Genomic DNA, 144,179 nt, shown 5'->3' with positions numbered 1-144,179 from the left:
TATGTCAGGGGTGTTGAGCAAGCTTCCACCAAAATCTGTTCTTTTTTTTTAAAATGTACCTGAGATGTGATTTCTTTTCAGTGATTATTTCCCTCCAATGGAAGGTGAATATAAATTATGTGTGGTCACTTCTTCTCAAGGCTTATGAAGTGGCTCTCGCTCCCCTCTCCTCACTTCAACTACTCCCTGTGTACAAGACAAGGATTTAAAATAAGGTGAACTGCAAATGAGATGATACTCTAATTATGAGTCCCCATGAAAACAACAGCTACCCAATGACCAGGAACATTTTGGACCAACCTGTGAAAATGAAATAAACTTATTATGCTTGAGTCATTATATACTGAGTGACTTGTTTTTACTGCAGTTTAACCTATGTTAACTATTATACATAGAGAAATACAGTAATGTAAGGGAAGAAGGAGTGCATAGACAATTAATTGGCATCTGAAAAAAATTAACGTGGTTAGGTAAGCCTTTCTCTTAAGATGACATTGATGAGTAAAATGCAATGCCTGTACTAAGGCCTTTGCCTTCTATTTATTATTAGATACCACTTGCTCCCCGTCTCCACCAAAAACTACTCAGGCACTTCTCTAACTGTCCTGTATCAGCACTTTGTATGCCCTAAGTCACCTTTTTTGTTGGCATACACTCATGCTATTATTTTACTCAACTTAAAATTCCATTTTTGTTGCCTGATGAAATGGTGGCACAGTGGATAAGAGTGTCAGGTTGAGATGTTGAGGACCCAGGTTTGAAATGCAGAGGTCTCCAGCTTGAATGTGAGCTCATCTGGGTTGAGAGTGGTTTCATCAGCTTGAGCATGGGATTATAGACATGACCCCATGGTAGCGGGCTGGAGCCCAGGGGTCACTGGTTTGAAGCCCAAACTCACTGGCTTGAGCAAGGGGTCACTGGCTTAGCTGGACTCCCCCCTCCACTGTCAAGGCACATGTAAAAAAGCAATTAATGAACAATTAAAGTGCCACAGTGATGAGTTGATGCTTCTCGTCTCTCCCTTCCTGTCTGTCTGTCTGTCTCTCTCTCTCGCTAATATTTTTTTAATTTTCATCTTTGCCCTCACCTTTTCCTCCAGATATCTTGTTCTTGAAAGTCTTCTCCTGCCTATCGGTTCTTACTTCATTCAGTCTCATACATGGATATGAGGTTCATCAACTCTAAGTTGATGAACCTCAAATGATATTTTCAATCCATCTCTTTGCTCTATAATTCTGACTGGCATATCCATTTCCTAGTATGTCTAAAAGAAAGTCTGAGTATCATAGGTCTCCTCTTCTTAGTGTTCTCTTTTTCTTAATTATATGAACTCACATTTCTTTTTTTTTTTATAAGAGAGACAGAGAGAGAGAGACAATAGGACAATAGGAACAGCAGACATAAAGAAGACAGAGATGGGAAGCATCAATTCTTCACTGTAGCACCTTGGATGTTCATTGATTGCTTTCTTACATGTGCCTTGATGGAGGGGGACTACAATAGAGTGAGGGACCCCTTGCTCAAGCCAAGAGCTCTGGGCTCAAGCCAGCAACTTTGGGGTCATGTCTATGATTTCATGCTCAAGCCAGCAACCCCATGCTCAAGCTAGATGTTCCCGCACTCACGCTGGATGAGCCCACACTCAAGCCAGTAACCTCAGGGTTTTAAACCTGGGTCCACTGCATCCCATGCCAATGCTCTATCCATTGCACCACTGTCTGGTCAGTCTGGTCCCACATTTCTGAAGGTGTTCAGGTCCCAAACCTTAGGTCCACACAAACTTCTTCATTTTATCATCCCAAGTTTCTCATTCCTATTTGTCAATACATCCTGGCAGCTTTAAATGTATAGAATTCAAGCACTTATCACCTTCTCAGCTCACTGTCATCTCTCACCCAAATGCTTTAATACCTTCATAACCCGAGTTCCTTGCTTCTCCCACTGCCCCTTGAAGTCTTCTCAGAAAAACAGCTCAAAGAATTCAACTAAAATTCCATTTATCTGCTCAAATGATTTTAATTTTTTCTCAGCTAATTCACAGTAAAATAAAAAATCTTGTAATTATAAAGTTTGCATGATTGAGGACCTCTTTACTGCTCCAATGTCCTATCTTCTCTACTATTCTTATCAGTTGCCATGCACACTGGCTCTTTGATGAGCCTCTGATGTGAGAATCTCCAGAATTTATTTACAGACTCTACACATGTCAACTTGGGGAGTGCCCATGCTTTCTTTAGGTTTTATTTAAAATTCATCTCACTAAGGACGCTAGTCTTAGTCACTCTCTCTAGGACCCTAACAGTCCATGCTTCCCCCTTCCCTGGTTTATTTATTGTTAGTAATTATCACTGTTTAATATATGAAATCTTTGTATATGCACATGCACACCTTTATTTTGTCTCTGCTTCTCTATGAAATGTTTGAGGGCTGAGCTTTTGTCTGACTTCTCACTACTGCATCTCCAGTGCCTAGGACAAACTGTAGTACATAGAAGATGCACAATAAATATTTATGGGATGATTTTTTTTTCTTTTTGTGACAGAGACAGAGAGAGAGGGTCAAATAGGGACAGAAAGACAGGAAGGGAGAGAGATGTATTGCGGCACCTTAGTTGTTCATTGATTGCTTTCTCATATGTGTCTTGATCTGTGGCTATAGCAGAGCGAGTGACCCCTTGCTCAAACTAGTGATCTTCAGCTTCAAGCCAGAGACCTTTGGGCTCAAGCCAGTGACCATGGGGTCATGTCTATGATACCAGGCTCAAGCCAGCAACCCAGCACTCAAGCCTGTGACCTCAGGTTCTGAACCTGGGTCCTCCACATCCCAGTCAGACCTTATATCCACTGTGCCACGACCTGGTCAGACAGAGGATGATTGATTGAAATAATTAGAAAATACTATAAATTTATAGATAGTATAAATGCTCTATTTATATAATCAATAATAATATGCTCAGCTGTAATTCTAAATTACACCACACTAACTTTTTTTTTAAGTGAGAGGAGGGAAGATAAAGAGACAAACTCCCACATGTGCCCCAACTGGGATCCACTTGGCAACCCTTGTCTACAGCTAATGTTCTGCCTATCTGGGGCTGCTGGCAACTGCGCAAGTTTTAGCACCTAAGGCAGAGGCTCAATGAAGTTTTCTTCAGTGCCCAGGGCCAATGCGGTAGAATCAATTGAGTCATGGCTATGGGAGGAGAAGAGAGAGAAAGAGAGAGAAGGCAGGGGAGGCAGGAGAGGCAGAGGTTCACCTCTCTTGTGTGCCCTGACTGGAAATCAAACTAGGTACATCATCCACACACCAGGTATATGCTCTACCACTGAGCAAACTGGCTAACTGGCCAGGGTCAAAATAATTTTTTAAAATATAAAAATATAACTTCAGATCACCATATTGAATTTAGTATACCAATATATATATATATATATTTTTTTTTTAAGTGAGAGAAGGGGAGATAGTGAGACAGATTCCCACATGCACCCTGACTGAAATCCACCTGGTAACCTCTGTCTTGGGCTGGTGCTCAAGTCAATCAAACTACTTTTAGCACCGGAGGCTGACACTCCAACCAACTGAGCAATCTTCAGTGCCGAGGACCAACACTTCAACCAATCCAGGTACTGGCTGCAGGAGGGGAAGAGGGAAAGAAGGGGAAAAGGGAGGAAAAAGAAGCAGACAGTCACTTCTTTTGTATGCCCTGAGTGGGAATTGAACCCATGGCATTTATATGATTCTCTATCCACTGAGCCACCGGCCAAGGCCTATAATAAATATTTTAAATTAACTCTTTCATTTTCTGTAAACCAATTTGCAACCTAAAGGCAACAATAAAAGAGCTAAATACAAAATTATAAACTTAAGAAAGTTCTAAAAGATGAGAGATTAAAAAAGAGTATCCCTTTTCTCAAGTTTTATTTCAAAAACAGATTTTAATCAAAATTGGTCTTTTTATGTCCTTATATAATTTTATACCTATTCCTATCTAGCCTTATACCATACAAGATTACTAGTCAATAAAAAATGGAACAATTCACTTTTCTATTCATCAACTGTGATTTCTAATAATGGTGCTCTGGTCTTTCTTCATTTCAATGCTTCTCTATGGCAGAATCACAAAGTAATTTACTGGAATTTTCAGGTTACCTTCCGAGGGTTCTTTTTTTGAAGTACGCACTAAACATTCTTTACACATTTGAAGATGAAGGCAGTTCCGTCTTTCTGTTCCATGTATCACTTTATTTAAATGTCTTAAAGTGATGTCAAAACTAAAATGCTCCAAATTAAATTACTTCGTGCAAAATTTATTTTTACTTACTCAAATATGTTTATATAAAAGTTACAATTTAGGGAATAACTTCAAAAATCTTTATAAGATATTTCACAGAGGTAAGTATATATGTATATAAATAAGCCTGGCATTCAAATAGCTTTTATTCTCTTTTTAATTCTTTTTGATCTAGAAATCCATACAAAGATGAGAAAACCAACTTTAATGGACTTCACTGTCAAATCACAATGAGTTGTGTCTGAAATTTTGTTGTGTCTGAGACAATTTAAATCCCTGTTGGAACCTGTACAATTCTCTGTTGTTGTTGTTGTTGTTGTTGTTTTTCAAAAAGGAAACATGGCAAAAGGTTAAAACATCTTCACTCAATCAAACTATAGTAGTGAATAGAGAATAAGAAACCTGCACCCTTGAGGGGCTGCATTTTATTGCTCTGTGAGCCCGACACCCATTCTATATAGCCTGAGGGAGGGTGTCTCTGAACCCAGTGGCTCCGAGTTGACTTCAGTAGCCACCCAAGCATTTAGTCTAAAAAGGAGGCCAGGTGGCCCCTAAGGAATTATAGAGTCAAACCATGTAAAAGTTGAAATGAGAAAAACCTGGGGTATAAATAAAAAAAGCATGTGTTCTCAAGGGCAGCACTCCGAGCAGTGCCACCTCAGCGGAAATCTGTTAACTAGGCCAGGCACAGAACAGTCTTCCCAGTTAAATGATTCCTGCAGATCTCCTTCCTATCTCTTTCCTAACCTTCAATTCTGCTGTATATTTAAACGTGCAGAGAAAAAAAAATTAAGTATAAATTTTGGAAACAGACACAAATTCAGCAAATTTTATATTACATATTTATAGAGCCTTTGGCTGCAATTCCATCCACTGGTAAATATTTAATCCTCCTGCTGATATTAACAGACAATTGATGCTTTTATTTTCAGTTTGATAATTCATCTTATTTCCAGTATAATTTAGACTACACAATAATATAATTCTATTGATAGTTTTGCAATCATATTTTAACTTCATATTTTGATTTTGCAAGAAATGCTGAATAAATATCCTATTTTAATTTTAATTAGCTTAGATTTATGGATATGCTATTAATATCAGTTGATGGAAAATGGCTCACCAAGCTTGACCTATCCTTAGGACCTGTGCTAATTAATAAAAACTAGAACACAGCTCCTCCTACTAATGACAGTAGGTATATTTTTCAGATGGAAAAATTAAAAGTTGCATCTTAATTATAATGTTTTTTAGTCTGATTTCTCCTTCAACTAGCATAGCGAGGCTCTGGAGATAGACTGAATAAATTCATAGCCTAATGATAATAATTCACATTTATTAAACAATTAATGCCAGGCACTACATAAAACACTTTATAAATAAATCATGCAATTCAGTTATCAGCAATGCTGAGGTAGATGCTATTACTATTTTTATCTTATAGACAAACAGATTTAATCTTAGAAAGAGTAACAAACTTATTCAAAGCAATGAATTTGGTAAGTGGCAGAGCTAAAATTCAGATCTAGGCATTTTGCTATGGCATCTATGCTCTGATTCAGAACATGTCATTTAGTTAACCATTTAGTAACATAAATGTTAGTTTCTATCTACTTATATAAATTTTAAAGTGATTTTTAAGGCAATCTGCTTTCTTTGTTGTTTCTTCAAGGTATCTTTTCACTGAAATAAAATGTTAAGAAGAGCATTTCAGTTCTATTTCTTGTCTACCTGGACATATTTCTCTCCTTCATTTTGGAAGTCACATTATGTTAAATATGGTGCAACTTTTCCAGGCCTGCTTATTATTATTTTGCTATAGATGTATATGACCATTCATAGTACTTCATGAAATGTATGTATCCTTCACTTTGCTTTCTTCACTTACATTCTTAATTTTTAGCCAAGTTGTTTTATATTTAATTGTAAAAACATATCAAAATTTATCCATTCCACTATTATAAAATTAGACTGTTTTTGTATTTTACTATAACAACTGATTCTCTAATGAGTCTGCTTGTCAATTTAAGAACAGACACAAGAAGTATAAGTTTTAGAGATCTGCTGTAGAGATTTTTAATTTTTTATTTTATATTTAATAGTACTGCATTGTGTACTTAAAATTTTAAGAACATAGATTTTATGTTCAGTGTTTTTACTATAAAAACAGAGGAGGACATTTTTGGAGTGAATAGATATGTTTATTACTTTGACTTTAGAGATGGTTTTCCGATTCATTAAATTGTATAAATTATTCAATAAATATGTGCAGTTTTTGGTATATATATTATGCTTAAATACAACTTTTTAAAAGAAAATACACACAAGTTTTAGGCACAGGGTATAGGTAGTCACTAAATAGATCCTTCCTATAGGATAATTTCTCTATAGCAGGCAGGTGACAGTTAATTTGGAATGCCAAAGAGTATGTGTATTTTCCAGTTTACCAGGTATCATCTAATTGTTCTCCCAAGTGTTAACTAAAGAATATCATAGAATTGCCTTTTTTTATACCACTACCATTATTTTATATGCTAGTCAGTTTGCTTGCTTTAAAATAATCTGTCATTATAAAGGTTATAAGCTGTTATATAGAATTTTAATTTTTATCTTTCTAATTATTATGAACATTCAGACTTTCCTCTTTTAGTTATTCAAGAGTCCTTATTCATGAATTTATTTATTTATTTATTTATTTATTTATTTATTTATTTGTCTTGAGATCTGAAGGAAGCAAAGAAAAAAGTGTTGGATCACTAGGTTGCTATATGAGAAGTGAGTGCAGGGATGTGGTTGGAATCAGAGAAATTAATGTGGCATCATCAGCATATAAATGGTGTTTAGTGTAATATAAATGATATCATTCAAAGAACGGGGAGCAGAAGAAGAGATCCCAAGGATTGAGTATTGGTATTTGTATATTTAAAAACCTCAGAAAAGGAGTAATAACCACAAGAGAAACAAAAAAACAGTCTAGACATAAAAATATAAAAATAAATAAAAAGAGGTGAGCACTGACTTTAAGAAGAAAAAAAGTGACTCAAAGATTATGGAGCAATCTTTTTGGTGACACACTGTTAAGAGGATAAAGATGTGGAGCAATAATGAACCCCTGGAGTTGTGGACTTTTGAATATTGTTGAGTTAAAATAGGAGTGACAAAATTAATTAAGAACAATTTTTTTTTTCTATCAGACGTTTTATGCACACCTTCTGATTGACTTTGCCTTATCTGTTTCTTTGGATTTTGATATCTTGGTCTGAGATAATTTATAGCTGCCACCATCACTATGGTCATGTCCTGGCCAGTGGTGGGATTCAAATAACTTAACAACTGGTGTTTGCCCAAATGACCATTTTAAGTATAAAAAAATATATATGGAAAGGTAGTTTATTATTTCATGAATTTAATACTTAAATAAGAACAATAAAAGAGGAACACAAAACTAGATTATAAGAAAGAGTTTTAAAATATTCATAAAAATATTAAGTAATACCGGACAAAAAATAATACAAGTTGTCACACACTTGTTGTTTGGCACATTTTTTTTAATTAAGTGAGAAGCAAGGGAGGCCGAGAGATAGACTCCCGTATGTGCCCCAACTGGGCTCTACCCAGCAAGGCCCCTACCAAGCATACTCTACCTACCTGGGGCCGCTGTGCCTTTGCTTGACAACTGAGCTATTTTAGTATCTAAGGTGAGGCCATGGTGTCATCTTCAGCACCTGGGGTCAACTTGCTTGAACCATTTGAGCCATGGCTGTGGGAGGAGAAGACAGAGAGAGAGAGGGAGAGAGAGAGAGGAGAAGAGGGAAGGGGAGAAGCAGATGGTCACTTCTTCCATGTGCTCTGACTGGGAATTGAACTGGGACTTCTACACACTGGGCGAATGCTCTACTGCTGAGCTAACAGTCCAGGAAGGCACTTTTTCTCTTATATTATATGTTTGTTTAGTGAAGTAACAAATGCTGAGGGAATTAAAATATAGTATTTCATCAAAGGTATAATGAGCTTTATAGAATGGAGAAACAAATATCGCAATCATAGTTCCATTAATTTTTTTCATTTATAGACGAAATGAACATTACTACAGGTGCTTATAATGCGCTGTTATACAGATGAATGTTAAAAAAGAGTAAGAAATGTAAATTTGTGATTTCCACATTGGGAGGCTGCTTAGGTGCCCACCTCAAAGAGAATCCTGATTACAAGTGCCATTTTAACAACTGGTTTGCTGAACTCAACAAAAAACTAGGTGATGGTTCTGCCAAACCAGTGCGAACCAGCTGAACCCCCCCAGTAGTCCTGGCTCATTTACCAGGGATCAAAGCCTAAAGGTCTTCTACCAATTTAAACACCCTATGTAAGAAAGATTGTTTTGACCCATGATACAGAAGCAGCCACGTTGATGCTGCAACCCTGACCATGAAGAGATAGATACACAGTGATTCTGACTCTGGTCATTACTTCAAAATTCAGATATTGAATTCAGTTCCACAGTGAAAGGACTGAGGATATTTGATTTCCCAGTGATTTTCCAAAAGTTCAAGTGACATAAAACAAAAGTACAGTAGAATTAACACTCTTGACAACAATTTTGGTCAAGGAGAAAAAGAAGTTGTAAGGGAAACCATAAGTAAATTCCTCTCCCATCCTTCTTTTAATGATGGTTCACAGACATAGTATTTCTTTTTTGTCCTGCAGGAGATATTTTATTTAACCTGACTATCAATGATGTCTTTTTATGAAGCTGTTTGATAATACATAATTTTACATATTTTTTTCCTTTTTGGTCTCATTTGTTTTTTCCTCCCCTCTCTGGCCTGAGATGACACGTCCAATGAAAGCACTGGCCCTTAAGCTTGTCTTCACGTGTCATTTTCTAGCAGGTTACGGCATCTTTCTAAGAGAGCAAAGAAATGAAACATGAGCTTGACAGAGATATGGGATCAGGATTTTTTGTTTTTGTTTTTTTAAATTTGTGTGTTATGATGGTGAAGGATATCATTTGTTTGAACTCATACAATGATCCAATAGATACATGAGAAAGTTTGTTTAAAGGAGCAACTTTTTAAAGTATGTATTTTAAAGTGTGGGGCCACTGGAAAAATAAGAGAGCTTGGCCTGAGGTAGGAGCAGTGACCCATGGGAAGTCAAAATATGTTAGTATACAACCGGAAGATGGTGGTGTTGGAAGAGGGGTATGGAAGTTCTTTTCTGATTTGTCTATAATCATATTTGATAGTTCTAACCTTCCCAAAAGAGAATTTGCTTACATAAGATTCCTATTACTTATATATAGTCTGAAAGTAGTTCCCTTTCCAAGACAAAAGTTCAAGAACAGAGGTTCTAAACATTCTCCAGGTATGACTTAATAATTGAAATGCCACTTATGGATCTGCCTTATTTCCAACCCTTTTTGTGGGTTATGTAGATGTTTCCCTTATCAACCTGTCATTGTTAACTAGGTAAAATGAGAAACTATTGCAAAAGATTGGCCCATGTTCTGATATATTTTTGTAATAGGTTAAAATTACTGAATTATTTTCATTTTAAATGTCTTTCTTTTTTTTCCCCCTGTATACTATATCTAAGCTAATAGGACACCTTTAATCTTTTATGACTATTTAGGGTTAATAATTAGATTTCTTTCCTGAGGCAGAAACATCAGTATTATAATATAGAATGAGTATTTTTTTATTATATATCATTCATTGAAGTATTAAAATGATTATTTTAGAATTATCTTTTCTGGCATATGTGTTCTTTCAAATGAACATATCAGTGCCAATGAGTAGTCTGAGGGAAGGATGCAGAAGTCCAAAAGAAACAATAATATTGTTCAGTTGCTTCTGGGTATATTGGAGTCCTCATTTCTCTATGCCAACAGCACTGACATAGCCTTGCTTAATGAATGACTGCAGATACAGAGACACTGTATTCTTGCAACATCAGCCCTCTGCTGACACACCTTATCATCGCAATTTGTCTCACCTTTCTTTTTGTGTACTATCCTTCTGAAGTTTTATCTAGTCAACTGCCATAAGCTGCTGTTCTCAAACACATTTTTCAAATCTAATGAGAAAGGTGATTTTGGAAAAGAAAGTTAATGGTCTCTGGTGCTATCAGCTTCTCTCCCTCACACCTGCATAGCTGTAGCATCAATTGTCCCGAAACAGATGTAGCTGATCTTATGTTTACTTGCGAAACTTTGAGAGTCCGTTCGAAGTGGTGTGACACAGCTCCAGAGAGGAGCAGGAGATAAAATAATCATTTGGAACTTTGGAGAGATGAAGAACTAAATTCACAACTGAAAGTATACAGTAATCTATACTTAGCTACTAAATGTGGAAAGTAGTGTTATTTAATGTCCAATTTGTGAAAGGAAGAAAATGTGAGAAGATTTGGGCGGAAATTTTACATCCCCTTGCTGTGGCTGCACAGCATGCCCAGGCAGACGAATAGACAAGCGCCTATGTTCCGGCTGACCTCTCTCTGTCTCGTCCCCTCCTAGGAGGCAGGAGAGAGGGTTTGAAAACAGACAAGAGCGCAGCGTAGGTGATGGATGTTCCTTCTTCTTACAGCGCCTCTGGTGAGAGGTGTTGAGGCAAAGTGCTATTTTTAAGCAGACACAGAAAATCATCTGTACATCTCCATAAAAATCATTAGTAAAATGATTTTCCCAAACAGACTTTTGGACACTTTATTTCTTTTCAGAATAAATCCTTTTATCAGGTGCTTCTCAACTCTGATGTGTTTGTGATTTGTGTCTTCTTTCTCAAGCAGAATAAAATGGAGCTAACTGTTCAGAATTTTTGTTTGTTTGTTTGAATCCCCCCCCCCCCCCACTGCTGTGTTTAAACCTCTTGGCAATGTTCAGTTCCTAGACCTGAACGTATACACTGTTGCTTCTCACCATTCTTTGCAGCCCAGACTTCCTACTTCCCATGCTACTGAAGACAAGTTGGAAGTGAGGTCAGCACCAAAGCCCCTTGAGAAGGCAGGGCAGTCACTGCAGGGAGGCAATCCCACCTGCTTATCGCAGCGGAGACTCCATCCTGCCTGTCTTCCCCTCCCAGCGCCTGAAAGGGATAGGAATGGCCCGCGGTCCCTGTTCACATAACTCTTAGCACTGAGAATTCCTCAGTGAGATATAATATTGGAGCCTTCATCTTAGATGTTTTATTTTCATGCCTCTATTCTCCTGTGTCGCTTATCTTTAATATTCTGACAAAACTCAAAGAAAAATTAATGGTTTTATTTGGCTTTCCAAGTGTTCCCAAGGGTCGTGTAAACAGTGAATGAATCCTCTCACAAGGCAGTAAAGTAAATATTGGAGTGCAGTTTATATTTGGGGAACACATTATTTTCCAGAGAGTCCGGGATCCCTGTTATTCAGGATCTGAGCGTGTGTCCACCAGGTTTAAACTTTTTATTATTTTCCTGGAGATACATGGATCACTGTGATGAGAAGTATGGAGCATAATTTTTTTATTTAGATTATTTTAATGATTAAATTTTTAAGTGCATCCTTGCATGAATCCAGCAGTAAAATTTAAGGAAGTTTTTAAATATTTGACAAATAGTAATAGACCTTATGTGAAAACTTGGCCAATTACCATAAAAATGAGCTAGTTCTGAAAGAATGTGCAAGACATATTTTTCTCTAAGACTGGGGGGTAATCACTGACTACCATCCATTTTGCCAGCATCAGGCAGCAAAATTTTCTTATTATAAGACATAAGGCTTAAGCTTTTAAGTCAGAAGACTATCTAAAGATGACAAATTTGCATTAAATAAACTTACACAAAATGTTTAAGAATGAAGGAAGCACTGTACTATAAAGGTAGGCATAATCAAAACTGTACTTTGAAGTTTGAAATGACTATAATTTCAAACTTGTAATAAAATATAATACAGAGTAATTAACTTCAAAGTAGTGTTCTTAGTTTCCCTTTTATTCCTCTAAAGATAAAACATTCACAAACAACAAAGGGCACTGGGGTTCTTTTGGGGTTTTATCTGTTATCCTTTAACCGGCTTTCTCAAAGTGTCACCTGTCACCCATGCTCTTTCCATGTAAGCTCCTTAGCTCTCTAAATTTGGTGAATTTTGTGTTGTACTATCTATAGTCCTTAAGGTAGTGCATTTTATTAGCGTCTGGATAGCTCCATATATACTGGTCAGAGAGGAATTAATCAGAAATTACTTACTTTATTAGAAACTTTCTTCTGCTTTCTAAGTGCCTATTGCATATTCCACTTGAGTATCAGACAAATGCCTCAATCTCACTGTGTCATAAATAAAGATCAATAGACTTTGGGGGTGGGGGCGGAGGAGAAAAGTGTCCAATTCCTGACTCAATATGTTTGTCAATAATTTCCCTGACCCAGAGCTGTTCTGTAGCCCAGGAAGCACTGTAGTTTGGTACTAGCCTTTGGGACTCTTTAAGTTTTGTTGTGATATTAATGTAGAGATTTTGTGAAAGACTGCAAGCTGACAAAGATCCTTGCAGTTCAAGGGTTAAGCCAAAGGCAAAGCTCTTCCCCACACCTCCATGTTGGCTTTGAAACTGAATGTTTCCACTCATTCTATCCCCCAATCTCACTTGCTTGATTAAGTTGCTAGAGATAATTTACCTGTCCTTCCTCTCACCCTTTGTTTGTTCTGCTGTTGGTTGATTTCAGTTATGCGTGGTGGGGAGATTCCTGTTTATGCTTTAAGACAGAGGTAGTCAACCTTTTTATACCTACTGCCCACTTTTGTATCTCTGTTAGTAGTAAAATTTTCTAACCGCACACCAGTTCCACAGTAATGGTGATTTATAAAGTAGGGAAGTAACTTAACTTATAAAGTAGGGAAGTAACTTTATCAAATTTATAAAACAGAGTTAAGCAAGTTAAAGCATATAATAATAATTACTTACCAAGTACTGTATGTTGGATTTTCACTAAGTTTGGCAGAATAAATCTTTATAAAACAAGTTACTATAGTTAAATCTATCTTTTTATTTATACTTTGGTTGCTCCGCTACCACCCACCATGAAAGCTGGAACGCCCACTAGTGGGCAGTAGGGACCAGGTTGACTACCACTGCCTTAAGAGAATTCCTGCTTGTACCTTGGGAGGATTCCTGTTTATGCTCCAGAGATGTGACTTTGTATCAGAGACTTACTTATTTTGCATATGGCTCTGCACTATATAATAAAGCAAACCAGGGGTATTTACTTTGCTCTGGCTTGCCATCAGCTTGCAGAGACCTCCTGATCCCATACTTCTATTATCTGAGTCTATTTCTTCATTCTGCACCGTTCTCACTCAGGACCTGGACAGTTATGAGTCATGCTGGTCCACAGCAAGATTTAGTAAGGTGTTATCCTGAACATCCAATGGAGTTAGGTGAGTTGTTGAAGGCCTGTCCACCCCTGCACATGTTACCAGAATGTCTTAAAGAGTTAGGAACAGAGGTTTAGCCTTAAATGGCCCTGAGTTTAAGTTTAGCTCCAGATCTTCTCATGGGTCAATTTCCCTAGAAACAGGCCATGTATTGACAACTTATGGAGAAATGATTCTCTCAGGAATCTCTTTTAGGAAACCCTTCACAGGAGTAAGGAGAAAGGAAGAGGGAAATAAGATGGATAAAGGCCATCATGGCCCTGAGCTCAGATGAGCGCCCAGCCTCAAGTTACTCCCACAAACACCTTTAATGTATAACAAAGTACCTTAAAATTTGGCCCACTTGAAAGTGAGGCATAATTACCATCTGACTGGACTCTGTTATGATTACTGAAGAATTTTCAGAATATCAACCTTGCAAACCTGAGGTAGTCAGCTTCTTTCATGTAACCTAACTGAGGGTTCGTAGGTCCTTCTATTTTGGACTCGTAAAGATTTAGCACTCTGAACCTAAAAGCTCGATCTTTATATTGTTTTAGGTGTGCTTTCTGCTTTATTGACTACAGATATTAGAAGATAGTTTCATGCTAGAATTGTGTATGTGTGTGTGTGTGTGTGTGTGTGTGTGTGTGACAGAGACAGAGAGAGACAGAGAGAGGAACAGATAGATAAGAAGGGAGAGAGATGAGAAGCATCAATTCTTTGTTGTGCCATCTTAGTTGTTCATTTATTGCTTTCTCATATGTGCCTTGACCGAGAGGCTACAGCAGAGCGAGTAACCCCTTGCTCAAGCTGGCAACCTCAGGGTTTCAAACCTGGGTCCTCCATATCCCAGTCTGACACTCTATCCACTGCACCACCATCTGGTCAGGCTATTGGCCACATCTTTTAAAGAAGCAACATTTATTCAAGCCAAATCTGCTTAAGCACATTTCCCTCTACATGCCTTATACTCCCATCTTCACAATTTTGGACCTTGTATTATATCAGCATAGAAGGTCTTTCAGCTCTTCATGCAGCTAAATCACATCAAGCTCTTTATTCAAGGGTCATATAAAATTATGCTTTCTCTGTGACAAGGTCCCATAGATCTGAATCATGTGATAGTCTTTCCTTCCTTCTACCTTGAAGTTTTATCTGGTTACTTTGTAGTATTAAATTGTATTCTGTCTATTTCTCCTTTATTCACTGATTTCAACTTTATTTTTTAGAGCAGGGACCATGGATTTTTTTTTGTTTTGTTTTGTTTTGTTCTTTTTACTTTTATAGTTACTCATTTACTGGTTCTGTGTCTGCTGGTAGGAATTCAGTAAATATCATTGTGTGGATAAAATAATAATAGTAATAATGAATGATTCTCCAAATAGAATATACAAAATAGGAGAAGGACATTAAATTCTTGAGATTAAAGCTGATAATAAATTTCTTGACTGAAAGGTAACACAGTTTTTAGATAAAAATTGTAATCCTGCCAAATAGGCCAGGATTCACTTTGTTTAGCCTGCATTGCAGTTTTTAAAATTTGGGCTGTATCACCAAATTTTTGAACTTACACAGTAAGATATGTCAAGATACTGGGTGGTTCAGCTCACCAAGCAGGTTCAGGCTATGAGGAAGATACTGTTATATGCTTAAAAGAAACAGCTTTACAGTCTTTGGGAAAGATTCTCCCACTCTTACGGTTTTGACACTTTCCTGCTTATTTATAGAATTCAGCCTAGATAAGATGGACTACTCAATATCATTCCACACTCTACCTACCAAATCTAACATCATTTTTGCTTATTTCTGGACAAACTTAAATGGTTGTTTTGTGTTCATTAGTGAAGATATAGGTTTTAATAGCAGTATAAATGTGGGAGCCCAGGCAGGTTTGTTGGTGCTGTTTATTGCCACACAGGTAAACCATTTATTTGTTTTAAAGATGTCTGGTTTCTTGACATGCATATTTGTCAACAAACTCATTTAAAATTTTGTTTAATGTAATTTTATTATTTCAGGTAATTCATATTTTATACATGCTATTCTAAGTTTCTTCTTTTTTTGATTATTTTACTGATTGCATGGTCTAATTTAAACATTTTTGTGAATTCAGATCTCATTTCAGATTTACTAATTTTTTTTTCTTCATTGACTCATGTATTAAGTTATTGCCACAATAATGATGTGTAACACCATCACAAATCTGAATGCCATTAGGTAATAAACATTTATCTTATATCTTGGATCTGCAAGTAAGCTCTCCCTTAGCTGATCTAGGCTGTGATCTGCTTATTGACAACACTGCAGGTGTTACAGGGTAAAGGTCACCAGGACTTGCCTATAAGTTTCACCTGGCCACAAATATCTTTCCAATTATCTATCTATCTTTCTATCTATCTACCTATCTATCCATCTACCTATCATCTATCATTACATTCCCAAGCTCTCTCTTCATCTTATGGCCTTCCAATGGACATAACATGCAGCATTGCCACTTTGATAAGCTTATTTTTGTAAATTAAAATATATAAGCCTTTAATACCTACCAGATATTAAAGTAAGAAAAGAACCACAATAACATTATGTTTGCTTCCAGTGTCAAGAGCAGGAGACATGTCAACTTAAATTTGAACTAGTAGTCTACAACCATCTGTTTCCAGAAGAAGTTTTGACTTCACTGGTTCACTTTGAATAACATTGTCATTAATCTTTGTTTTAAGACAGCACTTTGAATCAAGTTTCAGAGTTTTGTAAGCAGAATACTTTACACAGATAAACTTGAAATATTTAATATTTACTTATTTATTTTAATGATTAAATTTATTAAAGAAATAAACAAATTGTTTTTTTCAGAAGCAGAACTATATGTCCTTGAAAGTGTCTCAGATTTCCATATAGCTCAATGATGTATTTCCAGGTAGATGTACTGCCCTAATGTTACTGAAGTCCAGATTTCTTCTAGTCACTTTACTCAATACAGTCCTGGCTGTCATGAAACCTGTGAATAACTTATGTTTCTAAATCCCAATTTTAGATACAATTTCAACTCTATGGTCAGTTAGCAAGATGCCAACTGAATTGACTTCCTAGATATTGATCAAACATAAAGGTTTTTCAGTGTATTTCTCTGTGTTTGGCTACATAATATTATATTTGTGTAAATGTCAGTTTAAAACAAATATTTTAATGGAGGTTTCAATCACTGGACCATATAGTACTACTTCAAGCAAATATAACTATTGATCTATGGATAATTAGCTACATTTCCAACTATTTATAGGGACTACATAATATAATTCCTGTTTCTCAGGAGAACAAATGAGACAGAAGGAGGTATGTGTGTTCTTCGTAAAACCATTAAACTGGAGTGAGAAGCAAAGCTGTACAATCTCAGTCATTCTTCAACTACTTACTATGTATAATTTCTCTTGAGAAAGATCTCTTATAACTAAATTTTTCACAATCTCTTTCAAACCATATCTCCTATTGCCTCTTGGCATTAAATTTCTACTATGATTACCTGGGATATTTCTCCCTGCTTTCTAGATACTCCATTTTCTATGACTAGCCAAGTATTATCCATGTTCAAATTCATGTGAAATATAGCCTAATTCTTGAGGTTTCTTTTGTTCACATTAGTTCTTTATGATCGCTGCTCCTTTGACCTTCCTGGCAATGCATATCTGTCTGGTCTTTCCTATTACAATGTGTCCATAAAGTCATGGTGCACTTTTGACAAGTCCCAGGAAAGCAACAGAAGATGATAGAAATATAAAATCTGCACCAAATAAAAGGAATACCCTCCCAGTTTCTGTAGGTCAGGGGTCCCCAAACTACGGCCTGCGGGCCGCATGCAACCCCCTGAGGCCATTTATCTGGCCCCCACCACACTTCCAGAAGGGGCACCTTTTTCATTGGTGGTCCTGGAGTACTGTATGTGGCGGCGCTGCAAGGCACAGCATCGCTCACATTTAGTACTACTTCCGGTGACGCGGGACGCATGCGTCACGGCTCCGGAAGCGCATCATATCACTTGTTATGGCTAGCAGTGACAAATATGGAACCAGACATTGACCATCTCATTAGCCAAAAGCAGGCCCATAGTTCCCATTGAAATACTGGCCAGTTTGTTGATTAAAATTTACTTGTTCTTTATTTTAAACATTGTATTTGTTCCTGTTTTGTTTTTCTACTTTAAAATAAGATATGTGCAGTGTGCACAGGGATTTGTTCATAGTTTTGTTTTGTTTTTTATAGTCTGGCCCTCCAACAGTCTGAGGGACAGTGAACTTTCCCTCTGTGTAAAATGTTTGGGGACCCCTGCTGTAGGATGATGTGGCAGCATGTGCACATGCACAGATGATGATGTAACATTGTGTATACAGTGCAGCAACCCACGGTCATGCCATTCGAGATGTGGACGGTACAGAGTAAAGTTCAGTGTGTTCTGTGGCTCGCTAAATTCAAATCCTTGACCAAAGTACAACGTGAATATCCGCACGTTTATAACGAAGCGCCACCACATAGGAATAACATTACTTGGTAGGATAAGCAGTTGAAGGAAACCGGCAGTTTGGTGGAGAAACTCCATTCTGGTAGGCCATCAGTCAGTGATGAGTCTGTAGAAGCTATACGGGATAGCTACCCAAGGAGCCCTAAAAAATCTGTGCGTGAGCCCACATCGAACTGCACTGCATAGGTATAAAACTGGGAGAGTTTTCCTTTTATTTGGTGCAGATTTCACATTTCTGTCATCTTTTGTTGCTTTCCTGTGACCGGTCAAAAGTGCACCATGACTTTACAGACACACTGCACTTTCTGTATCATGGTGGTTAATTTGTTTTGTTTTGTTTTTATTTCTAAAGCAAAAGCTTCATTTAATGCTATATGTGTGTATGTATCCATCATAGCATGTAACACATTTGTTGAGTTTGACTATTTTACTGAACTATTCTACAAAGAATATCTTTAATCAGACTCTAACAATGATAATGACACCATTTCTGGAAAACATATCCCTGGCATAATAAAGAAATAATATGCAAATATTTTCTTGAAATAGCTTGCTAAATATAGATGAGTAGCCAGACTTCTATATAAATAACAAATCTTTTAACCCTCAAATCACAAGGACAATTGACAAATCCTTAGTGAATATTACAAGTCTTTACTGGATGGTTTCCATTTTATTGTCCCTTGATACTTCTATCAGAGGACTAATGCTGAAATAAGCCGGACAACTATCTTCTTCCAATCTCAGTTAAGGAAATTTATCTTCATCTACGTGAAAATGCCAAGATGTTGCCCAGTAAACAAACAAATAAATAAACAAACAAGTGTCATCAAGTCTGTTTAATTCCAGTTTCTGAATAATTTTGAATTCATTTCCTCCTCCTCTGCTGTTACCGTTACACTGACTCCAACCCTGATCAATTCTGAAACTATTTTAACTTCAACCCAAAATCTCTGCCTTCTATGTTTGTTAGTTCTAGAACATTTCCCACTGATCATCATAATTTTTCTATAAATTATATATTCACGTGTATCACCAGTTTTAATTTTAAAATTAATGTGATCTCATTCAGGGTAGACTTTTTTTCCTTTTGAACCTTTGGCAAAGCACTTTGGTATTTGTATTACTTTTCTAGGCCTTATATAAATAAAATAACATGGCCTGTGAGCCTTAAATGACACTTTCATTTACAATTTTGGAGACCAGAAGTCTGAGATTAAATTGCTAGCAGGGCTGCTTCCTTCTGACACCTCTTGTTGGCTTGTGAATGGTGGCTTTCTAACCATGTTTTCACATGAGCTTTCTTATTTCCTAGGATGACTCCATATTTAATGTTGAGGGACTTCACATTTACTTGCTGTAGAACATTCTTCCAATAACCCTTCATTTAACTATATCTTATATTTAAGACCTCTTCTTCAACAGAATTTTTCCTCATGATCTTAATATAATTTTTTTATTATATTATCTTATAACAACCTGAACTTGACTATTACAACACTTAAGGAATTTAGTAACTACACCAGTAGTTGTGTCATTATATGTGCAAAAGTTTATTTGCTCCATTAAATTAGTGGACCTGGAGGAGAGCCCTGAGACACTTTTTTTTAATCAACTCTATATTGTAGTACCAAGTATGCACAAAAGATTCATTGGTATTGTGGAAATAGTAAAAGCGGGGTATTCCTCCCCATTACTGCTTGGTACATCAACAAATAATCTCCAAGTCTTAGACTAAGTAACTCCTGCATAATGAATTTTATGATTTTTCAAGAGAAATTAGATGCTTCTCTTTCAATTTTTTGAAAATTGCACCTAGACCCTCCAGTCATGTAGGAAAGAAAATACTCATATAGAAATTGAAGAACAACATTTAGAAAAACCAGACATTTATTATATTTTGTAAGACTAAATGTTCATTTCTTAGATCTGATATTCAGTTGGTTTTATTGTCCTTAATTTCAATATCTCTCTCAAATAGGGGTGAGGAGGACACAATTTCTCTGGGTTATTCTTCCTGGATTTGTGTCAGATCCTCTAGAAAAACAGAAGTAATAAAGAATGAATTAAAGCAAATGGACTGTTTTTATATAATTTATATAATGGCGCAATGAGTATTTTACATATTAGCTGCAGCCAAGCTGGTGACTAGAGAAACAACTTGTTCATATCTATGATCCCATGCTCAAGCCAGCTACCCCGTGCTCAAACTGGTGAATCTGTGCTCAAGCCGGTAACCTTGGGGTTTTGAACCTGGGTCCTGGACATCTCAGTCTGACACTCTATCTATTGCTCTACCCCTGGTCAGGCCTTAAGCTCTTTTAAATATTGTGGAAACCCTGGCTTCACTCTTACAAAAATTTTTGAAAATATTGAGAAATATTACATAATTTTGGTCACTATTGGGTTTGATCTGGTGCAGAATTATTGATTCTCTTTAAAAATCCCATCTGCCTTTTCTCATTGTGTCAACCTATACAGAATGGTCCAATATTGTTGCTCTCTGAAGGTTTATGTACGTAAGTTAGAGGAAATTTGGAGAAAGGTGTAATTGCAATGTAACATCATGTTAAATTTTAGAATTTACACTCTTTGTTCTGAAGAGCCCCTTGATTATTTCTATATGCCATTGAGTTGGCTCTGACTCTTCGTGAATTTATTAATGAGTGTTATTAACCATGTTCTGTCCTCAGCAGTCCTGCTCACCTCTTGTAGACTCAAGCCTACAGTTCTTTTATAGAGCCAAACCATCTCATATTTGGTCCTCCTCGTTTCTTTCTGTCTTCTATTTTCCCAGTAGTATTGTTTTTTTTTCCAAAGAACTTCTCATGATGTGTCTAAAGTAGAACAATTTCCATTTTGTCATTTTGACCTTCAGGGTGTTTCAAGCTTAATTTGCTATAATATCTGCTTGTTCATCTTTCTGGTAGATTAGTGTGTTTGGAAAGCTTTCCTCTAACACCATATTTCAAATGAATGACTTTTGTTTCTTTTTTTGATTAATTTTAATGGGGTGACATTAGTAAATCAGGGTACATATGTTCAGAGAAAATATCTCTAGGTTATTTTGACATTTGATTATGCTGTATTCCCATCGCCCAAAGTCCAATTGTCTTCTGTCACCTTCTAAACTGATTTTCTTCGTGCCCCTCCCCTTCCCCAACCCCCTTCCTCTTCTCCCCCCCACGCTGTAACCCCCACACTCTTGTCCATGTCTCTGAATCTCATTTTTATGTCCCACCTAGGTATAGAATCATATAGTTCTTAGTTTTTTCTGATTTACTTATTTCTCTCAGTATAATTTATCAAGGTCTATCCATGTTGTTGTAAATGATCCGATGTCATCATTTCTTATGGCTGAGTAGTATTCCATAGTATGTATGTACCAAAGCTTTTTAATCCACTTGTCCACTGACAGACACTTGGGCTGTTTCCAGATCTTTGCTATTGTGAACAATGCTGCCATAAACATGGGGCTGCATTTCTTCTTTTCAAACAGTGCTATGGTATTCTTGGGGTATATTCCTAACAGTGGTATAGCTGGGTCAAAAGGCAGTTCGATTTTTAATTTTGGGGGGAATCTCCATACTATTTTCCACAGTGGCTGCACCAGTCTGCATTCCCACCAGCAGTGCAGGAGGGTTCCCTTTTTTCCACATCCTCGCCAGCACTTATTCTGTGTTGTTTTGTTGATGAGCGCCATTCTGACTGGTGTGAGATGATATCCCATTGTGGTTTTAAATTGCATTTCTCTAATGATAATGATGTTGAGCATTTTTTCATATGCCTATTGGCCATCTGTATGTCCTCTTTGGAGAAGTGTCTATTCATTTCTTTTGCCCATTTCTTGATTGGATTGTTTGTCTTCCTGGTATTCAGTTTTACAAGTTCTTTATAAATATCGGTTATTAACTGCTTATCAGATGCATTGTCAAATATATTCTCCCATTGTGTAGTTTGTCTTTTTATTCTGTTCTTATTGTCGTTAGCTGTGCAGAAGCTTTTTAGTTTGATATAGTCCCATTTGTTTATCCTGTCTTTTATTTCACTTGCCTATGGAGACAAATCAGCAAATATATTACTGCGAGAGATGCCAGAAAGCTTACTGCCTATGTTTTCTTCTAAGATGCTTATGGTTTTATGACTTACATTTAAGTCTTTTATTCATTTTGAGTTTATTTTTGTGAATGGTGTAAGTTGATGATCTAGTTTCATTTTTTTTGCAGGTAGCTGTCCAATTTTCCCAACACCATGTGTTGAAAAAGCTGTCTTTACTCCAATGTATGCTCTTATCTCCTTTGTCAAATATCATTTGTCCATAAAAGTGTGGTTTTATTTCTGGGTTCTCAGTTCTGTTTCATTGATCTATATGCCTGTTCTTATGCCAGTACCAGGCTGTTTTGAGTACAATGGCCTTGTAGTATAACTTGATATCTGGAAGTGTAATACCTCCCACTTTATTCTTCCTTTTCAAGATTGCTGAGGCTATTTGTGTTCTCTTTTGGTTCCATATAAATTTATGGAATATGTGTTCTATACCTTTGAACTAAGTCATTGGTATTTTCATTGGTATTGCATTGAATTTATAAATTGCTTTGGGTAATATAGACATTTTAATGATGTTTATTCTTCCTAACCATGAGCACTGTACATGCTTCCACTTGTTTGTATCTTCCCTAATTTTTTTTATCAATGTTTTATAATTTTCTGAGTACAAGTCTTTAATCTCCCTGGTTAAATTTATTCCTAGGTACTTTATTTTTTTGGTTGCAATGGTAAAGGAGATTGATTCCTTAATTTCTCTTTCTGACAGTTCATTGTTAGTATATAAAAATGCCTCTGATTTCTGAGTATTAATTTTATATCCTGCCACCTTGCTGAATTCATTTATCAGGTCTAGTAGTTTTTTGACTGTGACTTTAGGAATTTCTATATACAATATCATATCATCTGCAAATAATGATAGTTTTACTTCTTTACCAATTTGGATACCTTTTATTTCTTTTTCTTGTCTGATTGCTGTGGCTAGCACTTCCAGAACTATATTGAATAAGAGTGGTAAAAGGGGGCACCCCTGCCTTGTTCCTGATTTTAAGGGGATTGCTTTTAATTTTTGCCCATTGAGTATGATGTTGGCTGTGGGTTTGTCATAGATGGCCTTTATCATGTTTAGGTATGTTCCCTGTATTCCCACCTTGCTGAGAGTTTTGATCATGAATGGGTGCTGGACTTTATCAAATGCTTTTTCTGCATCTATTGAAATTATCATGTGGTTTTTCTCCTTTCTTTTGTTTATGTGATGAATCACATTGATTGATTTGCGAATATTGTACCAGCCTTGCCTCCCAAGAATAAATCCTACTTGATCATGGTGTATGATTTTTTCCATATATTGCTGGATCCGGTTTGCTAATATTTTATTGAGGATTTTTGCATCTAAGTTCATCAGGGATATTGGCCTATAATTTTTTTGTGTGTGTTGTCTTTGCCTGGTTTTGGAATCAGAATTATGCTCACCTCATAAAAGGAGTTTGGAAGTCTTCCTTCCTCTTGAATTTTTTGAAATAGCTTGAGAAGGATAGGAGTTAGTTCTTCTTTGAATATTTGGTAGAATTCACTTGTGAAGCCATCAGGCCCAGGACTTTTCTTTTTTGGGAGTTTTTTGATAGCTGTTTCAATATCATTTGTTGTAATTGGTCTGTTTAGGTTTTCTGATTCTTCCAGATTGATTTTTGGAAGATTATATGATTCAAGGAATTTGTCCATTTCATCTAGGTTGTCTATTTTTTTGGCGTACAGTTCTTCATAGTATTTTCTTACAATATTTTGTATTTCTGTTGTGTCAGTTGTTATTTCTCCACTCTTGTTTCTAATTTTATTTATTTGAGTCCTCTCTCTCTTTTTCTTGGTGAGTCTGGTTAAAGGTTCATTAATCTTGTTTAATTTCAAAGAACTAGCTCCTGGTTTCATTGATTCTCTGTATTGTTTCTTTAGCCTCTATGTCATTTATTTCTGCTCTGATCTTTATTATTTCCTTCCTTCTACTAGCTCTGGGCTTTACTTCCTGTTCTTTTTCTAGTTCTTTTAGATGTAGGGTCAAGTTGTTTATTTGAGCTTTTTCTAGCTTCTTGAGGTATGCCTGTAATGCTATGAACTTTCCTCTCAGAAGTGCTTTTGCTGTGTCCCATAAATTTTGAGTTGATGTATGCTCATTATCATTTGATTCTAGGAATTTTTAAATTTCTTCTTTGATATCATTGTTTACCCATTCGTTATTTAATAACATGCTATTTAGTTTCCAAGTGTTTGAGTATTTTGTAGTTTTTCTGTTGTGGTTGATTTCTAGTTTCATGCCATTGTGATCAGAGAAAGTGCTCGATATGATTTCAATCTTCTTAAATTTGTTGAGACTGCTTTTGTGCCCTAACATGTGGTCTATTCTAGAGAATGTACCATGAGCACTTGAAAAGAATGTATATTCTGCTGTTTTAGGGTGAAAAGTTCTTCAGATATCTGTTAAATCGAGTTGACCTAGTATGTCCTTTAAGTCTGCTGTTTCTTTGTTAATTTTCTTTCTTGAGGATCTATCTAGTGATGTTAGTGGGGCATTGAAATCCACTACTCTTATAGTATTGCTGTTGATCTCGCCCTTTAAATCCATCAAAGTCTGCTTTATATATTTAGGTGCTCCTATATTAGGTGTGTAGATATTTATAACGGTTATATCTTCCTGTTGGATTGCTCCCTTTATCATTATGTAGTGACCTTCTTTATCTCTAAGTATAGTCTTTGTTTTAAAGTCCATTTTGTCTGATATAAGTATTGCTACCCCAGCTTTTTTTTCATTTCCATTTGCGTGAAATATTTTTTTCCATCCTTTTATCTTCAGTCTATATGGATATTTTGTTTTAAGGTGTTGTCTCTTGTAGACAGCATATGTATGGGTCCCGTTTTCTTATCCACACAGCTACCCTATGTCTTTTGATCGGATCATTTAATCCCTTTACTTTTAAGGTTACTATTGATATGTAATTGTTTATTGCCATTTTCTTCTTTAAAAGTGTATTCCTCTTTTTTTTTTTTTTTTTGTATTTTTCTGAAGCTAGAAACGGGGAGAGACAGTCAGACAGACTCCCGCATGCGCCCGACCGGGATCCACCCAGCACGCCCAGCAGGGGGTGACGCTCTGCCCCTCCGGGGTGTCACTCTGTTGCGACCAGAGCCACTCTAGCGCCTGGGGCAGAGGCCAAGGAACCATCCCCAGCTCTCAGGCCATCTTTGCTCCAATGGAGCCTCGGCTGCGGGAGGGGAAGAGAGAGATAGAGAGGAAGGAGAGGGGGAGGGGTGGAGAAGCAGATGGGTGCTCCTCCTGTGTGCCCTGGCCGGGAATCGAACCCGGGACTTCCGCATGCCAGGCCGATGCTCTACCACTGAGCCAGCCGGCCAGGGCCTGTATTCCTCTTTTGCAATATTCTTTTTCTCCTTTGATCTGTTTACAACAGGTCCCTTAGCATTTCTTGCAGCATTGGTTTGGTTGTAGTGAATTTTTTTTTTTTTTTTGTCTGGAAAGATTTTTATTTCTCCTTTAATTTTAAATGGTAGCCTTGCTGGATAGAATAGTCTTGGTTGTAGGCTCTTGTTCTGCATTACTTTGAATATTTCTTGCCATTCTCTTCTGGCCTCAAGTGTTTCTGTTGAGAAGTCGGAAGTCATCCTTATGGGGGCTCCTTTGTAGGTGATAGTCTTTTTTTCTCTAGCAGCTTTTAATATTTTTCTCTTTATCACTTAGCTTTAGTATTTTAATTATGATGTGTCTTGGTGTTGATTTCTTTGGGTTTCTCTTTAATGGAGTTCTCTGTGCTTCTTGAACATGTGAAATGTTTTCCTGCTTTAATTGAGGGAACTTTTCAGCTATGAAATGCTTGAACAAAGTCTCTATCCCTTGTTCTTTCTCTTCTTCTTCAGGAACCCCTATGATGTGGATGTTATTTCTCTTCATGTTGTCACAGAGCTCTCTTAGAATTTCCTCCAACCTTTTGAGTCACTTTTCTTTTTTCTGCTCTGCTTCCGTGCCTTTACTTATCATGTCCTCTAACTCACTCATTCGATTCTCAGCTTCATCCATCCTGATTTTAATTCCTTCCATTGTGGTCTTTATTTCTGATATTGTATTTTTCATTTCTGACTGATTCTTTTTTATTATTTCAATATCCTTTTTTATATTTGCTATCTCTTTATTTAGGTGTTTGTAATGACCATCTATTGTTGTTCTAATATCTTTGAGCCTCCTAATAGTCGTTATTTTAAACTCTGCATCTGGTAATTTGGTTATATCTGATTCATTCAGGTTCTTTTCTAGGGATTTCTCTTGATTCATTTGTGTTGCATTTGTTTGCCTTTTCATTTTCTCTGTGTAAAGGAAGGTTTTGGCCACTGGAGTCCACTGGGTGTGGCCTCTGTTCTTAGGTATGGTCTGTCTGCAGGCCCGCCACCCCCTCTGCTGTTTCTGCCTAGGGCATTTTGGTATGGGCATTGCCGGTTCCTGCCCACTGTGGCTGTTGCTATGGTTTCTGCCTCTCCTTCATGGTAGTGGCTGTGATCATGTGCTCGGGTATACAAGCCTTGGTGGCCTTGGCCTTTGCCCCGCCCTTGTGGGTGGCATTATGCTCAGCCCTGAGGGCAGTGGCGAGCACCTTTGCTCAGCTGCGAGTCTCCGCCTGTTTCTGGGCTTTCGCCCTGCCCTTGCAGGAGGAGCCTGCTCGTGGGATGGCTACAAGCCTTGGCTCCACAGGCCAGGCAGGACACATGCCCACGCTCAGTAATGGGACTCTGCCTGTTCTTGGTTTTTGGCTCCACCTCCAGTCAGACACAAAAGCCTGGCAATCAAGTCAAGCCACAAACCTCGGTTCCACAGGTGGGGCAAGGCTGTGCTCCTGCCCCCTTGCTCAAGGGCTGGTCTCCACTCCTTCTGGGGTTCCCGCCCTTCTCCCTCAGGCTGGATTACAGGTGTCCAGCTGCTAGGCTTGACTGCTTTTGCATGCCTCCTCCTCTCCAGCCGGGCAAAACTGAGCTCCCACCTGGGCCCACTGGTGGTCAGCCGGCTTCCGCCCTTGCCGACAGAACCGCAGTTCCACATCCCACCGCTGCCCACCCTCCCGTGAGCCCTCAGCCATGTGGGGTGAGGGTGCTGCAGCTCAGCCCCTAACACTCACTACTGTAGCCCCGAAAGCACCCTCCATCTAAGCGACTCTGCTCTGAGTGCCGCAGGAAAGCTTTTTTGGCTGGTGTCCTGCTTCCCTTTGCTGGTATTGCTATTTCTAGGGGAAATATTCACTTCTGATTTGGGGAGTGACTCGTCCCAGGGGTTAGGGTGACTGTCTCCCAAAATATTTCTTCCTGTGCCTCCTAGATTACACTCTCTTCCTGCTACTCCAGTCCTCTCCTCTCTCCCCATTCCTCAGAGCCCTGGGTGAGTGTTTGTGAGAGAGGTGTTCTGAGCGGTCCCTTTAAGAAGAATCCTGGGTCTCAGAAATCAGTCTCTTTCTCACAAACAGTATCCTGACTTGTATCTAGCTAAATACTGTCCATACGCCTCTTCTAGGCTGTGGGGCTGCAGGCTGGGGCTCTGTTCCTGGGGCTCAGGACCCTCCCTCTCTACTAAACTCAGTTCCCACCACATGAGTCTCTCCTGGCTGCCATTCGCTCCGGGGAGCTGGGCAGCCCTCTCCACGTTTCTGCTTTTCCTACCAGTCTTGGTGTGGCTTCTTCAGTGTTCCTTGGTTGAAGAGTCCTCTTAGTTTAGTCCAAAGTTGGTTTTTCCAGATGATAGTTCTTAAAATTAGTTTGTAATTCACTTTGGTTCTGGGAGGTGGATGTTGGTACGTCCGCCTACTCCAGCACCATCTTGTCTTCTCCCAAATCTATGTACTCTTGTTGATTAGTGTCACCCTTCTGCACTGGCTAGGTCGGCCGGGTTCCTCCTCTCCTCGTCCACCCTGGCAGCGGTGGCAGCTGAGCCCGGGAGTGTGCATGAGGGGCCGCGATTCATTTTCACCCTCCAGCCGTGGTGCACCCGGGCCGGCCCGGGAGTTCCCTCTGAGAATTTTGTTTCCTATCAGCCTTCTTCCCTGTCTAGCTAAAGTATTTGTGCAAAGCAATTGAGAATAAGAGAATGTTAATGAAATTTTTCCTAATTCTTCAATTGCTGCCCTTTCAAGTCTGTGCCTGTTTTTGATTTCTTAGATGCAGTGGCCATTTAATTTGATGAGTAAACCAAGATAAGCAAAATCTTTAGCAATTTCTGACTTCATTATCTATCTTCATCGCCTATGATAAGGTTGTGTATTTCTTTTATAGTTATGATTTTTACATTTTTGATGTTCATATGCAGCCCTGCTTTGGCATTTTTGTTTTCCACTTTTATCAGAAGTTGTTTCAAATCATTGTTACTTACTCCCAGTAAGATGATGTGTGTCATTTGCATAATTTGTTAATGATATTTCTTCCACCAAGTGTTACTCTTTCTGACTCTAGCTGAGTTTTTCATGTATTGTGTTCTGTGGACAGATTAAATTAACAGGGAGATAAAATACACCCTTGTCTTACCCTTTGCTTATAAGAAACTATTCTGTCTGTCAAGAGTCTGTCCTGATAGACTTTTGCCTTTCCTTTGTCTTTAAAATTACAGGAAGCCTGACAATGGCTTCTTGTTCACAATAAGATTAAAACCAGGACCAGAGATTCCAGGACCATACTATTTTCTTCAAGCAACCAGTTGTTTTTCTTGATCCACACAGTTAAAAGTTTTACTATGGTATCTAAAGCATAGACTAGCTTTCTTCTGACATCTTTTGGATCACTCTTATATCCAATTAATGCTCAAAATAATATTTCAAGTGTCTTTCTTTTCTGAACCAGCTTCAACATGGACACTTCTTGATCCATATGAGGTAGAGCTTTTGTTGAATCACCTTGAGCATCATTTTATGTGTGTGGGAAATAAAAGAATGGCTCTTCAGTTACTGCACTTCCTGGCATCTTCTTTCTTAAAAACTGGGATGTATATTGAACATTTCTAGACTTAGGCTATTGATTTCTTTCCATATGTGTTGACATATTCTTGTTCAAATTTTGACAGATTCAGTTTCCATGGCTTGACATTCTGTTAGTATCCCATCTACCCCCAGTGACTTATTTCTTCCCAATAGTTTCATGTCAGCTTTCATATCACTTTCTAGAATTAAAAGTTCTTCCACACAGGAATCTTGTTCAGAGGTGTCTTTCATCCTTTGTCTCTTTTGTATAGATTTTCAGTATACTCTTTTCACCTCCCCTTTACTTTCTCTTGGTCAGATCGTTCAACATTCCTAGCCCAGGTTTGAATTTCCCTTTTATTTCTTGAATTTTCTGGGAAGGATCTATTGTTTTTTTCAGTTTTGTTATTCTATTTTATCTCTTTACACAGGCAATTATAACCGTTCTTTTTATCTCCATGTGATAGGTGTTGAAAATTGTCATTTAGGATTCAAATTCTGCTTTGGATAACTTTTACTTTTGTTTTTCACTTGTCTTTAACAAATTTTAGTGTTTCTTTTGTCAACAACTTGATTTTATTCTTTCATTTTTACTTCTTGTAATGTCTTTTTGCATTCATTTTTTATTATTTTTTAGTTTCAATCCACAGTTGTTCTGGTATTCAGTCAATTGAGTTTAACAATATAAATCTGATTTATATGTGGACCTTAAATCTACTGAGTATGTTATTTATGTTATTTGTATTTCTTCATTATGATTCCTTTGATGCTTTTCTCCAGCTTTACTCTTATGTTTGATAAAATAGTTCATGGTCAGTACCACAATCTGCTCCTGGTCTTATTTAAGCAGAGAGAAGACAGCTTCTCCATGTCCTAGTTCCAGTTACATAGTCTACTTGATTATTATGTTGGCTCTCTGGTGATGTCCAAGTATACAGTTGTCTGTGGTTGTTTGAGACATGTGCTGATAATAGACAAATTGTTACTTTTGCAGCAATCCACAAGCCAATGTGCTGCTTCACTTCTGATACTTCAAATTTTCTAAGGACATTTAATTCTGCTTTATTTCCTACTTTTGCTTTCTAATCACCTATAAGCATGTCTTGTGTGGTTCTTTGGTCAATTTCTTCTTGGATGCTTGCATAAAAGTTTTCAATTAATCTTTTTCAGACCCTGTATTTGGAAACAGAATTGAATAATTGTTGTTTTAGTAGGTTTTCCTAGCAGTCTGATTAAAGTCATTTAGTCCAATCTAGTATTATACCCCTACATTGCCTGTTCTGCATATTGCCTCAGTTTTAAAGCCACTGTTTTTTTCTGAGTTTGTCATTTTCAGAGTAGAACATGTTGTAGTTGCTTGACTGGAAATGTCCCAGTTTAGTACATTTTATTATACTAACACCAAACATTATAATGTTTAGACATTTCATTTCTTGCTCTATAGTTTCCAATTTACCTTGATTGATGTTTTTTTATCTTCCATGTCTGATTATATGTGTTGTGCAGCATTATCCTTTCTTTTCACCTCTGTGCACATCAGGCAATAAACATTCTTCCAGTTTTGGTCTAACTGTCTCATTGGCAAGCATGTTATATGTCCGTGTTCTTTGTTCTTCCCTAGTAATTGTTTGGATGCTGTCTGACCTGGGAGTCTCATCTTTTAATGCTATCTCATTTTCCATTTTGAATTGTTTCATCAGAGAGGTTTCAAAAACAAAAAAAACAAAAAAAGGAAATTAAAAAAAAAAAAACAAGAAAAGAAAATGCAGCAGTGTATATCCTTCTATTTTTCTTATCCCTAATAAAAATCTGAATTCTCTTTGCTACACCAAAATTTTATTAATGCTAATTATTAAAGAATACTCACTCATTTGATACAACAATGGATGTGGCCACTAATTCTATTTTAAAACTCTCGATGTTTTAAAGCAATGTTATTAGTCATGGTCTCAGTATTAGCCAGGATTTTTAGTTGTGAGCAATAAAATGTAGTTCAGGCTTATTTAAGAAAATAATAATTGGACAGCCTTATATCACAAGAGTAGCTGGAGTAGCAAGTTCACAAACAAGTAGGAGCAGATAGATGAATTCCAAATAGAAACACAACCAAAGTCAAACTCAAACATTAATTCAATTAGAAAACTGCTGTTTCTCCATTCAAATCTGTGTCAGAGTTTAACCACAATTGCCACTGCCATCTATACCTCCCACTGAATCTCAAACATTACTTCCACTAATTGTGTCCCCACTTCTGTTTTCATGTCTCTGGCAGCTTGTTTTTTTTTTTGTTGTTGTTGTTGTTGTTTTTGTTTGTTTTTTTGCCACTCTAGATCAAAATCCTAAGTAGAGGTGCCTTCTCGGCTGAGCCCAGGTCACCTCCTAGCACCTTTTCTAGTAGGGATTGGGCTCGGCAACCCCCAAGTGTTCAAAGTGAGGAAGTTCCCAATGTAATAAAAGGACCCAAAGTCCAGGAAGAGAGTGATGATGATGATGATATACTTCTGCATTTTTTAAAAACATTTTTAATAAGTGGACAGGGCCTTATGGAAGTTTCTTGTACAATATTTATTGAGCATGTAAGACCTTTGTAAGAAAAAGGAGATGCAATAATTTGAGCCTTCTTTAGCTTTAAAAAAATATCCTCTATTTTCCCTAACATTGTCATTAGACATTTTGGGGTAAAATTAATACTTATATGAAAACAATTTTTTAAATATGATATTCATGTATCATTGTTTGTTTAGCTTTCTTTTGATGGAGACAGAGAGAATCAGAGAGAGGGACAACTAGGGACAGACAGACAGGAAGGAAGAGAGATGAGAAGCATCAGTTCGTCATTGTGGCACCTTAGTTATTCAATGATTGCTTTCTTATATGTGCCTTGACTGGGGAGCTACAGCAGAACGTGTGACCCCTTGCTCAAGCCAGCAAACATGGGGTCATGTCTATAACCCCACGCTCAAGCCAGTGACCCAGCACTCAAGCTGGATAAACCCTTGCTCAAGCTGACGACCTCAGGGTTTCGAACCTGGGTCCTCTGTGTTCCGGTCCGATGTTTTACCCAGTGCGCCAGTGCCTGGTCAGGGTGTTTGTTTAGCTTTATTTTATTTCTTATCTCTGATTACATATTTCGTATGTAAATAATAAAGAAATGGCTTCCAGTTAATAGTGGCTTTATAAAAAATACTTTGATTCTTTTATATCTTCAGAGAGCAAGTGAGAGAAAGGATGGGAGAAAGAAAAAGAGAGAAACATTGAGCGCTTAGTACTCACCTTTGTTAGAAAATTTAAAAACAATCCAGTTTTTATTTATCTTATCATTTATTTATATTATATTATGTATTAATATTAAATGCAAACAACTTTTTATTTTCTATAAATGTATTATTTTTTGGGATTGTTATTAGAAAGCTTAGTAATTTAATATTTGATTGACATTTCATGAAATGCATTTTTTTTCTAATAATATTGAACTAAATTATTTAAGATTTTCTATTTCAGGGCTAAAGGAACCAGAAATATATAAATAGTAAATTCATTATTTAAGACATAATTTATAATTTGATTTTCTAAATTTATAAATAATATTTTACTGTTTATTTTTATATTTAAATTCCACACATTAGTCCTAAAAAATGATGATAAGTGTAGGTTTGGATGAAATTCAAACATCTAAGATTGCAACGAAACAAATGAAAGTTAACCACATGAAATTGTGTCATTCTTTAAATTTCAAATAAAAATGCCAAAAAGAAAGATAAAAAAAACCCTTAAATTTTACTTTGTTGAGGATATTTCCAATTTTAGCTCCGTTATGTAAAGAGCTTGGAAGAAAACTTGGAAGAGTTTGCAAAGAGCTCCAATGTGTAAACAGTTCATATCAAAGGAGAAAAATGAACAAACTAAAATTTAATTTTTCTTGTGCTACAAGAGAGATGAGTTTGGAGGGCTAGCCACTGCCCTGAACTCTGACTAGATGGTCAAATCCAGAGTCACAGCTGAGGTTTTATTAGCTGAAGGAGACATTGCCCATGGAGTGACAACTGGTAGAGAATTTAGATTAGAATTTGAGATATTCCTAGAGGCTAAGTATAGACCGTCCTGAGAATAAAAAAACTCTATGAGGGGTTCCTATTCTTCCATAGTTTTGACAACATCTAGGAATCCCACTAGTTTTTTTGTGGTAGAAAGCCAAAAAATATCTCTTTTTGAATCTAGCATTCAAGGTGCAAAGTAACCAAAGAGAAATATGCTCAGTCTTCTCCATAAAAATAATTTTTTGTTTCAGGAGAAGGAACTTTCCAGAGCCACATCTCCACAGGGAAGGGCACTCCCTGTCCCCATTCTCTCTCTCTCTCCTTTTCATCTCACCTAATGGAACAAGGAAGCATCGACACTATTCTAAAAAAGAGAAAATGTGTTTATCTTATGAAAGCATAAGAGCTGAGAGCAATAATAGTAGTGATGGTTAAATCTGAGATTAATTAATATTTTCCTGGTTAAAAGAGCCACTACATTTGATCCCAACACCTCAAAGAGAAGCTTACAGTGAGAACTTAAAATATATTCTCACTAAAAAAAAAATAAATGTCTTTTCAAAATTAGTTTGTATGGCAGAGAGAGAAAGAGATATGTTTCTTGCCTAAGTCCCAACATTCATAGAAGTGTTTACAATGACTGATTTTCTGTAGAGCAGAATATGTAAATCTTTGGGAAAACCAAGACATTTTAATCTTGGTCTAGTGTGAGGCTTTTAGTGTCCACATACAGTGAGCATTCTAAAATTGTTAATATTGATGATGGCTTATGTCACTAGAAGTGTCAATATTGAAATAATACACTTCATTTTATGAGGCTCTGGAAAATAATTCAAACAGTCACTTTGTTATGAAAATAACTATTTCATTTTATTGGAGCTTGCTATGTGCTAGTTCCCATGCTGAGGTCTAAGAGCTTTCCATGCACATTATTAACTACATTAAAAACTACAAAATACACATGACACTTACCAGTTTTATCTCCAACTTATAGATGAAATAAACTGATATTTTTTTCGATTGATTGTACAGGAATATTTATTTACCAGAAAGAAAAACTGAGACTCAACTCAGGTCTCTGACTGTCAAGCATACTCAAAATTTATGTAAGTAATACAAAGATCCTATAGCAAAGAAAAGAGTTTAGATTAGTCTGTGAATAGATTGTGGCTTAGTGGAAATAATATGTATATAAGTTTGAATTTACGTGCAATCCAGGGGGAAGGGGTAGAGGGGAGTAAGGGGGAACAAATATATGGTGATAGAAAATGAGTTGGCTTTGCATGATGGGCACACAATGCAATCTACGGTTCAAATACCATTGAGATGTTCACCTGAAATCCATGTTCTTATATTGACTAATGTCACCCTATTAAATTTAATTTCTAAATTAGAATAAAATAAAGTAAAATAAATACATTTTTAGGTCTAGGATTCTTGTCAATTTCTTACCACTTATCTCCTACTGTTTTTACATGGAAATAGGAAGTCTCTATTGATCAAATGGAAAGAAGGAAGAAATGCATTGTAAATCCCCCCCAAAAAATGATTGCTCATATTGAGATTTTAATAGACTTGTGGACTAATAATAAATCAGCAAGTTTTGTACTATTGTATCATATTATAAGTAAACTGAATATAATGAAAATAATAATTTTTCTATGTTTTAGAACAAACAGGCCATAGTATGTTACAACCAAAATAAGAGTTGTAGAAGCTACAATATAGAATAACATCCTTTCTAGTAGAAAAATGTCAGCATACACACAGATGAGGTGTGTTTAGACGTTCTTAATTCTGATTTATAGTATTACAACAGTAGGAAGAAGATATTGTTCTCATTTTAGCAGCAAAGGTAATCTACTAAAGAATATCTAATATTAATATGTTTCAACATCTTAAAAGCCACACAAAAATATAATTTAAACTTGTCTCATGGTTTGAGTGACTCAAAGTAATAGGCTTGTTGTAGTTTTAAGAGGAACCAGCTAATTAGATATACGTATTTGAAAAAGAGAGGGACTTTGCACATAATATTATATTTGCAAAATCTGTATAAATGATTGCTTATTTTGGATGAATTTATATAATATGGTATTAAAGAAAAACCCTAGCTTATATCCAAAAGAGATGTTTAATGCCTCCTTAAATATTTTCTGTTGTCTGTCAGAAGATCACAGACACATAAAAAAAACTTAATATAATTTTTTGAAAGTTCTATCTCCTCTTTGATCCTCCCACAGTCTACTCTTTCTGCAAAGTTATGCAATCTATTTCAACTCCCCCAAACCCACAGCCACTCTGAAGCACAGTAGTGTTGCTTTTTCGTTTATCCCCAGTTCCACTTTCTGTATCTTTCCTTTGCAAAAATAATTCTCTGTCTTTTCCGGCAAAATCAATCAATTGGAGTTTGGCTGCTTTAATTTTCACCCTTCCAACACCCTCTCCCTAGTTTTGCCAGTCTGCACATAAGACCCTGAATAAAACTGGCAAAAACAGAATTATCTTTAATGGGGAATGAAAGGGGAGAGGCTATGAAACTCATATGTTAATGTTTTTCCTGTCACACTAGATTTCATTTTTTAAATCTTTGTAACACTGCCCTCTTAAATTGCTAAGTTGGTATCTGTCTGCCTTCTGGGCCAAAACCCTGAGCCCTGCAAAGTCAGGGCCTTACATCATGCCAGAACACTGCAGGGCTCTCCCCAGGGGCCTGAGAAATAGACTTTCCTTTGAAAGATAAACTGAGCTCAGATGCTTTCTGAACTCCTTATTTGGTTTTGATCCAGGTATGCCAGTAGAGAATATGCCTTAGAAACTTGGAAATGTAAGGATGTACTTGTGTCTCTGTAAATATTCAAATGTGTGCATCAGGTGTTAAGGAATTCCTCAACAACTGCTGCTGTCAGTCAAATGCTTAGCAATTGCTGTAGAAATGTAGGTAGAAAGCAAAAATCACATCACTCACATCTTCCTGTGTGTTGCTAATACTATTTCACTTCTACTTGCCAACTTGTTATATGTCATATGGCTTAAAGTACAGGTAAATATTTATTGTAAAACAGTAAGTGAATAATTAGTATAATACTACAGAAATCAATAACCATTTGCTTAGATTTTCTCTATGAATCACAATAGTCCACGACATCTGTTCAATGATTTATATTAAATTGCTCTTCAGATGCAATGGAATTAATTTAGTAATTTGTATTTTATAATAGAACTTACAGGGTAGAGTTTGTTCATTCAAAAGTTGTCTAAATTTTTGTCTCCACAAACTTTGACACTTATGTAAATATGGTGTGGGTTTCTCTTAAATTACAGCAGATTGGGTCTAAAATGGAGAGTTCTACTCTTATTTGCTATTTAACTCTATCTGTGCAATCCCTCCCTGACTGTGACTGTCTTAGGGAGGCTTTAAGCACAGGCATATGGATCTACTTACAAGACTTCACACTAAATTTGTTCAGTGCTTGATCTTCTATCTCTCTAATGGCAATTTCTTTTTTGTCACCAACACATTCATGCCCTACAGTTGACTGCTGTTATTGCTTTTAATTAAAGTCTGAAGTAGAAAGTGTCTATTAATCACTGTGTGAAACCAATCATGGGTAAGGGCTTTATAAACTCTTTACAAGATGAATAGTAGTTACATAAATTGTCCCACCTTTGTCATCATGGAAGAAAGATAGTTATTTAACTTAATTATATCATGTGTAACACCTGTAATCTGGAAATTTTGAAGGTACAATCTACTTTTGACAGGCAAGCTACCTCAAAAAAATTTAAGGGTAAAATGTATATGTATTTATCATTTTATGATCATTATATTCATTTCATAGCACATTTGGAAAGAGAACGAAGAATGCTTTTTTTAATGCTTCTTAAATCTGAATATGGTCAGTTTATCACTGACAATACATGGAATGTTCTGACTATTCTCTCTTCCCCCGTTTCCTAATATTATATATTCTAAATGGCTTTACTTTTTTTTTACATTTTCCAGTTAAAATTTATAGATATGAATTTCTGATGACAAAACACTCAGCAATCTATTCCCTTCAGTTTTTAAGGTGGAGAGAAATGAGGCAGTTTCCCTGGTCTTTCTTTTTATGTGCCAGAAAGTATTTTCAAATTCAATTTAAATTTAATTCAGAAAAGAGACATCATAGTTCATTGTGCTGATGAGAGTGCTCAATCTCATCAATACATATAGTTGCGCGGATTGAAATAAAAATATTGAATTACAATTCAGTGAAATTTATCTGAGGCCCCTGAAGGGTTCTACAGAACTCAACTCATTTTCAGTTGTTCAAGTGAAATGGTGATATTTGAGCAGGTGATGATTTAGTTTTCCAAGTTGCGTACTTCCAATAACAGCATAAACAAACATGTCTCAGAGAGCGAAGTATGTATCATTCTCTAGGAAATATTACTATTATTTAGAAACGTGGAAAGCAAGAATTTCTGGTCACGTTCTGTGTTCTGGGACTGGCAAGGAGTGGGGTTGTTTTTTAGTCAAAAAACAAGGGAATCCAAAAACTTGGTACAAAACTTGAAACACTATCTGTAACAAACTTTTGCTTGTGCTTTACATCCCAGTTTTTATTTCCTCTTCTTACAGATAAAAAGGTTGAAATAAATGATCCCAAATTCCATTTTGCCTCTAAAATACATGAACAATGATAAATATGTGTTTTTGCTAAGTCTTCCTTTCTTCTCTTTCTTACTGGAACCACTGCTAGCATTCCTTTGGAGTCAAGAGTTACAGGAAGCTTGACCAAGTGGTGGTACAGTAGATGCAGCTTCAGCCTAGGATGCTGAGGACCCATGTTTGAAACTTCAAGATGGCTGTCTTGAGTGCGGGGTCATAGACAGGACCCCATGGTCGCTGGTTTTAAGTCTAAAGTCACTGGTTTGAGCCCAGGTTGCAGGCTTGAGCAAGGGCTTACTGGTTTGGCTAGAGTCCCTGCCCCCCCCCCCCACCCATCAAGGCACATATGAGAAAGCAATCAATGAATAACTAAGATGCCGCAACTATGAGTTGATGCTTCTCATCTCTTTTCTTTCCTGTTTGTCCCTGTCAGTCCTTCCATCTTTCTTTGACTCTTTCTCTCTATATAAGAAAAGTTGCAGGAAGTGGATATCCAAGATAAAGAAGTGGGGAGATTGTCTATGAAAAACAATGTCTAAGGACACTAATCAGTTTCACAGTAAAATCCTGGTTATCAGCTCCAGGGTTATTGTTTACCACATTGCACTCCCTCTGCTGTTATAGTTCTGTGCATCCTTTCATTGTCCAGCTACCTCCAATGCTCCCGCACAATGTCTATTGTCAGTCAAGGCCCTATAATGTGTTTTAACCGGTAGAATGTGACAAATATCATAACTGTGCAAAGACTTGAATGTGGTTTGTTGGTTTTTCTTTTGTCCTCTATCATATAAGTTAATGCCCATTATGCAGTCTGATCTTTCAACCTGGGTTAATGAAAGAGAAGACTCACGGAATAGAACCATAGCCTGCAGGACACCCATGATCACCCTACAGCTTAGCTGTGGTGTGAGAGTGAGATGAAGGCTACTATTTATAAAACTCTGAGATTTGCGGTTTGATCATTACCATCTAAAGCAGGAGTCTCAAACTCGTGGCCCGCCGAACAATTTTGTGCGGCCCGCAGACTAATCCACAAAGTTCAAAATATTTTGGATAAAATTAAGTAATCCTAGGGGCCTACTTGTATTTTTCATTTCTCTAGCATCCTAGCTAGATATTAGCTTAGTTAACAGCAGTTGTGATGCGAACTACAGTTTCTGGTCGTTTTGTGACGCTGAGTAAACTGCATGTACGATTGTGCTTGTTGTACTGATTTTTTTTTTGTTTTCAACTGCAGTGAGAAAAGTGTTGCGTAACAGTTGCCTTTTGTAGACCTAGTGCGGCCCGCCGAATGGCTGTGATCTTGCTCTGCGGCCCACATGCTGAGTTGAGTTTGAGACCCCTGATCTAAGGTGATTATTACATTTACTTGTTTTCTGCCATGTTTTCTGTCATTTTTGTATTCATATGACCCTGATAGTGGCCAAAGGATATCAGTAAATCAGGAAAACTTTCAGAAAAGCTGATCTTTATGCATTCCTCAAGTCATCTAAATCAACTCATGATTACTGGAAATATGTAGTCAAAATACATAATCATAAGTCTCAAAGTTGACTTTTGACACCACAGCACACAATGCCCCACAAGTAAGACTTGTATGTTTAGTTTTACTTCAAGAAAATGTATTAATAGAAAAGGGCTCCTCCTTGAAGATGGACTGAATATATCTTTTCTTTCATTTTGGTAACTTCTTACTCATAAAATCTTTAAATATTTGAGCAGAAAGAGATTTTAAAGATTATTTAATCTAGTATTTAAACATTTATGCATCTAAAATTACAACTCTTAACTTTATAGTTAATAAATGAGGAAACTTAAATCTTGATAAATTATAGTGGACCAAGTTACACAAAAAATTGATAGCAGAGGCAAGATTAAAATTATGTTTTATTTTTTTTATTCAGATCCAACTTTTTTATCACCACAATCCTTCCTCTTTAAAACAGTTATACATTGACAACACCTGGACAGTTCTTTTAAAAATATGCCTGAGTCTCATCTTATTCATTTTGTTCCCTGGCATACATGCCTTCATCCCATGAAAATTACTGCATACAAAAGTATACATTACTAAATGAACCAGATTTTTTTTACTCATTATTGACAAAACTACTGACCAATCCTAGATCTATGCAAAGATGGACTCCATTGCTTTCTACATGATGTAATTTCAGAGGAAATAAAACACTATCATGCTTACTAAACATGTCATAACATGTAAAATTTCCAGTACCTGATTAATTTGCATTGTTTATAACATGTTAATCTTATATGCAACTCTATTAGTTAATTATTGAAATATATTCAAAGACTGAATGTATGACAGCCTCTCTTCTAATTATTGCCTACACATAGGTATAAATAAATAAAGCCTAGAACCTTTCCTCAAAAAACAGGAAAGTGCTTAAAACTATCATGTAAGTGGTGTTGATTGAATTTTCTACTCCCTAGAGGGTCTTTCATGCAAGTCATAGTAGCCAAGACAAGTGGAATAAAAGATGTCTACAGAACATTTACTACCTTCACATTCACCCAACCTTATTAGTAAGCTCAATCTAACACAGATGCTTACTTGAGAAGTTGTACTGAGTGGGTTTTGGAGCTCAGTGTATGTTTTTACTTGCCCGCCGAGTGCAAGCTAGAATTAAAGACTATGGCCCACCAGTTTGTGGCTCCATTGTTTCTTTACCGACTGCCGAAACCAATGCGAACCTGTGTGAGCCAGGCTGCTGTGATAGTGGCCCTGGCCGTGGCTTCTGGCTTTACAACCTCCATCTGGTTTGATCAGATAAAGTAGGCCATAACCTAGCAAAGCTCCGAGACACTGCAGCACAGTAGAGACTAAGGGTTGAGGATACAGAATGCTGTTGAGAGAATGACAAGTTCATGGTAGGATGGATTGATAATTATCAATATCAGTGTCTCTTGGGTGATAAGTTCAAAATGAATCATAATAAATGGGCATAGACATTCAATTTTCATAAAACAATATATTTTCTGGTCCAATTAGAGCCCTATTAGAATTGTCAACATTTTATTAAGTTCTGATATATAGATATGGAAACAGATAATAATGGTATTTTTTTTATCATTTTGCATGCAAAAGGTAAAATTTTTTATGGGTAATCTTTAGAATAGTATTGGGAAATGCTTGGGCAGAATACTCAGGAATGAGGAGGTAAAAATACAGGAAAGGCAAGGATATAAACCTAAATCTCTAGATAAAGATCTAGATAATATTTTTGCTTTGTTGATGAAAGAATTTAGCATATTATAAAGAAACTATTTCTAAATTTGTTCTCACGTATATAAATATATCTTAAAAGTAGCACTTGAGTCAATCATTTCTAAGATATTGGTAAGTTTGTTGATTAGGAAATTAAGTCTAATCTAGGCACACAAGAATATCCATCAAAGTGTTTCATTTTTACTAGATAAATGCCTTTCAATTCAAATTATTATTTCTTAAACAATGGCAGAGTTGTGGTTTTATATTATACCAAGCTCACAAACTGGTTTTAAAATTATGTGATCATTGTTGTCAGTAAGATGGCAGTCCTTGCAGGGATTCTTTTAATGACAGAATTTGGAGGTATGTATCAATATGTATTATGCCAACTGTTTTCATTCTACAACATCCTTTTTTTCTAAATGTCTCCTTTTTCCTTTAATATTACTTGGACTTTTTAAAGAGAAAAATATAAATATTATCTTAATACATAAATAAGTCAATAGATAAATACAATGGCCATTAGACATATTGGATGAGTCTAATGCAATATATCCGTGTTTTAGACATGGATTCTTAGTCATTCTCTCATTCATTAACCACTCAACAAAAATTTACAATGAACCTACTATATGCTAGTCACTGTCTAAGGCACTGGGCATATTACAGTGTAAACAAAGCATATCAGAATTCCTGCCTTCATGTTATTAGTCTAAGCTATGGCATACTAAAAGAATTAAGATTTACAATCTTCCCACTTTGGTCTGTAGCCCTGAGAGAGTATGTTTGTATAGTTGACCCTTAAAAAACATAGATTTAAACTGTGTGCTTAAGGATTTTTTTTCAATAAATACATAGTCTGCTCTCCCTATCTCTGAGCTTTACATCCGGTATTTAACCATGATTAAAAACAGTCAATCTGTAGGTGTGGAGGGCCGACTCTATGCATTGACCTGTGCCGTTGTTCTATGCTATTTTATATAAGGGATTTGAGCATCCACAGATTTTGATATCAGTGGTGTTCCTGGAACCAATTCTCCATGCGTAGTTTTGTGTGTAGGACAAAAGTAAAATGTGGATTTTCAATTGTGGAGGCAAGGGGTTGTTACCCCTAATACCTGCATTGTTCAAGGGTCAACTATATATCTAAAATAAATACTTTAGCATTTATTAGTAAATTATACTGTGTCAAACACAGTGCTAAATCATGAAACTACAGGATGAATACTTGATGCTCCTATTGTCAACAGACTTCTTAATGTATTCATCTTTTAAAACATATAATCACAATGCAATGTGATGAGAGCAAAAATTGATGTTTGTGAGATTAACATTAGTGAGGAAGAACTAAAAAAGATGTTAGGAATAGGTTCTATATCAAGGAAGTTTTGCAGAAATTGAATTTTTAAAATTTTATGAATTGCTCTTATTTTAATTATCTAAAGTATATTCATAGTGTCAATATCAAAAAGAAATAAGTTAATTCAAAAATATATAACTTCTATCTCTGTCTTGTCACCTACCAATACACACAGAATTTAGTAACAAAATCCGAAGAAAGTATTATACAGCTTCCTCACACAGAATCTTTATGGTGCTGTTACATATACAGACTTCTGGATCCAGTGCAGACATGCTGAAATTAAATCTTTGGTGTGCAGCCCTGGGTCTGCATTTAAATTAAGTATCTTATTCTCTAGTATAGTGGAGTCTAAAACTCATTATACTAAAGTTTGGGTAAGATGATTTGGGCAAAAAAGCAATGTAGTTGAGTTGGAATAGAGTGGTTGAAAAAGAGGCATCCCTTGGGCTCACTATAGAGCTTGGTGTTTGGAAAGTAACACAGGCTTTGGAGGGGAGATATTAAAGAGTAATTAAGAAGAAAATAGGGTAGATTAGCATTTCGACATTTCAGAAAGGAAAAGATAAATCTGGGATCTTTATGGCAATTATAAAATGATTTTTTTTTTAATCAGCAGGAAAGGGGATGAAAAAAGAAGTATACTCAATAGTCCAGAAGAGAGAAATAAAGGTCTGATCCAGGGCAATACAGGGGTTCCCAACATGGTATCTTTACTGCCTATTACAGGACCACAGAAATTTTCCTCAATCTGAAATTCACTGCTTACAAATCCCAAGTTAAATAAAAGTATCAGCAATCATTTAAAATTTTGATATGGAGGCTGTTTTTACAACTCTTCCTTTTATCTGCTTGATGAAATTTAATTACTTGTTTCAAATGACATTTTCAATTGCTAAAAAATGAATTATTTAATCCTCAAATGTAAATGAACTTATTTTTTTGGAAATAAGCAACTAGCACATAGTTTCCTTTCACTTGATATTTCACTGACCTGGTCTAGAAATATGCTGTAGTTACAATCCGGTATCTGGATTGTGCATTGGATAATTATAGCTTATAGAGCCCAAGTGTCCATCAGTGGATGAATAGATTAAAAAGCTGTGGTACATATACACAATGGAACACTACACAGCTGTGAAAAAGAAGGAAATCTTATTTTTTGTGACAGCATGGATAGACTTGGAGAATATTATGCTAAGTGAAATAAGACAGGCAGAGAAAGAAAAATATTATATGATCTCACATATATGTGGTATCTAATGAACAAAGTGAACTGAGGGACAGAGTAGAGGCAGAGGTGGGGTCACAGGGACCAGAGGGATAGCAGAGGGACAGTGGTTAGAGGGAAGGGGGATGAGGGGATGGGATCAGAAAAGGTAAAGGGATTAGTGAAACTATATATACATAACACAGAGACATAGATAACAGAAAATCCTAGAGGGAAGGGGGAGGGAGTTAGGGGGGTGGGGAAAAGGGGGTATAAAAAGGGACACAGGGGTATATTCAGAGGGACACTTGAATCCATATAAACACAATAAATTAAAAATTGATAAAAATAAAAAAATATACTCTATAATTTTGTTTTAAAATACTATATTATTTGCTAATATATTTTAAGCCCTTCAGGCATAAGACCATATCTAATTTTAATTGGTCTAGACCATGTCAATATCATTTTTACATAAAGATAATATATGAATATACAGGTTTAAAAAAATATAAACATGGATTGTTATTGACCAAGAGACCTTAATGTCTCCTCTGTTTGACTAGCATTTAGATAGATTTCTTATATATATATATAAATAGATATAGATAGATATAGGCTCTTAGCCTCCTTTTTCTTAGAGCAGTTTCTTGAGAAAACTTGCAATTGTAAATTCTTTCTCTGTCCCTTTAAGATGTAAATCTTTTACAGCCAAGGGATTTTTATCTCAAGGATCTGGAAGGAATTCCTTTGAAATGTGATCATCAGAAGGATTGTACCCACTCTCTGTGGGAGTGTAGTAGCCTAATTTTCATAATCTCCAATCAACAAACAGAGAAGCCCTCATCATATTGACCAATGTTCCTAACAAACGTCCTTCAGTACTTTTCCACTAGTTTACCTCAGGGCTTAAAACTCTCCTATTTTTTGTTTCCTTGGAGATAAGTTCATTCACTCTCTCTTATTTCAATAGTCTTGAATAAACTTTCTTGCCTGTTTAATGAGTCTGTACTAATTTTGCTTTTATAATTGTACATGAGCATATAAAAGCACATTCTTGTGGCATCCATCTACTGTGGCTAAGATACACACACACACCTTATAAAAACAGTTCATGTCCTGACTGGATGGCTCAGCTGGTTGGAACATTGTCCTGACATGCAAAGATTGCTGGTTCTATTCCTGGTCAGGACACATACAGGAACAGGTCAATGTTACTGGCTTTCTCTTTTCCATCCTCTCTCTCTGAAAAATCAATAAATAAGTTAAAAGAAACACACTAGTACATCTGTTTTAAAAAAGAAGAAATGATGCTTAATGATCACATTATTTCTGCCCTTTTGAATTGTAGTTCATTTATTCATTTATTTATTGTCCATTCAACAGCACTTATAAGAAATGCAGTTAGGGGAAGCTCAATGTATCATACAAAATGGAAGTTGTTAATAAGACTGTTTCATTTAAAACAATTTAACCCTTTATCCCACCATGTTATCTGAACTGTCTTATTGCCCTTTTACTAGTCTTGTTCTAGCTCTAGATGTAAAAAAGAAAACTGATTCCTTTAAATATTATGTCCTCTCTTCATATATAGAAATCTGGAACTTCTTTTTGACTGAATTTGATTTTATTTTTATGATTTGAGGTCTGCAAGTATGATCATTAACAGTAAAACAACAACAAAACTACCCCAAATTTTTTAGTATTTTTCTTCTTTTGTAGTTGCATTTATGGAAATGTTGGGGATACGTTTGTTTTTTTTTTTCTAAGCAATTTTGGGTCTGCTCAAAACTGAGTACAAAATTGTGCCCAGTCACTGACACCTTCACCTTGAAGTTGTTGACCCCATGGTAATCTAACCCCTGATAAAAGTGAGAATTTCTATTTTGCTTTCTAATTCTTCATGATTTAAAAACAAGTCCAAGATAGGTAGTTAAGCTGTAATCACTTCTAATGACTGCGACTTTTAAGAACAATGACCCTCTGAGATGAAACTATTGGGTCATTTATATAATAGTTAGTTAACCTGGAAACTCAAAGACTAAATTACTTCTACTAGAGAAGAAACTTTAGAGTGCAAACATGCCCATGCCTTTAGTGATAAATGGCACAGGATAATTTAACCAGTGGATTTATAAGAGAAGAATATTTACTCAGGTGTGAAGTAAATATGTATTAATAAACAATAAAAGTGAGTATTGTTAATTAACAATGCTAAGAATGAAACAATTTTATCAAAGAATTTTAAGAATGCAAATATCAAGGAAATTCATTTAAATTACTAAATAAATCCATCTATCAAAAATCTGAGAAATATCCACTTAAGGAAATAAATAATTGTATTTTCTCTGTATGTTGTTTAACAAAAGAAAAATTATCTACTCCCAGGTAAATATCCAGTAAATTTGACTTGAATGTTCATTGGTATAACAGGAAGAACATGTTTACATTACACTGAGGTCATTTAATTTGTTTTTATTTTATATATAGATGCTAAAACTGTACTAATCTATGTAGGAGAATTTAAAGGTAAGCATTTCTTGTGTGTGTGTGTGTGTGTTAGTTTTCTCAGATATGTATGACCTTAAAATGTGACAACATAAATATTTTTAGCTACTGAATATCTTTACATCTTATTATTTTATTTTTCATAGGCTATCCATTAATAAAAAAATACATGAGGTCATATGATTATTAATACTCAAAATAGATGTGCTTAAGAAAGACATACAAATTATAACATCTGAAAAATGACTTTGCTTTATCCACTGATTGTTATTATAGTCTGATGATAAAAATTAGATGATTTGATTTAAAATTTTTAAGCTTTTAATATTGTCCCTTTCCTATATAGAGCACTGCACTTGACACACTAGAGAAAAAAAGTCCCCAAGACATTTAAGAGCCTTTTCTTTTCTACCGGATGTTGCCTTCTAAGTGATTGTGGCTATCACTTATTTGATTTAAAAACTATTGATGTCACCCCATTAACATTAATAAAGATTTACAAAAAAAACAAAACAAAACTAATCGTGCTTACTAAATTATGGTACTCCCTCTTTGTCTCAAAATAGATTTGATATTTATAATTTTTTATATCTGCCTTTCTTTTTCTACTCTCTTTATTATAAGCTGTTATATTGTTAGATCAAGTGTTGCTTCCTTATGCCATTAAGAGTGTGGTTTCTTTGCTTTTTGGTAAAACCATTCACTAGACAGCAATTGTTTCATATAAGCAGTGAAGTAAGCATGTGGAAGATGAGAGAAATATCTATATGTATCTATATGTATAATTGCTTAGAATTTGCTACATGAATTCAATTTGTCTTCCCAGATGTTATATGATAAGAGAGATACTTGTGTGTTAAGAGAGATGATTAGATCATATCACAAAAACTAGGAATTGTATTTGCAAGTATAATTTCAAAGTGCCTGGCAAGACTCACCATAGACCTAGAATGACAGTGATGTTTCCAGAAGCACAGATAATGTGTGCTATACACCTTGTTACAAAATTTTGTTGCTTGTGTAGTAATATCATTGATGTAGAAAATTGCTCCTCCTTTCCTTTGCCTCCTTTCTGTCTGCTCTTGTCAAGGCTTTGCAGAATTGTCTGTGAAGACTATATAAGTTGCATGCGGCAGAAATTGGGAGAAACAGTAGCTTCTTTGGGACATCTGAGAAAAAAGTGAAGCAAATAAAGATAAAAAAAATGTACACATGCACATGAAAAAGAATGCCTCATAGATGGAGTTCAAATTAACATTTCAATGCCACAATATTATCACTGTTTTTAAAATCATATTAACTTTTTTAAAACTATAGTATAAAAGATAGAACTGTATAATATGATGCTATAGGTTTTATCTTATGAACACTTTGACTATTGAAATAGTGCAAAAGACAAAAATACCTAGATAAAACTAATGTTATTAAAGATGCAGCAAGGCATACAAACAATGATGACTTAACAATGTTCAGGTAAGTATTAAGGTATAGAATACATAATTTAGAAACCTATACAGGAGAACTTAAGAGAAAGATCAGTTTTATGTGTAGGATCAAAATTACATAGGGATTTAGGTCATCTATTGTTTAAATAGAAAAAGAGACAGATAAAGAGAAAAGGTAAGTATAAAGCATGCTTGTTAAAGAAACAAGGCTTTAGTTAGACTTATTTAATTAGGTTTTCATAGTCATTTAAATTATGTCACATTTTAATAGATTCTGGTAGGATAATCATATAAATAGAAAAAAAAAGGAGAAAAGGGAAATAAGTTGATATTGCCAGAAGCATGTCAGGTAGCTTGTTTCAATTCTAAGTAAAAGGTGGCTGGTGTGTAGCTGAGGCAATGGAAACAAGCATAGAGAGAAATTAATGGGCAGAAATATATTATGAATAAAAAACTAAAGATTCTGCCCTTGTGTAAATGGACTTTCCAATGATGGTTACCAAAAATGAACGTCATGTTGAAAATATTCATAAGTATACTTTATCATTATTATAGCATTTTTATTTAAAATGTCTTTTAAAAATACTATATTTTACAAAGAACTCATAAAACTCAACAATAAACAAACAAACAATCCAATAAATAATGGGAAGAGGACATGAACAAACACTTCTCCCAGGAAGAAATACAAATGGCCAACAGATATATGAAAAGATGCTCATCTTCTTTAGTTATTAGAGAAATGCAAATCAAAACTGCAGTGAGATACCACCTCACACCTGTTAGATTAGCTATTATTAACAAGACAGGTAACAGCAAATGTTGGAGAGGCTGTGGAGAAAAAGGAACCCTCATACACTGTTGGTGGGAATGTAAAGTAGTACAACCATTATGGAAGAAAGTATGGTGGTTCCTCAAAAAACTGAAAATAGAACTACCTTATGACCCAGCAATCCCTCTACTGGGTATATACTCCAAAAACTCAGAAACATTGATACGCAAAGACATATGCAGCCCCATGTTTATTGCAGCATTGTTCACAGTGGCCAAGACATGGAAACAACCAAAAAGCCCGTCAATAGATGACTGGATAAAGAAGATGTGGCACATATACACTATGGAATACTACTCAGCCATAAGAAATGATGACATCGGATCATTTACAGCAAAATGGTGGGATCTTGATAACATTATATGAAGTGAAATAAGTAAATCAGAAAAAAACAGGAACTGCGTTATTCCATACGTAGGTGGGACATAAAAGTGAGACTAAGAGACATTGATAAGAGTGTGGTGGTTATGGGGGGAGGGAAGAGAGAGAGAGGGAAAGGGGGAGGGGAGGGGCACAAAGAAAACTAGATAGAAGGTGACAGAGGGCAATCTGACTTTGGGTGATGGGTATGCAACAAAATTGAATGACAAGATAACCTGAACATGTTATCTTTGAATATATGTATCCTGATTTATTGATGTCGCCCCATTAAAAAAATAAAATTATTAAAAAAATAATAAAATAAATAAATAAAAATACTATATTTTATATCTAAAATACGTGAGTTCATATATTTCAATAAAAAAAAATTGAAACCAAGTGGCAGAAAGATCACATTAATTGCCTTAGTCTTGGCATATTAGTCACCTAGATGATCATCTTGTAGGAAAAAAGGCTTGTATTTGTAATGTAAAGTCCCTGTATATATGACAAAACATAAGAAAAAAAGTTCAATAGCCAGGTAAATATTTTGGGAAAAGGAGTGAGGAGTTTCCTGGTTGTGTTTTTATTGCAATTTTGAAGTGAAAATTGGATTTTGAAAATATGTGTTTCTTGACTAGTGTTGCCAGTGCTATGTCTCCCTATCTCAATTCCTCCATGAAGTGAGAATCAGGAAAATAACTGCAATATTATTGGCAGCAATTTATTTGAATTTCCCAAGGCATGTGATTCTGTAGAAACATCTGAAAAGTAGAACTTCACATATTTATTTACTTTCACCCTCCCTCTCCCCTTCCTAGCTCCCCCATCCCTACCGCTCTTCCTTTTTTCCTTCCAAGCACGTGTACTGCTGCTTCCTTGCTATGTAATATTAACCCATTAAGTAACCTCTCTGTGCATCAGTTTTCTATTAAAAACAAAACAAACCAAAACAGACACAGAAAGAGTATGGACCTGGCAGGGATGTTTCCAGAATTAAATAAGTTATCACACCTGGAGCAGAAGCTGAGGGTTCAGTGGTCTGCCCTTCCTCCTCCTGCTGCTGGGGCTTTAGCTCTCTGCTCCCCTTTGTTCTCTTTGAGAGGTTTGCCCTCAGCATGGTGGAAGCCTCCTTATTATGAGAGGGGTCTGCACATTCCCTCTAGACCCTAAAAATCCAAGTCCCTGTATCACATGACAGCTCTGGGGAGCTTCTGCTAGAATCTGGCTACACGCTGGATTCTATCTGATGACCCCATTTTTGAGTAGCTGTTTTCCTTTCCCTAAACTGCTTCCCTTAATCATTATGGATCTTTCCTGAGGCTTCCCTTCAACCACATGCATCATGAAAACTCTGCTTCTAGGGAACCATATAGCCAGTGGTTTCACAACCATTCTCTTGTATTTATTGAAAAAGTCAAATAACAATGATTAAAACAAAATAAATAAATAAAAGTCTATCTGAAAAGTACTTTAAACATTTCAGTAAGTGCTCAATAAAACAGTGCAAGTGTTTTAGTTGTTGTTGTTGTTGTTGTTATTATTATTATTATTAATTACGCTGGGCAACAAAATTTTTGTTGCATCCACAAAAACACTTGTTTTTACCTAATTCGAGTGTGCTGATCTCAAATCTGACATTAGTTTTTCTCTGTAAGTTTTAGTTTTTTTGCAATTCAAGATTTTTAGTTTTCATCTTGTAAAATTTTTTAACATTTAGTTTAACATAATGAAGTAGAATGTCTTCTTGGGCATCATCTTTGTGAAAATATAATATATAATGCAGTAAATACACTAATACACTAAAAGATATGATTGCATCAGAATTTGTCTAAAATTTCAAAATAGAACGTATTAAAACACTTAATCATAAAATTTGCGCAAAACTTATTTAAATTCTATTCAGGCAAAAATTTGCGTTTGTAGCTCTTGCGTTTGTGTACTTGTTGAGGACAATCTCATTTGATGCTCCAGCAGTAGTCTGCTCATTACTAAAAGTTCCAAGATTTTCAGGAAACATATCAAGGTGACTGTTCAGGAAGTGAATCTTAACGCTCATGTTACATCCAATGTCGCAGAAAGCCAACAGCATCCCTTGAACCAGAAGTTCATAGTTTTCTGCTTTTATTTTGCCAAGGAAGTTCTTTGTAACTGCTACAAAAGACTGCCATGCTGCTTTCTCCTTCTTATTCATCTTCCTGGCAAATTCTTTCGTCACCTATGAGGGTTCGAATTTGAGGTCCATCGAATACACCTGCTTTTATCTTCTTGAAAGACAAGACAGGAAAAGCATAAATAGTATGTTAAAAGTTTTTATTTTCTCTAGTCAAAGCCTGAACAAACTGCTTCATTAAGCCAAGTTTGATGTGAAGTGGGGGAAAAATGATTCTGTATCGATTAACTACAGGTTCATTCACAATCTTTTGCATCCCTACTTCCAGAGCTTCATGTTTTGGCTACTCTTTCTGTGTCCAGTGTTTCTCCTGAGCTCGGCTGTCCTACAAACACAGAAAACAAGGATACTTTGTGAAACCTCTCTGTTATCCTAGCAGGAAATTTACCATTTTAAGATCCACACAAATGATCCAGTTATGCTCTTCATACTTCAGAAAGTCGAGGACAATTTTCATGTCATTATAATCTTCTCGCAGATGAGTTGAATAACCAATTGGAACCGCTGAAAATAGGCAATATGTGCACATGTCACAAATGATGAAGTATTGAGCCTTTCATGTTGAAGTGTGTAACAGCCACATATATAACAGAAGGTGTCAGGATTATTCTTACATTTACGCCTACTCGAAGAAGCCATATTCAATATTAAAACAAAAAAGGAGGGTGTTTTTTATCAGATAATAATTTTGTACATTTAAAAACAACTACAATTATATAAAAGTGATGTTTTTAAAACATTAATTGCTTAGTGGTTATGTTCAATCCAAGAGTCGTTGCCCTTTAACTCCAATTTAAAAAACAATGCAGGCCATTAACTGTAACAAAAAGAAATTAAAATTGCATAAAAACTAGAGCATGCCAAAAAACGAATTTCAGATTTGGAATCAGAGATGCAGAAATATATAGAAACAGTTCTAAAACCTCATGCAACAGAAAATGAAAAAAAAAAACACAACTGTTCCCCAGTGTTATTATTATTAATTCCTTCAAAAAGCATGTATTGAACACTGTTATTGGAAGGCAATGTGATGGTGTGAGTCACTTCCCCAGACATTAGTGACAAAACCCACTGTATTAATAGAAACCTCATAGTGACTACATTACTGGCAAGGCTTTGAGGTTAAAGGGAGAATGCAGTAAATCAGGAGTGCAAGGAAGCACACTGATCAGTGTCTTTCAGGAATATTGTTGTTAATTTCTTTATTTTATTTTATAAACCATGTGGTGAAATGTGGGATCTTTTGCAAGTCATTTTGATTTTACATTTAACAATAAATGTATTTTTTCTTATTTGTACACTTGATTTCCTTATGGAAGTCGGGTATTTGTACTTCAGTTAGGACTCTTTTAAGTGGCATGTTTAACTCAGCTTCTTAGCACCAACCGTGGCCTTACCCGATTAACCAGTTGGCAGGGTTAGTTTTCTTTTTCTCCAAAGGTGTTTTTGGTTATGGCTTTTTAAAAATGTTATATTTTTTTCCCCCAAATTGCTACTATAAACTGTATGAAAGGTTAAGCATCCCAATTTATAGCTTGCTACCGGCTTTCTCTTAAAGGAATACTCAGCAAAATTACAATGCATTCACATTCTGGAATGTAGATATTTGCATTATCAAGATTTCAAAGATATGAATGAAGTTTAAACTCAGTACACTGTGTTTTATTTTAGTGGAGATGTTTGCCTAATATATATAATATTCCCTCAAGCAGAGGGCAGGATCAAACTGCTTATTGAACTGAGCTCCTGGAAAGTGCACAAGGATTTTTCTAAAGGTCATTGAATATTATAAGAAATATTGTTCAGCACTATAGCAGTTATAATAATAATGAGGTTGAAAATTTATACCTAAAACTCAGACTTAAAGAAAAATATTATTTTTTGTGTTATTTTATTCTTGACTTCTGCCTCTACCAGAAGACATGAGGTGGGGTGAGCACAGATGGGGAAAGTTTTAGAACTAAACTCACCCATTAAGATTATCTTAGTTTCTTCTGCCTCAAAAAGGCCTGTATGTCTTCATTTATCTTAGGGACCTAGAGAGTAGAATTTAGGAATAAAATGGCTAGAACAATGCATGGTTATGTGTTTTTGTTTTTTGGTTTTTTGGTTTGTTTGTTTGCTTGTGTTTTTTTTTTAATTCAGTGAGAGAATGGGAGGCAGAGACAGCCTCCCACATACAACCCGACCAGGATCCATCCGTCAAACCCATCTGGAGTATTTTCTTAGCATCTGAGGTGGAGACCATGGAGTCATCCTCAGCGCTGGGGCCAACTTGCTTCAATTGAGCCATGACTGCAGGAGAGGAATAGAGAGAGAGAAAAAGAAGTGAGAGGGGGGAAAGGTGGGGAAGCAGATGGGTAATTCTCCTGTGTGCCCTGACTGGGAATCAAACCTAGGACATCCACACACTGGGCTGACACTCTACCACTGAGCAAACCAGCCAGGGCATGATTAGATTTTTGAAAGATGATGAAACTTTCTTAAATGTTTGTACCATTTCACAGGCAGAAGTTGTGTATGAGAGTTCCAGGTCATCTGCATCCTCATCAATAGTTGGTATTTTTAATTTTAGCTATTTTAATAGATGTGTAGTGGTATCATATTTTAATTTGCATGTCCATAATGACTGATAATATTTAACATCTTTTTATACACTTATATATTATTTTGTATATTATTGTTTATGAAGTACAGCAATGATTTTGATACCTTTCTTTTTTTTTTTTTGTATTTTTCTGAAGCTAGAAACGGGGAGAGACAGTCAGACAGACTCCCGCATGCGCCCGACGGGGATCCACCCAGCACGCCCACCAGGGGGCGATGCTCTGCCCTTCCAGGGCGTCGCTCTACCGGGACTAGAGCCACTTTAGTGCCTGGGGCAGAGGCCAAGGAGCCATCCCTAGCTCCCGGGCCATCTTTGCTCCAATGGAGCCTCAGCTGCGGGAGGGGAAGAGAGAGACAAAGAGGAAGGAGAGGGGAAGGGGTGGAGAAGCAGATGGGCGCTTCTCCTGTGTGCCCTGGCCGGTAATCGAACCCGGGACTTCTGCACGCCAGGCCGATGCTCTACCACTGAGCCAATCGGCCAGGGCGATGCCTTTCTTTTTTAAACTAAATATTTTTTTCTTATTACTGAGCTTTGAGAGTACTTTATGGGCCCAAGTCTTTTACCAGATATATAATATGTAAATATTTTCTTTCAGTCTGCAGTTTTTCTTGTCATTTTCTTAGCAATATTATTCAAAAAGCAGCCTTTCCTTTATTGTGATAAAGAATATATACTGATTTGTTCTTTATATTGTTTTTTGCTGTCAAATCTAGAAATAGCTTTGCTTAGTCAAAGATATTCCTCTAGGTTTTCTTATCTAAATTGTATAGTTTTAGGTTTTACATTTACATCCATGATCCATTTTGAGTAAACTTTTGCATGTGACCAAAAGTGTAGATTAGGCATCCCCAAACTATGGCCCATGGACCACATGCGGCCCCCTGAGGCCATTTATCCGGCCCCCTGCTGCACTTCCGGAAGGGGCACCTCTTTCATTGGTGGTCAGTGAGAAGAGCACTGTATGTGGTGGCCCTCCAATGGTCTGAGGGACAGTGAACTGGCCCCCTGTGTAAAAAGTTTGTAGATTGATGTTCAGGTTATTTGTGTGTGAATATCTTATTGTTCTAGCACCGTTTGTTAAAAATTGGTCCTACTCTACATAACTGTCTTTGCATCTTTGTTGAAAATAAATTGTCCATGTATTTGTATGTTTATTTCTAAAATGCTTACTCTGTTCTAGAGATCTATTTGTCTTTGCTTCAGTAACACTGTCTTGATGACATCTTTCCTTCAGTTGTAGAATCAGGCAGTAGTAACATAGCCAGGAGACTAGATAGCTTAGACCTAAGCCCCAACCTAATTTTTGCTTTCTGATTTCTTTCCTCAACCCCCCCCCCCCACTCACATACACACATGTCAGGGTTTCTGCAGTGTTGTCCACATAACCCTGACAACATCCTGAGTTACCACACCCAAAAGCTGCTTTCTGCAGAGAGAGGCCTCTTGGGCTCTGTCTTCCTTGCACTTGCAGTAAGTAGTACATTGATGCCCTCTGAGCCCCTGCCCATCAGCATTTGGTGACCTTTGACTTGTGTCCCTGTTTGCCTGGTGAATTTGGAGTAGCTCTAGTCCAGGAAACCCAGCAAACTTTCATCAAAATGGCTGCAACCCCACTTTCTTTTTTTTTTTCTTTCATTTTTCTGAAGCTGGAAACAGGGAGAGACAGTCCCACTTTCTTTAGAAAGGGTTGATCCTTCCTTCCCAGTGTGCCCCTCCCTGAATGCATCACTTAGAATTCTCTTTCCCTGTTTTTACTTGTCTCCTATGATCACCCTATATTAAAAATTCTTTATTATCTCTACGTTATATATACAGTTTATGCTATATAAAATTATTTACATTAAAATGTTCTTTACTGGGCAGTTTCTGTCTACAGATTAAATAGAGACTGATCTAAACATTCCCACCCTTTTAGTTTTAAACTATTTTAGTCTGTATATTTAAAGTACATTTACTTATAGACAGCATATAGTCAGATCTTGCCTTTTAAACAATTGACAAATGTGGTGTGTTTAAGCCACTTACATTTAATATGACTATTGGTATAATTAGTTTTAAATTTCCCATCTTGCTATTTATTTACTATCGCTCTTGTTCTTTGTTCCTCTTTTTCTTCCCTTTTGTTTTCTTTCTAATGAATTGAGTATTTTGAAAATTATTTAACATTATTTTGATTGTTGATTTATTAGCTATAAACTCTGCTTTATTACTTGAGTGGTTGCCTTAGGTTTTAGGGTATGCATATTTAAGTCATCACTCTCTATCTTTAAGTAATAGTATAAGATTTTATGCATAGGACAAGAAGCTTAAATAATATCCTTCTATTTGCTTCAAATCAGCTTTGTGCTATTTTTGTAATAGAGTACATTTCTTTTACATATATCATAAAGCTTACTTTACATTGTTAGTATGTTTACGTAGTTAATTATATTTCTGCAATTGAAGCTGTAAGAACAATTTTATAACTTCTTACGTTTGCCAGCACTACTTGACCCTTTGTGTGGATCCAGATTTCCAGTGGGTATCATTGTTCTCTCTGAAGACGTTGCTTACATGTTTGTTACAATGCAAATCTGCTGGAGATGAAGGGCCCTGGATTTTATCTGTCTGAAAGTCTTTATTTTGCCTTCACTTTTTGAAAGATTTTTTTTTCATTGAATATAGAACTCTAAAGTTTTAAGTCATTGAGTAAAGAATTTAAGGAGGTGATTTCACTGTCTTCTCCTTCACTTTCTCTTTGACAAAAATATCTGCTGTTAACCTTATTTTGTTCCTGGCTCTTTTTTTCTCTATCTTCTCTGAACACTTTCTCCTTATCTTTCATTTTAAGTAATTGTATTATGCAGATAGGTGGAGCATTTCTCATGTTTACAGAATAAGTTCATTAAGTTTTTTTTTGAATTTGTGGGTTTATAATTTTTATCAAATTAAAAGAATAAGCTATTGATTTTTAATTTTTTTTTCTGACTTCTTTCCACTTTGGGGACTCTGATTACATGGATATTGTGCTTCTTTAAATTGGTTCCACACCTCAGTGATACTCCATTCATATAGTTTATCATCTCTCTCTTTTTAATTTTAGATAGTATATATTGCTGTATCTTTAAATTCACCAACCTTTTGAAACGGCTAATCTGTCATTAATCTCATGCAGTATACTGTCTATTTTAGACGTTGCAATTTTCATCTCTGAAAGTTCAGTTTGGCTCATTTTTATGATTCATGTCTATATTTTTGAGTATGTAGAATACAAAAATACTAGCAGTCTTAGTGTCCTTGTCCGCTGACTCTGGCAGGTGTCAGTTCTGGGTCAGCTTTGACTGAACACTCCTCATTTCAGGTCATCTTTTCTTGCTTCTTTGCATGCATGTCTCATTTGTTTGATTACATACAAGGCTTCGTGTACTAGTTATTTTTAAATTTCTTCTAATATTCTTGATCATAGTTCCAGGATGCTGTTTAATTATGAAAAGGGTTTGATACTTTTAGATTTTCTTTTAAGATTGGTGATGGAGACCAAGACAGTATTTAGTTTAGTGTAGAGCTAATTGGTTTCCAGTGATGCGGCAGGACTCTTTTCTGTGCTCTGTGAATGTCCCGTGAATATGAGTTTTTAAAAAATTTTTGGTAGAAACAGGCACTATTCCTGGACCTGTGTGAGCTCTTGACACTATTCCCCCAAAGAATCATTTTTAATAATTCTTTCCCGTGCCTTATGAAGTTTCTTTATATACGAGTGCTGATCAGAACTCTGTTGAATACTCTAAGGAAAATCTTTTTGCAGGACGCCATAGTTCTCTGTCTCTGTGCATCTCTCTGCTGTGTACTGTGAATGCTCTCCACCGTGGCTTCCCCTGATGATCGTTCTGTCTACTCAGGGGATGGAGTGAGCTGGGCTGGGCCTGGGTTCTCCCTCCCTGAATCATGCCTTGCTCACTCCTTTAAGCTGTAAGCTGGGAAGATTTTCTGTCCTTCAGTGAATTAGTTTTCAATTGCTGCCATAAAAATTTAATACAAACTTAGGGACCTAAAACAGTGCCCACTTCTTTTCTCACAGTTCTATAGATCCTGACATAGTGTGACTCAGCTGTTCTCTGCCCCTTGTCTCAGAGCTGTAATGGCGGTGTCAGCAGAACTGTATTCTTTTCAGAGGCTTTAAGGGACAATCTGTCCCCAGGCCTTTTCATGTTGTTGGCAGAATTCATAGCCGTATAGCTATAGGACAAGGGTTGTTATTAGCTTCCCATATCTTCTGACTGGTAGCTGATGTCACAGTCAACAGTGGGGTGTCATTTTTATCCAGCTACCTGATCTCTATGATAAGTCTTACTGCCCTGTCTCTTCTGCCTCCTCATCTTTTCTTCTGCTTCATTGGCCTTACAGACTCTTCTGTTTCCTTCTACTATGATCACATTAGGATCCCCTGGGTTATTTAGGGTGATCTATCTTAAAGTCAGCAGATTAGTAACCTTAAAAATCTATCCACAGAGTTCCTTCCCAGCAGTGTTTGTATTAGTATGTGAATGAGTAACAGTGATGGTAAACCTGGAGAGTCTATTTTAACATTCCAACCATCTTACTTCGCAATTACAGATTTTTTGTTTTGTTTTGTTTTTCTGTTGTCCAGTGGCTTGAAAAATTATTGTTTTTATAATTTCCTGGTGTTTTGCTTTTTGTGATGAGAACTCTTTGTCTATTTTCTCTACTCTATCTTAGAAAGTCATGTCAGTGCTCAGGCTTTTAGGGACTTCCTGCCCTCTACTTCTTTAAGGTGTGGTCTGTGTGTTACTATAAAAAGTGGGAAAAGGCCTGTTGACATGACAAGGAGACCTTCTCTTATTCTTGATCATGCATTTATCTCTGACATGAAGTGTCTGGGGGAATCTGAACTCTGTTGCCTTGGAGTCCACTAATCTGGTCTCAGTGGGTTTTGGGTTGTCACCATGGCATCTGTTGTGGAAATCCATGGTCTTGACCTTTCAATGCTGAGTCAAAATTATCCATACATTTTATTTTCTTTTTATTAACTCTGGTGTTCTACTGGAGAACTCAGAACACACACAACTTCTATTGACCTAGAACATTTTACCTAGCATTTCAGAAAGGGAAACTTCTGATTATCTACATTGTGGCTGTGGGTAATCAGGATTGCCACTTTAGAAAAGTTAATCTATATTAATTTGTTGCTATGGGTTTGCTCCTGCAATATTTGTGTAGACCATACTAGTAGAGGGTTTCTCTTGAATGTTTTCAAGTTCCCCAGGCTATAGCTGTAGAAAACATAATCTTAAATTTGTAGTGTCACACTGCAAATCTAAGTCTCTTGCCTTCCTTCCACCAGTCTTACAATCTTACCTTGTTCCCAAATGAGACAGAAAAGACTTTTTCTGCTTTGTCTTTCTGAGTGATATCCTGGAGAATTTTATTTTTTTCTAGTATCTTTTAATTATAATTTAGGATTTCTAAGCTTTCTTTTTGATATTCAAATAGAAACCAAAAGAAAAGAATATTAATAAATTTTAAATATATTTCATAGAATACCACACAATAAAATTAAATCTATAAGATTTTTAAGTCTGCATATTGGCATACTAATGTCTTTGTGTCCTCTTAAAAATATCTAAGGCACTTCTGCATGTAGATTAAGGCTTTATAAAATAAATATAGACAATGGGTAAAATGATAGAATGTTGGTGGAAAAAAGACTTAAAAGATAAATTGATCTGTTCAATACTGAATTATTGATTTGGGACAAGGGAGAATAAAGCAAATAAGAAACCACTAAGGGTGGAAGTTTCTGGCAGTTTTCAAAGGAGATTATAGAGAGATAAGAAGTAGACTCTATAGCAGCCTTCATGGTCATTTAAGAGACAAGCAAATAAAAGCAATGATCTTTATATCAAACAGGATAGGCTATCATATCACAAAGAAAATTCACTTAATGTTTTTACTTTTATAATATGTCTTGGGAACGCAACGTAGTACAATACAGAGATGAAGCACACCACAGAAGCAGAAACTTTGTGTTATTTTGGTTTTTATGATTATAGCTACATATCACAGTGATGGTATAAATTTATGATGGGATACCTTTCATCAAAAAAGACAACACTGAAGATATAAATTTTTTAAATTTAATTTATTCAAAATAATAAGTATAAACTTTTTAAGAACTGTTATGTATCTACTTTCATGTCACATACAAAGAAAGGAGGAAAATGGACAATAACAGTGAGTTAATGAGAAAGAAAATCCTAGCACACAGCAATAATGTGGTGTTTTATTTCTACTAAATGTAAGGTGCATGATCTGAAGGATGATGTCATGACCAAATTGATCCACACTAAAGAAAGAGGAAATTTATTAGTGCTCAGGGAAGCTGATACTAAAACTGATATTATTCCTTTTTCTAAATACCAAAGCTAAAGAGGGAGGATTTCAAAATAAGTATCTAGGAAACTTTGTTCTCCTCTTATCATTAAGGTATTGCTAATTTCTTGGAACAACAAATATAAGTTTGAAAGAGCTTCTTAAGAGTCTTTCCAACTCTTGCTGTAAAAAATGGTTTTTCTACTTCTACTGTCTATTGGCAAAAGTGTTTAATAACATTGATATTTTGACCTTTTATCCACTTGCCCTTTGAGTTTATTTGCACCAGCCCTGTGAATCCATATGATACAGAGCAATACAGTGTATTTGCTCTGTAAATTAAAACAATCTCAAAGCAGCTTGCTTGTTTACAGGACTCGACTGACTTTTACTCCAAGCTGTTCACACACAATAGAAGAGCACAGTGAAAAGATGCAAATGTAAATTATAGGCTCAGGTTATTTCCTTTTTGTTATTTCCTTTTCTTTTTCATTTATATTTCCAGAAAATCTACATCATATATCTTCAACACAGAGTTGATTATGAAATCAATAAGAGATAAGTATAAAGCTTGTATTTATAATCAAGAAGGTGTGAGAAATTTACTTTTTCACTTAACTTGTAAACAAATTTTAGAGATTGTGTTAAGTGAAATGAGCATAAACTGTTATTATGTGTTTTTTTTTCTTTTTATTATTCTGTCAAAAGGGTAAAAAACACACAGATATATTTACAGTACTGGCTTATTTCCCAACTCTGCCACCAGATTTGTATTCAACTTAATGCTCATGGGTTTAGCCATTATAATTAATCATCCTCCAAGTGCAGAAAGATACTTAATTCTCTGTCCCTACTCATTATTTAGAGTTTTGGCTCTGTACTAAAGGGCAGCCGAAAATATTTATTAAGTCAAACACTTTAAGGTTATTTTTTCTTGTTGTAAAGAGGATCTATATATAACACCTAGCATTGTTTGTGAATATTCTTCCATTGATTCCTTAGAATGTCAGTGAAAATGACTTTTTATGCGAGCTTGTCTAGCAACAATAATGTATGCCACAATTACCCTAATGGTTACTTCTGATATTTTATTTTCATATTTACCTTTCTGTGTACTGAAGTAATAACCAGTTTTCATATGTAAGAAAGAACATATTATGTTTTATAAAAAATAAAAGCACATTTTAACTGAGAAAATAACTAACTTAATAATCAATTTACTTCCATTTACTTGCTGAATCTCAATTCTCTATGCTAACCAATGATGGATTAAAGTATATAATCTCTAAAATTGCTTACATTTAAAACAATTTTATTAATTGGTTTTAGACAGAAAGAGAGAATAAAAAAAACATTGATTTGCTATTCCACATATTTCTGCATTCATTGGTTGTTTCCTGAATGGCCCTGACTGGATATTGAACCTGGAACCTTGGTGTACCATGACAATGCTCTAACCAACTGAGCTACTGAGCCAGGGTCAGATTTTCTACCTTTTACAATACAACATAAATTGTAATATACTTTAATCTAAAGTGAACCTTAAATATCAGAAAGCAGAAAAAAATAGTCTAGAAATTGCTATTTACAGTAACACAAAGAGATTACCAATTTTAGTTTTGTCATATGATGAGATGACCAAGTGGCTGTCATTTTTTTATAGTGAGAATCCATGCTATAAACAAAACTGTGCCTTAAAAAGTTATTTTTATACCTACTCTGCACATACTTATAAATATTAACATTAAAGTAAAAAAAAAGTGAATTCAACAGAAAATTAGAAAGAATCATACACCATGAGCAAACGGGATTTTTTCATTGGGGCACAGTGATGGTCAATTTATATAAATCAATCAATGTGATATATACCACATTAATAGAATGAATATAAAAATCAGCCCTGGCTGGTTGGCTCAGTGGAAGAACATTATCCCAGTGCACTGAGGTCACAGGTTGGATCCCCAGTCAAAGCATATACAAGAAGCAATCAATGAATGCACAACTAAATGTAACAAGTAAATGGTACAATGAGTTGATGCTTTTCTCTCTCTCTCTCTCTCTCTCTTCCTTTCTCTCTCTCTCTTTATCTCTCTTCCTCTAATCAATGGAAAAATTAAGAATGACATGATCATCCTAAATAATAGTTGATAAAATTCAACTCCTTTTGGGGGGAAAAAAACTCTCAACAAATCACTATAGTAAGAATTGTCTTCAATGTAATAAAGAACATATGTGAAAAGCCCATAGCTAGCATCATACTCAATTGTGAAAAATTGAAAGTCTTGCCTCTCGGCAACAAGACATGATGCCCATTCCCAGCACTTCTATTTAATATAATACTGAAAGTTGTAACCAGTGCAAGTAGGCACAAAAATAAATAAATAAATAAAAATAATAAATAAATGGCATTTAAATGAGAAAGGAAGAAGTAACTATTTGTAGATGACATGACCTTATATATAGAAAACTCTAAAGGCTAACCAACTGTTAGAATTAATCAATTAATTCAATAATGTTGTAGTGTATAAAATCAACATACTAAAATCAACATACAACAAACTATCCAAAATGAAAATTAAGAAAAAAATTTGTTTATAATTGCATCAAAAAATTAGATACCTAAGAATAAACTTAGAAAAGCAAATGAAATATTTGTGTACTTAAACTACCAAACATTGATGAAATAAACTGAATATACAAATACATGAAAAGACATCCTGTTTCATGAATTGGAAGATAATACTGTTATAATGTTCATACAATCCAGTGATCTGTAGATACAAGACTATCAAAATCTCAATGGGATTTTTTTACTGAAATAGAAGAGTAAATACTAAAATTCATACACATAAATACCTAAAACAAACCTGCGAAAGAAAAACTAAGCTGTGGATATCACACTTTCTAAGTTTAAATATAATATAGAGCTATAGTAATTAAAACATTATCATACAGACATCAACACAGACATACAGACCAATGAACGAGAATATGGAGCCCAGAAATGAGCCCACACATACAAGGTGAAGCAAAATAAGTTTACAGTTATTGTTATAGAAAATAACAGAATAATAAATAATAAAAGAATAAATTGTATTTTGCATATTCACAACTTTAAATCCCACCTTGTATATGATCGAGTAATTTTTAAAGGTATCACAAATACACAATGAGTAAAGGATATTCTTTCCTCAAATAGTTTTGGTAAAACTATATTCACATACAAAAGAATGAATTTGGATGTTTATCTTACACCATATATAAAGGCAACTTAACATGAATTAAAGACTTACATGTAAGAACTGAAACTATAAAATTATAAGAAAGACAAAATGTATGAAAAAAAGCTTTGATATTGATCTTGTCAATTTCTTGGATATGACACCAAAAGCAGAATCAAAAATAAGAAAGAGGAACTACCTGAAACTAAAAATAAAACAAAACAGAAAAGATAATTCTGAACAACATAGGAAATAATTAACATAGTGAAAGACATCCCATAGGATCAGAGAAAATATTTGTAAACCATATATCTGATAAGGGGTTCATTTTCTAAATATGTAAATAACTCCTATTACTCAATAGTAAAATAAATTAAAAAAAAATAAATGAAGTAACCCAAATAAAAAAGGCCAAAATAATTTAATAGATATTTTCCACCACAGATATACAAATGGATAACAGAGATATAAAAGATATTCAACACCACTAATCCTCAGAAAAATGCAAATGAACACCACAATGAAATTTTTTTTTTTAGTTTTTTTTTTAGTTTCTTTTTTATAAATAAATTTTTATTTTAATGGGGTGACATCAATAAATCAGGGTACATATATTCAAAGAAAACATTTCCAGGTTATCTTGTCATTTAGTTCTGTTGCATACCCATCACCCAAAGAGAGATTGTCCTCCGTCACCCTCAATCCAGTTTTCTTTGTACCCCTCCCCCTCCCCCTCCCTCCTCCCCTCCCTCCACCCCCCGTAACCACCCCACGCCTGTCCATGTCTCTTAGCCTCATTTTTATGTCCCACCAGTGTATGGAATCCTGCAGTTCTTGTTTTTTTCTGATTCACTTATTTCACTCCGCATAATGTTATCAAGATTCCACCATTCTGCTGTAAGTGATCTGATGTCATCATTTCTTCTAGCTGAATAGTAAGTATACCATGGTGTATATGTGCCCCATCTTCTTTATCCAGTCTTTTATTTTTTTTTTACAGTGATTAAAAGCCTTTAAGCAAACTCTTGGCCAATACAGCAAGAAATTTCACCTCATATCTCTTAGATAAACAATTATTATTTTTTTAATTTTAAGTATCAATGAAGATGTGGAGCAACTTGGATACAAGTTGGAACACTTGTATAGTATTAGCAGGATTTAAAATGATGCAGCCACTGTCGAAAACAGCAGGAAGTTCCTCATAAAGTGAAAACAAAGTTACTATGTGATTCTGTAATCCCACTTTGGTACAGCCAAAGAATGAAAATTAGAATTTTAAAAAGATATCTGTACCCTCTATTTATTGAAACACTACGCACAGTAGCCAAGATTTGGAAACAAATATCCACTGATTGATGAGTGGAAAAAAATGTCACATACGCACATGCACACATACATGGAAATAATATTCAGCCTTGAAAAGGAAGAAAATCTTGCCATATGCAAAGGTACAATGAACCCAGAAAACATAACTAAGTGAAATAAACCAGTCACAAAAAGATAAATACTGCATTTTCCACTTTTATGAGGTATCTACAGTAGTCAAACTCATACAAAAAGAATAGAATGGGGGTTGTCAGGGGCTAGGGGCATGGGGAAATGGGGGGTTGTTCAATGAATAAAGAGCTTCAGTTATGTAGGATGAATAAATTCTGGAGATCTATTATATAACACTGTGCCTATAGTTAAAAACATGTATTGTGCACTGAAAAATTTGTCAAGATGTTAGATCTCAGTTTAACTATGCTACTCGCAATAAAAAATAAGTGAGTGAAAGAAGAAAGGCCCAAACAGCTGAAATAACATTCTACTACTGTATTCCCTACTATTTTCACATTATCATATCAATAATATATTTTTTAAACTGTACATTTTCATTCAAACCGTTAGTGCTCTACACACTTAAAATGGTGCAAATGGTGCTGGGAAAAATGGAAAGCCACATGCAAAAGAATGAAACTTGACTACAGCTTGTCCCCTTGTACTAAAATTTATTCAAAATGGATCAAAGACCTAAATATAAGACCTGAAACAATAAAGTACATAGAAGAAGACATAGGTACTAAACTCATGGACCTGGGTTTTAAAGAACACTTTATGAATTTGACTCCAAAAGCAAGAGAAGTGAAGGCAAAGATATATGAATGGGACTACATCAGACTAAAAAGTTTTTGCTCAGCAAGAGAAACTGACATCAAAATAAACAGACAGCCAACTAAATGGAAAATGTTATTTTCAAACAACAGCTCAGATAAGGGCCTAATATCCAAAATATACAAAGAACTCATAAAACTCAACAACAAACAATCCAATTAAAAAGTGGGAAGAGGACATGAACAGACACTTCTCCCAGGAAGAAATACAAATGGCCAACAGATATATGAAAAGATGCTCATCTTCTTTAGTTATTAGAGAAATGCAAATCAAAACTACAATGAGATACCACCTCACACCTGTTAGATTAGCTATTATCAACAAGACAGATAATAGCAAGTGTTGGAGAGGCTGTGGAGAAAAAGGAACCCTCATCCACTGTTGGTGGGACTGTAAAGTAGTACAACCATTATGGAAGAAAATATGGTAGTTCCTCAAAAAACTGAAAATAGCACTACCTTATGACCCAGCAATCCCTCTACTGGGTATATACCCCAAAACCTCAGAAACATTGATTCGTAAAGACACATGTAGCCCCATGTTCATTACAGCACTGTTCACAGTGGCCAAGACATGGAAACAACCAAAAAGCCCTTCAATAGAAGACTGGATAGAGAAGATGTGGCACATAAACACTATGGAATACTACTTGGCCATAAGAAATGATGACATTGGATCATTTACAGCAAAATAGTGGGATCTTGATAACATTATACAGAGTGAAATAAGTAAATCAGACAAAAACAAGAACTACATGATTCCATACATTGGTGGGACATAAAAACGAGACTAAGAGACATGGACAAGAGTGTGGTGGTTACTAGGGGTGGAGGGAGGGAGGACATGGGAGGGAAGGAGGGAGAGGGAAGGGGGAGGGGGAGGGGCACAAAGAAAACTAGATAGAGGGTGACGGAGGACAACCTGACTCTGGGCAATGCGTATGCAACATAATTGAATGACAAGATAACCTGGACATGTTTTATTTGAATATATGTACCCTGATTTATTAATGTCACCCCATTAACATTAATAAAAATTTATTTTAAAAAAAGGTGCATATAATCACTCAATTAAACACATTAGTTTTTTTAAATTCCTACCATAAGGAAATTATGTATTCTTAAATAAGTTTCTCTTCTTGTGGCTTTATTTTCTTATACGGAGGTCATTTTTCAAATCATAAAACATACATGGGCTTGAAAATGTTTACAATTTGTAGTTGAGTCTCTATTCTCAACCAGATTCATATTCTTTTGTTTTTTCATTTCATAAAGAAATTCCAGATGTGGTTTACTTTTGAGTGGTCAAATCATAAAACAAATTGCAATTATATTAAATATGTTAACTTGAAAAAATCTAAATACATGGAATAAATTAAGTTATTGTTTGTATTCATTTAAATTTTTTAAATGAAAAAAATTAACTAATTAAATAATTAATTCATTCTAGTCTATTCAGAAGAATGATTTTGCTTAAATTACCAAAAATCATTAAAGATTATTCCAAAATGATAATTTTCCCAAGTGGATAAATAGTATTTCCAGCTTTATTGGACATACTATCTCTGCCATAATGCTAAATGCTGCCATTTTACTGCAAAACTCTATAGACAATATGTACATAAAATATGTGGCAGTGTTACAATAAAACTATCTATATAAAAAGAAGCCAATTTGCCTGTGGTCAATAGCCTACTGGTTCACTCATATTTGCATACAGTCATGCCTAGTAAAAAATAAACTTAATTGCAAAACCAGTAAAAAGTCTTACTTGCATTTTTACATTTTACCTGCAATATTAAGTACTTTATCTCTTTGTTATCACTGATAATATGTTATACTATTGCCATTCAAACTCACATATAAAATTAACTGTTGACAACATTTTATATGTAAGCTAATAGCTGTCACATGAAAATGCAAACCTGGAGGGAAGAAACAGAGGTTAACAGTAGTAGTGGAGTCATATAGTGGAATACTGTAATTTTGTTTTTTGAAATTACTTCAATGTGTATTAAATTTATTTTTATAACAAAAGTAATCACTTTAATAATATAATATGTTAAGATTGTACTATGTAGAATGTTATTCATAATAATTATGAATAATTATGTTTATGTTTCATTACTTGAAAAACAAAATTTAAAAATGCATGCAAGACCTGCTATGCTAAGAAAAATTCTGGTTGTGATAAAAAAATAAATGATTCAATATGTAATGATTTTAACTGACCTAATTCCAGTCTGTGATATCATAACACAACGATTCTAAGATTTTAGTCATTTTTATCATTTAAAAACTAGTTCTTAATTTCAGTACTCTCACAACACTACTTGAGGATATCCACTAGGTCTTACATGGTAAAGTTAGCCTTGCCTTGTTACTCTAAGTCAAAAGCACAGACTATCAAGCCCCGACTTCTGTAATTTAAACGGTGTTTTTTACTGATTTTATTGTGTACAGAGGAGTCTACAAAATGCTGAATTGTTCTTGATTATGAGTTATTTGGTCAGACCTATCAGAACCGAAAAACTTATGTCAGAAAATATTACTGTAAAATAATGTAAACAAGAAGCTTAAATACATTTTTAAATGTTCTACATCATTATAACTTTTACTGTTTTAGAGATGTGATAATGTTGTGAAGATTCTGTGTTTTGAAAATAAATATATCCAAATGTGCTTATTTTGGGGTTTGGATATTCACTCCTATCTCTGCACCATCATTTTAAAAAATTGGTACTAGTTATTGGTTGCTCGTTTGGAATTCAACTTGTTAGAAAGGATGCCTAGATGAAACTTCTTGAGTATAAGATATATATTTTTTGAGTGGAAAATTGAGAGTTCCTTAAAAAACAAGCACACAAACAAAAACATCTCTTAAATATTTGAAAATTCAAAGGATCCATTTTCCAAATTTCTTTTTTTCCATGACTCCAGAAAATAAATTGGAGGATTAACATAATACTTTTGATTATTTGATCTTTAAGTAAAAATCCAACCTGTGTGGATTTCAGTAACAAAAGAAATGTGTTATGAGTGTGTGTCATAATTTTTTTTTCTTTTTTTTTCTGAAGCTGGAAACGGGGAGAGACAGTCAGACATACTCCCGCATGCGCCCGACCAGGATCCACCCGGAATGCCCACCAGGGGCGAAGCTCTGCCCACCAGGGGGCGATGCTCTGCCCCTCCGGGGCGTTGCTTTGCAGCGACCAGAGCCACTCTAGCGCCTGGAGCAGAGGCCAAGGAGCCATCCCCAGCGCCCGGGCATCTTTGCTCCAATGGAGCCTTGGCTGCGGGAGGGGAAGAGAGAGACAGAGAGGAAGGAGGGGGGGGTGGAGAAGCAAATGGGCGCTTCTCCTATGTGCCCTGGCCGGGAATCGAACCCGGGTCCCCCTCACGCCAGGCCGACGCTCTACCGCTGAGCCAACCGGCCAGGGCCATGTGTGTCATAATTTGAATAGGATGAAGGATTAAAATATTAATGAGAATATAGAAAGTTTTCTCATTTTACTTCTTGCCTGAGTTTGCTTACCTTCCTATATATCTCTTTATGACCAGTATTCTCCTTGTTCATTGGCAATCTGTTTTCTCTGTTTGTAAGACAAACTTAGTTACCAAGAGGGACAGTATTTATATGGCTCCAGTTACATCCAGTCAGAAAGATACTGTTTCAAAATCTTGGGTACAAATTTAAGCTACTCAGCTTGTATCACCTCTGTACTAATCAACTATAGAACAGGTCAGGTCATGACATAGTAGAATACTTGCTTCTGATACAAACATATAGACCCAGAAAGGTCAGCAGTCACTAGATAGAGTGTTTGACAAAGGAAAGGTTTGCACACACCAATAAAAACGAAACAAAATAATAATCAGAGTATGTTCCTTATATAGCATGTCTTCTTTAGAAAAATAAATTACATTTAAATCTTTATAAAATCAAATACAATGTAAAATAAAAACTATAATCATCCCCTGTATATAAATACATCCATACGTTTTACTTAGTAAAAAAAATAGACTGCTTTCCAGCTTACTGAGGAATTTCATGAATGTCTTCCCAGATTTCTTAAAAATAATGATATAAACTTTCTCACTTAATATTTTATTTTATATATATTTTATTTTATATATATTTTATTTTATTTTTGAGAGAAGCAGGTAAAGAGAGACAAGAACACTGAGCTTCTCCCGTGTTTGCCCTGACCAGGGATTGAACCCACAACCTTGTCGTTTTGGAACAACACTCTTTACCAGTCCCTATTTTCTCATAAATTGTTCAGTCCACCTAAGATATCCACTAATAAAAGATAATAGTATGGGTCCTGGCCGGTTTGCTCAGTGGTAGAGTATCTGCTGGACGTTTGTAAGTCCCGGGTTTGATTCCCAGTCAGGGGACACAGGAGCAGTGCCCATATGCTTCTCTACTCTTCCCCCTCTCTTTTTTCTTTATCTCTCTCTTCCCCTCCCACAACCAAGGCTCCACTGAAGCAAAGTTGGCCCGGGCGCTGAGGATAGCTCCATGGCCTCCGCCTCAGGTGCTAGAATGGCTCCGGTTGCAACAGAGCAACACGCCAGATGGGTAGAGCATCGGCCCCTAGTGAGCATTCTGAATGGATCCTGGTTGGGTGCATGTGGGAGTCTGTCTCTCTGCCTCCTTGCTTCTCATTTTTCTGAGAAAAAAATAGATAATAATATATATTTATAGTTTTTTTTACTGTTTCAAAGAATAGTATGTGTCAAATATAGAATCATTCTAAAAATTTGTTTTTGTATCACGCTTATTCCACTTAACTAAGTTATGACAAAATTCATCATGTCAACAAGGAAAATATTTGAAAGCACAGTGTCACTGTTACAGAATATTTCATCTCATGATAGTTAACTTTATTCATCCAAAACATTACTGTTACTAGTTTTTATATCATTATCAAAGTAGCAAAGAATATACTTGTGAATGTATCATAGGAGTTTCTAAGAAACAAAACTAATCATATAAAAGTTTTATTTTATTAAGGTTTACAGTCTTTGTTACTATTATTATTTTTGTATGTGTGTGAGAGAGAGAGAGAGAGAAAGAGAAACATTGATTTGTTGCTCATCTTATTTATTCATTTTATGGTTGTGTTTGTGCCCTGACTGAGGATCAAACCCACCACATTGGCATATTGAGATGATCCTTTAACCAAGTGAGCTACCCAGCTAGGGCCTTAAAATGTACAGTAAAAACATTTCAACTTATTAATGAATTGTTCTATAAAATTGAACATTATTTATAGTACAGTGTGTCCGTAAAGGCATGGTGCACTTTTTACCGGTCATAGGAAAGCAATAAAAGACGATAGAAATGTGAAATCTGCACAAAATAAAATAAAAACTCTCCCAGTTTCATACCTATTCAGTGCAGTTCAATGTGCGCTCATGCACAGATTGTTTAGGGCTCCTTAGGTAGCTATCCCATATAGCCTCTACAGACTCGTCACTGACTGATGGCCTACCAGAACAGGGTTTCTCCACCAAACTGCCAGTTTCTTTCAACTACTTATCCCACCGAGTAATGTTATTCCTATGTGGTGGCACTTTGTTATAAACGTGCTGATATTCACGTTGCACTTTGGTCACGGATTTGAATTTAGCGAGCCACAGAACACACTGAACTTTCCTCTGTACCATTCACATCTTGACTGGCATGGCCATGAGCTGCTCCGCTGTATACACGGTGTTATGTCATCATCTGCGCATGCGCACATGCTGCCACATCATTCTACAGAAACTGGGAGGGTTTTCCTTATATTTGGTACAGATTTCATATTTCTATTATCTTTTGTTGCTTTCCTGTGACTGGTCAAAAGTGCACCGTGACTTTACAGACACACTGTAGTATATGAGAGTGCCAAGAAACTAAAAATTTCATGAGAAATTGTTAGCATTTTTAACAGTTAAAAATAAAATTATTTTGCTGTTTGATTTAAATGTTATTGCTTATACTTGATCTTAAATTTTTGCATGTATATTGGCAATACACATTTAATATTTTTGTACTTGACTCTCAAAAGCTATGAAGAGTTTTATATTTTACTCTACTTCCAAGCTGCTATATTGGTTTGTTGTTTTTTTATGGGTGGTGACATTAGATAAGAGACTACTGAATCATAAACAAAAGATTTTATCACTCACAAGAATGGCAGTAACCACCTAGAAACACAATAAAGCTTGGTGACACTTGCAAATTCAGTGGGCTATCTTACAGAAGAGAAACTGTTCATCAAACTCAACTTTTTATTTTTTAATTACATTAAACATGTTTAATTTTTGTCCCAGAAAGAAACAATATTTTTATTTTATTGAACAGCAAACAAATCCTTCTTTGTTCCAGCAGGAGGATGCTATCTCTATTTTCTAAAGTTACTTGCCAAAACTTTTAAAAGGTCATCAAACACAGTTAGGTTCACTGCTTAATAGACATACAGAATCCCTAGCTGAGCTACCCAGCTAGGGCCTTAAAATGTACAGTAGTAAAAACATTTCAACTTATTAGTGAATTGTTCTATAAAATTGAACATTATTTATAGTACAGTGTCTCCAAAAGGTCTATGGAGAATTATCTCTCAACTTTTAAGTACTTATTTTGCTAATGGAAGAAGGGCGAAGATGTTAGATTTTTTTTAATTTACTTTTTAAAAATGTTATTTCTCAGGATGTATATAACCTTTTATCTACTATGTGTACCAAATCTATTTTTTGAATAATCGTCACCCTCACTTAAAATTTTAATATGCTACTGTTGTATTAAATTTTGTTTTATTTTTTAAATTAAGTATATAATTTTTTTTAATGATTCATCTAGTATTAGGCTTAAGATGTTTGACCTGTGGTGGCGCAGTGGATAAAGCATTGACCTGGAATGCTGAGGTTGCCGGTTCAAAACCCTGGGCTTGCCCAGTCAAGGCACATATGGGAGTTGAAGCTTCCTGCTCCTCCCCCCTTCTCTCTCTCTCTCTCTCTCTCTCTCCTCTAAAATGAATATATAAATAAAAATAATTTAAAAAATGTTCATATACTTAAGAAATGTATGGCCCATCTATGAGAACAAATAGTCACCTATATTTCAATAGGGCTGTCCTTAAGCCATTAATTTACTTAGAATTTCTTGTAAAAATAGATTTTTAACATCATCGTTGTGCACTAGTTATCCAATTGGTCAAGAGATATTTATTTAATAATTTGTCATTTTTGCTCAATTTGGAACAGTCATTTTATTCATAAACTCAATTGTTTCTGACCCATAAATTTTTCTGTTTCTGCATTTTAACTATACCGTTGTGAATTTATGAACTACTTTAGTAACTTTTTTTTTGATGTACTGTACATATGGGAGAAGTAGTCAGTGAGATAATTCCTATTTTCCTAATGTTTGCAATACAGCAGAAGGGACAAAGAAAGAAATCTGTTTATGAAATATGAAAGCTACAGGAACCAATAACAGGCATCCAATCCAGAATAGTACTGTGTGTGAACTGTTTTGGTTCAGGCTAAACTTTTTAAAATAAAACTTTTTAAATTAAATTTATTGGGGTGTAATTAGTTAATAAGATTATACATTTTAAACTGTATAATTCTATGATATATGATCATATATTGCATTGTGTGCCCACCACCCAAAGAAAATCTTATTCTGCCACCGGATATTAACCCTTTTCCTTTACTTGGTTCCTCACCCTCTTTCCCTCTGTTAACCAACATACTGTTGTTTGTGTATATGACTTTTTGTTTGTTTTTCTTGTTTGTTCAATGGTTACGTTTAGTTTTATATCTCACATGTGAATGAAATGATATGGTTTTTAACTTTGTCTGACTTACTTTGCTTACTTAGCATAATATTCTCAGGACTCATCCAAGTTGCTGTAGATACAAGTATTTTATCCTTTCTTATGGCTGAATAGTATTCCATTGTATGTATGTACGACTTCTTCTTTATCGAATCATCTATCAATATACATAATAAAGTTAGCTGCACTTGGCCCTAGGTGGGTATCTCAGTTGGTTAGAGCATAGTCCTAACATGCAAAGGGTGTGGCATATCACATCCCTGGTCAGGGCACATGCAATTCAATTAACAAATTGGCAAAGGACCTGAACAGACACTTCTCCCAAGAAGGCATATATATGCCAACAGATATATGAAAAAATGCTCAACTTCACTATTAGGGAAATTCAAATCAAAACTGCAATGAGATACCACCATTCACACCTGTTAAGACAAGTGTTAGCAGATGTTGGAGAAGTTGTGGAGAAAAAGAAATCCTTAGTCATTGCTGGTAGATATGCACACTGGGGTCTGGCTAGTTGGCTAAGTGTAGACAGGCTGCCCTTTGCAGGTGCGGAGGTGCCAAGGCATCAGGCTCTAGTTGCCTTTTGCATCCACTTCAGTGGCTTTCAATCAGGAAAGAGCATCAGCCCAGAGTGTGGATGTCTTGGGTTTAATTCCTGGTCAGGGCACACAGCAGAAGCAACCATCTGCGTCTCCACCCCTCTCCCTTCTTCTCTTTCTCTCTTTCTCTGTTCACCTCCTGCAGCCATGGCTTTATTGGTTAGAGCACATCTACCTGGGTGCTCAGGATGGCTCTGTGGAACCCCTGCCTCAGGTGCTAAAAATAGCTCAGTTGTGAGCATGGCCACAAATGGGAAGAACATTGGCTCTGGACAGCGGTTGCCGGGTGGATCCTGGTTGAGGCGCATGCGGGATTCTGTCTATCTCCCCTCCTCTCATAATTAGAAAAGTAAAAAAAATAATAAAATACATGTAAATTGGTACCCCTTTATGATAAACTGTATGATGGCTCCTCAAAACTTAAGAATAGAGTTACCATGTGACCCGGCAATCTCTCTTTTGGGTAGCTACCCAAAAAGATCGAAAACATTTATTTGCAGAGATATATGTAACCCTATGTTTACTGGAGCATTTTTCATGGAAGCCAAGAAAGGGATTTTCTATTTTTTAGCATATAAACTACAGGGTAATTAAAGAGTGAAATAGCATACAGCACATTATACACATTTTTCTTTTTTTATAACTTTTTTTAAGGACTTTATTAATTTTTCAGAGAGAGAGGGGGAAAGAGGAAGAGAGAGCGAGAGAGAGAAGGGGGAGGAGCAGGAAGCATCAACTCCCATATGTGCCTTGACCAGGCAAGCCCAGGGTTATGAACCGGTGACCTCAGTGTTCCAGGTCGACGCTTTATCCACTGCACCACCACAGGTCAGGCCTATACACATTTTTATTATGGTTTTTTCCTGCAGGGAATATGGATGTGAAATAACAAAGCATAGGATTTGATTACCAAAGTTTGGGTATATATGAAATCCAAAGCACTCTTATTTGTTTAATTACCAAAGTAAGTTGTGCAATAGAAAGCAATGTATGTTATTTAAAAAGAAATAATGGGACAGTGGATAAAGCGTCAACCTGGAAAGCTGAGGTTACCAGTTTGAAGCCCTGGGCTTGCCCAGTCAAAGCACATACGGGAGTTGATGCTTCCTGCTCCTCTCCTCCCTCTCTCTCTCTCTCTCTCTATCTCTCTGTCTGTCTGTCTCTCTCTCTCCTCTCTCTCTAAAAGGGAATAAATAAAATCCAAAATAGTTTTAAAAAAAGAACTAATAGATAAAAGGATTAGGAGAGCTGATTGATAAGTATGCAATTTTCACCCCTTTCAACTTATTGAAGTATATTTGAGAAATATAGAGTATAGCATATTATGATATATATGTTCATTATAAAATGATTATCACATCAACATAAGTAGCATATCTATTACCTCAGTAAGTATCTTTTGTGTATGTATGTGTGGTAAGAACATTTGAGATCTACCTTCTTAGCAATATGCAATTATGAAATATAAAATTATTGACTATAGTCACCATAGTATACTATATCGCCAAAACTTACTTTGCCAACTGAAACTAAACACACTTTGACCAATATCTTGCCGTTTTCTATATCATAGCATGTGAAACATGCAGAGGAATGAGCAACAGCTTGATAAAAATCATTACAGTTCACATAGGACTTGGTAACAATTTGACATGGTAAGAACAACAATGAAAATAAACAGACAAATTAAGCAATAATGGAAAATTAAAATGGCAGAATTGAAAATAGCTGAACTCAGAGAAAAGAACAAGAAGTGAAAAGAGTCTAAACTGACATCCATATTTCTTCTGGACAAACTGGACTAATAATTGTAATTAAAAATATCAAAAAGGCAAAGTTTATGGATTTATGGGAAAGTAAATTTTTTTGCCATTATTTTTATATGAAAAATGTGTTAGTCTTTCGAGTAATGGTTCTAAAATTCAAGTATTCCTGATAGTAGAAATACACAGATGCACATACTAAAATAAGCTAGAAACATTTTTGTTAGAATTTTATAAAAATTATTATTATTAAAATCATTGTTATTAGAAATAGTCATTATTTATAGTTAGGGATATTATACATCTCTCCATTTATTGTTCCCACACTTTAGTGTAGTTTTCAATGATGGTTTTTATTTTCATCATATGTTATTACTTTATAAAGTCATGAATAACTTTAGCTAGTTTCTAATAATGTACAAAATAATTTTAAAATAAATTTTATTAGCTATTGCAGATTAACAACATTATATGGTATGGTGATTTATTAAATACATTATTAATTTCTTAATTTATGAACATTTTCTAATTATGTTCCTACTTATTTTTTTTAATTTCCTACTTAAGGTAATATAGCTATAGAATTTGAAAATAATAATACATTTATTTCTATTTTTTGAAATGGAATAACTCACATATCTATTGTATTATTCAATTGATTAGAACTTTCAGACAATGATAAACTATAAAAATAATAAGGAATATTTATTTCCTCCTAGCATATTACAGATGAAATAGCAGTGCAGACAGGTGTCATAAGTTGATAATAAACTCTTGTTCACTTTCTTAGTTCTAAATCAGGCTAAATAAAATGAGTTTTTAAAAGGTATTATTGACTACAAAATCATAAGATGAATTCTTGTTTACATTTTGAGAAAAAATAAAACTTTTGGTAAAATTATATAATAAGTATGCTTTATTTTCATATAACCACTAACCTTCAAAACAAGTACAATTAATCTCAGTGTTAATTTATATAGTATATTAATTTATTTGGCCTACTCCCCTATTTGAAGATGAGATAAATGATATCAAACACATATTACTTATGCAACTATATGTCATTACCCAATTTTACTCTACTTTTAAATTTTTATCACAGATTTTAAAAATAGTAATTATTTCAGAGAGAGGGGCTGTCTACATGAATGGCTTTGCTATCCCTGAGGAGCCTTCCTGATGCAATGTGAAAAGAATGAGCAAGCCTACCATACAAATATTACACCTGTTGATTAAGTCATGATTTTTATCTCATTCTTCCTTTACCAGCAAAATAACACAATAAAACTTATTTTATTTTTGAGATATTAAAATATTACTGAGACACTAAATATCTGCTTTATTTTTAAGGTAAAATCTATTTTCACTATATTTTAAAAGTTTAAATAAAAATAAGTAAGTTAAATGTAAAAATACAGCACAGTCGTTGAAAATATTAGACTTCTAATAAATTTTAATTTCTTTACTTCTTTTTGTCAAAACTTACCCTAAATTTTGGAAAGAAAAAAGGTTTTGTAATCATTTTATATCCTGTAAGGTAATAGATAATTATGATGTTCATTAGATGCTTGACCAGGCGGTGGCACACTGGATTAAACATTGGCTTCAGACATTGAGAATCTAGGTTTGAAACCCTGAGGTCCCTGGCTTGATTGTGGGCTCACCAGGTCACTGGCTTGAGCGTAAGATCATAGACATGATCTCATGGTCACTGGCTTGAGCTTAAAAGTTTCTGGCTTGAAGCCCAAGGTTACTGGCTTGAACCCAAGGTTATTAGCTTGAGCAAGAGGTCACTGGCTCGGCTGGAGCTCCCCCCCCCCCCAGCCAACGTATATATGAGAAGGCAATTAATGAACAACTAAGGTGTCACAATGAAGAATGAATGTTTCTCATATCTCCATTCCTATCTGTCTGTCCTTCTCTTTCTCCCTTCCTCTCTCTCTCCCTTTCTGTCTCTTGCCAAAAAAAAAAAAAACAAAAAAAAAACCAACCAAACAAAAAAAAACAGTAACATGAAAGTTTCTAATGATGAAAAATTTAACAAACTATTGTTTTTAATGTGCAATGAAGTAGAGAAATCTAAGTATTTGGGAGGGAAAAAAAGTGCTAAATACCTTATAGATATAAAACTAGTAGATGCAGTGGTGTCTGAAGAGTTAACTTTTACCTAATCAAGGAGATAGGGAAGAATTTGTAGAGTCCCGAGTATTATGGTGAGATGGTAACAGGCATTGGAAGCAACCACAGAAAAGCTCAAGGTCAAACTTTTCCAGCTCAGATTCAAATTTCAGGGGAGAAAAAAAATCAAGGACATAGTAGGTTAAGTGCCTCATTTATCTTATTCAATACTTTATAACTAGAGGGACTATGTTCTAATTTTGTGGTTCCTATTGGTGTTTTGGTGGGGGTGGTTTTAGTTTTCTTTCCAATTTAACTAGATCTAAACAACTTGGGAAAATTTAATTTGTTTAATATAGTTTTTAAACTCTGCTTGAGAAATATAATCCACAATGCATACACACAAATAAATTACCCTTTACTATGATACTTCAAATCCCTTAAGCTTTGAGTAATTACTGTTTTAAAAAATGTGTAATTTCAAGTGAAAATTGATTTGGAAACACCTGTTTTGTTTTTGAAAAATAAAGTCATATTTGAAAATGTAAGTTATATATTTCAGTTCCAGGAAAAATGTTTTAAACAACTCTGAAAATATTTAGTTAAAAAGTATAAAAGTTTATTGCTAGAACTCTTGTATTGACTACTCTACAAAATGATTTAGCACATATTTTGGTAAAAAAGATATGAGTAAAGAGAAACCATAAGTGTATTTAAAACATGCCATACTATGCTGGAATTTGTTTGATCCACAAATTACTGTAGTAGAACCAAAGTTACTTTTTATAAAATTTTAAGGATTTTTAATTTAATTATATTAATTAGTTAAATCAAACAAGCATTTAGCTTGATTAAAAAAAAGCTGTTTGATTAAAAAAATTAATCCTATATTCTATTTAACTAAATTAACTATCAAATTAAGTTAAAAACAGATAGTAATGGCATGGAAGTGCCACAATTCTGTTGTAACTTGTTTACAAAATTATAAAGCTCTAAACAAACAAACAAACAAAATTATAAATCTCTATGATCAGATCCTATAAGTATTATTGAAACATTCAGGTGAAGACCCCAGCAAGGTAACAAATCTACCAAGGTTTCGGCCTTAACATATGTCCTAGTACAGCTAGGTTAAAAATGCAGCATTATATTTTTACTTTGAAATTAAAGAAATATTTTCACTCATAAAGATTTCCCTGACAGAGGAATTTTGATTAGCTGTTTACTTATCAGTTTATAACTAAACAGTTAAGAAATGTAAAAATTGTTTCCAAATATTTTAAATCTATTTTTATATAAAATTTAATAAAGAAACTTGAGAATTCAAGAAATAATTATTTAGTTCACTAAAATTGTGAAAACATTCTTATTTAATCATTACAGATCTACGTTTTTATTTTGCTGAGACACTTTCTTTTTCCAACTGTAGCTAAGAGGGGTGATTTGTCAATGTCAGTCTATAAAAGTAGGCACCATTCTAAAATTCAGCACTGTGGCTCACTCTGAAAATGAGGACAGACAAATTGATTTTATATGTATTATTAACTGGAAAAAAAAGTTTTGAGATAATTTGATGATAGTATTCTTTGTCATTTACAATGTTTTATGAAAATCAAAATCAATTTTCGGTTATGAGTTCTTAATGTATATGTTTGCATGTACATAGAACTCTATAGAAAGACATGAAGAATCTAAAGTTTCAGAAAATAAGACATACAAATATAAATGTTTACTCAATTTATCAAATTAAAAAAGAAATGCTTTTAATGCTCTTGCATCCACAATTTTAAGAAGTTGCTTATGTCAGTCAAAGCCTTACAGATTAAGCTTTGTGCTCCCACCTTGAAGTCAGGTGAAGGAATGATGAAAAATAATGGCAGTAACAGAATCATGTTGAAGTTACTCCTGAAATACTAGGGTAGCAAAGCCAACCCTCGAGAAAACATCTACAAGAAGTCATGAAATAATGGCAGGGAACACAAATCCCTGACAGGACAAAAGGGATGCATGATGAACGTGAGAACTAGAGACTCCAAAATTACCAGGAGGCTTGCACTGAAATATGAGCAGGACAATTTGAGAAAAATCCACTAAGACTGTAAGTATTTTTGAACTCTAAATTGTGAGTAATCATCATGGGTTTATGGTTTCAGATGAAGTAACAGGAGCTATCCGAAGTCTGTGAAATCTCCAAAATTCCTCCCACCACAAAGCTTCACACTCAGGAGAAACTGCTCAAAAAGTAATTAAATTTATCAGAAGAGAAATAATAGGGGCAAATCAAGAACCAGCCCTGTTTAAAATAAGCAGGGGAAACTTACAGGAGATTTCAAAGGGCAAGCAACCATATTGTAGAATTGTTGAAAAATACAGAAGAGTTGTAAATCTAGAAATTATTGAAGAGCTATGAATCTAGAAAAAACTTCTTAGATCCACTCATGCTAAAAAATAATATCACCATACTAACTTCAGATAGCAAAAGAAAAGACAGCCCAACAAAAGTTATCACTTAAATGCAATGCTAAGTTTTGGGTTTTTTTTTTTAAGATAAATTAAAATTTGGTGAGTTTGGTTAAAGGTTCATCTATCTTATTTACCTTTTCAAAGAACCAGCTCTTGGTTTCATTGATCCTTTTTTTTTTAACCTCTATGTTATTTATTTCCACTCTGATCTTTATTATTTCCTTCCTTCTACTTCCTCTGGGTTTTATTTTTTGTTGTTTTTTTTCTAGTTCTTTTAGATGCTGGGTTAAATTGTTTATTTGAGCTTTTTCCAGCTTCTTAAGGTATGACTGAGGTACTATTAACTTCCCTCTCAGGACTGGCTTTTACTGTGTCCCATAACTTTTGAGTTGTTATATGTTCATTTTCATTTGTTTCAAGGAAATTTTTGAATCCTTCCTTGATCTCATTGTTAACCTATTTCTTATTCAATAACATGCTATTTAGTTTCCAAGTGTTTGAGTGTTCTTTAGTTTTTCTATTGTAGTTGATTTCTAGTTTCATGCCATTGTGATCTGAGAAGATGCTTGATATGATTTCAATCTTCTTAAATTTATTGAGACTCGTTTTGTGTCCTAACATGTGGTCTATCCTAGAGAATGTACCATGAGCACTTGAAAAGAAAGTATATTCTGCTGCTTTAGGGTGAAAGGTTCAGAAGATATCTATTAAATCCAGTTGATCAAGTGTGTGCTTTAAGTCTACTGTTTCCTTATTAAATTTTTTTTCTTGGGGATCTATCCAGTGATGTTAGTGGGGTATTAAAATCCCTTACTATTATAGCATTGCTATTGATCTCGCCCTTCATGTCCATCAAAAATCTGCTTTATATATTTAGGAGTTCCTATATTAGGTGCATAGTTATTTATAATGGTTATATCTTCTTGTTAGATTGCTCCTTTTATCATTATAAGTATTGCTACCCCAGCTTCTTCTTTCATCCCTTTACTTTCAGTTGATGTATATCTTTTGTTTTAAGGTGTGTCTCTTGTAGACTGCATATGTACGGGTCTTGTTTTCTTATCCACGCAGCTACTCTATGTCTTTTGATTGGACCACTTAATCCATTTACATTTAAAGTTATTATTAATATGTCATCGTTTATTGCCATTTTATTCTCTAAATCTACATTCCCCTTTTGCTAGATTTTTCCCCCTTTGTTCTGTTTACAGCAGGCCCCTTAACATTTCTTGTATCATAGGCCTAAAGAAATCCTTGATATTTTTGTAAGGCTATCTTTACTATTTTGACCTAAAAAATGGAAATTGACTCATGGAATTTAAAAGGAAATAGATAATTATTTTTTACTATGTCTGGTCAATATACCAAGGTTTAAATAGGACTTTCCTGTGGCAGAAAGTTTAGATGAATTCTTTAGCTAAGGAAGATGATTGAAAAGAAGGTTCTCTTTAATGTCAAAGAATTATTAAATATTAATTCATTAAAATTTAGTGCAAAGAGTCAATCTAATCCCACACATACACACACATATAGGTTAAGAGCTGATATATATGTCTGCAGAGGTATAATGTCACCCTGAGACATACATATAATCCTAAACACTCATTTTAAGGGAAAGAGTCTCCAAATAACCTTGCAGAAATGCAGTCCAGCTATAATAATACCCAGGGCATCTTGATTCTCTCTGGAAGTCAAAATCTGACATGAATTGGATGGCAGGATAATAATAATAATAATAATAATAATAATAATAATAATAATAAATAGTAGCAGCAGGAATAATCTACAGTTTTATCTTTAACAAAACAAGGATGCCTAAATTCTCAGTGAAAGAAATGTGAAAATGAGCTGGGCCCAAGTTACTTTGAGACGGTCATAGGGAGGAAACCTTTTGCCCGCAGTAGGACTGCATCAGAGGCGCAAGTCATAGGAGACCCAGCTGCCCCACGCAATGTGCAATCTCCTCTGCAATCAACCTGACATTTGTTACTGGGTGTAACCTGTGTTGGCTCTGGGCTGGGGTGCAGCTACTGGACACCAGGCTCTTCCTAGGTTTCATTCCTGGATGGTTTATAAAATCTTCCAAAGATGCTACTTTGTGTTTTAGCTCCACAGTATAAAATGAAGAAGGAATTTTTGGATGAGTTGAAAGCCGTGAACATCAAAAATTTCTTATATAGGAACAGAGCAAAACTTTCACCTTGCAAAGCAAATTCAATCCCAATGGAAAGAATTTGTCTTGAATTCTCTTGAGTTAGCCATCATGATATACTGTCCTTCTTTCCAAATAAGATGCATCCTAACTTCTCAATAATTGATGAAGACAGAAATGGGATTTCCAAAGCATCTTTATTTGATCCACCTTCTTCAGGATATGAACATATTTAAGATGACATGCCACTTTGTAGTTCTTTCTCTCCACGAAGAATTCCAGAGGGTGATATAGTGTATGCTATACATGAATCGAAGACTTCCTTAAACTAGAACAAGATATAAAAATCAATTGCTCTGGGAAAATTATGATTGACAGATATGGAAAAAAAATTAGAGGAATTATGCTTAAAAACACCCAGCTGGCAGGGCCAAAAGGGTCATTATATACTCAGAACCTGCTGATTACATTGCTCTTAGGGTGACATCTTATCCAGATGCTTGGAATCTTCTGGGAGACTGTGTCCAATGTGAAAATATCTTAAATCTTAATGGTGCAGGAGATCTTCTCACAGCTGGATACTTAGCAAATCAATATGCTTACAGGTATGAAATCCTAGAGGCTATTGGTCTTCCAATTATTGCTGTTCATTCAATTGGATACTATGATCCACAGGAGTTTTTGGAAAAAAAACTAATGGAAGTGCATCACCAGAGAGCAGCTGGAAAAGAAGTCTCAAAATGCCCTAAAATTTTGGACCTGACTTTACTGGAAACTGTTCTACATGAAAAGTCAAGATGCACATCCTTTCCAACAATAAAGTGACAAGAATTTACAATGTGATTGATTGAAATTTTCATAGCAGTGGAAGCAGACATATATGTCATTTTTGGAGGTCACTGTTACTAATGGGTGTTTGTTGGCACTGATCCTCCGAATGTAGCAGTTATTGTTCATGAAATTGTGAGGAGTTTTGGAATTCTGGAAAAAAAAAGAAAGAAAAAGATTGGAGGTCTAAAAGAACAACTTTGAGGCTTTGGCAAGTAGGCTCAATGGTAGAGTGTTGGCCTGGCATATGGAAGTCCTGGGTTCAATTCCCATCTGGGGCGCACAGAAGAAGTGCCCACCTGCTTCTCCAACCTTCCCTTTCTCGCTTCTCTCTCTCTTCTCTTCCCGTCCTGCAGCCATGGCTTGATTGGAGAAAGTTAGCCCCAAGCACTGAGGATGGTTCCATGGCCTCCACCTCAGACACTAAAAAATGGCTCCAGTTGCAATGATACAGTGACCCCAAATGAGCAGAGAATCAAACCCTGGTGGGCTTTCTGGGTGGATCCTGGTCGAGACACAAATAGGAGTCTGTCTTCGCCTCCCCTCCTCTCAATAAAGAAATAAAAAGTTTAAAAAATAACTTTGTTTGCAAGTTGGGATGCAGAAGAATTTGACGTTTTTGATTCTACTGAATAGGCAGAAGAGAATTCCATACTCTGCTAAGCATATAGTATGGCCTTTATTAATACTTATTTTTCTAAAGAAGGAAACTTCACTCAAGAGGTGATTTTACCCCACTGATGTTCTGTGGTTGTTATACAACAATATAGGAGCTCAAAGTCCTGATGAAGACTTTAAAGTCAAATCTCTCTATAAAAGCTGTAATAAAATTTTTTTTTAAAATGTCCCTCACTAGAGTACAATGGCATGCCCAGGATTAGCAAATCAGGATCTGGTAATGATTTTAAGGTGTTCTTCAAACAAAAAAACAAAACACCATGCTTCAGGCAGAGCACAGTACACTAAAAACTGGGCATAAATAAATTCAGCAGCTGTTCAGCATATTACAGTATCTATTAAACATATGAATTGGTAAAAATTTTATGATTCAAATTTAAGTATTCCTGTGCTGTAAGCCAGGTTCAAGGAAGGATGGTATTTAAAACAGCCAAGCCCACAGTGCTCCCTGTTGACTGTTGAGGTTATGTTGTAGTTTTAGGAAAATATGCTGACAAAATCTACACTATTTCAATGAGGCATCCACAAAAAATGAAAGCATAAAGTGTGGCATTTGATTCACTATTCTCTGTAGTAAAGAACTATATAGAAATTGCTTCTAAGTTCAGAAAGAGACTCCAAAACTTGAATAAAAAACACCTAATATCATTAAGGATTATGAATGACCAACTGATGCTTCTGTAATGAGCATTTATTGATGCTTTAGGTTGACCAGACCGGCCTTTCTATAATCATGTCATCTATGCACCAAGCAGCCACAATCAGTAAGCAGAGGAGCCATTCCCAGGAATTTATGATGCTCTGTTTGATATCAAAAGCAAAGCAGAAGCTTCCAAGGCCTGGGGAGTAGGGAAGAGATAGATTTTTTATTACAGCCTTCATTGTACAAGCTGCATTAGGGACTCTGAGAGAAGTAGCCTAAAGCTTTTCTGTAGAGAACCCATATTGAATTGGTATGGTCGATCAGAATCATCGTGGGCATATTGAAAAACTAAAAATTAAAGTTGTGTTCTTCTTAGTACTTTTTTCCTTCTCCCTATGTATCAAAAAAGAGAATTAAACCCTGGCCAATTAGCTCAGTCAATTAATAACATCATATCAAAACAATAAGATTGTAGGTTCAATCCCTGGTTAGGGCACACACAAGAAGGGTGAATACATGACTGATTGGAACTACAAATGAATGTTTCTCTTCCTCCTCCTCTCTCTCTCCTTTCCTCTCTATATCTCTCTGAAAGCAATTGATAAATTAAAAAAAAAAAAAAAAACCTGACCAGGTAGCACAATTGGTTGGAGAGTTGTCCTGAAGCACTGTGGTTGCTAGTTCAATTCCTGGTCTCTCTATCTCTCCCTGATACTCTTAATAAAGAGAGAGAGAGAGAGAGAGAGAGAGAGAGCTAGGTGACTTTTCATTCTATAATTACAGAAGGTTAGCTTAAATTTGAACTGTGTGTTAAAATTAAGGAAACAGTTTAATCTTTTAAAACTTCTATGTGGCCTAATCAGGCAGTTGCACAATGGAAAGAGCATACACACAGAATGCTATAGAACCAGGTTCAAAACCCCGAGTTCTCCAGCTTGAGTACTGGGTTGTCAGCTTGAGCATGAGATCATAAACATGACCCCATGATCACTGGTTTCAGCTCAGAAGTTGCTGACTTAAAGCCCAAGGTCACTGGCTTGGGCAAGGGGTCACTGGTTCAGCTGGAATTGCTTGGTCAAAGCACAAATGAGAAAGTAATCAATGAACAACTGAAGTGACCCAACTATGGGTTGATGTTTCTCATCTCTCTCCCTTCATGTTTATTCCTGTCTGTCCTTCCCTCTGTCTCTCTCTTGCTTGCTTAAAAAACCAAAAACAAAACAATAACAACAAAAAACTTATTAAGGATGTGGCATTATCAGGGAATCAAATCTAACTCAGCACTTCTAAAATACTCCTGTCATTGCACACAAAGAAAACGTCATTATAATTTCCAAGCCAGAAGATTCAAGCCCTGAAAAAATACTATCTTATAACTCTAGTTAGAGAATATGTCTTAAGAAAAAAAAACAAAGAAAATAACATTTGTAAACATTTACCCCCTATAACCAGACAAAAAAAAATATTCTTGAGACTAATATTCTTGGTTCTCCCCATGTACCACTAACTAGTGTGTCTTTTTCCTCTGCCAAAGATACTCATTTTTTTGAATTTTGTGAACTTACCTGCTATTTATAATTTTACCATCCATAGCTTACCATCCTTAGGTGCTTTTGGCTTTATGTATATTTTAAAGATTTTATAAATAAAATTATACCATGTGCAAAATTAATAAATAAAAATATATATAGAGAAAAAAAGGTAATAGCATAGGAAAATACAAAGGAATCAAATTATCCTCTGGTTGCTCTAATATTTAAATATTTGAAATAAGATAAATGGTTAAGAAATGCACCCTGATATGTATCATATCTAGACAATTTCAAAGCATATTCTGTCAACTGTTTTAGACATAAAATAAAATATAATTCATCTAATATAATGAATAAACTGTCTAGGAATAAAATTAACAAGAAATGTATAATATTTACATAAGAAAATTTAAAATACTACTTATCTTTTCTTGGAGCATTGAAACAAAAATGTAGCTTAAAAAGAGAACAAGAAGAAAATTATAAATAAATTATACTTTTGAATATCAGTAAAAAATTCTCAAGTAAAATTCTCAACAGAATTTAGTTTCAACATGACATTGATACATCATGACTGAGAAGGAGTTAAGGTATAATGTAAAGTTGCTTTCGTGTTACGATATTTGATTTACCCTATTTATGAGAGAAAGCAAAAACTTATGATCTCATTATATTCAATTCACAGTTGAAAATGCATTTACTTTTTATTAAAATAATTAAAAAAGAATTTATAAATACTTTCACAACAGATAAAATGAATTCTATCTCTTTAATGGATAAAATAAAAATTCCTATGTTAACATTCCATTAATGTTATGAAAGCACATAAATGAAAAACATCAAAATGTTATATCAATGAAAGCATTATCTTTAAGAATTATAACAAGAGTATCCTCCTATTATTATTGTTATTAAACACTGTTTTAGATATACTGGTTAGTTCAATTAGATGAGAAGAGAAATAAGAAATAAAAATCTGATTAGAGATATCTTTTTAAAAGAAGTGGAGATGTTCTTATTTTCCCTGTTAAGTAAAACTAAAAGCCTTTGACGTTCTATATAAAACAAGCATAAGACAATTCTGAAAGGTGGCAAGAAAGAGGCAGACTAGTTAGACATGTTGACATCCAAGGACAGACATGGTGATGATCTCTTTGGATTTCCTTTTTGCTTCATATTTCTCAGACTTGGAGCTGAAGAAGCTGTCAACCTGGAAACCCAAAGTATGCTGACAAAAAAGTTACAACTAAAGCTTGCATTTTTTATCTGAAGGACAAGAAAGAGTATGCTTAACAAGACAGACAACTTTAGACAGTAACTGCTCTGCTCCAGCCCAATGTCACGGATAACACTTGGTTTCGTCTACAGCCACACCAAAAAAAAGCTGAATGAGGAGGCCAGGGTTCCACTTCTGCAAGGCTGTAATAAGGTACCTCAACAAACCCACCATGGTATATTAGAGTAGCTCAAATAAAGAGATGGGACTGTTATCATGACTGGCCAGTAAAGATTCCCTTCAGACAGAATCAGGACATTCACTACCAAATAGCAGTAATGAGGCCACCTTTACAATATTTTCAGTCTAGGAATCTACAACTGTCCCTCCGGCCAGCATTAAAAAGGATGTATCAACAGAGGTCAGTATGGAATTAAATGTGTATGTTCACTAAACAGTAACAAGACAATATCAGAGCGGTGTCAGAGAAAGTCACATAAAACTGAAAGTTTAAATAAGATCCAGAGGCTCATGACATAATATAGAAATATTGGTGTTTTAAAGGAAAAAAAAGAAAACACTTTACAAACCAAGAACCATGATAATTTCAACTAAATAAAAAATGTAATAGATATCAACAGAGATGACAAGATGTTAAAATATTGTACATATTCTAAAGTAACCATAACACAAAAATGTTAATGCAAAATAATAAAACACACTTGAAACAAATAAAAAAAGAAAAAGCCTCAGCAAATAAATAAAAATTTTCATCAAAGAAATAGATGCAGAGAAGAACAAAATGAAAATTCAGAAATGAAAAATACAATAACCAAAACATAGATATTTGGGCAAGTGGGTTCAACATCAGAATGAGTGGTACAGAAGAAAGAATCAGTGAACTAAAAGACAAAGTAGAAATTATCTAATCTAAAAAGAGTACATACATAGACTAGGAAAAAAATGTGTAGAGTCTCAAGGACCAGTGAGTTTATTAAAAAAAGGTTTAGCATACTTTTTTTTTTTCCAGAGTCTCAGAAGGAAAGAAGAAGGAGAGAAGAAGAACAACAAAATATTCAAGGAAATAATGGTTTAAACACTTCCTAAATGTTTCAAAAGACATAAATTTTCAGATTTAAGGTTTAGCAATAGTTAAACAGAATAAACCCCAAGAAACCCATGTTAGCATATATCATTATTAGTCTTCTGAAAACTAAAGACAAAGAAAAGAATCTCTTTAAATCTATCAGAGAAAAATGACAATTTATCTTTATAAGAAACATTATTATAATGACAATGGATCTGTCTACAAAAACCATAGAGGTTAGAAAGACTGAAGGAAAAATATTTCAGATGTTGAAATAAAAAAACTTAACCCAATATCAAATACCCAGTGAACATATCATGTAGGTACAAAAAAGGGGTCAAGGTATTCTCAGACATAGAAACAATAAGAAAAATTTTGACAAGTATTTTCTCAAATTTGTGAAGAAGAAAAGGACTTAGAATACCTAAACCCAGCTTGATCAAGAAGAACAAAAGTAAAAGAAATCACTGTACTTAATATTAATGTTATTATACAGGTATAGTATCAAAAATTTGTGGTACTGGCTGAGGAAAAGACATAGATTCAGAACCAAATTAGGTACCCTTGAATTTACTCATGTAATCCTCCCACTCAGTTTTTGACAAATATGTGAAAGCAATTCAATGGGGGCAAAATACCATTTCCATCAAGAAGTGCTGGAGTAATTGGATATCTATAGGAAAACAAAAGGTCAATTTTGACATAAATCTCAGATCTTATACAAAAATTAACGTAAACTCGATCATGAATTATATATAAAACTAAAACTTTATAAGAAAGAGCAAAAAATCTCTGTGATATAGGGTTAGACAAAAGTTCTTAAACTTGGCAGCAGGATTTAAAAACAAACTAAAAACAGAGCCAGAGAAAATATTTGCAAAGCATGTATCTATCAGTGAAAAAGCATCCAGAATATAAAAAGAACTCTCAAAACTCAACAGCTATAAAGTAAACAATCCAATTATAACAATGCAAAAAAAAAAAAAAGGCAAAAGCCTTTAAGATACATTTTACTGAAGAAAATATACAGATGTCAAAAGAGCACATGAAAATTTCACCATCATTAGCTGTTAAGGAAATATAATCTAAAACCATGATAAGCTATCATTATACACTTATGAGAATAGCTAACACTAAAAAAAAAATAGTGACAACACCAAATGTTGATAAGGATGGAGAGGAACTACATCACCCATATATTGCTGGTGGACGTGTAAAAATAATAGTGCCCTGGAAACGAGTGTATATCCACTTCCTTAAAACACGAACTATATAACTCTTTAATTGCACTTCTGGGTATTTATCCCAGAGAAATAAAGACAGAAACCTGTACACAAATGTTCATAGAAACTTTACTCACAATAATCATAAACTGGAATCTATTCAGCTGACCTTCAATGGGTGAATGATTAAACAAACTGTGGTATAATAATATCACAGAATCCTACTTAACAATATAAAGGTATAGACTTTGGATATATACAGCAACCTTGACGGGTCGCCAGAGAATTATGCTGAGAGAAAAAGCCAATTGCAAAAGGCTTTATGTTCTATTTATATAACATTCTTAAAATAGCAAAAGTACAGAAATGGAGAAAAGATTAATGTTTTAGTGAGGTTAAGGAGAGAGTAGAGGTGGAAGACAAGTGGATGTGGCTATAAAAGAGACATTTATGATCCTTGCATGATGGAAATCTTCTGTAGTTTGTATCAGTGTCAATATCCTAATTGTAATATCTTATTATATTGTGTTCTGTTTTTGAAAGGTGCTACTATTTGGAGAAAGTGGGTAAAGGATGCACAGTATCATTTTGTATAATTTTTTAGGACTGCATTTGATTCTCCAATTATATCCCAATAAAATTTTTTTAAAAGCCAGAAAGTTAACATGGAAGATTATTATCTTAAAATGTTATATTTCACTCAGAATACTATGATAAGAAAGATAAAAATAAATCTCATACTAAAATATAACTCATTCAATTGTGTGATTATGAAATTAATGCATCTTCTATGTGGACAAAATCAGAGATAACATAAAATTGATATAATTAAAAATAGATACTATATCAAAATACTTTTTAAAACATCTTGAGGAATATAAAAGAATGATAAGTAAAATTATTTTATATATTGGGAAACTCAATATATTCTAAATATATATTATTTATCCCTAAATCAATCTCTACTTTTTAATTCCAGTGAAAACAATAATTGAAGATTTTTTAAAATAGTAATATTATTTTGGTGTCTTAGACAAAATGCTTTTTCAGAAAAAAGGTTAGATGAAACAATATAGATTCAATAAATATTAAAGAAATGAATAAAGAATGTTGGTGACATTTTTATTAATATATATATACTGCCCACAAAAATTTTAGAAATAAATCATAATACATTGAGGTATTCAGTATATTTAAAGAAGATATTTAAAGTTAGTAAAGAAAACAATTTGTTAAATAATTAGCATAGCAATGTTTGAGTTGAAATGTATATTTTTATTCCTACTCAAAATTTGTATAAGAGAAATTCTAAAGGTATTGAATAATTAAATGAAAAAAAAATACCATTTAGTGCAATAAAATAAACACAAATATCTAATTTCAGTTCACTTTTTCCATGGCTGGGCCTTTCTCAAGAGTACACGATTTCAGAAAATATGCATGAAAATGATTAATAAATTCATGTTGCATACATTTTAAAAATTGCAATTTTTATGAGAACATAATAAAGACATTTGATCATTTAATGTTTGTGTCAGCTATTACTTTGTAACAAACTACCCCCAAATCGAAGAGGTTCACTGCAATATAGATTTATGTTCATGTTCATTGCGTCTGGATGAGCCAATCCAGAGTGGACTGCTGGGAGCCCTGCTCCAGCCTGCAGCACCAGCTGGGCATGGATGCTGGCTGTGTTTGGATCCAGGTCTTTGCATGTGTTCATTGTGATAACAAAGAAAAACAGCAATGTTAACTGGAGAAAAACCCTTCTAATTGTGGATCACAAAATGCCCGAATTGAAGCCAGTCTTTAAGCAAACTTAAATTCTCCACTTCTGTCACATCTATGAACTCACCCTTGGCCAAAATAGGTCATATTGACAAGGATAAAGTCAAAGGGTGGAGGTGTACATTGTTTCATAATACCTCTAGGACCACGGTTTTGATGTTAAGGTTATCAAAGAGAAATGAAAAGTTGTGACTAATAATTCAATTTTTGACAGTGTGGTTGATATTTGTAATTCATATTACATTTAAAATTTTTTTCTTGTATGACAGTAGCTTCTACAAATCCATTAGCATTAAATTAAAATTAAAAAGAAAATTAATAAAGAGTATGAAAAAACAACTTTCAGAAAATAAATAAATATGCTTTAACTACATGCAAAGATATTCTCTCATTAATATTAAGATAAATGTATATTAAATTTGGAAAAGATTGGCAAAAATGAAAAACTACTGTAATTACATTTTATGTTGTTAGTGAGGCATTCTTATAGTATATATAAGAATACTATTCTTATAATATGTATCCATTAGTATGTACTATTCCATTAGTATGTATCCAATAGTATGTACTATTCTTATAGTATGTATCCATTAATTCATCTATCTATCCATTCAAATTAAGAAAAGCATTGTGTTATAAATGCAAAACTTACTGTTCAATTACTAGGTAACAAGCACTACTCATCATTACTTAACTTGCTAAAATGTATAACCTTTTCTCTTGAGATAAGTATAAAAATAGCAGGTTTTTAAATAGTATTAAATATAAATTTTATTAAAAAAATAACTAAATTAGCTAACAGTTATTTTCCCCTCAAGTACTATTGTAATGATTTTCAACTTATCCTTACAAGCCTCAGAAGTAATTATTGTTGTTCATATTTTGTAGATGATAACACTGAGGCATCAAAAGTTTTATAAATTTCCAAAGGTCACAAAATTGTTGATTTATTATTTAATCCAAAGGAAAATTTAGATCACGCAATTATTGTGAATTATTTTTCAATTACTTCAGTGTTCCTTGAGATTTTCTATAACAAGCTAGAGAAGTGAGTAACCAGACCGAGTTGCTTTAACTTTACTCAGATTTTGTAAAATAAAAACTTAAAGGATGAAGCTCATTTAATTGTAATGGCAAAGTTCTGTTAAAAATGTAATTTCTTAGGAGCAAGCAAGTGTTTTTATAAAATGTATTTTGTATTTTAGCATGTCAGTGGAAAACTGTAGTTTCAAAATACCTGATAATTTAGTTCATCGCTCCCCTCTTTTTTTCAAGAACATTGATGAATAAATCCAAAGTGGGGAAATTCCCCAACAAGAAAATTTATCCTTATTAAGGTTTCCTTTAAATTGCTGTATTTGACACCTTTAGAAGTTAAAATTCATAATGAAAGAATTAAAGTATTATATAATTTTTGAGCAGATAATTTTCTAAAGCTGAAAGATAACAAGGAAATTATTATAATCTGGATTGTCATCATTATCAAAATTATTGGTGAAATAATTTGGGATAATTTTAAAGAAAATAAAAGAGGATGATGATTGTCATGTAGAAATTTGCATACTAAAATTTATATTCTCACTGTTAAATACGAATTTTATGAAATGTGTAAAGGTCATCCCAATGCTGTCAAGCTCAACAAGGTAGAAAATGGAAACCTCTAAGTTCTAAAGTGGTATCTTAAACTGTACATATACTCATAGATTTTCCCTAAATGTTTAAAACTGGCATCCATGCTCTTTTGATGGCCCCCGATGAATTTTTTTTCATCTTTCATCTCAATGACAGCTACTAATAGCTTTCACATTTTTTTCTCCTGAGACAGTACTCTTACTTCTTATTTATTCTTCAAGCACATTCTCCATTTTGACCAAGATTCCTACAAACAGATCCCCAATCTATGTTATTTTCCCCTTTAGAAACATGAGTATGTTATAAACTCTTTTCTCTATTTTTCCTTTTTTCCCTCTTAGTCTGTCATAGAAATCATTCCACATCAATGCCATAGGGCTGGCTAATTCTTTCTAAAGGCTAAGGCAGTTTTATAGATGTATTATGAGTTATGTAACCAGTCAGAAACTGAGAACCATTTAGATGCTTTCAAACTTCTACTGCTTTTAAACTGTTGCCATAAATGACCTTGTGCACAATGATTTACTTGTAATTCATGACAGATTATATATAAAGAATTAGAATGGCTAAGTCAAAGATTGTGTGCATTTCAGGCACATACTTGTAAGGTGTATTAGAAAATGTAGAACATGTACACAAAATAAATATATGTAAGTTTGCATTTAAATTTCCCTTTGTAGATGTACCAGTTTCCCAACCAAATACAGGGGAGGGCAAAAGTAGGTTTACAGACATGAGTATGCAAAACACACAGTTTATTCTTGTACTATTATTTATTAACCATTGTGTTATTTTCCATATGAACAACTATAAACTTCCTTTTGCCAACCCCTGTATATCCAAAGCTGAACAATGATTTTCATTTTGTGATGTACATTTATTTTTATATGTAGTATTATATTTAAATCTTATTAAAACCTTAATGGGAATTGCTATGCACATTTTATACATGGAAAGCTGAATTTGAAGAAATTCAGCAACTAAATGTTTTCTCAGTCTCCTGAAAGTAAGTTAAATACCTATATAGAATATAAAGTTTATAATTTAGATTCCAAATAATTGAATGATAAATAGCAATTGAAAAATAATTAATCAGTAAATATATTAGTGGAAAGAAAAGCAAGTTTAGTTTAAAATATATTTAACATCACCCTGGATAATAATCATAAAAGATCCTTAGTAATAATCTATCTCAGGGGTACTACTGCATCAAGTGAAAAAGCATTTTATTTGTTCCAAAGTTAACTAATAAATGTTAGAAGTCATTATAATTTAGTTTTAATCTTTAATCTAGATAGCTCAGATACACATGTATACTTAACATAGAGTTGATTGGGATTAAATGACTATATGTTAGTGTATAAACATTCATTTACATGATTTTATATTTATAAACACACAAATAAGATAATTTTGTCTTCTGGTTGAAATATTTATTACAATACTTTCCTTACTTCTCAGTAAGAGAAAATTCTGTTAGTATTTTTTAAAAGTCCCTCATCATTTTTTCCAAGAAACATCATAGTATTAAAATTTCTGAGGACACAGAATGAAAGTTAATTTGCTGCAACATACACAGTTGCAGCTGCAGGATCACATAAAATGAGGGAAATCAGAATCTTCCCGGTATTGCAGATGCCCCATATGGAGTTCAGCATCTCTGTGTCATAAAGAGTTCAGAATGGACAGTTCACAGTCTACAAATTGGAAGGAGTATTGTAACAATGTTGGCACTGTGCACTAAAGAGTAATATTAGCCTTGAAACTCAGTGTCAAACAGTAAGACAACTACAAAATTGAAACAAAATGTATTAGGTTTTTTACTTAGCAGTTTAAAATTAAATAAAGGGAAGAGTAGTGGAGAAAAATGGTTCTATTTACAAGAAAGTAGATTAGAAACTAAATATAGAGCACAGATTAAAGTACTCAGTAACAAAATTAGCACTGGATTTTAAATACAGATTTATGGTCACAGAAAGAAAAAAAACTATTAAATTCAACTTAAGAAAAGGTTTATACAGTGAAATATTGAATTCATACAAAATTTTCTTAGTGGCTTATTTAACAGCGCCTGGTTCAATATATTAACAGTAATTGATTATTAACAACTGTTCTCATATTTTAAAAAAGAAATCTTTAAAATAAAACAGTTTGCATAGTGGACTGAAATCTGAACTTGTTCCCAGAGAGTCTCTGCCACCAATTACTGTCAATAAGGCATGTCACTCCTTTCTCCCATGTCTGGAAGGCCCCGTCCAAAAAGTGAACAGAGGGTTAATTAGATGAAACTGTCCATCTATAATTTTGGATAAATGGGTTGGCACAGGGGATAAGGGATAAATCATAGGTCATGAATTAGTGTCTCTGGTTCTTTTCTCAAAGCAAACATGAGGACATTAACCAAAATCATCAAGGGCTTAGTCTTAAGAAGTCTTATCTATACCACCCATTAGCTCTCATTTTAAAACGTAATCTTTTTTCTTTAAAAGGTGGAACTTTCTAAATAATGCTTTTCCCAAGATTTGAAAGATATCTTTACATTTTTTTCTTGTAATCCTATTTTTTCTGCTCATTTTATCTTCCAAAGAAGGAAATGATCTTCCATTTAATAACAAACACATTTGCTCAAATTTTCGTTTAGATCAAGGTTGCCAACTCGAGAAAATACTTTGTTTATAGATAAAATATCAGACCTTTAGTCAACATATTAAAATTCACATACTTGTTCTTTAAAAAAATTATTGAATAATTATTGGCGCTAATACTTGAGAGAATGAAAATGGTGCCAACTAGAAATACATTTTTGTCCATGTCTAGGGCAGCATCATTCTGCCTGTATCCTGGAGCGTGGGGACATTTGAAAGGCCTTTGGAGCTCTGGGTACACAGGGCTGAGACTTCAGGGCCTGGATAATTTCTCTGAGTGCTTTAAGATTTCATCAGGCTTGGTCAAAAAGAATTAGCAGTTAAACTTTTTACATAGTTACTTTTTAAAAAACAAAATTTTCTATATGAAATGGCATAGAATCTTTGAAGCAAATTTCAGTGAATTTATATTAGCCTCAGACACATGCATGAACAGGGTTCAGTATTATTACAGTTGGTCTTTGAAACTAATTCATACCGACTAATAGTGAGGAAAGTAGTTTCAGAAAGTACCCCTGATTTTAGCTACGACTTCTCAAAACTTTTCTTTTAAATTTTGATTTGCAAACAAATCCTGACAAGGAAGAATTTCAATTAATATATATTTATCATCAATTCCAAGATCTTGAAAAACATACAACTGAGCAGACCAAGTTTGTAAGTTTGTGAGAAATATAGATGAGAGAGACAGAGACAGAGACTAAATTTTGAAAAGAAAATCAAGACAATAAATGTTCATATCCCCCTTTCAATTCAATACTTGGGAACATTTCAGTTGCTATATTTACTCACCTGTAAAGAATATTTATGTTAATAATTTCTAATCATGCCATTCAGATAAGAAGCAAATATTTTTTTCCTTGGTGATCATTTTATTTAAAATACCATTTAAGAGATTACATTTATTGAATACTACTATTTTTTGGCTTAACAAAGATAAATCAGAGAAATTTTAATTAGAAAATTTAGCCTCCGTATTTCTATTTAATTCTGCAATAAAGATATTGATGTTTATATTCTTGTTTGGGGAACACTGAATATAAAGAATTAAGCATCACATTTATATGACACCTGTTCTAAGCAGTGGTATTGAGTCCAAATATGACTTCTTTGAATTTTTCTTCCCTACACTGTTTAGAACTTTTAAATTAATATTGAATTTTGGGCTAATGAGATCAGGAACATATTTTGAATTAAATCAAATGCAGTTTTAAAACAATAATCTTTAAGGTCTGGAAATAGATTTTATTTGTATGAACATAGCGACTTAAATACATTGAGATACCTGTTTATCAAAGTGCAGTTTTAGATGCACTTCAAAGTCAAAACTTTAATTTGATATTTTACTCTATTTATACACAGGGCTAATCATGCAAATTCCATTGACCGTATTTAGTGTGATATATGTAGACTCACTCAAAAATGTTCCAAATTACACTTCCCTTTGTGGGGGAAAAGAAGTGTACTTTGAAAAAAAATTACCTATCATAGCACTGCAATGATGGGAACTAGGGACTTTTGAAGTTAATAATATAGAATTAGAGTTATTTATTTAATTGGTTCCAGTCTACTGCAGTGTTTAACAAGCTCAGATAAATGGACTAATCTTTCACAATTAGTCTATTAAAGTCTGGTTATTTTTCAAACTCATATCAGTTGTAATCAGAGGGTTTCCTAAGGCATAAATTGTCTAGCACCTTTATACTTTGAGAACATTTAACTTGCTATTCAACTATTTGCTCTATGAACTTTGTTTGTTTTAGCATAAAGAACTCTAAAATGATAACAGATTTCTGAAAAACCCCAGATGGCTTCAGTGAAGGAAATAAATTAATCTGTATTAGTGACTAAAAGGGATACCTGATTCCTACTGAATAAGCGTTTCCTATTGTTAAACGTGTAAGAGCAGAAAACAAAAAAAAAAAACACAGTGAAATGATAAATAATTTTTAGATATGCTAATAATTGATATAAATATGCAGTGTTTTCATTATTGCATCAGGATGCTACATCACCTTAATTTTATACTAAATATGGACTTGCGTTTATTTTATCTCAAGTGTAATATAATTTTAAATTTTTATAATTCTTAGAACATTTGAAGGAATAAAATAAAAAACTTATTTCTTGTCATAGTTGAAAATCTAAAATTTTCCTTTTATATAGTCAATCACAATGAATTATATAAACTGAGCAAATGGAAATAATTGGCACACTATAACCTCAGGGTCAGAAATAATAACCAAATATGTTTTTCAGTAAAGATGAAAAACTCAAAAAATAGATTTAATGACGTGTGATCTCCTAATTGATCCCTAGCTCTTTCCTCCATCTACCAACTTTCTTTGACCTCTGACCAACATAATTTTATACTCAGTCCCAGTGTTAGTCTAAGTTAAGTCACCCCTGAAGTCACTTCCAGTTGTTCTGTTTTTCTCTCCATCCATGTCTGATTTTTTTTTAACATGTGTGCTCATAACTTTGTTCACTAGATTTTGAAATTTCAAAATAAATTTATCTTTACTCTGATTACCTAACAAACAAACATTTAATCACTAAATCATCTGGTTTTATAATCTGATCACATAAACAATATCAATTAAAAACTGCAATTATCTTCTTACATTGGAGTCCCTTGAAAACTGAAATATGTTAATAGATGAAAGAAATATCAAAATCTGTGCTAATGCTAACGTGATTAAATTCAGTGATGATTATTTTAAAGTAACAACTGAATTGTCTGCTAACCCTCTAAAACAGGGGTCTCAAACTCGTGGCCCGCGGGCCGCATGCCGCCCGCCGAACAATTCTGTGCGGCCCGCAGACTAATCCACGAAGTTCAAAATATTTTGGATAAAATTAAGTAAGCCTAGGGGCCTACTTGTATTTTTCATTTCTCTAGCATCCTAGCTAGATATTAGCTTAGTTAACAGCAGTTGTGATGCGAACTACAGTTTCTGGTCGTCTTGTGACACTGAGTAAACTGCATGTACGATTGTGCTTGTTGTACTGATTTTTTTTTTGTTTTCAACTGCAGTGAGAAAAGTGTTGAGTAACAGTTGCCTTTTGTAGACCTAGTGCGGCCCGCCGAATGGCTGTGATCTTGCTCTGCGGCCCACATGCTGAGTTGAGTTTGAGACCCCTGCTCTAAAAGCTAGAATGATTCAGGGATCTTATATGTACTTAAATTTATTTAAAAAATAAATATAATTAAAATTCTAAGGATAATAACAACAATATAGAAAAAGATGACAGATTATATGATATATTAAGCCTTCTATTATAAAATAATTTAAATTTTTAAATGTTTAACATGTAAATATAAATTTACATTTAAATAAGACCAGATATAATAAGATAAATAGAATTATAATTAAATGCAAGTTAATTATTATATTAAGTGTAATAAAATTACATAACCACAATTTTAAATAAAACTAAAATAATCTTCATAGTGAAAATATATAATTCCCATATCTGGTGTGTTATCAACACCATGAATAGTGGGTAGGTGTAGAGTTTAACTGATGGAGTACCTGCGGGGTCTCAACCAAATTAGGGCACCATGAGGTATTAGTAGCTCAAGTACCTGGGAAAGAATTGTAATGAAGTCAAGTTTATATAAAGAAACTGAAGAGGATTCCTTAAGACTACTTTTTAATGCTGCTGTTCAATCCTCAAAATTAAATGAATAATATTGCTTGAAGGAAAGAAAAAACATAAAAAGGCCAATTACTGAAAAATAAAAAGAAATTTCAAGCACACAGAAAATAAAGTGAAAAGCATTATCAGGTAAGTAACAGAAAATGTTATCAGAAGAGAAAATTGAAACTATGCAGTAGTGGGAGAGTGAGGGAGTATTTAGAGTGGGGTTAATGGTGCAAGGAGATAGACTGGATTGGTAGTATTCCAATATGTTACAAAAAGAGTGATGCTATTTGAGAACAGAAGTACACAGGGATAAAATGATCAAAGTCAATGTATCAAAATGCTAGCAGTTATTGATAGTAGATAGTAGATCTTTGAATAATTATTCTTTCTTTGTTTCTGATTAGTCTCAGTAAATGTCTAGTTAATATTTAACTACTGAAGACAAGGAATGAAAAGTAAGTGATCTATTACAGTCAGAAAACAAAATAAGTCAAAAAACTTTTTTATTTATGATAATAGATTGGATTAAAGTCCAAGACTATTTTATAATATGCCAATACTTGTATTAAAAATAAGATGTTTGACATTCTATTTCCTTTTTAAGAAAATGAGTACTTTATTATTGGTGTTACTTTACTAACGGGGAGGTTAATAGCTACACTTTTCCCCTGATTTAGATATTGCAAAGGTAGCACTCATTTAGTGCATGTCTAGGTGACTGTTCCAACTTCTGAAGAAACAGAAATAGTAACTACAATGTCTAGTTTGTTCTTTGGCAGTTAACCACTTATAAATTATAATAGCATAACCTTTTAAATGCGTTAACAATATATCTTTCTATATTTATTTTCTCTGTAATAAATTGTTGACTTTTTTAGCTTTACAGTTTGAATGATGGTAACATTGTTCCATCTATTAAGTTTACTCATTTATTTATCCAAAATACTTGGAAAAAATGTTGCAAAAGTGCACATTGAACTCCCAACAGCCTCCCTTCCCTCAAGAAAGGGAATGTTGGAAAACAAATGTGCTTCAGAAGAGACTATCAAATTCAATATCTAATTTTTTTTCTTAAAACCTGTATTAGAAATATAGATTCTCTACACTCATAAAGTATTCAATATAATTTCTATTATGTTAAAATATTATCACAATATTAAAACTCTAGGTTTTAAAAAAGCAATTTTTATAGAATTCTTCATTGTTAATTTATAAGGCCTACCTGTGAAAGAAAGATATGGGTGTTATTACAGTTAAGTAAACTCAAGACTAGCTAATTAAATGTTCTTGCTCATAAGATTAAACATTTTCAAATGTCAGAACTAGAACTAATTTTTTCTGCTGTGCAGTCCAACGGGGATACGGTTGTATCACATTGGTTACTTATTTCTTAAAACTAGAAGAACAAAGTTCTCAAAGTGTATTCCTTAGATCACTACTTGGAGGAGATTATAACACATACTTTGATCAACTGTGATATTGAACTAAATGAAGAAAAAATATTTCACACTGCACATTCCTGGGGAAACACTCCTGCACACATACACAGACAACATAATTTTTCAACTTAATTTAACCTTGGCTTTTAAAAACTTACGTATCAAGGAAGTCATTTTTGCTTAGCATTTTGACATTGGGTTTTCAATCTAATTTAAGAAAATAAGTTAATACTCACGCATGAATTTTTGTAATCAAGTCTATAAGTATTAATGTTTATGTTATTTCAGCAAAGTATGCACAATTAAGTTCTAAATTTACCCAATTATGTATAAAATTACAGAACATAAATTTATGTTAAAAATATGAAAGAAGTCAATTTAATAAAATTAAATAATTTGGAACATAATATAATGATATATTATGGCTATTACCAATACTGATTATAGACATATCATATGTCTTAGAAAATGAGTATAAAACATACTGTTACACACAACTTTTTAAAAAAAAATAGAGTGTATTCTATACAATTAAAAATAACATTTACAGAAGAAATATTAAAAAATATATATATATATATATATATATATATATATATATATATATGCACACACAGACCAGCATTTTAGTTTTTGGAATGTTCCCTTGTTATCTACACACACACCACATATACCTTTACACATTTAAACATTCATTTAATATAATAATGGCATGGTCTCATGTCCACTGCTTAATTAATCTACTCATCTAGCCAATATTTCAAATGTACCCATTTTGTACAAAGTTATATATTATATCAAAACTAGTATCTTCAAGGTTGTTTTTTGAAATGTTGCATGGCATAAATATAATTTAAGGTGTTTTGTGTTCTATTTTGCCTTAAAGTATGTAATATGTTTTCTCAAATTAAAATCATCTTTATTGTCTCCATATTTTGTAACTAAGATGGATCAGCATTACTATTCTAAAAACTTGACACATTTCTAGAATATGCAACTTTTTGGCTGTGATTAATTCAGTAAAAGCATGGCTCCTATTTTCTTCCCTCCTCATCGCTATCACTTAAAATATTTTGGTACCTTCTCATTATGTAGACTAAGGACCTCCTATGCCTTCAAAGGTCACACATGACCAGCCCTAGACTGTTAAGTTTCTCCTTATTATTCTTTCAGATTGTCAAAACTCTAAACCCTTTCCAACCTCAGTCTGTAAAGCAGCTTTCTCTCTGTCTGACACTACTTCTTCCCAATTCTCTCAGTAGCAATCTACTTTTCATTTTTGGTTCTCAGTTAAAATGTACTAAAATACAGAGGACATGTAGGATGTGAAGGTGAATAAAGATTAATTAACAGCTCCTGTTCTGAATTCAAAGCCCCCACACCACCCTTATACTCCCAGCTCCACCTAAGGGACCACAAATATTTGCAATGCAGGGTGAAGTTTTCTTCTCTGTCTCCCAGATAACAATTCATGGAAGGCATACAACACAGCTTTGAAGGTGAAAGGAATAGTTAAATAAATGGATGCATGGATGGGTGAACTATGAAGTGTTTGTAGTAGGAAATTGTTCTTCTACAGACTTGAAGTATGTGATGAAAATGAATCAGTCAAGGAAAAGCATGGTCACATAGTATTGTCTTCAGTAAAGTATAAAATAATGCAAAAATTTTAAGACACATAACTTTTAGTGGCCTGTCTTTCTTAACACATGTTTTTTTTTAAAAAATATATATATATATTTTTTAAGGAACTCTAATCAAATTTCCACTTTTTTTAAAAAAGATTTTATTTATTCATTATAGAGAGGAGAGAGAGAGAGAGAGAGAGAGAGAGAAGGAGGGAGGAGCAGGAAGCATCAACTCCCATATGTGCCTTGACCAGGCAAGCCCAGGGTTTTGAACCGGCAACCTCAGTGTTTCCAGGTTGACGCTTTATCCACTGCGCCACCACAGGTCAGGCTAAAATATATTTTTATAAGCAATGTTCAACAATATTGTAAAATTTACTTAGTAATCAGAGTATCTGTATAAAATAAACTTCATATAGTTAAGAAATTATTTTAAAAATATTTAAAAGCCCTCCCAATTATGAGACAATATGCTAAATAAAGTTAGTTTCTCATTGATTTTTTGGTACCATCACATTTCTTTAAATCTTTCTGAAGGAAATCAATAACATATTAATTAAACAGGAATACTTGATAGCTTAATTTCAAAGGAAACACTAATCGATAATTTTAATGGCTTAGTCTTAAATTTTTCAATAGAATAGTGGAATATATATAAAATGTCTTTTAAAATTATTGTCAGTGATATCTTAATGTTGAAACACAATCTTAACATTTTTGTTCATGGTATGGAAATTGCTGTCTTTTTCTGGCTCCATGTGTGTTTGTATTTGTGTGTGTGTGTGTGTGTGTGTGTGTGTGTGTGTGTGTGTAAGGCATAATGATAAGTAAAAGAAACATAATTTATAAATTTTTAGGATAGGATTTGGACATAAACTGATTTTTAAAATAACCTGACTTCAGTTCTGAATACTCGAGAACCACTAAACATTAAGGGTTTCTTTTGTTTGTTTAATTTTATTTAAGTCACAGTATTTCTTTTACAATGCAGTTGTAGGAATAGGAGGTATGAGAATATTTCAGAACATACTTATCATTAATGCACTTTGCAAATAAACTACATATTGTATCTATTTATCTCAAAGAATAATTTGGCTGTTTTTAAGGGCCCGGTTACATTTTTCAAAAATTAAACCACATGTTTGTAATTAAAATTTTTAAATTATATCTTTGAAAATGTATCAAGTTTTACTTTTCATAAACTTTGCTTAGCTTAAATTTTCACTTAAACATCAAGAGACATTGAGAAGAAATTATAACACATCATGAAAGAACAATACCTACGAATGACAGATAATCTAATGTCAAATCTAAGGGTTGATTTCCCATACAATAATGCAATTAGAACTAAGTTTAGCAGTGCTGCATGTGTTTTGCTTTACAACTAACTAAATCAGCGGTCCCCAAACTTTTTACACAGGGGGCCAGTTCACTGTCCCTCAGACCATTGGAGGGCCGGACTATAAAAAAAACTATGAACAAATTCCTATGCACACCGCACATATCTTATTTTAAAGTAAAAAAACAAAACAGGAACAAATACAATATTTAAAATAAAGAACAAGTAAATTTAAATCAACAAACTGACCAATATTCCAATGGGAACTATGCTTCTCTCACTGACCACCAATGAAAGAGGTGCCCTTCCAGAAGTGCGGCGGGGGCCGGATAAATGGCCTCAGGGGGCCGCATGTGGCCTGCGGGTCGTAGTTTGGGGACCTCTGAACTAAATAGTCCTTTGGAAAGTAAATTTAACAAGTAAAAGAAGGATGGAGGGAGAAAGGAGGGCTTGAAGAAGTGCGATATGGAGGGAGAGACAAAAGATAAAGAAAATAAAAATATCTTAATCAGGAAAGGGGAGTGAGGTATAGGTCTCTTAGAGGAAGCCTAATGAGTTTTATAAAAGATGAATGGGTCCTTAAAAGAAATGATAAGAGTGTGCTATTTTGTGATAAAGTATATCTGAGTATGGGGTCAACTGGCCACTGGTTTCTATCTTATGACAAGAGTAAGAGTTAATCTTGTCTGATTGAGAAACTCCTGGGACAGGGATTGGTGACACTTGAATTCTTTTTGGAGGATCTGTCTTTAGGCAGATAAGGGGCAAATCTCCTCTCTGCATTTGCTGTTTTGCAAGGGCTTAAAATAATCAATATACCAAATTAACACAGGCCCTGGCCAGTTGGCTCAGTAGTAAAGCATTGGCCCAGCATGTGAAAGTCCTGGGTTTGATTCCAGATCAGGGCTCAAAGGAGAAGCACCCAACTGCTTCTCCACCCCTCCCCCTCTCCTTCCTCCTCTCTGTCTCTTTTCTCTTCCCACAGCCAAAGCTCCATTGGAGCAAAAGTTGGCCCAGGCGCTGAGGATGGCTCCATGGCCTGCTCTGGCCACAATGGAGCAACGCTCCAGATGAGCAGAGCATTGCCCTCTGGTGGGCATGCTGGGTAGATTCTGGTCAGATGCATGTGGGAGTCTGTCTGACAGCCTCCTCTCTTCTAAGTTCGGAAATATACAATGTATGTGTGTGTGTGTGTGTGTGTGTGTGTGTGTGTGTGTGTGTGTGTGTGTGTGTGTATCCTAACTATATATATTTCCTAAAATTCTAGAGTCTTATTTTTGGGGTGGCATATTCTGCACCTTTCACATGCATCCTAATCTTTATAGATGTTTCCAAACTGCTTTTCATGAGCCTGTAGTGTAAGCAAATGTCTGCTTCAAGATACTTTGTTATTGAACTTTAAGATTTTTTTTAATCCACTGGAAAAATTGGTCTATCAGTGTGGTTTTAATTTGTGACATTTTTTTGAGTAAATCTAATTATCTTTTCCAATGCCTACCATTTATCTGTATTTTTTATGTAAGCTTGCAGCATTTACTATTTATTTTAGTTGGTGACTGATATTTTAATACATTAATAGTAGATGATCATATTTTAGGAGATTGGCCTTTTGAAGTATATATCAGACCAAATTAGTGGTTTTTTTCCATTTTGTCACTTGCCTTTTGATTTGCTTTTGATTATTTTCCCCCATAAAGAAATTTTAAATTTGTATGTGATTACATTTATTAATTTTTATTCTATACCTTCTCAATTGAATCATAAGAGGAGAACTTTTTTTACTCCAAATGTTTATAATTTTCTCACACACTCAGTACTTTGATGGTTTTATTTTTTAACATTTATATTTTGATCCATTAATAATTGCTTTTGGTGAAAGTAACAAGTATAGATTAGAGTTTACTATTTTTCCCAAGAACAGTGTGTGTGCTATTTATAGAATTGCCCAACTCTCTGAACTTCCAATAAATTCATTTGATATGCTAACTAATACTAAATTCCAGGATTTATTTAAGTCTATCTATGGTTTATTCATATGTTTTTATGGTTGTAGGTTTTTATTCTTATACTAAAATCAGAATTTTAAGTTCTTAGTATATGCTTTAATTTCTGCTAGTTTTAATGACTTCTCTTTTTCTTTGTTTTTTTAATTTTCTGTGTTATTTTTATTTATTCATCTTTTCCATATAAAATTTTAAATCAAATTATATAAAAAAATTCTGGTTGATACTTTATCAGGATATTGTTCATAAGTTAACAGAGGGAGAAATTATTTTCTTATGTTAAAAGTCTTCTTGTCCTACATCATTGTAAGGCATTACTCTTATTTAATGTACATTTTGTGCAAATAAGAGACATTTAAATTTTTAATTTATTTAGTTCTTGGACATTTCTTAGTTTTATCCTTATTTTATATAAATATGCTTATGTATTTTAATTTTTGTGTAAATATATTTATTTTGTATGTGTATATATATGACATATTTAAATACAAAATATATCATACATTAAATCATAAAAACATGAACAGTTTAATGTATCATTTAAAAATGCATACCCACATAATCACTAACCAATGAAGAAACTTAGGTATAGATATAGAGTGTGGTGGCTGTAACTAAATTATTTTAATTGTTGAATACTATGCATTTTATAAATGTACCACAATTTTCTGGATGACTTACAATATTTTGCTATTTTAAGCCATGCTTCTATGAATCATTCTGTACAATATTCCAGTCCACAAACTTTTCCTTCTTCCCCAATCTCTATTGTCAAGTTTTTTTTAGTTTAATTTTAGTACTTCAGACTTGTGTTACCTCTCCTTCCTCAAGGCTTTTCACATTCTGTTCTATTTGCCCAGAATGCTTTTTCACCTCTTATTTATTTAATGCTCATTTATTTTTCTGCTACCAGCTCAAGTGTCACTTTCTTAGCTTAGATTTCCCTGACTCTCCCCCTAAGACTAGATCTGGGTCCACTTGCTTTAAGCCTGAAAATCAAAAGTTTGCACTTATAGCAAAACTTATTTGAAATTATAAACCACAAAAATAGGTTTTTAAACAAGTATTTTTTCTTATCACAAAATATTTTATATTTAATGAAAAAGAGCTCTTAAAACTTAGATTTCAATTTTCATCACATCATTCTTGTGCATAGCAAAAAAAAAAAGTAAAATAAACTTGTTAGATGTTAATTTTATACTAAGAGCCTAAGTCTTCTGAGTCACTTTTTGACTCAGAATTATCAATGTTATATATTTTTAACACAATATCATGCTGTGTGCCATCAAGAGCATTGGTGATGTAGCACCTCTTAAAAGAGGGATACATTATTGTTCTTTTGTTCAACATCAGCAAGAAATTCTTGACATATCAATGTTTGATATCTTAAGAATAGTCCTGTTTGATGCATAAATCTGTCACGTCAGCTCCCCCTTACTTTAAATTGTTTTTTATCTATTTCTAGATATTTGACTAATTTATTCCAACATCAGCTACATTGCTTTTTGTGCTACATGCCATCCAAACTCATGGAAATTAGGTAGATCTTCAAACTTTTGAATATCTTACTTTGCTGGATATCACAAAGCACATTCCTGTTACTTGCAAAGAATTAGGAATGTTTAATCATTCCTCCAATGACAAATATGTCCTTTTACTGATATCAAATTCTGGTTCTACTATTTGAGTAACATTATTTTTGGGGACACAAAATCTTTCTGTTTTAATGCTGATTCATGATATATAAAGGTCTACCAGAAAGTTCTGTCCGTTTTTGGAATAAAACAAAATACAAATTTTTCTTACTGTCAAAAACTTTATTAAATAATATAATTGCCATTATTATTAATGATTTCTTGCCAGCGTGAGGGCAATTTGTATATCCCATTTTTGAAAAATTGAACCAGTGCTTGTTTGATATCTTCTTCATTTTTGAATTTTTTGCCCTTCAAAAAATTTTGTAAGGACAAAAACAAGTGATAATAGGAGGGTGCTAAGTCCAGGGAATATGGTGGATGCAATAGACATGCTTCTGTAGCATTTCTTTCTTGTTGAAATTTGTAAAATTACAGTGGTGTAAATGAACTTTATCAGTAGCCATGGGTACACTATCGCTTCACATATAAGACTAACGTGAATCAACTTTGTTTTAGTTAATTTGCTATGTCAGTATGTATACATTAAGTGATAAAAATAGAGAGGCACACATGTGCCCAGACCTTATATATACTTTTGTAATACCTTTTAACTGGCAATTACATCCCTACATGTGGTACCAAAAATTTGCAATTAAGTTAAAAGTGAGGACACTCCAACAAGTACTAAACCATCAATATTGATGCAAAACAGTGAAAATCATGTCCTACTTGTGGCCTGGTTGATGACAATTGTAAAACAAATTTGAAGTCAAAGTATATTAAAATGTAAAAATGAATATAATTTATGATTGATAAAATATGATATTTTTGAATCTATGAAGTGTATCGGGATCAATACAATATAACAGAATAAATCCAAAACATCATGGAATGAGTATATAAGAAAACAGGTAAAAGCCAAAAATTGTTATTAAGATGAAAGATGAGCCTGACCAGGTGTTGGTGCAGTGGATAGAGTGTCGGCTTGGAACACTGAGGACCCAGGTTGGAAACCCCAAGTACACTGGCTTGATTGCGGGCTCACCAGGATGAGTGTGGTGTCACCAAGTTTAGCATAGGATCATAGACATGACTCCATGGTCAATGGCTTCAGCGTAAAGGTTGCTGGCTTGTAGCCCGAGGTCGCTGGCTTGAGCAAGGCATCACTGGCTTGGCTGCAGATGCCCTGGTCAAGGGACATAAGAGAAAGCAATCAATGAACAACTAAGGTGCCGCAATGAAGAATTGATGCTTCTCATCTCTCTCCCATCCTGTCTGTCTGTCCCTGACTATCCCTCTGTATCTCTCTCTTTCTCTCTTTCTGTCTACAAAAGATGAAATAATTCAGCTTAGCTTTAATTCCCTTTATTTTTATATGGCTTAAATTAAAATCTCTTCTAAATGAGCACTTACTGATTTATAATTCAGATATAAATGTTCTTAAGTCATTGTAAGTAAATTTCAAATATCCAAATCACTGCAGTCTCAACTGCCTTTCATTATGTACTAATGAATAACCGGGAATGATGTAAGCTTCCTTCATCTGTTATTGCCCTCCTTTGGCAAATAATGGCTGGAGAAAGAGAAGAGTTCTTTGCTTTTCAGACTCCACAAAGCTCATGATTTCTTTCCTGTAATCCTATGTCTTGCCAAGTCTGCCAATGTAAAAATCAAGTTCAGCAATTCATACAAAATACCCAATGCCAATTTAAAAACAACTGTTTTCCTTTAGTATATATTAATGCCAAAAAATATAAAACAAAGGGATCAACTTTATTCTGTTGAGAAAGTTCTCAAGTAGTACAATACTAGGCATATAATGATCACCCAACATTAGCAGCAAGACAAAGACAGTCTTACCAGTAAGCCTCAGTTTCGAACCATGAGGGCACTTGAAAACACAGGGAAAAGGAGGATGGACATAATGTTCCCAGCAGCACCGCAGCACTACCTTGACTGAAGGTAATGGGGCCAGGGACCATGGGAAGCAGAAGTTAATTCATTCTGCAGTGGCTTCAGCTTTCTCTAAATATAAATATTTTTGCTCACCATTGTAACATCTATCAAAATGCCCTGTACTTCACAAGTGTGATTTCACATTGAATGAGTTTTAAGATTGGTTGAAATAAAATTTGAAAATATAAATAAGTACTTCATGTACAACCACATATTAAAACATCTTGGAGAACTGAAATATTTAAAACAATATGGCATTAATGTAAATCTTTATGGATAGCTACTATCATATACTTCCTCCCACTCCTCTTTCCCTCTTGTAATCTCTATATTGTTGTCTGTGCCTATGACTTTATTTCTTTAACTTCTTTACTTTTTTAACCCAACCCCCAAAACCCATTCCCTCTGACAGTTATAAGTCTGTTCTCTATCTATAAGTCTGTTTCTATTTTGTTAGTGTATTTTGTTCATTAGATTCCATATATAAGTGAAATTGTATTTTACTTGTGTTTCTCTGATTGGCTTAATTCACTTAGTATAATATTCCCCAGGTTCATCACATCTTACCTTTTGTGACTGCATGTGATGATATCTTTTAAGATTTACTTTCTTGCTCTGGCTGGATAGCTTGGCTGGTTGGAGAGTCAATTGAGTGCGAAGGTTACTGGTGGTTTTCATGTCTTGGGTATTGCAAATAATGCTGCAATAAATATGTGCGTTGCATATACTTTTTGAATTAGTATTTTTGCTTTTTTTTCCTGATTAGCCAGAAATGAAATTGCTGGATGACATGATAATTCTACCTTTAATTTTATAAGCAACCTCCATACTCCTTTCCATAGTGGTCTCACCAATATACATTCTAACCAACAGGGCACAGAATTTCCCTTTTCTCCATATTCTTGCCAACAATTGTTATTTCTTGTATTTTTAATAATAACTATTCTAAAAGGTATTACAATGATCATTTGTGTAATCTTATTTGAGATGTGAAACCCATACAATAAGTTTTATGTTTTAAAGTAAATAATTCAGTGGTTTTATTATATTCACAGTTATATAAACATAGTCACTATCTCACTGCACAACATTTTCATTATTTTAGTAGCAGTCACTCTTGATTAACCCTTTTTGTGGCTGCATGCTATTTCATTGTCTGTATATACCATATTTGTTCAACCATTCATCAGTTAATGGGCAATTAATGGGGTTGTTTCTACTTTTGCCTATTATGAATGATGTTTTTAAAAAATTTATGTACAATTTTTGTGTGGTCATGTATTTTGAATTTTTTTAGGGACTAAAAATAAGAATTCAATTATTACGTCACAAGGAAACTTTAGGTTTAAGTTTTTAAGACACTGCCATACTATTTTCTAAAGCAGGCTCTGCATCATGTTACATTCTTACAAGCAATGTAATGTTGATGCTCATAAAAGTAACAACTTACTTTTATTATTGAAATCTATAATAGGCCTGACCTGTGGTGGCGTAGTGGGATAAAGCATTGACCTGGAACGCTGAGGTCGCCTGTTCGATACCCTGGGCTTGCCTGGTCAAGGCACATATGGGAGTTGATGCTTCCTGCTCCTCCCCTTTCTCTCTCTCTCTCTCTCTCTCTCTCTCTCTCTCTCTCTCTCTCTCCTCTCTGAAAATTGAATAAATAAAATCTTTAAAAAAAAAAAAAAAAAAAAAAAAAAGAAATCTATAATATAGGCCACATTTTTGTGCATGTTAAAAGGCATTATAAAGGATTTGGGTGAAAGAGTTAAACATTAAATTAAAATAAAGTTTGCACATTATCTCTATATTCAGATTACTTCTATTGCTATTTCCATAAAAATTCTCTAATGGACTGTATGGAAAAAAGTTTCTTATCTGAAAAATATGTATAGTTTATCGTATTCCCACATTTTAATGTTGTTTTGTTAATATATTTTCCATTTAAAAATCATACTGGTCAAATATTTATAATTACCACACTCTAAATATCTGTCATAAACCAGATATTGTGCACTAGCTTTCTATATATATATCTTTATATACAACAATATTCAAGTGAAGTTTTAAAATACCCCCTAATTTTTGTGAGCAGTATGTAATCCCTCAATAAACCTAAGGGACAGTTAACATTATTTGACCTAAAAACACAGGTTTTACAAATTTAAATAACATCAGTAGGTAAACTGTGAAAAAAACTCAATTTCAAACAACAATATGTTTAAACTCTATAATTCTTTTTGGCATGTGTTATATCTTCATTAACTGTTTGCTCATATTTAATATTTGTGTTTGTTATTTTGTGACTTTGTTTTAAATTATAATGTATTCTTTACATATGAACCAAAATGAAAAGTTTTTGTTTACTTTGTAGTAAAGACCAAATGTACCACATTTTTTCTACTTATTATTGATACATGCAATGACTTAGATATATCTCCAGGAAATTATTCTGAATTAGGAAAAGGAAGTAATTATTTAAAGTAGATGTGGTACATATAAACAGTGAAACACTACTCAACCATAAGAAAATGTGTAAAACTGCCTTTTGCATCAACATAGATGGATCTTAAGAATATAATTCTAAGTAAAATAAGTTAATCAGAAAAAGTTAAGAACTATATGATTTCATTCATATGTGGGATATAAACTGAAAGCAACAAATAAAAAAACAAGAAAAACAAACAAAAACTCATAAACACAGATAATAGTGTGGTTGTTACCAGAGGGAAGGCGGGTTGGCAGTTGGAAAGGATAATGGGATCAAATATTTGAGGATGAAAGAAGATTTGACATTGAGTGGTGAGTACACAGTGCAATACACAGGTCATGTATCAGAATTATACACTGTAAATCTATATGATCTTATTAACCAACACCACTATAATAAATTTAATTTTAAGAAAGACTAGAAAAACATAATTAAAACAAAATAAGGCATAAAATATATATGTGAGACTAATGCAAAAAAGGAAAAAGATATAACAAATTCTCTCAAACCAGTTATAATGTAGCATTAGGTTCTCACCAGTTGTACATTATTGCTATTATTTATTTTGCATGGCATAATAAAATATGACTTAATTTGTCATTTATTAAAAATGATACATGGCAAAAGCCAATCCCAAAAAGTTATATATTGTATGATTCCATTTATATAATATTTTTTTCTTTAAAAAAATTTTTTTTAATTTTATTTATTCATTTTAGAGAGGAGAGAGAAAGGGAGAAAGAGAGACAGAGAGGGAGAGAGAGAGGAGAGAGAGACAGAGAGAGAAGGTGGGGAGGAGCTAGAAGCATCAACTCCCATATGTGCCTTGACCTGGCAAGCCCAGGGTTTCGAACCGGCGACCTCAGCATTTCCAGGTCAATGCTTTATCCACTGCACCACCACAGGTCAGGCAATATAATATTTTTAATATGAAAAATTTTACAAGTGGAGGGAAAATTAGAGGTTTCTGGAAGATAGTGACAAGGAGTATAAAGGAAGGTAGTGTGTCTGGTTATAAATGGGTAACACGAGGAATCCTTGTAGTATTGGAACTGTTTCAGTATCTTGACTAAAGTGGTATACACAGAAAATCCTATACATGTGTTTAAAAAGGCATAGAGCTAAATGCACATGGATACACACACATAAATTAAGGGAAATCTTAATAATGGATGATTATATCAAAGTCAGTAATCTGGTTTGACTTTGTACTACAATTTTTCAGAATGTTAACATGGCGAAAATGGGTAAAAGATATATGGGACCCCTCAGCATTATTTCTTATAAGTGCACATAAATCTAAATTATCTAAAAAAAATTTATTTTAAAGGGCTAACATTTATAAAAAATAATTAAAATTATTATCAAACAACTTTTATTACAAAAAATAAGTGACTCAAACTGAAAGTTTCAGAACAATTACAAAGGAAATGAATTGAAAGGATGAGTGCAATGTTTCCTAAAATCCATAATTGTTATTAGTGATGAGAGTATTGGTATCTATCCTGGCTAAATGCATTTCATTGATATAATGTCCCTGGTGCATTCAAAAACAAATCCCAGACATTTTAGGATGAAGTTAGGTTTTGAATACCTCAGTGAATTCTCTCTGTCTTCCCTTTATGTGTAATTAAAGATACTATTGGACTCATCTGCTTTCTGGCTAGCTGATATCTTGACCCACTTGAGAACAATAGTTGTATAACCTTAGAAAACAATGAGTAGAAATAAAATTTTCCCTCGAACTCATCACTTTTGGGATGCCATGATCTCACACTTTTCTGATCTATATTTCTGGTAACCTCTATACTCAGTGAATGGAGCAACTTTAATTAAAAAAAAATAGATGGTGCTGATAAATTTACAGAATGAAATAGTTTGAGAAAAAGTGACAGTAAGCTGAACTGAGGCCTAAAGCCTAGAATAATAAGTTGGAAAGAGAGAGATAGTAAAAGAGAAGAAGGAATTGAGAGCAAGGGAGGAGGAGAGAGAGAGAGACACTAATCAAGTTACAGAGATCTGATTAATGTTTATGCCAACAATTCACCAGTTTTATTATTATTAAAGTTACTATTACTACTATGATTTTGATTTGGTCCTCAGGTGAACCAAATTGGATTAGTCATAATCTTGAGTTAAAAATTATCATTATTAATGGTCAATTATGCTTTGATAAATCTTTGATGTATAATGGTATTTGATAGTTAGAGATCTCTGGAAAGAAGCTTAGAAAACAAAACATGGTCTGAGGCACAGTATTAAAGAAAAAACTTCAAAGACTACAAATCACAGTTACAACTTTAATTAGAAACGAGGTTTTGATTCTCCCCTAGCACCCACTAGTTATTGAGGGTTCACAGAAATACAGCTAACCCAAACTTAATTAATGAGCAACAAAGAGATATTCACTCAAGAGTAGGCACCATGATAAAGTCAGGCCCATTTATCAGCGTTAAGTGGTATTGGTTATTGCCTGCTGATGCTCTTTTGCTTACCTAGCCACTTCTAAAACAGGTTTGAGATGCTTTCTTCCTGACATATGGGCATGTTAGTAGATTGAAGAGTATTTCTTTATTTCTTCTTTAAAAGAATTTTTGCAGTGATATAACAATGACAGGTTTTTTGATATATTCCCTAAGTAATTTAGTTACTGATCCATTTCTGTGAATCACAGCCAAGTAATTAATCTTTTACCTAGGAGACAGTATTGGTGATGTTAATAAAACACAGGAACAAGAATACATTTATACAAGAGAAAGGACAGGAAAAACCTGTTTTAGGGTGTTATTAAAAGAGGATGTTTTGGCAGGCATGAAGAGAAATAGAAGCCTGATATCAGTGTATGAAATATCTTATTACTGGATAATAGCAGTGTACAGCAGACACATGGGGAGCAGCATTTAGCTCAGAAAAAATACCTTGCATTTTTTTTTTTTTTTTTACCTAGCAAAAATAAGATTGAAAAAGCATTCATTATCTCATATGCTCCATCTATTGCCTTCACTTGGATGATTTTTCAAGGAGTTGGAAGCATATGCCATGGACAGGATAGTACCTTTTTTCCAAGATATACATTATTCTAATTAACTACTTGTGATGGAGCTGAAGGGATACTGGCATGCTCATTTTGAACATACTAATCCAGGGAGAACATTTCAGTAACGTCTGATGCTTTAGCTGTCTAAAGTGGAGTGACTTTGTATAAGTGTCTTATTTGTGTATCCTGAAATGATGAAAAGGAAATAAGTTTGGGCATAATTCTTAGACAAACTGTGCATATTTTAAAAAACTTTCCATGATTTTTGAAATAACAATTTTCAACATATGTAAATCATTATCTTGACTAGAAACAGAGACAACAGCGTATCACATAGTTCCCCCAAAGCTTACTTTCCTTCTCAAAATCAATGCCAACACCATGTTAAGAGTTTAATGGAAATACAGAATTCATAAATTATATCACAGAAATGTATCCTTTACTAATGTGTGTAATAAGCTATGCCATATGATGCCAAAAGAGGTGGATAAGAAGTAAAAACTTTGTTTAGCTATCCAGATACTTGCCAAACCCAATTCTGCTCACTTATATATTATGAGGCTTCATAACAAATATTGAAACCAGTTGTCATAGCTGCTATTTAAAATAGAAAACACCAATGTAGTTTTCCTAGACTGGATAACCTTTTTTTCTTACCCTATTTAAATCTACAATGTCACTATCAGCTGATTCTTAATGGCTCCAAGGTGTGTTTTTATATAGTTAGTCTATAATTATTTTTGTTCATAAATGTATTTGATCTTGATCTTCAAGCTTAAGGAACACATTGGGTTTGTACCTATAATCTGCCTAATTCCTTGTACTGGGCTGAGTGTGTTAGATGGATGTCAAGAAAGCAGACTCTGGAGGCAGCTGTGATACCAACTGGTAAGTTTACAGAATAATCTGTGTCTCATATCCCTGACTTTTATAGAGAGGTGATTTAAGATAGATGATTTCAAAAGTACATGTTAGAACTAAAATTATAATATCCAACGAATCTAATGTGAAATGTTAAACAAAATTTATCCCATATATTATTTCCCCACACAAACCATTCATATTTAAAGTCTTGAGGTCCATAAAAGCTATGTAAACATTACACATTACTTTTTCTTTTCTTTTTTTTTTTTTTTTTTTTTTTTTTTGTATTTTTCTGAAGCTGGAAACGGGGAGAGACACTCAGACAGACTCCCGCATGCGCCCGACCGGGATCCACCCGGCACGCCCACCAGGGGTGACGCTCTGCCCACCAGGGGGCAATGCTCTGCCCCTCCGGGGCGTCGCTCTGCCGCGACCAGAGCCACTCTAGCACCTGGGGCAGAGGCCAAGGAGCCATCCCCAGCGCCCGGGCCATCTTTGCTCCAATGGAGCCTTGGCTGTGGGAGGGAAAGAGAGAGACAGAGAGGAAGGAGGGGGTGGGGGTGGAGAAGCAAAAGGGCGCTTCTCCTATGTGCCCTGGCCGGGAATCGAACCCAGGTCCCCTGCACGCCAGGCCGACGCTCTACCTCTGAGCCAACCGTCCAGGGCCTACACATTACTTTTTAATGTAAAGAATCTCTCTCTCTTTTTTTTTTTTTTTTTTTTTTTTGGCAACATAGAGAGAGAGAGAGAGAGAGACAGACAGACAGATAGGAAGGGAGAGAGATGAGAAACATCAATTCTTCATTGCGGCACCTTAGTTGTTCATTGATTGCTTTTTCATATGTGTTTTGATTGGGGGGCTCCAGCTGAGCCAGTGACCCCTTGCTTAAACCTGCAACCTTGAGCTCAAGCCAGTGACCATGAGATAATGTCTATGATCCCATGTTCAAGCCAGAGACCCCTTGCTCAAACTGGTGAGCCCTCGCTCAAGCCAGCAACCTTGGGGTTTTGAACCTGGGTCCTCTGCATCTCAGTCCAGCACTCTATCAACTGTGCCACTGCCTGGTCAAGCTCAATAATTTTTCTTAATGAGTGGTAATTTGGGGGGGAAAGGCCAAGGGAGGTGGAGGAGTGTATAAGGGAGTTTAAAAAATAATAAATAAAAATAAAGAATTAAACTTACAAAGTTACTTCTGTGCAAGTAATGTTCATAAGAATAACAATTATTTTTCATTGACTTTAAAATAAAACAAATTTAAATAAAAAATAATTATTTTATTATACCCATAAAACATAATTTTAAATATAAGAGACTTAGGTTGTTCAAATAAGCTGATTTGAAAAAAAGAACTAGACATAAGAATAAAATTAATAATATGATTGATATTTGATAATAGCAAGTTAATAACTCTTCTTAATAGTTGTTTTAATTAATTAATTGTTTTCAAAACATTTATTGGTTTAATTAAATTCAGTTCTCTTTTGTTTTTTTTTTTAAAAAAAGTGAAGACTTATTTTGTAAATAAACCCATAATTAATTAATTTCAACTTAAAAATATAAACATTCATGATTTTATTTTTCCCTTAGTTTTTGGCAGAGATGAATATCTGCTAAATCACCTGGATGAGATATTTACATTCCCTGTCAAAGGTGTGGGAAAATAATCTTTGTTGTAATAGAAAGTGTTAGGGATACAAAAAGGCAAGGAAAACACTAACAGATCATGTGACATGGGACATGATTTCTAGAGAATACTGAAATCTTTGTTTAGGCCCAAATGCCCTGACTCTAATTTTAGTTGTAGTCCAAGCTACTGTTCAGTGCAAGAAATGTGTCTCATTGATGGAAAAATGGCTACATAATCTGAAGGTATCCAGACACCTCGTTTTCAGAAATCCTCACAATTTTCCAAACTAGCTTGTTCTTTTTCTAGTTAATGGTCCATACACAAAGTTCACCGATCCTCCAAACTACAATCTTACTCATTCTATGTCAATTAGATCCAGATGGTAAAATTAAAGGCCCTTCACATCATGGCACAACAGTAATTTTAGTTCATCAAAGATCCCTTACCCCATGCTGTTTTTTTCACAATTAATATTTAAGTTCCTGTTGGGCAAGTGCTTCATGAACAATGACATGTACTCTTTAGTGAGAGGATCCATCTTCTTGTCAAAGCTGATGGCGAAAAGAAAAGTAGTCCGTGGACACAATAATTACATAGTGCCTGAAAAGGTGGAAGGTGAGACACTACAGATGAGAAGGAAGATGAAAGAAGCTCTCATAGCCAAAGAATTCAAAGAACAACGTTAGATCTTAACTGTGTTGCATTCTGTCTGTGAAAAAAAAGGCTAAAGGAAAAAGAACTGTAAGGTTCGGTTTGATTTGTAAATGCAATTAATAGTAAATACAGGGAGTATTTAAAGAATGTAAGCCATAAAAAAAATGAGAAATTTTTGAAAAATGCAGGTCTCATCATACACACACAAATATAGAGAAGTTTAACTTCTAGGAAGCAGTGGCTGCAGATATAGATATTTTACATAATTATTCTGTATTAGTTATTATTTCTATGGTGGAAGAAAAGAAAGTTTCCAGTTGCTACAAAGTATATTCTCCTATTAAATTGACCAGGAGGCAATTTTTATTAGTTTAAATTGTAACAACATCCATATTAATTACTAATTTATCTTGGATTTCCAGACCAGAGAAGAGTCAAGAAAATATTTTAGCTCAATTTATTCTTACAATAAAAACAAATGATTGGTTTTATCATTTCAATTTCAACTGGGAAATAAAAGCTCTAAAGAAATTTGGCGATTGAAAACCCCAGTGTGCAAGAGACACATTTGGGGTTTAAATACGTCTTCAGTGTTCTATTCCCCAAACCAGAGCTACTTTCCCAATCTTTAAAAAAACATTATTCCATGTGTGTTAATTTAATACTGTGTTGCAGTGATAAATAAAATAAGAAATAGTAATTAGCAAAGCAAATCAAATAAGAAATAGTAATTAGCAAAGCAAATCAAACAAAATGTGGCATCAACCATAAGTAATAGAAAAACTTCATAGTCTTTGTTCAAGTTATATAAATAAGAAAAATAATGTAATAATCTCCAAAAAATGAGTCACTTATTCATAATGATAAGATACTTGGCAATGTTAATGCATGCTTAAAGGAAAACCAAAAAGAAAATAAGCATGCTTTGAGTAAAATTTTCATATAAAAATAAAATTTATTTGAAAAATTTTAAAAGATAAAACAACAGATTATTTTTTATTCTATCATCATTGATTTCTTCAATAAATGATTTAAGTTCATTTTGCTTTTTCAAAATATAAATTTTTCTTAGTCACTTATTAATATTAACCTAACACTTTCTTAATAAATGGATTATCATGAAAATAACAATGATGGTGGTACTGGTGGTGATGATGATGTTAATGATGAAGTTAATGATGATAATAAGAAAGCTAACAATGGTAATTGGTGGCTTAACATGGACCAAGAATTATGCATTAAACCTCACAAAAACCAGGAGGAGGCACTATTATTATCCCCATTTTAATAAGCAGAAATTGTTTCAGGGATTGTCAAATAATTAGAGGGGTGAATAGATTGTTCAACCTTCAGTAAGCAGCAGAAATTAACTCAGACCCTTGAATCTGACTTTAGAATTCCTCCTTTTACTGTGAATCAGAAGATGCATTTAAAATTAAAACAACCAAAAATAAAAACAGCACTTTACCCAAGAATTATAATTGAACGACATAAAGTTGACTTAACAACAGTTTGAATCATTGGAATGTTATGTAAATTTTTCTCTCTATATTTTGTTATGTAAGCAAGACATAAAAGTTATTAATGATTCCTTCAAAAGTTATTAATAATTATTTTTAAAGTATGTGGTTAATTAAAACTGCTAAAAGTATTTTATATGTTGTACTAAAAATATTACCTTAAGAAAGTATCAGGATTGATCATTTTTCCCTGTGTTGAATATTCTTTTGTTTCAACTAGCAAAATCACTGTCATAATTTTTTTTAATAATTTTATTATTAATGGGGCGACATCAATAAATCACGATACATATATTCAAAGATAACAAGTCCAGGTTATCTTGTCGTTCACTTATGTTGCATACCCATTACCCAAAGTCAGATTGTCCTCTGTCACCTTCTATCTAGTTTTCTTTGTGCCCGTCCCCATCCCCCTTTCCCTCTCCCTTTCCCCTCTCCCCCCCGTAACCACCACACTCTTATCAATGTTTCTTAGTTTCACTTTTATGTCCCACCTACGTATGGAATAATGCAGTTCCTGGTTTTTTCTGATTTACTTATTTCACTTCGTATCATGTTATCAAGATCCCACCAATTTGCTGTAAATGATCCAATGTCATCATTTCTTATGGCTGAGTAGTATTCCATAGTGTATATGTGCCACATCTTCTTTATCTAGTCATCTATTAATGGGCTTTTTGGTTGTTTCCATGTCCTGGCCACTGTGAACAATGCTGCAATGAACATGGGGCTGCATGTCTCTTTATGTATCAATGTTTCTGAGTTTTGGGGGTATATACCCAGTAGAGGGATTGCTGGGTCATAAGGTAATTATATTTTCAGTTTTTTGAGGAACCACCATACTTTCTTCCATAATGGTTGTACTACTTTACATTCCCACCAACAGTGTATGAGGGTTCCTTTTTCTCCACAGCCTCTCCAACATTTGCTATTACCTGTCTTGTTAATAATAGCTAATCTAACAGGTGTGAGGTGGTATCTCATTGCACTTTTGATTTGCATTTCTCTAATAACTAAAGAAGATGAGCATCTTTTCATATATCTGTTGGCCATTTGTATTTCTTTCTGGGAGAAGTGTCTGTTCATGTCCTCTTCTCATTGTTTTATTGGATTGTTTGTTTGTTTGTTGTTGAGTTTTATGAGTTCTTTGTATATTTTGGATATTAGGCCCTTATCTGAGCTGTTGTTTGAAAATATCATTTCCCATTTAGTTGGCTGTCTGTTTATTTTGATATCAGTTTCTCTTGCTGAGCAAAAACTTCTTAGTCTGATGTAGTCCCATTCATTAATTTTTGCCTTCACTTCTCTTGCCTTTGGAGTCAAATTCATAAAATGCTCTTTAAAACCCAGGTCCATGAGTTTAGTACCTATGTCTTCTTCTATGTACTTAATTGTTTCAGGTCTTATGTTTAGATCTTTGATCCATTTTGAGTTAATTTTAGTATAGGGGGACAGACTGTAGTCCAGTTCCATTCTTTTGCATGTAGCTTTCCAGTTTTCCCAGCACCACTTATTGAAGAGGCTTTCTTTTCTCCATTGTGTGTTGTTGGCCCCTTTATCAAAAATTATTTGACTATATATATGTGGTTTTATTTATGGGTTTTCTATTCTGTTCCATTGGTCTGAGTGTCTATTTTTCTGCCTATACCATGCTGTTTTGATTGTCGTGGCCCTATAATATAGTTTGAAGTCAGGTATTGTAATGCCCCCAGCTTCATTCTTTTTCTTTAGGATTTCTTTGGCTATTCGGGGTTTTTTATAGTTCCATATAAATCTGATGATTTTTTGCTCTATTTCTTTTAAAAATGTCATTGGAATTTTGATGGGAATTGCATTAAATTTGTATATTGTTTTGGGTAATATGGCCATCTTGATTATATTTATTCTTCCTAACCAAGAACAAGGTATATTCTTCCATCTCATTATATCTTTTTCAATTTCCCTTAACAATGGTTTATAGTTTTCATTATATAAGTCCTTTACATTCTTTGTTATGTTTATTCCTAAGTATTTTATTTTTTTTTGTTGCAATCGTGAAGGGGATTATTCTTTTGAGTTCCTTCTCAATTGTTTCATTGTTGGCATATAGAAAGGCTATTGACTTCTGTATGTTAATTTTGTATCCTGCGACCTTACTGTATTGGCTTATTGTTTCTAGTAGTCTTTTTGTGGATTCTTTGGGGTTTTCGATGTATAGGATCATATCATCTGCAAAAAGTGATACCTTTACTTCTTCTTTTCCGATGTGGATGCCTTTTATTTCTTTGTCTTGTCTGATTGCTCTGGCTAGAACCTCTAGTACCACATTAAATAACAGTGGAGAGAGTGGACAACCCTGTCTTGTTCCTGATTTAAAGGGGAAAGCCTTCAGTTTAGTGCCATTTAATATGATGTTAGCTGATAGTTTATCATATATGGCCCTTATCATGTTGAGATATTTTCCTTCTATACCCATTTTGTTGAGAGTCTTAAACATAAAATTGTGTTGTATTTTATCGAAAGCCTTTTCTGTGTCTATTGATAAGATCATGTGGTTTTTGTTCTTTGTTTTGTTGATATGGTGTATTACGTTAACCATTTTACGTATGTTGAACCATCCTTGAGATTCTGGGATGAATCCCACTTGATCATGATGTATTATTTTTTTAATATGTTGTTGTATTCGATTTGCTAGTATTTTGTTTAGTATTTTAGCATCTGTATTCATTAGAGATATTGGTCTGTAGTTTTCTTTTTTTGTGCCCTCCTTGCCTGGTTTTGGCATGAGGGTTATGTTGGCCTCATAAAATGTGTTTGGAAGTATTGCTTCTTCTTCAATTTTTTGGAAGACTTTCAGTAGAATAGGAACCGAGTCTTCTTTGAATGTTTGATAAAATTCGCTGGTATAGCCATCAGGGCCTGGACTTTTATTTTTGGGGAGGTTTTTAATGTTTTTTTCTATTTCTTCTCTACTAATAGGCCTGTTTAGGCTTTCTGCTTCTTCTTGACTCAGTCTAGGAAGGTTGTATTGTTCTAGGAATTTATCCATTTCTTCTAGGTTGTTCAATTTAGTGGCATAAAGTTTTTCATAGTATTCTACAATAATTCTTTGTATATCTATGATGTCTGTGGTGATCTCTCCTCTTCCATTTTGGATTTTGTTTATATGAGTTCTTTCTCTTTTTTCCTTGGTGAGTCTTGCCAAAGGTTTGTCAATTTTGTTGATCTTTTCAAAGAACCAGCTCCTTGTTCTATTAATTTTTTCTATAGTTTTTCTATTCTCTATTTCATTTATTTCTGCTCTGATTTTTATTATCTCCTTTCTTCGGCTGGTTTTGGGTTGTCTTTGTTCTTCTTTTTCTAGTTCCTTAAGGTGGGAAGTTAAGTGGTTCACTTGGGCTCTCTCTTGTTTGTTCATATATGCCTGAAGTGATATGAACTTCCCTCTTATCACTGCTTTTGCTGCATCCCAGAGATTCTGATATGTCGTATTGTCATTTTCATTAGTCTGTATATATTTTTTGATCTCTGCACTTATTTCTTCTTTGACCCATTCATTTTTTAAAAGTATGTTGTTTAGTTTCCACATTTTTGTGGAATTTTTTTCCTCTTTTTTGCAGTTGAATTCTAGTTTCAAGGCTTTATGATCAGAAAATATGCTTGGTACAACTTCGATTTTTCTGAATTTGCTGATGTTGTTTTTGTGGCCCAACATATGGTCAATTCTTGAGAACGATCCATGTACACTGGAGAAAAAAGTATATTCAGTCACTTTGGGATGAAATGTTCTGTAGATGTCTATCATATCCAGGTGCTCTAGTGGTTTGTTTAAGGCCACTATATCTTTGTTGATTCTCTGTTTGGATGACCGATCTAGAGCCATCAGCGGTATATTGAGGTCTCCAAGTATGATTGTATTTTTGTCCGTTTTTGTTTTAAGGTCAATAAGTAACTGTCTTATATATTTTGGTGCTCCTTGGTTTGGTGCATATATATTAAGAATTGTTATGTCTTCTTGATTCAGTGTCCCCTTAGCCATTATGAAATGGCCATATTTGTCTCTGAGTACTTTTGCTGTCTTGTAGTCAGCATTATCAGATATGAGTATTGCTACGCCTGCTTTTTTTTTTGGAAGTTACTTGCTTGGAGTATTGTTTTCTGGCCTTTCACTTTGAATTTGTTTTTATCCTTGTTACTTAGATGAGTTTCCTGTAGGCAGCATACAGTTGGATTTTCTTTTTTAATCCATTCTGCTACTCTGTGCCTTTTTATTGGTGAGTTTAATCTGTTTACATTTAGTGTAATTATTGACACTTGTGAGTTCCCTATTGCCATTTTATAGATTGCTTTCTGTTAGTTTTGTGTCTTGTTTGATCCTATAGCATTACAAGGCATCCATAACAGCTCTCTAGACCTTACTGAATCTGTCATTGCCGGGGTCCTCAATCTGAAATTGTGCCAACCCATCCTCTGCCATAGAAAAACCTTCTGCCAAACCTTTGGTAGTAAATCTCTTGGGTTCTGGGATTTCTATCTCTTTCTATTTAGTCATCTGCTTCTCCAGATGAATGAGGTCCTCAGCAGACTGCTCCTCTCCATGTGAAGCCAGTAGCTTTGTTTTTCATTTAGGAAGTCATGATAAGGTCCAAAAAGTCACCAAGCAAAGCAACACAAGTAGAATACTTGTGCTTTTAACAATCCAAAATGACATTGATAAGTGTACTGGGGGATGCCAACTCCCTCACGCATATGCCATGTTACTGTATATTCTGCTGCCCCCAAACAAACTATTTTGCCCATGTAGTCCATAAGTACGATTGATGCCAACAGCTCACATCTCAATATTTTTAAGTTTTTATGGGAATAAGCATCATAAACTTGAAACGTCGTATGTCGAGACTGTTGTAATCCAAGACGCCCTTTATATATCATATATATATATATGTCTTATTTGAATTATATTCTCTATCTCTACTTCTGTATTTTGACATCAAGAAGTAGAGATACATGGAATAACGTTTAAAAACTGAAGCTACTTTATTTCTTATATAGTGTGGCCCCTCATATTTTATGGAGGTTTGTTGTATGTAATTATTTAGTTAGTTAGTTATTTTGATTAGAGAGAGAGACACACAGAATGAGACAAAGATAAGAAGTATCAATTCTTCACTACAGCACCTTAGTTGTTCATTGGTTTCTTCTTCATATGTGCCTTGACTGGGAGCCTCCAGCTGAGCCAGTGACTACCTGCCCAAGCCAGCGACCTTGGGCTTCAAGACAGAGATGTTCAGGCTCAGGCCAGCAACCATGAGATAATGTCTCTGATCCTATGCTTAAGCCAGAATTCTCAGGGTTTTCATCCTGGGTCTTCTGCATCCCATGGCAATGCTCTATCCACTGTGCCACCACCTAGTCAGGTTGTATTTAAATATTACATATATGTATGTGTAAGATATATATATATATTAATTTTCATAAAATGAAGTAATACTATAACATGAAATTTTAATTATGTAAAAATATGAGTTTTGGATGAATTTAACTGAGTCAGGGTAAAGCGTGAATTAACTAAATAAAAAATTACTATATATTTAAGTTTCTATAAAATTTATGTGATACTTTGTTTCTAGGTTCCGATAGCCAGTTAATACCACCAGAATGTTTTTTTTTTTTTTTTTTTTAATATTTTATTTATTGATTTTTAGAGAGAGAGGAGTGAGAGAGAAAGAGAGAGAGAGAGAGAGAGAGAAGAGGGAGGAGCAAGAAGCATCAACTCCCATATGTGCCTTGACCAGGCAAGCCCAAGGTTTCGAACCGGCGACCTCAGTGTTCCAGGTCGACGCTTTATCCCACTGCGCCACCACAGGTCAGGCCACCAGAATGTTTTTGATATGGGAAAGAACTTTAAAAATTGAAAGACTACCCAAATCATCTGCCTTAAGTCTTCATTTTCTAGTGATTAGAAAGATAGGTTTTTTGTAAACATTAACATTTTTCTCACCTCAACCAAAGAGCACGCAATTGAGTTGTTAAGTGTATGACACAGTCATAAAAGGTTCTTTGATATTCTTTGAAGCTTTTTATTTCCTCATGAAAACACGCTGAAAATCCTGACATGTTTGGGAGTGATTAAACTTCGGCTACAAGGCAGTTTTTCAATTCAGTTGAGTCAGTGACTTGTCTATTGAACTTGATTTTGAGACCCAATGATACTAAACAGGCTGCTCATGCAATTCAATGTTCAAACTTCTAGAGTAATAGATCAATCAGTGTGAAAAAATATAAAGTAATTGATTTATACCTTTACTTAGGACAACATAAAATAAAATGACAACAGTAGAGTACACAAATCTAATAATTTTAACATCCTCTGTATCCTTACAATCTCAATAAAACACTTATATTTTCAATGCAATAAATACAAAAGAAAACATCCCACATTCAAAACATGAGCATTAAATATTTAATATAAAATAGAAAAACCATACTAATAACTCTAAAGTTACTTGATTTAATTTGTACAAAGAACCTTAAAATAAAGGAAAAATCTTAATCTGCATTTAAATTTTTAGGGTCTTCGAGAATATTGAGAAAAGCATGATGGGCAAATGAGTTTTCCCCACAGAATGACTAGCATTTCAAACAATGTGAATCTTTTAACAAAGCTAGTAATGAACTGTAAGTAAAGTGCATTTCAGAAAAATTATAATGGACTGAAAAATAACGAAATTGAAGTCTTCAGGTGAGACAGCATCCCTGCAGTTTACTTTAACTGTGCCCAGATATTACAATTCAGTTTGTATCCAAAGAGAAAACACACTATATGTGGTCTCTGGCTTAGACCCACAGGGAAGAATAACATGGACTTACATAAAATTATATAAAACACTAAGTAAGAAAGAAAATAATTTGAAAAATTACTCCTCGATTTTATTACAATGCTTTAGTCCATATGCCTTAAATTTTGATATTCTACAAAAACAGTAATATAATATATAGCAACATTATTTGATACTGGTTACTTCCATTAAAGTCTAGAAAGCTATTTTATCTACTCCTGTATTTTCAGCACTCAGTATGTTTCCTGGCACATAGGCTATATTTATATTTATATCCCTATCTATATATTGGTCAATGTCTATGTCTATATCTAAAAATATATCCATATATATAGGGGTATATAAATATATATCTAAATAATAATATTTATTGAATAAATAGCTATAATTTAGAGCAATATAGAGGCTAATATATCTAAACATATAGATACACATATATGTATTAAATACAAAAATAGATTTAAGATCATGTCGATAAGAATTTATGCTATTTTAAGAAAAAAATCAGTAAATTCAAATAAGCATATATTAAATAACAATCTAGTATTAGGAATTTAACAATTTAGTAAAAATAAAATGAAAGACAATTAATTGTATAACAACCAAATGAAAGTGGCTTTCTTCTTTATTAGTAAGCCATTTTAGAAATAACTTGGGCCCTGGCCAGATCAGTTGGTTGGTTAGAGTGTTATCCTGAGGCACAGAGGTTGTTGGTTTGATTCCTAGTCAGGGCACATACCGGAACAGCCTCGTGTTCTTGTCTCCCCCCCCCCCTTTGCCCTACCTCTCTTGCTAGAACAAATAAATTAAAAAAAAAACAACAACACAAAACTTGGCAATAAGCATACAAAATATTTAAAAGGTCATGTACCCTTCTATTCATTAATTGTGTTCTATCAGTCTATTCTAAGAAAATATAATAACAAAAGCTTTATGTACAGAAGTGTTTATTAGATTACTATTTATATTTTAAAGATTTAAAGACAACCTAAATAGCCAATTATGTTATGAGTATTGGTGGTAAGTTAGAGCATATCAACTCAATGAATTAATATGTAGCCATTAAAATAGTAAATAATAAAGTTCAGCAATATGTGAAACATTTTAAATAAACATTAAACAAATTATAGTCAGAAAATGTATAAAAATATGACATATAACTGTGAATGGCAAAATGGTACAGAAAATATAAAGTATTGTAATGTCTAGATGCAGATCAATGGATAATTTTACTTTTTTTTTATTTTTGCCCTTTTAACCTATTCCAATTTTCCATATTTTTATACTTGTCTGCAGTATTTTATAGCTGCATTATATAATTAGAATTATATGGTTGTTAAAAGAAGATATGTTTTCCTGATAAATATTTAGCAAGTATTATGTAATAAGCATGGTGAAGAAAAATTATGAGCTCACTTGTATTTTATAATGTTGTGTAGAGTCCGAAGGTTAATCAAATAATCATGCTGGCAGGAAAACAACATTACAGAAACTGACATTAATGTAAGGTATGTAAAGGACTAAGTGGGTGGTTGCCTGTAAAGGAATGTCACAGGTTCCTTATGACACAGAGTTGTCAATCAGCAATCTACCAGGCAGAGTTGGAAGTCTTGGATGGAGCAGATTTTCTAGGCAGAGCTCCATAGTGTAAAAAGTTGAGAGGCCTGGGACCTAAACATGAAGATATGCATAATGTTATAGAAAGGGTAAGGTATGAGCCTACAAAACAATGACATCGTGTTGTTAACTGGGTTGGCAACAATATAGCTGGTCTGTTAAAGATCAAAGCACAATAAGAGTGAGGTGAAGATAAACTGGAGAAGAGAAATAGGAGACTCCCAGTTATTTACAGTTTGAAGAAGTGTCTCTGTGAAAGGAAGAAGAGATACAAGGCAGAGGAAGGAAAGGGAACTTGAATAGTGATTTAAAGACCTTTAGTTCAGTTGCCAGAATTCTGGGAGCTAGGTGTGTTTCCAATATCAGAAATGTTTGTTTTATAAAACTGTTACAGAACACATGCCATATCATGGATAATCCATGCAGGTTTACCCTAAAGGTACAACTCTACCATAGCCAGACTCTCTGTCACACGTGGCCATTGTCATTAAAACAAATGTGCATCCTTGCTTTTACCTCAAAATTCTGTAATTACAGTGAGATTATCATCATCACAGAGTTGTTCTGTTACCCCAGTCTTGTTTCCACTACCCAATAAAGACATGCACATAGTGCCAAGCCAGCAGATTCTGGTGTGTGATTAATATGCCAACATCCCTGTTACCAAAATCTACCACTTATTATAGTTTACATTCTTTTGGGAACAACTTCCTCATTCAGCTCTTCTCCCCAGATCTGTACTGTGACCTCATTTGGTCTCCAGGCTACTGACACTTTTATTTTTTTCGATGTAATATTTGACTTAAGGAATTTAGGCAAATAACAGAACATTAAGTTGCTCATTTACATAAATATACAATTCCTAATCTTTGAAAAAAGAGACAAATGATCTATAAATTGGAAATTAGTAAAAGACATCAGAAAAAAAAATACAGACGTGAACAGATCTATAATCCTGAAAGATGATGTCATGTTGTTTGAAATATGCATGGAGCCCTTTAACAATCTGTTATGGGGAGCCAGTTCAGAATGAGACCTGACAAGCCAGCCCTGGCCTGGAAGTGTGCTAAGTTGTCAAAATGTAAAGTCTGGGATTCTGAGAAGAGATAAGAAATTAGAATTAAAGTGTAGAGAAGCATAACTAAACGCTGTGGGGTTTGTCTGATTTGACACCATAAAATGAACTCAAAATTGGTGTGTGGGTGGATCCTGTGGGCAGAGAATCCATTCAGACGTGATCCAGAGTAACCAAGAATGGCAGAAACGAGTTGTTGGGAGGTTGGTCCATGAGTCCTTAGTGTTTGTGTTTGCATTTACTTATTTATTATGAAACTTGACCTTACTCACTAATTAGCACCTAATGGCAATTTCTATTGGGACTACACACAGATCATTAGAGAAAGTAATTTTAAAGGTATTAATTAAGTTCTAAATAGAGATTCTCAAAAAATGCAAATGAAGAAATTTTTAAAATGTCTCTGTATGCATTTGGCCACCTGCCTTCTTGTTTTGCTACCTATTTTCACAGCCCTGACATATCACAGTGCATATATTAATACAAAAGAACACATCTGTGACTCTGACATAGTGTATATTTTTTCTTCTGTAGAACATTTTTTTCTTTCTGGTTCTGATGATTATAGCTACTTTTTTTTGGACTCAGTGTTTCTTTAAAAGCCTAAGGTTTATTTTCACACTTCTGATTGCCAGAAGAGGAAAGAGAGTGTCACATATCAGACATTCAAAACTAGATATTATGCAATCATAATGGCAATGATTAATAAAGATTAATTTGGTTCCCACTTAAAAAGTCTTAGCATGTCACCAATACCATTGCAAGGCAACTGCTTTTGAAATGTGCAGTCTTTTTATTACATAGTATGTTTCTGTCTATGATGGCAGCTTGTTTTTTTCTAAGTTTTCTCTAGTTTCTAAAAAACTACAGCCAGAAAATAGGGTTTATGAGGCATAGGTTTACATGTATCAGTGGGAAATATGATCATTCTTCAAATAGGCACTTTGCTTTATTTATTTATTTGTTTATTTATTTATTTATTTTTAATAGCCTTTCTTGGATTTTAAAATGAAACATACAATTTATTTTAAAGAAGGTATCATAATATTATTTATGACTTTGTTTTCCTTAAGAATTTTATCAAACAAGTTGAATCCTTACAAGAGTATAGTACATGGTCAATTTCCTATTATTCATTTTTCAAACACTCGCTTAGAAGAAACATCTATCTAAACAACTTCTCATTTCTTTCACCTAAAGTCGCCATTTGAATGATCTGTCCAACTACTTGTTTTTACTGAGAAAATGCAAGGTGAGTTCTTTTGAAAGCTCTAGTGTAAAGAAAATGGTAATATGTAAACACCCAAAGAAACATTTAAAAAATATCAGTAGATATAAAAGAAACCCAACTATTTTGGCCTTCTTTTTAAGAAGTTTAATTCAGCAAATACTGGTTGAAGCTGTGTGACACTTACTTGGCCTGAATGAAAGACTCATTATTCAACATCTCAAAACAGGGAGGAAAGAATTATTATCATGTTCCCAATGATATGTATATTGGTTTCTCATGGCTATCATACAAAGTACCACAAACTCGGTGGCTTAACAGAAATGTATTGATTCACAGTTCTGGATGCTAAAGGTCCAAAATCAACATCTCTAAAGACCTGACTTTCAGATGGTAGTGAGGAGAAATGTTTTGGTTCTGCTCTCCAGGGTTCTGAGAGCCTTAGCAGGCCCTTGACTTGTGGATAGCATTCTCCCTATGTCTTGACATGATCTTTCTTCTGTGCCAATTTGACTTTGTGTCCAAATTATTACTTTATTAAGGATACCAGTCTTTTCAGATCAGGACCCAACCCAATGACCACACTTTAACTTGATTACTTCTATAAATACCCTATTTTTTATTGTCACATTCTGAGGTGCTAGAGTTGGGTTAGAACGTCAATATACCTTTCTGGATAAACACAATTCAATTATAACACATTTTCTTTGAAACTGTTAGGCATAGATATTTATGGAGTACATTCCAAGAATCAGCAGCATCCTTCTTTTTCTCCTTATCTTGTCTCTTTTAATATGGTTTGCAGTTATTTTATGTGCAGTATTTTCAGAAGCTGAGAATTATCTTTTTAAGAGAATTTCTAGTGCTGTGATACTTGTCACCTTATAGAAACAAGAAAAGAGTATGTATATCTCCATTCAACAAAACTGCAGTATCTTCTGTATCTAGAAACTGGGGATATCATAGTGATAAAGAGATGCAGGATCTTCTACTAGTAGGCGAAGGCAATAGCACTTTGATTGCTATCTAACGTCATACTACTGAGTTTCAAAGTTTGCCTCCACCAGTTTCATACATAAATCACTTGACTTTTATGACAGTTAACAGATTTTTATTAAATATTCATTTATTATCATTTGGTGACTTTGAGCAGAGACTATCAAAGTAATAAGGTAGAGACGGTCTCTTTCCTTATGGACCAATTTTCTAAGAGAGTTTACACTGTAAATAGCAAAATTATGCCCTTGTTATACTATTTATTCATTTGTTTTTTTATAGTCTTATTTAGACAATTAATTTTAACAAGATGACATTGGTCAACAAGAGTACATAGATTTAGAGAAAACATCTCCAGATAATTTTGGCATTCGATTATGTTATATACCCATCACCCAAATTCAAATCATCATCCATTATTTTTATTTTTTTAGTCAAATCAGGCGGCTGTGACAGAGTGTTTATAAGGGGGGAAAACTATTGAATAAGGTGTGTGAACGGCACTGATCATTAAATCTACTTACTTCCATTTTGTGAGATCATGCCTTTATAATATAAGCCCCTGTTTTGTTTTTTTTCAAATGTACTCCACTTTTCCTCCATCTAAACTTATGTGCTTGGATATCTTTATATTTTTTTCAGTACTTCTATAACAATTACTTTAAAAACTTTAATATAGTAAATTCATATAATATTTATAGATGAATCTGTTATTATCTCAAAAGGCAATTTTCTTTGAAAAACAACAAAAATAAGTCAAATTCATAAAATACTCTCTAAGACTAAGGTCCATAAATTTAGTGCCTGTTTTCTTGTATGTAATTTATTGTTTTAGGACATTTATTTAGGTCTTGATCCATTTTGAGTTAATTTTTGTATATGGGAACAAACAGATGTCTAGTTTTATCTTCTTGCAGGTGTCTTTCCAATTTTCCCATCACTATTTAATAAAGAGGCTTCTTTTCTGCATTGTACGTTTTTGCTTCTTTATCGAAATTATTTTCCAATTTATATGTGGGTTTATTTCTGAGGTCTCAGTTATATTTCATTGCTCTATGCTCTATGTGAGTTTTTATCTCAGTACCATGTCTTTTTTGATTACTGCCGCTTTTAGATTAATTTGAAGCCAAGGAGTGCAATGGCACCAGGTTTGTTCTTTATTCTCAGAATTGCTTTAGCTGTTGGGGGTATTTTGTGGGCCAAGACATTGAAACAACTGAAATGACCATTGATCCTTTAAATAAAAAAGAAGTGGTACATATATGCAATGGAATACAACTCAGCCATAAGAAAATATGAAATACTGCCATTTGCAATAACATGAATGGATCTTGAGAATTCCATGCTAAATAAGTCAGACTGAAATCAAGAACCATGTGATTTCACTCATATGTGAGATATAAAACTGAAAGTAGCAAATGAGCAAACCAAACAAACAGAGAAACCCTCAGACACAGATAACAAGATAGCGTTTAAAAGAGGGGAGCGGTGGAAAATTAATATAGAGTAAAAGGGGTCAAATACACGGTCGCAGAATTAACTCTGGGTGGTGAACACACGATGCAATATGACACAAATGATGTGTCATAAAATTGAACATTTGAAATATATATAGTTTTATTAGCCAATGTCACCTTGGTAAATTTAATTTTAAAAAATGACTAGTGGGGCTATACCTCCATATTTAAGAGTACATGTATCATCCACAACATTTTGTTCACCTTAATCTGCCTTTGAGAATTCCTTATCAAAATACTTTCCTAACTGGGTCAAATTTATGATGACAGAAGTAGATTTGATTTTTGAATGGTGAGCATACAATGCTATAGTTAGATGATGTGGTATAGAATTGTACATGTTAAACTTATATAATTTTATTAGCAGCCACCCCAATAAACTTAATAAAAATAAAAAAGACACATACTTCTTCACTTATACATAATTTGAGCCCTGACTTTGGTTTATTTTCATGACTCTATAATAGGCAGTAATTATTTGGATTAAATTCATTGTATGCATGGATAGCAATTGATAAACCACACCAAACACTGTATCTGAAAGAATTTTTTACTAAGTGAACAGATTCATGCAAATGCTGATTTTATAAATGTCTAAGTTCTCATACTACTCAAAATTATCAATGATAAGATGTTGCTGTTTCTTATAAAGTTTTATTTTGGCATTATTTCTGGCAATTTTTTATATTAAAATAGAAGGTACTCAACAAACTGTTATACACTACACTTCGCAAGACCCATACTTACACTCTTTCACAAATTTCGTAAGATTTAATAATGCTTTCAGAGCAAAAATCCGTGCTAATTGACAGGCCCCATATAAAAAGAATAATAATTATCCAGGATATAAGAAGCTCTTTGAGTGTAGTTCTTTTATTGTCACTTTGTTAACAGATTGACAAGGTATGATTCAGATTTTCAGAAACCCTTAAAATTATCACTCACCACAGTCTGTGAATGGTATTGTTACTTTTTTTTATTTTATTTTTTTGTATTTTTCTGAAGCTGGAAACAGGGAGAGACAGTCAGACAGACTCCCGCATGCGCCCGACCGGGATCCACTCAGCACGCCCACCAGGGGGCAACGCTCTGCCCACCAGGGGGCGATGCTCTGCCCCTCTGGGGTATCGCTCTGTTGTGACCAGAGCCACTCTAGCATCTGGGGCAGAGGCCAAGGAGCCATCCCCAGCGCCCGGGCCATCTTTGCTCCAATGGAGCCTTGGCTGCAGGAGGGGAAGAGAGAGACAGAGAGGAAGGAGAGGGGGAGGGGTGGAGAAGCAGATGGGTGCTTCTCCTATGTGCCCTGGCCGAGAATCGAATCCGGGACCCCTGCACGCCAGGTCGACGCTCTAGCACTGAGCCAACCGGCCAGGGCCTTGGTATTGTTATTGATGAACTATTTTCAAAGCTATGCATAAACAATGTGCCAAAACCAATTCTATGTTAGGCAGTCCCCCAAAATAGCTTATTTTTACCTAATCTCAACTACATATACTGGCATATCTGATTTTTATTCTTAGAAATATAATGGTGAGTCTGACCAGGTTCGAAACCCCAACGTTGCCAGGTTGAGCACATTCACATCTGGTTTGAGCACAGCTCACCAGTTGGAACCCAAGGTCACTGGCTTGAGCAAGGAGCCACTCTCTCTGCTGTAGCCTCTGGGTGAAGGCCATATGAGAAAGCAATCAATGAACAACTAAGGTGCTGCAATGAAGAATTGATGCTTCTTATCTCTCTCCCTTCATGTCTGTCTGTCCTTATCTGTCCCTCTCTCTGTTTCTGTCTCTGTCACACATGCACACACACAAAAGAAATATGATGCTGAATATTTTGAGTATGGTTTACACTATAAGATTTGAAATTAGAGAAATAATTTATTTTATTTGCTACAGTCTTAATGATATATGTAGTCATTTTAAAGACATTTTAAAAAATATAGTTTTTATTAATTATTTCTTAATGTTCTAAAACCCAAAAGACAACCAATATACCATAGTGTTTAAGAATCTGGTCTTTGGGTTCAGAATGCCTTGTTTGGAAAACTAATTCTTCCAATTTACTAGGTATGTGACTTTAGAGATGTTACACAACTTCTCTGTGCCTCCGCTGCTTCCATTGTAAAATATTTATAATAATAACAAACTTACCCCATAAAAAGTTAAATATATTAATTTTTAAGAAATATATCTGGTATTTAAAAACAATATTGGTTCGGTATAAAAAAGATTACTATTTTTGAACTAAAATGATTATAGTTTTCTGTTTTTGTACCAATTTGTCTAGGTTTCTAGGTACCATAAATACATTAAAAATAATCCATGTAAATAAGTGTTATAGACTGAATGTTGTATCCCTCCCCCCAAAAAATCATATGTAGAAATCATTATTCCTAGGGGAATGGCATTAAGGGGTGGGCCTTAGGAGTGATTAGATTATAAGGGTGGCAACCCTTATCAATAGGATTAATGTACTTACAAAAAAGGCTCTAGAAAACTCCCTGGTTTTCTTCTACCATGTGAGATTACAGCAAAAAACATAGCTCTGAACGAGAAAGCAGGTCTCACCAGACACTAAATCTCCTGGGGCCTTTTTCTTGTATGTCTTAGCCTGTGAAAAATAAATTTTTGTTGTTTATGATACCCAGTTTAAGGTATTTTATTATTATCAGCCTGAACAAACTAAAATAGAGGACTTATTTAAAATTCTTATTTTGTTAATATTAGTTTCTGATAATTGACTTCTATATGACGGTGAGAGCTATCTTTATTTCCTAAGTATCCTTCCAATGGGCCATCCACCTGACGTCCAGACCATACCTCACAGAACAACTGTGTCATCATATAATGCTTTTTTCTCTACCTGGAGATCACTGGCCAAGAGCCCCAGCTGCTGGCCTTTGAAACCTCTCACTGCTTTTATGTTGAGACCAGAGCTCCAGTGTTACTTCCACATGTGAACTAAGTTTTACATAGTCTATGAAAGGGTATAATTATGGTTTACTTAATTTCTCTGTGGCAACTTTCAACCAAACATGGAATAATTCAAGGATACTAAGGGGGACATATTTCTGAAAGACAAGGATCACATTTGACAGACGACCTTGGCTCAAGGACTTCATGAGGGCTTTGTTGAACCTCCCTTCACTTTGGCCTTCATTCAGGCTCTGTCTGTACTCTACTTGTCTCACTGTTTACTCTCTCACAGGTACTGCCCCTAATACAACCCGTGCCCTATTAGTCCTGTCTTGACATGCGCTTATTGGGGGACTCAGAATAACAGTCACTCCATAGCTGAGTGGCAGGAAATGGGCAGTTACCCAGGCCTTTTAAAGTCCGCCTCCCCAGTCATGTTGTTTGTATTGTAGGTTTGGTCTCCTGTAGAGTTGCAATAATTATCATCTTCCTTTATGTCTGTGTCACCAATGACTCCTAATGTGTCTTCTACATGTGAACTAAGTTTTATATGGTCTCTGAAAAAGTACAATTGTGGATTATTCAAAGTCTCTGTATTAAGCTTCAAAGAACAAACAAAAAAATGCATGTAGATACCCTAATTTACACTTCTGTATTAAATAAAACAGTATTGTACATGAATGTGTATTCTAGTTTATCCTACTTTTTAAAGCTCTTTCTGTTTAGTCATGGAATCTATAATTATTTTGCATCAGATTCCTTCATTTATTAATAAAACTGACATCTATTGTTATTAATCTAGGGGATCTTGCTGTTAAAATAGAAAAATAACATGTCTTCTTACTGCTCTTGGGCATAAAATAAACATAACAAACCTAAGTCTGGGAATGTGTTCTTATTTTTTCTCCTTAGACCTGCTTGTCCCACAGTTTTCTTCACATAAGTGATACCTCCATTCAACAAACAAGTCTTTGGCCTCCTCTTTGACCCCAAACTTTTGCTCACTTCCCGTAGCCAAATCATCAGAAAAAATCTAATACCCTATCTACAGAAATGTGCAGACTGACCACTTCTTAATATATACCTATAACACTGCCAGATTGGGTCTAGTCACTTAGCCTCTCCCTCCAACGTTCTAACTATCCTGGCTCTTTCAAGGTTCTCCTCACAGTCTACTCTCCACACACAAGCCAGAAGAAGCCTGAAAATGAGCAGGCCACTCCTCGGTTAGCACTCGTGCCCTAGCCATTCTTGTCTGGTTTTCTGCCTCACTGAGAATAAATCTGCAGCCCTTATCAGGACATCCAATGTTCCACATGGTCTGGCTCCTGATTCTGACAGTCTCTTGTCTTATTTTTAACCTCTCTTCTTTCTCCAATTCACTTGGCTCCAGACACATAGACTGCTTGTCTTTTTTAAACAGTTCATGCTTGCTCCTGCCTCAGGATTGACACTTGCTTGTACCTCTTTCTGAAATGTTGTTCTCTACGTATCAGCATAATGTTTTCCAAATCTTCTTACATTCTGTTCCAATATTACTTTATACCACCAGATCTAAAATAGTATTTTCTTTTAAGCACAATCTTTTTATTCTGATTTTCTTTTTAGTTTCACTTCCTCACAATTTCCCCCATTATTCTCACAGGTTCATGATGGAATACACTGTCTATTTCATTCTTTGCTTTAACCCCATTGTCTACAGAGTTTAATCCTATACTTATTAAATCTAAATAACTATTTGTTGAATAATTAATTAAATTAATGAAAAATAAAAATGAATTCTTAATCTATCAAATGAAAATATTTGCTTTATTAATTCTCAGAATCAGTACTGATATGATATGATTTTTAGAATGAGATAATCAAATAATAAATGGAATTTAACCAATCAGGGGACCTTGAACTCAATGACTAGATAAAATGAATGAAATCAACTTTAACCTTGATAATTCTCATTTGAAATATAGTCTTATGAGAAAGTTTTATGCAGTTGGAAGAAGACTAAACTTTAATTTTTTTAATTATTTATTTATTTATTTATTATTATTATTATTTTAGAAAGAAGTAGGGAGAGAGACAAGAACATCAAGCTGTTCCTGTATGTGCCCTGACCAGGGATCAAACCAGCAATCTCTGAGCTTTTGAATGACAGACACTCCAACCAACTGAGTTATCGGGCCAAAGCTTTTTTTTATTATTATTTATTGATTTTTAGAGAGACAGAAGAAGAAAGAGAGTAAGGGGAAGTTGTTCCACTTAGTTTTGCATTCATTGGTTGCTTCCCATGTGTGCTCTGACCAGGGTTTGAACCTATAACTTGTCATTTCAAGAGATGCTCTAACCATCTGAGCTAAGCAGCCAGGGCCAATTTTTATCGTTTAAATTGGTAGTACCTTATGATATAATTATCTTTATCAGTTTCAAAATATTCTGTTTATTCAGTTTGTAAGTCTTAAAAATTGAGCCATAAGAACTCAGCCATTAATTACTATTATATTTAAATGGTACAGTTTTACTTTTAACCGTGTGTATTGCATAATAGTTAGATTATCTGTTTATGTCAGATTTTTCAAGTCCAGTATCAAATCCATATAATTGTGTGTGTGTGTATGTGTGTATACACACACAAAATTGGTGAGGCTCAACAAATATTGAGTGACTTCATCACAATTAGATCATAATGATGAATAACTGTGACTCCATATTTGGTATAGAGTCCCTTTTCTACTAGGACATATTTTAGACACTTTTCTGCTTCAGGGAAAAGGATGTGGCTGGTTCAGCTCCCCTTACCACTCCTTATTTTATTAATCTCTACAATCTCTACACTGACTTCAGGCACTTGATGGATATTGGAACTTGTGAAAGAGAACAATAGGGCGATAAGTTCTTTTTTTGGCTCTACATGGTTTGCTCAGTGGCAGAGCATTGACCCAGTGTGTGAAAATCTTGGTTTGATTCCTGGACAGGGCACAGAAGAGAGGAGATCCTCTGATTCTCCACCCTTCCCTCTACTTTTTTTCTCCCTCTCTATCTTTTTCTCTCCCACAGCCATGGCTCCATTGATTTGAATGTGTTGCCCCACGTACTGGGCATGGCTCCATGGAACCTCCACCGCAGGTGCTAAAAAATAGCTTGGTTGCCAGCAGCCCCAGATGGTCAGAGCATCAGTTTCAGACTGGGTTTGCCTGGTGGATCCCAGTTGGGGTGCATGTTGGAGTCTGCTTTACTGTCTCCCACCCTCTCGCTTAAAAAAATTCTATATTCTTTCATGTTCACTTAAGAAACCCCTATATGCGTTACCAGTAGCTCTTTATTACTGCCATTGTTTAATTTTTACTGAATATTATTGCTATTATATATGGTATTGCTACTTATCAGTTAGTTTAGTATTAAGCATCTCAAGGTAATTTCCAAGTTAAAATATAAAGTAATAAAACATTTTGTATCCCATTGCTTATCACATTACCTTTACCGGAGAGGAAACTATCTAAATGTGTGTGGTTCATGACTATGAATATTATAAGATAAGAGTACAAAAGAGGAATAGATTTTTCACTAGAAGTGTATTTTTAAATGAATTAAATCAAAATAGAGCCTCAAAGAAGGATTTATTGTAAAAATTTAGTGAAGCAAAAACTAACCACAGTAAAGTACATATATTTTAAAATTATTTGTTTATATTACCTCTTCAAGTAAACCTCTCTAGGGCCACATTGACTGGGATAAGTTCTCCTACACCTTGTATATAAATCTATCAAACATGCATTACTTTGTATTAAAATTCATTTGTTTACTAGACATTGAAATCCTTGAAAAATAAATACAGCTTAATACCTAATACAGCTGGCCAAGAGCATGTTTATAAATGCTGGCTAAGTGAATGAATAACCACAAATTAACTCAAGTTTTAAACAAGTAGTTTTTGTGTCAAATTTATACAAATTATAAAACATCTTCATCCATAAAGAAATAAAAGTTCCTAAAAGAACTTAATCCTTTTATTTTGGTCCACAATATATCATTTTCATGTCTTCTGTAAACTACATCATGTTATATAGCTATTGTGCTAATGAATAAAAGATTTTAGCAAGTTATTTTAACAATCATATGCATTCATTTGGAACACTATAAACTGATATTTTCATTTTGTTTTTTCTATATAACATCATATATATATTTTTAATTTAACTGAGAAGCAGGAAGACAGACAGACAATCTCATGTGCCCCAACTGGGATCCACTTGGTGGTAAACCCCCTACTGGGCAATGCTCTGCCCATCTGGGGCTGCAGCTCCATTCATTGCTCAGCAACTGGGCTATTTTAGTGACTGAGGAGAGATCATGGAGCCATCCTCAGTGCCCAAGGCCAGATCACTTAAACCTTTTGAACCGTGGCTGCAAGAATGCAAGAGAGAGAGAGAAAGAGAAAGAAAGAGAGAGACAGAGAAAAGGAGGGGTGGAGAAGCAGATGGTCGCTTCTCCTGTGTGCCCTGACTGGGAATTGAACCTGATACTTCCACACACTGGGCAGAAGCTCTACTGCTGAGCCAGCTGGCCAGGGTCACATCATGTTAATACTGAAAATATTAAAAATAAACTTGGTTACTGTAGGTTCTCTCAAATAGAGTTCTAATAGTTTTTAACTATTTTTATTGTTAGACATTTGTCAAACCAGACTATTTATATTACATTGCAATGACCATCTCTAGATTTAGTATATGTCTCTTGTCATCTTTAGATTCTTTATTTAAGATAATTGGTGAAAGATTATAAACATTTTATATACATTAGAACAGTTACATACAATATGGTTAAATTATTTCTATTATCAATAATAAAGAAATGTATATATATATATTAATCAAAATTGAATGTGAATTTTTACTTATTAGTTTTTCTATTTAATATACATTTCCAAAACATCTGTACAAGCAACTATATTAAGACTAAGCTGTTCGGAGATAAAGATGTATTTCTTCTTATAATGTTTGTTCCTGACAAACAAGAGTTAACAAATATTTAGATAAATAACTTAGGCTGAATTAACCATTTCAGATATTTTTTAAAGCAACTTAGAAGACTATAGTGGAAATCTGGAACCTCACACATTGGGGCTTTTTAGTATCTCAAACTCAGTGTTCACTTTTTTCTTGGCATGGATATATTTGTAATCAATATTGTTGATAGTTTTCTGCTAACAGTAGATAGAGGTAATGTGTTCTTGATGGCCAAACTGACACTGTCAACTATTTGGAGCAATAAATTAATAAGTGGCAGCTTTGAAGTAATGTTTCCTAGAGAAAATAAGTTTTCATTCTTTTATTTTCAATGAGCACTTTGTATATTCAATGCTGTTATACCACAAAGTGGGTAACACTTTATAAGCTATAAGAAAGAGTTTTAAAATATTAATGAATAAGTATTAGATAATACCTGACAAAAAATAATAAAACTGTTATTTAAGGTATTTCCAATGACAGCTTGTCACCCTCTGGTTGTTTGGCATTTTTTCTCTTTATATGTTTGTTTACTTAATTAAACGCAAGGGAATTAAAATGTAGTATTTCATTAAAAGTCTAATGAGTTTTATGAAATGAATAAATAAATATTACAAGCATAGTTCTGTCAAAATTTTTCACCTATGGACAGAATGAAAATTACTACAGGCACTTAGAATATGCTGTTGTGCGGATGAATGTTAAAAAAGAGTAAGGAATGTAAACTTGTGATTTCCAAACTGGGTGGCTGCCCACCTTAGAGAGAACCCTGACTTACAAGTGCCATTTTAACAACCGGTTCACCAAACTCAAAAAAAAATTAAGTATCGATTCTGCCGAATTGGTATGAACCAGCTGAATTCCACCAATAATTATTTATACATTAACAGCTTTTTTTTTTTTTTTTTTAAATAACTGCCTAATAGAGGCTCATAATGCTGGTTCACCAGATGAAAAGGTATTCTGTACGTTTAATAAACTTTCAGGACATTTTTCTTTCTTTCTTTTTTAATCTAAATTTAATGTATAAACTTCCTCTGAAAATAATATATAAGTAAAGAAATTTAATTATGCTGGTATAATAGGAGTCCATTAATTGTTAATATTGTTTTTTCATAGTTTTATAGAGTACACTTGGAAATGTTTTAAACAAAGCAGCAAGATTGAAACTAACAATCCTTTGAACCAAATTTTAAAAGTGTGTTGATTTGTACTTGAGATTTAAAATACATATATAAGTAATGAATTTATTTTAGACAGAAAAAAATTAGCAGACAATAATTACTGCTGCAATTGGATAATTATTCAGGCAATTGAGCAATTCTAGTTGCAATTGGACACTTTCTACTTATCTCTGAGTTGTAATTAACCAATTTTAGGTATAATTATTTGTACCTCGGCTTTTAACCTCTTAAATTTATTCTTCATCATGCTTCAAAAACATGTTGCTATGCTTACTGGTTCTTATTTGGAGTACCAAATATATGGAATATAAGGCAATATCATCAAAGAGATTTCCATTAATTCTTAGTTACTTCAGACTGGAAATGGAATCCCTTAGCTCCACAAAAAGCTGTTAGCATACACACAAATAGTTTTAAAAGAATTGGCTAAATTGAAAAATTAACTTCTTCAAACAACAAGCCATTTTAGTCAAAACAATTTCTTGACAGAATTGACATCAGGAACCGTGGAATGCTGCAACCTCTAGAAGCTGAAATAAAAAAGAACAATTTCTACTGTGGAGCTTCCATAATCCACCAGCCACACAAATGCCTTTTAGTCTCTGAAATTTTATTTTGAACTCCTGACCTACAAAATGATAAGGAAAAGCATTTGTGGTATTTTTAAGTTACTAAATTTGTGGCAATTCTTATAGCAGCAAAAGGGCAAAACGTAGGTATTATCAATATTTACTTAATCTCTTATCTACCTATGGTTTACTTTTTTTTTTTTTTTTTTTTTTTTTTACTTTTTTTTTTTTTTTTTTTTCATTTTTCTGAAGCTGGAAACAGGGAGAGACAGTCAGACAGACTCCCGCATGCGCCCGACCGGGATCCACCCGGCACGCCCACCATGGGGCGGCGCTCTGCCCACCAGGGGGCGATGCTCTGCCCATCCTGGGCGTCGCCATATTGCGACCAGAGCCACTCTAGCGCCTGGGGCAGAGGCCGAGGAGCCATCCCCAGCGCCCGGGCCATCTTTGCTCCAATGGAGCCTTGGCTGTGGGAGGGGAAGAGAGAGACAGAGAGGAAAGCGCGGCGGAGGGGTGGAGAAGCAAATGGGCGCTTCTCCTGTGTGCCCTGGCCGGGAATCGAACCCGGGTCCTCCGCACGCTAGCCCGACGCTCTACCGCTGAGCCAACCGGCCAGGGCTGGTTTACTTTTTCTTAGAGTATAACTCATTAAGTAATAGATTCCATAAGTGTTACATAGGTGAGAAAACTTTAAAATCCAGAATTTCATGTCCAAAAATGTATTTATTTTTGCATCTGTGTTTGATTTATTGTTTACATGTAAAAAAAGTGAGGTTCAAATATTTCCACTTTAATTATTTGAATACATACTTTAAATTTATCTCCAGTAATATCCTACATTAAGTACCTGGAGACACCTTCCTTGATTAAATAAGTAATCTGTTAAAAAAAAAAAAAAAAAAAACTCTGAGAAGCAAGCAAGATTTGATAGGATAGTAAAGAATCCATAAACCTAATTTTAGGTGAACTCAGTAACCCAGAAATAAATGAGACTAAACTTATTTTTATTCTGTTTCCAAAAGTAGAGAACTTGAAATTCAGTTAAACAGTAAAATCAACAAACATATAAGATAAATGTGATGCCCATGATTAAGTTGGAATGTGATACAGTTAGAAAGAGAAATAAAGCAAATACATTAATATACAGGTTTCATGCAAACCAAATATTAATCAAGAAAAAAGTAGCAAACAATACATAAAGTGTGTTTCTCGTTCTTTTCTCACATCTAAATTTGCTACTCTCTCCCATCACTTTTTTTGTAGCATTATCATGTATGACAATTTCTTCCCCTAGAAGTAATGTAGTATGTAATGTGCTTTTTTGACTCAACTTTCAATTTCTATAATGTTCTATAACTAGTAGACAAATCAGTAAATATCTTTGTATTTTTCATTTACTTTTGAAAAATATGAATTAATTTAATATATACCCATATTTTTTTCATCTCAATTCTGCAATATAGACAGTGATGGCGCGGTAGGAAGCGATACCGAAAATCTCCCCATAAACTCAACAAGTTCTTCAACCAGAAACAGAAAAACCTATCCTTGGAGTCTTCAGATGCTTCACAACACACCCGAAGGTAGGATCGAGCGAAAGATTGGCTAAATATATGGTCAAACCCCGGGGGAAATAAGGAGTAAGAAATGCTCCGCCTTCCTCTCTAATCCAAACAGGATGGCTTTCACTGAGAACTGAGAATATAGAAACTAAGGCGGGCATAGGGAGTAAATAGGTCCAGACCGCGGTACAAACAGCCAAACCAGGCTGTGGCACGGAGATCCAAGCCGTGGAAAAACCTGGACAATTTAAGCTAACACGCGCGCCAAACC

At 34.3% G+C, this 144,179-nt stretch overlaps 1 pseudogene; it reads left to right on the top strand.

Moving 5' to 3' along the window:
• Positions 1-27,220: 27,220 nt before the first annotated feature.
• Positions 27,221-84,733, top strand: LOC136404144 (glutamate carboxypeptidase 2-like; annotated as a pseudogene).
• The last annotated feature ends 59,446 nt before the right edge of the window (positions 84,734-144,179 follow it).

This window comes from Saccopteryx leptura, chromosome 4 (genome assembly GCF_036850995.1).
Source record: "Saccopteryx leptura isolate mSacLep1 chromosome 4, mSacLep1_pri_phased_curated, whole genome shotgun sequence".
Taxonomy (NCBI): Eukaryota; Metazoa; Chordata; class Mammalia; order Chiroptera; family Emballonuridae; genus Saccopteryx; species Saccopteryx leptura.
This window is presented reverse-complemented; position numbering and strand designations above follow the sequence as displayed.